Genomic DNA, 144179 nt, shown 5'->3' on the forward strand with positions numbered 1-144179 from the left:
CCAATTGCCAGGCAAAAAGCAAAGCGAAGCTGTAAAACTTCTCCCCCAACACAGGAGTTGTTGCCAGAGGTGCCAGCTGATGTCAGATGATGCCACTCGGACCAATGCTCGGACCTAAATCCATCAGGCTGGAGCAGGATTCAGGACACACATCCGGAAAAACACTTTTGCTTTAAGTTTGTGAATACAGGGAGCAGAAACCTCTGAGCTGGAGGTGTCCAGATCCTCTGGCAAGGCATGCAAGGCTTTGGGTGCATACCCTGCCCTCGCTGGGGCATGCTGGAAGAGCTGGAAGGTTTTCAGCAGGACCTGCTGATGCCTCTGATGGGTGCTGAGATGGCTTTGGGGTGGATAAAGGCTCCAATAAGGAAGTTTAAAGCTCCCCCTTTGCTTTCACTGGGTTCTGGCCATGGGAATGGCATCAAGCTGAGACAGGGGAGGTTGAGGTTGGATTTTAGGAAAGGTTCTTCCCCCAGAGGGTGCTGGCACTGCCCAGGCTCCCCAGGGAATGGGCACAGCTCCCAGGCTGCCAGAGCTCCAGGAGTGTTTGGATGATGCTCTCAGGCACAGGGTGGGATTGTTGGGGTGTCTGTGCAGGGCCAGGAGTTGGTCTCAATTCCTGTGCAGCCCTTTCAGCTCAGGATCTCATGATTGTATGGGCTTTGGTGGTGGGAGAACCTCTCATCCTCTCCTGGAGGAACCTTCTGCTACTTTTGCTCATGTCTGAAGTGCAAGTGTCTGATCCCAGCACTGGGCTGAGCCCCACCAAGGTCCTGCTGCTCTTGGGCAGCCGGTGTGACCCTGTCCCTGAGGTCTGTCACACTTCCTTCCCATCCTCCCTGTCGTTCCCATTGCATTTTCCTTTTCTTCCAGGCTCAGACAAATGGTTCCACCTGCACCCTGGGCTGCTAACCCACAGCCTTTATCTCGGGGCTCCATTTCCCTGTGAGCACTGCCTTGAGGGGACCCTGACAGCACCACTTCCAACAGCACCTGCACTGGTTTAGGAGCTCCACTGACCCCAGGGCAGGCCTGTGAGGCTCTTCACAAACCTACAAATCCAACAGAATTCTGCCTTGCACTCAGAAGTCTCCAGTCTACAGAGGGTGGTTGGCATGAGGGTGTGATCACCACTGTTGCTGGTGGCCACAGAGACCCAGGGATGATTTTGGGGGGCAGAAGGGTGCTGCTGTCCCAGCCAGCTTGCCTGGCAGCGCTGCCCGGGGCGCGTGAAGGACGGCGGCTGGTCCCGCCAGCCCTCCGCCGATACATCCAGAACACCGGAGGTATTATTTCAGATTAAGACCAGATTAAACCCATTTAATTTTAACTCAGATTAAGCCCCTATTTAGAACCTGGCCCTGTTTCCAATGCAGCTGGGCTGACCCCCCCAGAGGGCTGTGAATCACCATGGAGGGGTGTTGGGTGCCACCCAGCCTCCCCCCCATCCTCCTGACACAGAGCAGCTAAAACTCAGCGTTACTAAAATAAGGCTTTGCTTGTGAACACTCATGTCAGAGCAGCATTTTGGGATGGGTTTTAATATTTTGTGGCTTCAGGAGGGACCCCAGTGCCTGCAGCCCACGGGGGTGTTCGGCAGACGTGAGCAATAAGGAGCTGAACTGGTTTAATCTCTAAATAACGATGGAAGTGTAAGTGTGTGAATTACTCCAAATGAATGTATCACCCACACACGCTACGCTCTCTGCATATCTAATTACACAGCACTTGCTCCTGCCCTGCTTTTGAAGAAATACTCCACAAGCTACCAGTGCCTTTCAAACAAGTGATTACAATGCAATTTTGGGAAGGAAGAGTTTGGGACCCTTTCTGACTAGCTGCAAAACAGCAGTGGGGAGAACATAATCAATCTCACTGGGTTTTTTATTCCTATTTGTGTGAAGAAGACACCCCAAAAATCCAAATCTGTGAGGAGATATCCCCAAGACAAGCAAAATCTCTGTTTTCAAGGTCTCTTGAGAACCAGACCCCGCAGCAAAGGCAGGTTTGGCAGCACTTTTTTTTTTTTTTTTTATTTGATAGATTTCTGGAGTTGCTGTTATTCTGATTTTACCAACACATCCCTCATGCTAACCCTGCACTGGGCTGTGATATTAGGTGATTGTTTGGTGTGTTTTCACTTCCTATTGACTGGTTGTGTACTTCCCTCTCGCTAATCCCTTGTTAATGGACACTTTCTTTGAGCCAGCTGAGATCTGAGTTATGTTGTCTTTGTGCTTCTTGCAGATTTTATTACTTGGATATCTTTGTTTTCATTATTTCGAGATTTGGGGATTTTGTCTCTTCCCTTCAGATGGATTCACGCAGTTAGAGACGGGCTGGCCTCCCACAGCTCCTGTTTGCATTTGATCTGGGAGCGGTGGGAGAGGAGCTCCTGGGATGGAAACAGCACAGTCCCACACTCCAGCAGCCAAATCCTGGAGAAAACCCACTTTTGGCTTTTGCTGGAAACCACCTCTTGCTTCCAAAGGTAAAAATAAAGCAATTCTGCCGCTTGCTTGCTGAACTGGGATATGCTGGTTTTAACTGGGCTCTGCTGGAGGGTGCACACCCAGAAAGATACACACCACCCTGAGCAGCAGGGAGGTGGCAGGTGGAGCAGGAAAGGAGGGGACAATCCCCCAACTCTGGTCCTGGGATGCCAAGGAACTTCCAAAAACGCAGAGCCTGAGGCTGACAGCACAGCTAGGTGCAAGCTGTCGTGGAATCACAGAATCACAGAATGGCTTAGGTTGGAAAGGACCTTCAAAGATCATCCAGTGCAGCCCTCCTGCTGTGGGCAGGGACACCTTCAACTCCTCAGGTTGCTCATGGCGTGAGGAAGCCAGCGGTGACATCCCTGGACCAGTGTCCATGGCAGTGAGGTGCACGGGAGGATCAAGGACACCACCCTGGCCTTCAGAGGACGGGAAAAGCGCAGTCCATGGTGCAGCAAGGACAGATGGAGAGCCCAGAGTCCCCTGGCAGCAGGGTCCCTCCTCCAGGAGGAACATGAGACTCACTGGGCAAATCCAGGGTTGCAGGACAGGCTTGGTGGGAAAGCAGAGAGGGGGAGATCCAGCAAAGCCACTGGCAGGAGGGAGACACACGAAGACTTATTCCTCCCAATCAACTTTTCTCCTTCTGCCACAGCCCCAGGCCAGGAGCAGAGCTTTACAACCTCTTTTTATTTCTTCTTTTGTATGTATTTTAGCCCCATCATCCTTAGGATGGGCACTAAGCCAGTTCAGGGAGGAAAGGCAGAGCCATCAATGCTGGCATAACTTGAGCAGTCCCTGGAGAGCCAAGGCTGCCACGGGGACCAGACAGGACTCCAGGGGAAGCCTTGGATGATGCTGAAGGGTTGTGATGCTGAATTGGGTTTTCAAGACAAGCAGGAAGGTGTTTTTTAGTGGAGAAATCAGAAACTACCCCACAGTTTCAGGAAATTAGAGAAAAATAAAACCCCTGAGAGTTCTCCCAAAGGAATATGGTTGGAGGGTGAGTTTCTCAGCTGGGACACAGAGCCTGGTGCTGGTCATGGCAGAGCTTTGGCCACAATGGCCCTGGAGCTGAGAACCTGCTCTTTGCAGACTGGGAGCTGCTCCAGCCAAATGCCACAGCCCAGGAAAGTCCTGGCACGTTCAACATCCCCACTTTGTCTTCTTATTGCCCTCTCCTCAAAAAAATCAAAAACTAATCCGATATTTTGATGCTTCCTAATAAAAGTTACCTCTGTCAAAATGACCTTTTGGTTAAACAGCACTAGCTGGCATTAATCCTATTATTTCATCACGATTATTATTATTTTTTTTATCAATCCAACACAGCTGTCATTTCATCTGGCACTAAGTGAATTGAAGTTCTCAGCTGGGGCGCTCGGTGCTCTCAGATGTGTGAAACGCTGGTAGCCACAGCAGGAATCACCCACCCCTTCCTTTCCTGCCACCCTACACTTGGCTCCAGGTCTACATCGAGATGGTCAGAAAAATCAGCTCGGCATCAAGAAAAATAATCTCTTTCCAGTTTGTGGATGCACCAGATGAAATTCACAGTTGTCTCTCGTGGTGCCCTCAGCTCCTCGCAGCTGGGCGATGCCCCAGCGTTCCTCAACTTCTGCAAAAAGGAAGAAATGTTGATGGAATTGCTGCTGTCTTGAAAGGAATAACAAATACAAGACAGCCCTTATTCCAAGATTGATTTTAAGGCAGATAAAGACGAGGGCTAAAGCATTTCAAATCCAATCCAACAAAGTCCTTAAGCGCCTGCTTTAAGGCAAGCAGAGGAATAATGCCACCGACTCAAAGGGGGTGTTTATCTGGTTATATTTATGAGGGCTCTTAAGGGCTTTGCTGGATCAGGGTGTCAGGTGTGGGAGGAGAAACGCCCCACCGTGACCTCGGCACACCCGGCCTCAGCTTCCCTGGAAAACACATCCAGCAGGAGGTAGAGCCGTGACAGAGTCGCTGGAAGGGCAGCAAAGCCTGGGTGGGGGCCCAGGGGATGTGATGGGGTCTCATGAGCCAGTCAGACAAACATCTCTCTAGTCTGGAAGTTGCTGATCCCACCTGAGAGCCAGGCATGGGTGAGGTGGCCTTTTGAGGTCCCAGAAAGGTTGGAATCACAGGAGGGGCTTGTGCTGAGCTGCTCCTGCTGAGGCTGACCCTGGATAGACACGGGAAATGGCATGGATATAACCATGGAGATGAACATGGAGAGTGACCTTTTACATGAGCAGATAGGGAGAGGACAAGGGGCAATGGTTTTAATTTGACAGAAGGCAGCTTTAGATTGGTCATGATGAAATTCTTGATGGCTAAAGACTGGAGAATTGGGAATTCTCAGCCTGGAAAGGAGAAGGCTTTGGTGTGACCTGGTCTTCCAGTGCCTGAAGAGAGACTTCAAGAGAGATGGAGAGGGACTTTTTCAAGAGCATGAAGTGACAAGACAAGGGGGAACTAAAACTTCAAACAAAAAGAGAGTAGGTTTAGATGGAATATTGGGAAGAAATTTTTCCCTGTGGGCTGGTGAGGCCCTGGCACAGGTTGTCCAGAGAAGCTGTGGCTGCCCCATCCCTGGGAGTGAATTCCAGATCAGGTTGGATGGGGCTTGGAGTAATCTCATCTAGTGGAAGGGGTCCCTCCATGTGGAAGTGGTTGGAATTCAGGTGATATTTAAGGCCCCTTCCAGCTGAACCAATTCTGTGATTCTGCGATGGATGTGCAATGAAATTAGGTCTGAATCACCATAAGGACCCTCTGGCACCCACCTGAGAGCAGATTCCTGCTGCCAGTGGGAGCCTCTGTTGGGGCTGGGAATGTCCCAGCCCATGCAGTGGAGAAGGGACAATTATTGACCAGAGCAGGTCCTTTCCTCGGGGCTTCCCAAGGACTCATCTCAAATTTGCTCAGCCAACGCAGCAAATCCCTTCTCTTGCAAGCCTCCAATGAACCAGGCCTCAACCCCTCTCCCAGGACCACAATCCAGGTGACAATCCCAGGAGAGAAGGAGCCTTAGAAGATCCCTCTGTTTTTAGGAGACAGTGTTGGATGGTGGCTGCTTCTTCTGCAACTCTTCATTTGTCCTTTACAAGGTTCTGTGATTTAAGAATGTGTGTTAAATCTTCTGCAACAATCAATTCAAATATACAAGTTTGGCTATTCAAATTACTTTTCCAAAAGTACTTTAAAATGCATTAAGTTATTAATTGCCTGCTGGCACTTTAATCAAACGGGAAAATTGACATAGCCAGAGGCATGTATTTTTGTGGAAAGGAAATTTATTTAAGAAGAAACAGCGGCTCTTACTGCTTAATTTAAACTGAGAAAACTGTGGAAAATCAACTGCTATGGAAAATTAATAAAACATTTCCAGCTGCAAACAGTGACTAATTGTACAAGATGAAGACTGCCTGGAATTAATAACTTGCAATCTTCTGTGTGAAGAACCCCCTACCAGTTCAATTTACTGGGAGATTAAATTACTTCTAAGTTTGCCATATTAAAACAGAACATGAATAAAATGTTAGTGAAAGCACATCTATTATTTACTGTCTGTGATATGGATATAATTATTTCCAAACAACCACAATGTGACGTGACTGGCAATATTTAAATTATTTGCTAGCGAATGTAGTTTTACCACCTTGCTTCCTATAAAAACAGCCCAAATGGCTTTTTACAGACAGCATATTCCTGCCATGGGGAATTATCCCCTCATCCTCTGCCCCGTGGTGCCCAGCATCCCTGTCTTGCTGCTCTTTTAGCACCACCTCTTGTCTTCCCCCACTGCCCCATCCTACAAACTCCGCGCCTCCTTCGCTTTGCGCGGTTTTTTGTGTTTTTTCCCCCATTTTCAAGCTGACTGCACTGAGTACCCGGTGCCAACAAGAGCTTTGGCGCTGGTAGAGCGTAATCAGGCGAATGTTTTCCCCGTGTGCGAGGGCTCCTTGCTGATCCCAGCGCAGAAAGCTCACCTGTGGAGACAGAAAACTCACGCTTGTCTTTTTCAGAGCGTGCCAAGCTCGCGGGGCGCGCCAGCCCCTTCCAAGAGAGCAGAAAATAGGGAGGCAAACACGAAAACGCGGGGCAAGGGGGTGTTTGCAAAAACCCAAACAAAACCCAGCGGGATTTCCGAGAATCCTGCAAAGGAGCAGGAGGTGGGAGAGCTGCAGAGGATGGAGGAGTTGCCAGCCCTCAGGAGCTCCCACTGGGATGCTGTGTGGTGGCCCCAGTGCATTGGTAGGTGCTGAGATAATGCAAAGAAAGAGGCTGTGCATGGTGGAGGGGAGGTAGAGGGGATTTTCAAAGCCTGGAGTGAGCTGGGAGTGAGGAGAGACCACCTGGAACATGTTTGGGGCTGATGGGGATGACCACGTGCCCACTGCCCTGCCATGAGATGCAAAACTGGAGAGAAAGGACTGTGAGGAGCAGCTGAGGGATCTGAGGGGGCTCAGCCTGGAGAAAAGGAGGCTCAGGGGGACCTTTTAGTTCTCCAGAACTCCCTGGCAGGAGGGGGCAGCCTGGTGGGGGTCAGGCTTTGCTCCCAGGGAACCAGTGGCAGAATGAGAGCAAACAGCCCTAAGCCGCACCAGGGAAGGTTCAGGTCAGACATCAGGAGGAATTTCTTCAGGGAAAGGGAATGTCAGGGGTTGGAATGGGCTGGCCAGGTGTCACCATCCCTGGAAAGTGTTCCAGAAGAGACTGGACATGGCACTCAGTGCTCTGGTCTGATGGTGATCAGTCAAAGGTTGGACTTGATGATATTGGAGGCCTTTTCTAACATAAGCGATTCTGTGATTTGGTGTGGAAAGACTTCCAAGATCTCAATATAAAATTGAGGCACCTAAAAAGACCCCAAAGTATTGCAGGGAGATGGTGTGGGAGGACGTTGATGGGCCATAGGGTGTCTTGTGCTCTGCTTGGAGGAGGCAGGAAGGACTGTGTGGCAGCACCCCTGCTTTAGAGGGGGGAAACTGAGGCATGGAGTGACCTGGACCAGCTCAGCTCTCTGGACAATCAGCATTTGTGTGGGGTATCTTGCAGTCACCAGCCAGGCAGAGAGACCACTCCATGTCCCTGGCAATCCATCCAGCCACCAGAGCGAGGTGATACCCCCAGCAAAGCTCAGGGGATATAAGGACACGATGAAGGACTTCCAGAACCTGCTAAACAGGGATGAGAGCCATGGAGCTGGACAAACCACAGCAGGAGTCAGTCCACAACTCCTTCACACAGAAATAAATGACACTGTCACTGAAGCTTGGCACAGACATGGATAAATACAAGTGCATTAAGCCAAAGCTGCCCAGGCAGCAGTGTCAGAGAAAGACAGGGACAGCCACCCTCTCCAGATGCTGCTGGAGGTCAGAAGAAGTTAAGCATGGCCTTCACACCTTTTCTTCACCCCCACTGCTCTGCCAGGCCACTGCTCCCAGCCAGGGGTGGTCCTTTGGAGCTGCCTGGGCTCCTGAGGTGAGAAGATCCACAGCTCCATCATTTGTCCTCAGCAGGAACCATTTACTCTTGTGTTTAAAGGGATTTGGTCATGCTCTGTGGAAATAACTGTGCTGCAGGAAAGGGAAAGGGGCTCTGTGGTTACTGTGAGCACCTTTTATTTGCTGTTTATCCCCATCTGTCCTCCAGTGTCCTTCCCAGCTAGAGGTGATCCCTGTCCCTCACACTCTCTGCATGGGAAGGTCTCCTGAGGAAGATGCTGAGCCCAAGCAGAAGGCCCTGAAGAGATGAGTCAGCCCACTCCCAGACACTCTGGAGAAGGAGCTCATGGTCACAGAATCCCAGAATAGTTTGGGTTGGGCCTTAAAGCTCATCTCGTTCCACCTCCCTGCCATGGGCAGGGATACCTTCCACCACACCAGGCTGCTCCAAGCCCTATCCTTGGACAATTCCAGACATGGGGCATCCACAGATTCTCTGGGCACTCTGTGCCAGGGCCTCACCACCCTCACAGGGAGGGCATTTCTTCCCAATATCTGATCTAACCCTGCCCTCTGCCAGTCTGAATCCATTCCCCCTTGTCCTGTCATCCCAGGCCCTCGTAAAATCCTTCTCTCTCCACAAAGCAGTGAGTTGCAGCTCAGATCTGTTGGTTATAGAGAATGTGGGTGGAGATGGAGTTTTCCAAAGACTCTTTCACATGTCAATAATTGAGTGTGGCACATTTAATCGCTGTAGTCCTGTTGCTGTGCAAACCTGGGGACCTCTCCTCTTGATGTCAGCTTAGACCTGATTTTCTAATTGCATTACCTGGTTAATTAGATAGAAATACAACAACCCTGTGCTGCACCAGAGCGAGGATCCAATTCCTAACAGAATTAACCTGGCTTTAGTATGGAAAACTTGTACATATACACGGGCACAGAGAAACATTCAACTCAACCTGGCCGTGATCACACAGATTAGACGGTGGGGCTTGTTCCCTTCAAGAAATAGCTCAAAATGGCACAGGTTTGGTCCCAAAGAAGCTGTAGTTTGAATTCAAGCAATTAGAGGTACCGGACAACATGGAAGCCAGCACGTTCCCATCATCCAGCACATTTGCAGGATCACCCAACAGCCCTGTCCAGCCCAGCTTGAGATGCTCCAGATTTGGGTTCACCAGACACCAAGGACCATTTCAGGCTTTATGGGAGCAACATGCTAGGAAAGGTTTGGGGTGTTCTCTCGCTGAGTCCTGCGGGTGTTTGGTGTCACAGCATGTGGCAGGACCTGGGGAGGATGGAGGGAATGTTATTGCAGGCAGAAGGACTCACTGCAGCCACGACTGGTTGCCACCATGCCCTGCTGTCACCATGCCTACTGCCACGGTGCCTTTTCCCAGCCAGGGAGGAGAATTAGCTTCACCCTGGAGTGGGTTCAAGAACAAGAAAGAAAAGAATAATCCCCCACCCCCCGCAGGGTGCAAATCTTGTAAAAACAAGTGGCCGCAACGCTCTCCTGGAGACCTGGTGAGATTTGTTGGCCTGGTGAGATTTGTTGGCCTGAAGGTCCCGTCCCCTTCCCTCGTGGTCCATTCAGAGCTGGATTTCCACTGGTCAGGGACAATCAGCACTGACCTTGGCCATGGTGTGACCAGTGAGGAGCAGGAGGGAAAAGGCATCTTCATGCAGAGGGTGGTTGGTATTGAAAACAGGACCAGCCCCTTTTCCAGCCCTTCACACCTGTCTGGGACAACCTGTTCTTTCTTTGCTTCGAAACACCCATTTCCCATCCCATATCACCCCTGCCTACACTTGTCCCACCTGTCCCCACCACCCTCAGCCACCCCATCTCTCTGACAGCCGCCAACCCTCCCTTTCTCCCTCTTTTTGTTGTTCCTGCCCCGCCCTTTCTCTTTTTTTTTGCTTCCTTTTTCTTATTTTTTTTTTTCCTCCCCATGAAGAGCGAACAAAACAAAACAAGAAAAAGCGATGCCAAGCCGATCCTCTTAACCCAGCGTTCTTACCCCGGGGAGGGCCCCGGCAGCGTCGAGGCGCGCAGCGAAAACCCCCACACATTTTGTCCTGTTTCTTCAGAGCAACTCGAGCAAATTGAAAGCCACGGAGGGGTGTGTGCCCCCAGGCACTTGGTAAATCCACTTCCTTTGTCATAACAAGAACAAATCCCACCTTTGAAGTTTTTCCTTCTTGTTACAAGGGGAATGTCTTTTGTTTAATCCATTTTAGCCTTTAATGCCTGACCTGGATCAATCCTGTTGGGTAGATTACACACTACTCACGCCGACTTTAAACTACCCTACAGGGATTTTTATTCTTCCCCCCTTCTCCCCACCGCATTTGTGTGAGAATCTCAGCAATAATCGGCATTACGACTTTAGACCATCACTCACTTTGAAGGAGGAGACTGTCCTTTAACAAAGGGGAGGGAGGGGGAGGAAACCCACAAATATCAAACAGATTTAATCAGCTTTGAGGCCTTTCAATCTCATATTCATACCGGATCTTTATTAGTTATGAAAATCAGTGCAGAACTTGGCTGGGCTCTGTGTCTCCATGTTCTCCTCCCCTGTTTCGTGCTCTGTTCAGGACTGAACACGCCTTTGCAGCATTCCCAGTGCCGGTCCAGGGGAAATCCAGGGAAATATCCCCCCAGGACTGCTGCAAACAACCTACCAGGGTGTCCATCACCCACACCACACCTGGACTGCCTTGTTCTCCTCCATCCTGATGCTCATTCCAGCAGAAGAGGCTGAAGAATGCTGCCAAGGGCACTCAGGTGATTCCCATGGTGACCATGGCTTCCATGGTGGATGGATATCAGCACAGAGAATAAATCTGTGTATGAACCCATAACCTTCAGCTCCTTAAACCTTTACTTTAGGACTTGCTGTGGCAAGTGGTGACCCTCAGCTCTTGTCCTTATTTTTCAAGACAACCTTTAGCATGGGCTTCTTGTGTTCCCTGGTAGCTACTCGGAGCAGGAATCTCCTGTCCCAAAGCCTTCTCCTGCTGGCAGCTTCTCCCCTCTCCTGCAGCACTGAGGCACTGGCTGTGCTGTGGGTCTTTTTAACAGATTAACATTGGCTCCACTGCTGTTTCTCGTGGTTTGAGGCCAACTTCCAGCCTTGTGCAGAGCCACAGGGCTCAGGCACACGTGGAGCTGCAGGAGAGCTCCAGAGAGGATCTCCTGGAGCATTTCCCAATCTTCCCCAGCTTGGGCCCCAGGATGGAGCTGATAGCATTCCCACCACTCTTGCTTTGCTCCTGGTGGCCACGAAGTGGAAAAGATCTGAATGACCCAGTCCCTCCCCAGGAGCTCCCTGTTCTGGAAAGCTCCAAGGCAGAGGCTGCACGTGGTCCCCTCATCATGGCATTGCTCTTCCAGCTCAAAACTGTTTTTCCTTGGGTCCAGCTTTGACCATTCCCCAAGGAACAGGAGAGCCAAATCCTGCTCCAGGAGGTTCATAGCCCATCTTCCCCCACCAGCTATGGCCCAACAGCCTTTGTTTCATACTTGTGTGCCTTATTTTGCTCTCCTAAATGTACCTGGAAGCCCTGGGCTTTGAGAACTTGTAACTGCTCATTTCTGACCTTGGTTCATCCAGGTCTGTTTTGGATTCCTGCAGAAAAGTTCTGGTCTCTCCCCATCTCCAAGAGTCACAGGTGCACCAGCTCAGTGTCTCATCCATCCAAGCATGGGAAGTCAAAAAAAAAGGGATTAAATGACCCAAATATGCCATCAACATCTTGTATTGCAGCCCTTAAATCTCCCACACCTCTTGAATGTGTTTCTGATGGATTTCTGCTCCTGCCTCGTGGGTAGATGCCCTCTTGGCATGTGGGAACAGGGAACATGAGGACATTGAGGAGGCTGATGAATGCCAAGACAAGATTTGGCTGATTCAGTGACGTCTCCCACCCTTGCCCTTCAGAAACCAGCCAAGGTCACCACAAAAACGCATCCCAAAAGAGGTGGGAACCATCTGCTCCTGCCACCACCAGAGGCCACATTTGGGGCCACAAAACCCCCACCAAGACCCTGCCTTGGGTCACACTGGGGCATAAAGGAGGGAGTGGGACAATTTTACAGCAAAAACACCCGCCTGGGTTAGAGTGGCTGGGGATTAGAGTACCCATTCCTGACAGCATCAGCCTGGGGGATAAAGTGGCTTTTCCTTGGCTTCCATAGGGCCAAGCCTTAGCAGTGGATGTAGCAGAGCATTTTGGCATGTGGAGCTCAGGAAGGGGCCAGCGAGCCCCCAGACATCCCCCAGGACAGCCGAGTACGGAACCATCTCCTTTCACTTTTTATGAGATTGATATGCTTTGAAATTAGTAACCCTCCATTAGCTCTCCAAATAGCTCCGAATCATTAGGGTCAGTACGTCTGCACTCCTCAAAATGAGCTTTTACCTGAATTAGCATCTCAAAGAGGCAGGACTCCCTTCCCCGGTTTTAATTCCAGCGTCGCTCCGCACATCAGAATGGTTTTGGTGGCCAATCCAAGCCCCGCATCCCAAATACATTCAGGGGAACCTGCTGGCTTGTTTAAAATGTTCTTTTTCCTTCCCATTCTTTACTAAATGCCTATTATATTAATGTTTAAAATCCATTTAAGTTCATCATGGGTGGCTTTGTGAAAGGACAGCGGCTCCATCACTGTAATTAGATGATTTATTGCCCTCTCGTGGTGACACACGCTAACTAGAGAAGCTGTGATTTAAATTGGATGATCCTTCCAAGAGTGTTTGAGTGAGAAATAAAGGGAGAATTATTAATACTATTAGAGAGCAGCGGCGTGTTCGTGCAAGGGATATATTCTGCTAGGAGAGGGATTAGCCAAAACTTGCTGGTTTTGCAGCTGAGCGCGGCTTTCCCCCGGTGTGGGACCGGCATCGCCCTCAGCCAGAGCTGTGAGCAGAGTGAGGAGCTGGCACAGCCAAGGGCACGGTGCTAAAAAACAAGTGTTAGCCAAAACCGCTGGGTTTAGAATTGGAAACTGTGGGGAAACCACCCCCCAACAGGAATTGCTGCTCCATCCCAGCCGAGTGTCCCAGCTGCCCCATAAATCAGGATATCTCTGTCCTCCCTCCTTTCCAGAGGCTGCTGACCACAGGAAAACGTGAAGGAGGTTAATTTTTTTTAATTGAAATTTTAGTTCCTTTCTTCTCCCTGCTGATTAAAATGCTTTAAGAGCTACCTGGGTTGACAGACCCTCTCTCCTCTGAGCACACAGCCCTCGTCATTCCCACTCTTGGGAGAGCTGGATGACTCCCAGAGCTATCCCACTGTAAGACAATTCACCACCAGTGCAAGTGAATCCACATGGACATTTCTCACCGATTCAATTAAAACACCAGGCAGGCCTGAGCTGCAATAATTTGGTGTAGAAACCAAGTATAGACCTAGCCTGGAGCTGTTATTTAAAAGCCTGGGTTAATACAGTGTAAACCCATGAGCACATCCTCTTACGATGGGGCTTAAATCTTTTAAGAGTGGCTTATATCAATCTAGTTTAAGTCAATTCCTCACCGAGTTAAGCTAAATTGAAAGAAGCACTCAGACCCCAAACACAGAGCTGGTGTTACCTAATCCCTCTGCACACAGCCGTGGCTTTGGCCAGCACCTGCTGGGAGGGGATGGGACACCAGGGAGCCTTGGGGAGCACCAGGGCACAGAGTGATCCCCACAGCTCCATCCAAACACAGCTGACCCCTCTCCAAGGTCCCCTTCGCTGCAGAGCCATGTGTCCTCACAGAGAACGAGAGTCTCCAGGTCACCATTCCTTCACAATGAGCTTCATCCAGAAAATATGAACATCTGCTCGTTGAGTTTTGGAGAAAACCTCTTTGGATGTTGGGATCATCCAAAGCAATGGGCAAAGATTTAAAAAAAAAAAAAGAAAAAAGAAAAGGTTTCTTGGCAGGAGGTACAAAGGAAGTTTCAGAAATAGTGGATGGATGTCCTGTGACCATCAAAGGTGTGTGTGCAGAGGGTTTTAGAGTGGTGAAGAGAAAAAATAAAGGAAAAAAGCTTTTCTCCTACTTGGGAGTAAGCCTGGAGGCCACCAAGTGTTTCAATGCCCAGCTGCATGATTTTTGGGTGATTTTGGGGTCAGCTGGCTGGCACAATGCCCAGGAGCTCCCACCAGGAGCACCATGACCTGCACACAGGTAAAATCCTTGAAGGCCACTAAAAGAAATCAAGCCTTGATTTGGGGCATGGTCATTAGGAAGTTCCTTGGGTGGGTCCCAGGAGGTTGTGGCTGATCAGCCCCAGATGCACCAGGAGCCTTCATCCCAGCCCTCCTCACCCCTCAGGTGAGCAGCACCTTTCCAAAAGACAGAGGCCACCCCAAATGTTGTGGCCTCCAAATTCTGTGTTTGTGCCCCCCCATGCCCTCTGCATCCTTCATGGAAATGTGAAATTACCAAAATCCCCTGGAAGGTCCTCAGGAGAGGAGACCCCTCTTTGAGGATCTTTTTGGGAAGGACAAGAGCAGGTTTTTAATCCATTTCATATCCACCCACACTCATTTTGGGGAGTGATTGTGAATATTAAAATATGTGAATATTAAAAAATCTTAATATTAAGAAAAAAAAAAAGGCAAAATAATAAACCATCTGTAGAAGTGACACAATGAAAGGAACCTGCCCCGAGCATTTCAGTGAGTACCAAATAAATAAAAAGTAATTACAGGCAGCAACACTACTCAGATACAGAGATTAATGAAGATCTGACTTGAAAAAAATTCCCCTACACAGATCTCCCACCCAGCCCATCATCCCAGCCACCAGCCCATGGCAGGGGGTTGGAATGAGGTTCCCCAAAACCTAAAATCATTCTAGGATTTTATGATATGACTCTGTCCAAGAAATCATCTCCCCCTCCCTGGCAGAAACAGGGCAGCCCCAGCAGGACTGAAATCCTGGCCGGGGTGAGCTGGAGGATGTTTTTCCTGCATTTTTTAGCTCTCCTCAGCCAAAAGGACCAGCCAAAAGCACTCCAGGCTACCCTGCCTCCCTGCTCCCACGGCTCGCAGTTATCCTTAAGGCTGGAACTTGGGAAAGGAGCGTGATTTTCCGGCACAAACATCACCTTTTAGAGGAGGAGGGTGATGCTCCCGGCTCAGCTCCAGGAATGTTCCTGCAGGGTGGCATTAGATGGCAGCAGCGCCCAGGGATGGAGGAGCTCCGCAGCACAGGCAGGGTTTGGGGAAGGGGAGGGAAGGGTTTGGGACAGAGCTGAGCTGGCAGGGTTATCCTGGATGCGGATCTGCTGCTGACCGTGACCTCCAGAGAATCTTTAGAGACAGGAGCAGGGCAGGGATTGTCCCCTGTGCTGGCACTGCTCCCCTCCAGCCCTGGGGACAGTGTGGGGACACTCACGAGAAGGACATGGAAGGGATGGAGTGTGTCCAGGGACGGGGATGGAGTCTCAGGAGAGGCTGAGGGAGCTGGGAAGGGGCTGGAGAATTCCTGAGGGAGCTGGGAAGGGGCTGGAGAATTCCTGAGGGAGCTGGGAAGGGACTGGAGAATTCCTGAGGGAGCCGGGAAGGGGCTGGAGAATTGCTGAGGGAGCTGGGAAGGGGCTGGAGAATTGCTGAGGGAGCTGGGAAGGGGCTGGAGAATTGCTGAGGGAGCTGGGAAGGGGCTGGAGAATTGCTGAGGGAGCTGGGAAGGGGCTGAGCCTGGAGCAAAGGAGGCTCAGGGGGCCCTTGTGGCTCTGCACAAGTCCCTGGCAGGAGGGGACAGCCGGGGGGATCGTGCTCTGCTGCCAGGGAACAGGGACAGGACAAGGGGAAATGGCCTCAAGCTGTGCCAGGGGAGGTTCAGGTTGGATATGAGGGAAAATGTCATCACTGAAAGGGTGCCCAAGAGTTGGAACAGGGTGCCCAGGGTGATGGTGAAGCAGGTAATTCCCATGAGCCAACCAGCCAAAACTGGAATTGCTGACAAACCTCAGCTACGAAATCCTCTCAGTTTTTCAGCCTCAGGAGATGCTGGGGGTCCTTTCCCAGCCAAGGTGTGCCCTCAGCCCCAAACACCTGGGCAGGAGCCAGAGAGCCGCTCTTGGATGGGTGTTTTCACAAAAAAAAAAACATGTTTACACCCCCAGCTCTCTGTTTCTGTGCCCATCAGGAACAGATTATTACTTTAGGGGAGAAAGGTGTCTGGGCTGTTGCTGCAGGAAATTCCTGGATGCAGGAGGGGACTTGCAGAGCACAATATTTATATTTTATTTAATCTGACTTAGCCACTCTCTCAGCCTCACATTATCTTATCTGCCACCCTGATAAGGGCCCCAGAGAAAAACCCAGCAGAGAAATTATCAATCACAGAGCATTTTATCAGGTCTGTGTGGCAAACACAGGGACAGGGAGCAGTGTGTCCTTTGGCCCCTCGCAGATAGGGGTGCCTGGAAACCACACCAGGTTTCCAAAAGAAGTCAGAGAGATGACGTGACTTTCAGCTTTATTTTTCCTGGTCCCACCTCTGCAAACACCCAGCACACCCAAACTCCTGCAGGGAGCAGCAGGTTCAAGCCCTGGATGCCAGCAGGTGCTTGGCCATGAAGTGAATCTAGAAAGTCATTGCTTCAGGAAAAGAAAAATCACTTTTTTTTTGGAGCTGGTTTTGCTCCAAGGGCCCAAGGAAAGATGCTGACCCTCAGTGTCTGCTGTTTTACCAGCAGAGAATCCCAGGTTTGGGTTGGAAGGGACCCTAAAAACCATCTGGTTCCAACCCCCCCACTCTGGGCAGAGACACCACCCAAACCTCATCTCTGCAAATGCAAACTCTGATAGAGAAAAGCCCCACAACAAACTGGAGATATGGCAGAGAAAAGCACAGATGAGCTGAGAAAAAGCTGGGAAGCAGCTCTGTCCCTGGCACCAGGTGCCCCCATCCAACCCTGAACCTTGCAGGGGGAAAAGGCAGCAGAGAAATCAGCCAGATCAATACTAACCAATTCTGTATTTAAAAAAAAAATTATATATAAATAATAAAGAGAGAGCTTGCTTATAACCTTGGGCTGTGCCCTTTCTCCATCTGGCTGATGGGATTGTGCAGCCCACCTGCCAAGCAGGAGTGGCAGGATGTGCCAAGCTCCATCCAGCCCCTGCCCTCCTGCCTTGAGGGGGGTTTGGTGCTTTTTTTCACAAGTGCAGCGGGGGGGAGCAGGAGGTCACATTCACCAATAAATAAAATCCTTAATTACTCCCCCAAGGGCCGTTTCGGAGCTGCTGGCGGGCCAAAAGCGAGATTGAAAATGTTCATTAAGGAAGTTGGCAGACAGATGTGCCCGAATCACAGGGTCACAATATGGTCCCTGACCTTAAAACACAGAACCTGACCACCATGGGATGAAAGGAGGGGGTGGAAGAGCTTCAAACCTGCCCTTCTCCAGAAGGGAGGGAGCTGGAGAGAGGAAGATGCTGTCAAGAAAAGTGGATTTTTTTTTATTTATTTTTGTTCTTTGCAACATTCAGCAGCGCCAAGAGAGGGCAGCCCAAGCCACCACATCAGTGCCTGGCTTTTCCCAAGGCTGCACACCGAGGTGTTAGGATGGTGGGAGCCAGCAGATTTCAAAAAAAAAAAAAACAAATTAAAAATAAATAAAATAAGTAAATAAATAAAAAAATAAATTTGGGAAAAGGATTAAAAATAAAACAGGGGGAAAAGAAAGAGTGGGGGGGGGAAAAAAGAGGTGGGGAAAAAAGGCAGTCAAAACAGTGGGAGAAAAAACCACAGGAGGGAAACCAAAAGGAGACTCCAGTTTTGGAGGGATGGAGAGGCTGACGCTGTAAAATTGCTGACTGCCTTTGGGGAAGAAAATTGCAAGAGGTGCGAGGTTGATCCATGCCCCAATCCTAAGGGGCGTGAGGAGGAGTGTGGGATGCAGTGAGGCTCTCCAGGGATGCAGCATCTGCCCCTTGAGGGATGGTGAGCCCAAGGTGCTCTGGTGCTTTGTTTTCAGGATTTAACAGGGAAAAGAAGCTGGAAAAGTTTCCTAGCCAGGCCATAAATGTGTTTTTTGTGCTCACAGGAACAGGTCTTGGCTCCCTCAGAGCAGCACAGGGTTTATCCATGCAGGTCACTGGGATTTTTGTCCTCCCCAGGTCCCTTCCCAGTGGAAAGAGGCTGATTTGCACATTACCAGATGTGCAAATCTGGTATAAAATATATATATATATTTTATATATATAAAAATTTTTATAAAAAATATAAAAAATTTAAAATATATAAAAATATAAAAAATAAATATATATTTTTATATATTATATATATTATATAAAATTAATATAAAATTATATAAAATGAATATAAAATTTATATAACATTTATATAAAATTAATATATAAATTTATATTAAATATATATTTATATATATTTTATATATTATATATAATATAAAATAAAAATATAAAAATATAAAAAATATTTTAAAAATTATTATAAAAATATATAAAATTTTTTAAAAATAAAAAATATCCTAATAACCATGGCACTGGATATTATCCTTTCTGAAAGAGAACAAAACCTCAAGTTCATTTCTTTTCCCTTCTTGCATTTCCCAACCCAATCTGGATGTGGAGGATATTGAAATGGGACTGTAACTGGATTTTCCTTTAGGTCCCTTCCAACCCAAACCATTCCAAGATTCTGTGACTCTGTATCCAAGTGTTTGGAAATGGCACTGGTGAAAATCCAGGGCACTGAGGTGAGGATCTGCCCCCAACAAATCTGAATTTTACACAGACAAAGTAAATTAACCAGAAAGAAAAAGAATTGCCCAGAAAATTCTTTCGCCACATCGTGGCAATTTAAACCAGCATGAAAATTGATTTATTGATTAGGAAAGGTACTTACATTTATAAAACAGCAAGGGCTTGTCTGCAGTGCCAATAATGTCACGCACACCTGATGGCTCCAGGCTGGCAAGTCCCTTATCAGCACCTAAAATTCAACACAAGGGAAGGATGCAAAGGGGAAAAAAACAGGAAACTTCATTTTTCCTGCAAAAAATAAGCAGGTTAAACATTCCAGCAAAGACTGGGATACTGTCATGAGCCAACCACTCTGCAAAGAGCCAAGGAGTTATCCAGGCTGGGAATCAGTGGGGGTCAGAGGGAGCAGCGAGGTCTCTGGCACATCTGAGGCTCAAGGACCAACACCATAAATCCCTCAAATATCCCCAGAAGCAAAAAAAAAATCTCTGCCAGGGATCCAGGTGAGCAGCTGGAAACAGGCACTGCTTCCCAGCAGGAAAAGTGGGAGCCGGGAGCAAATCTGAGGGGCAAGGGATGATGCTTTAGGGCTGGTGAGTAAAAGCACAGAGGAATAAACTTGGGATTCCCTTCCCTAGATCCAGTGGGGTTGTGTGTGTGTTTCACAGCAGAGTTTGGGTTCTGGAGAGCCCTGAAGGCACAAGGGCAGAGCTGCTCAGTGAGAAGATGCTTTTCAGTGAGGAGAAGCAGGGTTTACTCAGGGTGGCTCAAAGTGGGGTGCCAAGAGAAAAAATAGAATAAAAAGAAGGGGTCAGGAGCCAAAAGGTTGAGAGATGCCAAAAGCCTGGGACAGACATCCCATGGGACAACATTTCCCAGCTTCCTGCAGCTCCCTCTGCTTTGTGGATTGTCCAGGAGATCCACCACTGGATCAGAGGAGGAGGAAAATCCCCTTGCAAGGCAAAGAAAAAACACCTCGAGGCTCACTCTTAAAACAGCTGTGGGAATAAAGGTATTTTTTCAGAACAGGGTGCAGCAAATAAATAATTTCTGATGAACCCATCATGGCCCAGGTCAAATAGGCAGCGTAGAAAGGATGTGCCTGACCAAGGAAATCCATACAATCTCCCCACAGTTTGATCCAACTCCTCACCAGATTTTCAGAGTAAGGAGGGAATTGAGCTTCTTGCACAAAATCTGCCCCTGGGATTATTCCAGGCTGGAGCAACCCAGAGAGCAGAGAAAAGCAAGAAAGCCAGTCCATTTTCTCAGCCTGGACATCTGCCCTCTGCATCCTGTGGAGCTCCTGGATGGAATCCAGGATGGACTGGAGGATCCCTGGAGGATGGGGTACCCTGTCTGCCACGGAAAAAAGGGATGTTGTTATCTCAGCAGGAAAATCACCCTCAAACTCTACAAGCCACAGTTGCTAAATGATCCAAGCATCTGATCTCTGGAACGGTGAGGGTGGGAATGGTTTGAAAAACGGGATATTTGGGCAGGGGGAGAGGGCTCCTCCAGCATCTCTCTGGGGGCTGGAGGAGCCGTCCAGAGGAGCCCCAGATAAGTAAGACATCATTAATAAATCAGTGACAAGAATGAAAATGGAAGGAGATGAATCAGCGAGCTGATGGGGTCACAGATGAAAACCAGCGCATCTGCCGCCGCTTTCGGTGCATTAACAAATAAGGCCAGTGGCTCAGACACGCTAATGCTGGGAATAATGAAGCTTCAAGACCGATTAGAGCATAAATCACTTTTTTTTTAAAGCGTGGCCAGGCTCTCCCCGGCCATCAGGGGACAACATTTACTGGATCCCATGAGCTGCCCGGCAGTGCCCCTGCCCTGCCCCGCTCCCGGGGCTGATCCCAATCCTCATCCCGTGTATTCAGGGAATGCCGGAGCCCTCCTCACCTGCCCGGGACCGGCCCCTCTCCCTTCCCCATCGCATCCCCTGCGGGGCTCATTGGGGCCGCACAGGGCAGCGAGTGCAGGCTGAGAAAGGATCTGCTCCGTTATCCACGTGGATCTTGGGAAGGAAGACAAAGCAGCTTTTCCCTGGAGCTTAAAAACGCCCAGAGCTGGGTGTTATTTATTTATTTTTATTTATTTATTTATTTATTTATTTATTTATTTATTTATTTATTTATTTATTTATTTTTATATATATTTACATCTATATAATATATACATTTATATATATTTATATAAATCTATATATATAATATATAGATTTATATATAAATTTATATATTTTTTATATATTCAAATAGATTAAATATATTATATCTATTTATATATATGATATATAATATATAATATACAATATTTAAATATATATAATTCATTTATATTTATATTTATATTTATATTTATATTTATATTTATATTTATATTTATATTTATATTTATATTTATATTATATTATATTTATATTATATTTATTTTATATTTATAATTATACTTAATATATTTATATATCAATATATAAATATATTAATATACAAATATAGATTTTATATAATTATATATTTTTATAATTATATATTTTATAATTATGCATAAATATTTATATTTATAAAATATAAAAATGTATAATTATATATATAATTATATATATAAAATTTAAATATAGCGTTTATATCTGTAAATATATAATATATATTATAAAAATCTATATTTTCTATTTAATAATATATATTATTATATAAAATTATATATCTAAATGTACGTTTTTATATATAGTTTTTTCTATAACGTGTGTGTATATATATGTATGTGTATATATATGTATATAAATGTGAATGTCTATATATATGTGTATGTATATTTATGTATGTGTGTATATGTATATATATGTATATGTGCAGAGATATATATATTTGTGTGTGTATATGTGTAGATAACTATATAGATATATAGATATATATAAATATAGATATATGTGGATAGACAGAGATAGAGATATAGAGGTATGTATATATATAGATATATATAGATATATGTGGATAGATAGATATATAGATACAGATAGATATATAGATATATAGGTATATAGGTAGAGAGAGAGATATATAGGTGTATAGATATATAGATATATGTGGATAGATAGATACAGATATATGTATAGATATACATATAGAGATATAGATATATATGGATAGATTGATAGATAGATATGTAGATATAGAGATATATATAGATATATGTGGATTGATAGATAGATATAGATATAGATATAGATATAGATATAGATATAGATATAGATATAGATATAGATATAAATATGTAGATATATAATGGATATATAGATATATAGATATATGTGGATAGATAGATATAGATCTATATATAGAGATATAGATATATAGTGGATATACAGATATGTAGATATATATAGATATATGTGGATAGATAGATATGTAGATATATAGATATATAGATATATGTGGATCGATAGAGATAGAGATAGAGATAGAGATAGAGATAGAGATAGAGATAGAGATAGAGATAGAGATAGAGATAGAGATAGAGATAGAGATAGAGATAGAGATATATAGTGGATATATATATATATAGATATAGATAGATAGATAGATAGATAGATAGATAGATAGATAGATAGATAGATAGATAGATAGATAGATAGATAGATGATATGTAGATATATAGATATCTATATAGATATATGTGGATCAATAGATAGATATAGATATAGATATAGATATAGATATATGGATATATAGATACATAGATACATGGATATATAGATATATAGATATATAGATATATAGATTTATAGATATATAGATATATAGATATATAGATATATAGATATATAGTTATATAGATATATAGATATATAGATATAGAAATGGAGCAACCCCAGCCTTACCCCGCAGCTTCCTTCCATCCCCACCCTCCATCCCCTTTCCCGGGCACTCTCCCGCATCTCCCGGGGGGATCCGCACGCTGATGGAGCTCGTTCCCCTCGATAAAGACACACATCCTTATCGGTGTCCTTATCGCTGCTGCTGTTTGAAATGCCCGAGAGGTGCCGGGATGTGGCAGCGATGGGATCATCTAAGGGAGGCACAGCCTGCCCGTGCAAACCCAGAACAGCCATGGGAAGATATTTCCATGTGCCCCTGGAGAGCTCTCCTGGAAGGAAAAAGAGAGGGGAAGACAAAAAGGGAATCTGCAGCTGCTGGGATGGGGATTGAGGCGTATTCCCAGCAGCTCCATCCCAGCTGGGAATACCCTGGGGCTGACCCCGGGCTCATCCCGGCTCTCAGCCCCAAAACAGCATCCCCACAAATGATATTTGTTATTTATCCCTGCAAAACCCCGGGCGGGCACAGCTCCCAGCCCCGTTAAATCACATTTCAGTGAGGGCCGGCCCCAGCTCCGGGATTATTGCAGGACAAGATTCCGGAGCCATCAGGATCCCACAGGCCGGGGTTGGAGCAGAAATGCTGGGAATCACAGGATTCCACTGAATCCACAGTGGCTGAGCGCTGCCAATGGAAAACCCTCGGGAATTCCCGGCTGGCAGGGCCACTGTCACTGCCAGGTGGTGACAGGAGGATGCCAGGCTGGCCACTGGCAAGGGGATGGTGTCAGATGAGGCCAAGAGCTGCTGGGGGATCTCAGGGAGTCTCTGATCCCGAAGGAAGAGCTTTGCTTTCCCTGTTCCATCCCCTGTTTATTCCAGAGGCACCTCCCAGGATTTCTGTTCCCAGGACCAGCCAGCCACGTTAGGAAGAGCATCATGGAAGAGCCTGCTCGGGCTGTGATTACCTGTTTGCAAGTGATATTAATCACTGAATCAAAAACTAATTATGTGGCTCACCAGTTTTCCCTTTTCCTTCGACAGCTCCGCTGTGAAAACCCTGAATTTGCCAAACAGGGAGCCACAGTCTGCCCCTCCTGTGACACAAAATGCCTCCTCCTTCCAAAAAGGGAGGGACCAAGGGATTGAGGACGAGCCTGGAGGAGTTGTGGGAGCATTCCAGGGTTTCTATGTCAAACACAAACCTCTCTGTGATGTCTGGGACGTGATGGGAAGTGTTTAAAAATGCATATTCTGACCTAAAAAGAGCTCCTTGGGTGTGCTTTCTAAAAAATGTCCATCCTTGCGCTCCAAAGGACCCCTCTGCTCTCCTGCTGTGGCAGGGCAGGTGATCCCAAAGGAGCTGGGGGCTGCTAGAGGGGACCCCCAGCAAAGCAACAGAAAGGGAAAAATGGGGGGAAAAATGAGAAAAGGAAAAGGGAAAAATAAGGAGGAGGAGGGTAAAGGGAAGGAGAAGGGGAAGAAGGAGAAGGGGAAAAGATGAAAAGGAGAAGGGGAGAAAAGGAGAAGGGGAAGAAGAATGGGAAGGAGAAAAAGAAAAGGAAAAGGGGAAGAAAGGAAGGCTCAGACATTTTTTTTGCCATCCTGGCAGCGAGGCAAGGCTGGGAGCAGCCACAGGAGCTGCTGGGGCCCAGCAGGGTCTGTGCACCTCGAGTCACCTCTGAGCGCTCGCCGAGGAGCCAGCCCAGAGTGGCGCTGATGAAGTGGGTTAATTGCCATCCCTAAATGATTATTTTATCACAGCAGCAGCAGCATTCCATGGCAAGGCACAGGCCCTGCCTCTGCCGGCTGCTCCCCAGCCCGACAGCCTTCCCCCAAAGAGCTCCAATCTAGGTCAGAGCCACGCTTTGTACGTCTTTCAATATTAAACAAAACTGAGGCGCTGCGAGGAGCTCATCTGCAGCGGGGTGGGGGTGGCTCCTGCTCCCATCCATCAGCTCTGGGGGAAAGGCAGCCTGGAAAAAATCCTGAAAAGGCTGCAGTGCCAGCAGGGTCTCAAACCTGGCAGAAAGTGGAGGAGTAACGATCTGGCCTGAGAATATTTGATATATTAGAATTGTTAAGGTTGGAAGATGAAGTCCAGCCATTCCCCCAGCACTGCCAAGCCCACTCCTAACCCACGTCCCCAAGTGCCACGTGCACACAGCTTTTAAATCCCTCCAGGGATGGTGATTCAGTTTTGCTCAGCCTGGAGCTGTATGATGATGGTTTTGTGGCAGGAAAAAGCCAAGAGTTCATTTTCTGCTGGAGCTGCACGGGCTGAACGAGGGGCAGAACCTCCCCATGCAAAGCTTTCCCCACAGGCACGAGAGTGGTGGTTCCAGCGCTGCCAAACCTCCAGGGATCACAGGCAGGATGGACCCTGGAGCACACTTTGGGGCTTTGGGAGCACAAGGATGAGCATCAATTCCCCATCTCCATGAGCAATGGCTCTGGAATTGCCATGAAGGGGCTGGTGAGGGCTGCTGTGGTCCCCAAGGTCCAGCTTTGCCCCTTCCCTCCCATTCCAGCACCTGTCCAAAGGGGTTCCAGACCCAATAAATCCAAATTTAGTGCCTGTTACACACTCTGCAGGGAGAAGGACACTCCTGCCCAGGAAAATGCACTGGCTGGTTTTCATCCTTTTGATTTATAGAGCTGGTGGTTTAAGAGATGTTCCTCTCCTCTCCAAACGGAGCGAGCGCTGACAGCTCCATCCATCAGCCAGCCTGTCAGGAGCCCAGTGCTTTAAATAAGCTATTAAAGTGAGATCTAGCTGGTTAACAGTCAGAACAGAGCAGCAATTGGAGAGTTTACTTACGTCAGTGCCTGGTGAAATTAATTTCCTTTTAATGACCGGGCACCGGAGGGAGAGATCACTGCAGGCTGGAGATGCAGAGATATCCCTGACACGGCAGCAGCAGCTATAGAACACCTCCCTGTGCTTGCTCTAGAGGGAAAATCTGTTTTCATACTCTGGTTAAGGGTAATTAACAAACACCCACAGTGCTGGGCTGGGAGAGGGAACTGCTGGCACTTTCAGTGGCATCCCCTGGGGACCTTGCTGGACCAAGGATGGGACACAGACACACAGTGAAAGTTGGCATGTACAATTTTTCAGCTTTCAAGATCCTCTGTGGTGGATCAACATCACTTGTTTGGCTGTTTCTTTCCTTAAAATAGATGTTCACTGCTTACAAAGTGAGTGTTGCCACTGATGTTGAAGGTTAAAGGGGTTTTTTTGCATGGTTAATTCTTGAATTTGCCTCTGTAAGCCTTGAAATTCCAGTGTTAAAACAATTAGTGCTGTTATCCAAAACTTACTGAGTATATACAGCTAAAGAAACACGATCTAAGTGTGATTATCCAAGTCCAACAGAAGATTGAAATTTAATGTAGGAACTGTAATTATCCAAAAGGAAGTCTATTACACTAGGATAAAACTGTCAAAACAATGATGGGAGCTCCTACAAATCACACAGAAAATCAATAAAGCGAATTCTGCATCATAGCTTGAGAATTTAGAAATTGCATTTTGACCTTAATTTATGATGCAGCCATTCAAAACATATTTTTTAAATGGGTTTAGTGCTTCTTCTTAATTAAAAATTAAACTGTTCCTGCTGGGTTGGGACCACAGGAGGTCCAAGTGCTGCTGTGCTCTGCCCAGCAAAGCCCATCCCATCTCAAAAGGCCCACCAAGAAAACCTGTTTTGCCTTTATGGCATTTTTTACCCCAAAATGGCCAGTCACCAGTGGTTCCCAGCCATTAAAATGCTGATTTGCAGCAGCAGAGACACTTGCTGAGTGCTCAGTGAATTTTTAATTCCTTCAGAGCAGCCAAGTCCCTTCCAAGCTGCTCCTGCTGGCCACAGCTACATTGGGATGTTGGGATAGAGATGCCCTAACCCCACAGCTGAATTCCCAACAAGTGATGCTGAATCCCCAGCCCAAAACTCCCAGAGCTTTGGTTCCACTGGCACAGACTCACAAAAGCTCTTTTGGAGGTTTTGGGATCCACAGGTGGATATCAGGATCTGCAGCCTCCATTCCCAGGGGCTCTGGGAGAGCTGGAGAGAGATTTTGGACAAGGGATGGAGTGAAAGGAAAAGGGGGAATGGCTTCAAACTGCCAGAGGGCAGGGATGGATGGGAAATCGGAAAATTTCCTGGATGGGAGGGTGGGCAGACCCTGGCACAGGTTCCCAGAGAAGCTGTGGCTGCCCCTGGATCCCTGGAAGTGTCCCAGGCCAGGCTGGACAGGGCTTGGAGCAGCCTGGGGTAGTGGAAGGTGTCCCTGGACATGGCAGGGGGTGGAATGAGATGGGCTTTAAGGTCTCTTCCATCCCAAACAATATAAAAAAAATTAAAATTAAAATGAAAATTAAAATGAAAATGAAAATTAAAATTGAAATTAAAATAATAATAATAATAATAATAATAATAATAATAATAATAATAATAATAATAATAATAATAATAATATTGGTGGACACAACATGAGGGCAAACAGCTCCTTTTGGGAAGAGAGCTGGGGCCCAGTGAGGGTTCATGTGCACAGTGGGGAGCAGTTGGGCACTGAGGCAAGCTCAGGCAGACAGTGATGAATGGGCAGGGGGATGAGGAGATACAGCTGTATTTATTACCACTGGTCATTTCTGACAGCAGAATGTTAATAAGAATACTAATAGTCAATATTTCTTCAGAAGAGGCTCCATCCTTTTTTTAGCAGCTTGCTGCTCCCAGCAGATGAGCTCCTCATGGGCTGCTCCTTGTGGCTGCTGACACGATGTGATGAAATCTGAGCTCCTCCAGTGATGGCTCAGAGCAGTGGCACAACTTTATTGGGCTTTCAAAAATCCAATTTTACTGTGTCCAATATGGTGAGTTGATTAAACCTGATTTGAATCGACAAACGTCCGGGAGGGTGGGTGGTAGCTCACTGTGAAAGAAGGGAGAGAGTTTAATAAACAGGCTTGGGAGATAAAAATCTGCTTTTATTCCAATAAAACCCCCGTGTCAGAAAGCTGATGATAGCAGGGAGAGTGAGAGAGAGAGAGAGAGAACAAAAAAAAAAGACATTTCCAAGCCAGTGAAGACTCAAAGATACTGAGAGTACAAGATATTAAAATGGAAAATCAGGCAGGATGGCAGGACCTGGGGGCAGGACTCGTGGGCAGAGTTTGGGGACAAGGTGCAGAGCTGGGGTTGCTGCAGGGGATCCCCACCAGCACCAAAAGCAGCACAGCAGGATTTCAGTGTGCTCAGGGAAAAGGTTAATCCTGGGAGAGAACAACCTCTGTTCAGCTCAAGATAAGCTCAGCCTGTCTCCCCACCTGCAAAAAACCAGCTCAGAAAGGGGCTCCTGCTTTGGCTTAAGGGAGCTGGGCAAGGGCCTGGGGTGGCCAGAGGGAAATGCAGATCCTGTCCTGCACCTCCAGCCAGCCTTGCTCAGCGTTGGGATGCAGCTCCTGGGCTGCTGGGCATCAAATCCCACCCCAAAACCCCGTTCATCTCTCCCCTCCTCCCCACTGCAGCTGTCTGGCATCAGAAAATTTTGCTTTTCTGCTGGGGAGGGGGTGTCTGGCCATCCCTCATGGCATTCCCTGTGCCCCTGCACCAGCCCTGAGAGCCTTCAGTCCTGCAGGTTAAACTGCCTGATCCAGGAATATCCCCAGCTGGCTCCTGCCTTGCATTTGTACTCCCTCTCCCATAAATCCAGAAATCCTTCAGCCCTGCCTGAATATTCACTGGCAGCAGCCAGAGCACGGTGAATTCCCTCACCCCTCTCTGTAACAGCCACATACAAACCCTTCCTCCATGATTTAGGTGGAGGTGGGGGGGATTGAACACAAATTGGGCTCCCTGTGGGGGGATCCTCTTTCCACAGCTCCCCAAAACCTGCTGGGTCCAGGAGAGCCCCTGCACAGCATCACCTCGAGGAGGGGGTGTCAGGAATGTGCTGTGCCAAGCTGAATCCATGGAAAACTCTGCCTGGAGATGAGGAAGGAGAAAATCAGAGCCTCAGCTGCTGCCAGAGCCTGGCACCGAGTGGGTTTTACTGCCCTGCAAAAATAAATTGTCCTGTCCTCTGCAGCCGCCGAGCCCTTATTATTCCGCCGGCATCCGTGTGCCGGTGGCTCTCTCCCAGGCAGCTCAAGATCACAGCCAGGGCTGCTCCAGACACTTGCTGTGGCTTTTTTCACGAGGAGCATGTTGTCAAAACCTACAGGCTTTTTTCAGAAGGTTTAAAAGGGTTTTTAAAGGGAGAGAGGATGCGATCTGCTGTTCCCAGTCAGCCCCGAGAGATGAGGCAGGCTCCAGGAGGATGCTCCCAGCTGCTGGGACAAACTGGAACCACTGGGTCCCTTCAGGCCACCAAACACTTGGTTCTCCCCACATTCCTCTGCCTTGGCATCTGGTTTGATCAAACAGGAGGCATTTGGCAGAGTCCTGCCCCTGGATCTGGGCATCCCACCCACATTCCACAGAATCGCTGAGGTTGGAAAAGACCTCCAAGGTCACAGAGTTCAACCTTTGGTGGATGCACAGGGTTCCTGTCCCCCACCCAATAATCCCAGCCCATCCCAGCCTGGCTGCTTGCAGTCCCACCTCTGCCCAAATTTCAATTGAATGGGAACAAAGTACCTTGCAGGACCACAGAAATCATTCCCTGGGTGGGTGCCCAGAGCAGCTGTGGCTGTCCCTGGATCCCTGGAAGTGTTCAAGGCCAGGTTGGATGGGGCTTGGAGCACCCTGGGCTAGTGGAAGGTGTCCCTGGGCATGGCAGGGGGTGGAATTTGATGAACTTTAAGCTCCCTTCCAACCCAAACCCAACTCTGAGTTTGGAGAGATGCAATTGGTACAAGCATTTTTTTATTGCCCCGTCCCCACCTTCCCCCTTGGCTGGACAGAATCCAGAATCCATCAACCCCTGGGGAAGGAGATCACAGCCCCAGGCTCCCTCCCAGCCTCACACTTGTTTTATTGCCCTCATGGTTATCATAACCTCAATGTCCCTCCTTTTCCATCCTCCCCCACCCTTTCCCCTCACCATCAGATTTTCCCTCCCTCACTTCCAGCTCCCTCCCTTTCTGCCACAAAGCCAGGAATGTTTCCAAATCCCTCAGCCCAGGAGCTTGCCCTCAATGGGTTTGATGTGCACAATATCCACTGAAACACATCCAACCCCTCCAGGCACAAACCCACCCGTGCCCAGGGCTCTGAACACAGGAGAAATTATTGCCAGGAGTTTCAACCCCCAGCCCTGGCAGGGTAAAATGTCCCTGTGCCATCCCTCCCTGTCCCCTTGGTGAGATATCCTGGATCTCTGAGTTACAGGATAACAGGATGGAGCACAGGAAAATCCCACTTTGCTTTATGCTTCACTAAAGCCCCCAGGGCACTGGATGAGGGAATTCATCCCCAAAACCCAGCACAGGTGTGCAACAGCTCCAGATCTTTGTGTGGGTTTGAAGCACTTTAAAAAAACCAAATATTTGGTGCCCATCTCCAGGGCAAACAAAAAAGCAAAGGGCATTTTCAACCCCACACAGCTGAGGGGTGTAAATCTCAAAACTTCCCTCTGCTGTTCTCTTTAAGATGAGGCTTGAGCAAAACTTTTGATTTCTCAGGGATAAAGTTTCATGTTGGAATCATTTTGCTGCTCTAAGTGTTGCATTTTGGAGGGTCCATAATCAAACCCCTGGCAAGGAAGGGGAAAATTAAATTAATCCCCTCAGATTTTGATCACAAATACTCCAGGGCTTAGATATTTCACCTCATCTGAGAGCCAGGCCCTGTCCAAACACATCAGGTTTTCCTGGGAAAGCTGCATCTTTACACACACCACCAAGAGCCCCATTGCAGCGACCCCAAATCCCTGCAGAAAACACTGATTTCTTTTTTTTTTTTAATCTAGCAGGGAGGATAAAGAGGGAAATGACAGAATTAGCAACTCTTCTGGAGAGAAGGAGCTGTGTTTTTTTAGGGAATCAAACAGCATCCCTGGACACTGCCTGCAGCCAAAATCCCTGCCCTGATAAGGAGATCCCCTCTCTCCCCCCCATCCCTTTTCCCCCCAGCACCCCCCTCTTTGCCGAGTCCCATCTGCACAGAAGGTCACTCAGTTCATATTTTTATGTTGTTTATTCCTTTATTTGATTTTCCTGTCCCCAAATCCCTCAGCATTTTTGGGCCAAAGCAAAGCCCTGCTATAGGTTGGGTTATTTTTTTTAATTACTCATAATTAAGTGATTCTTGGCAGGGAGGATCATGGAAAGAGCATTATCCCACAGACAGGAATTCAGCTAGGAATTTCCTCTTAGCCTCCTAACCCTAAATACATCTGGAAAAACGTATAATCACTTTATTACAGCAGAATTTCCCTGGGAATAGAGCACCCCAGGACCTTTATCACAAAACCAACACCGAGGCCTTGAGCTGCACCTTTGGCTCATTATTTGCTCAGCTCCACTTTTCCTCCTGCCAGGAAAAACCCTCCAGATTCTTTCTGGGAGTGGGGTTTGAGCAGCCTGGGACAGGGGAAGGTGTCCCTGCCCATGGCAGGGGTGGAACTGGATGGGCTTTGAGGTCACTTCCAACCCAAACCATTCTGGGATTGTGATTCCCCCATCAGGGGGAATGAACCCCAAATTGCGATTTCCTCACATCTCACAGCATTTTAGGGCTCTCCTAAGGATGCAGGAGGTGAAACCAGCCCCAAGTCCTCTTTCCAAGCTCAGGACCATGATCCAAAATGCTCAGAGGAGCAGGGTTCCTAGGGTGAGCTGCTTCCCAAAGCCTCAGTGCCTCCGGGTGGCGAGGCCCTGGCTCAGGGTACCCAGAGAAACTGTGGATGTCTCATCCCTGAAGTGTTCAAGGGCAGGTTGGATGTGGCTTGCAGCAACCTGGGATAATGGAATTGGAAAAAGGTCCCTTCCAGCCCAAAGCATTCCATGATTCCATGGAATTTACATGGAACTGACACTGCAGGAAGTGAGTTCACACAGCCCTGACACCCTGACTTTGAGCTCGTCACTCACTGGACTTCAGCACCCCTTTCCCAAATAAACTCAAGGAAAAGCCTGGATCCAGGACTGTCAGCTCTAAATATTCATAAGTCATGAGACTGCCTTCAAAGTCAGCAGATGGTTTTAAAAATCTCACTCACAGATTGCTATTATTCAAAATTGTCTTAATTTTTTCTTTTTTTTTTTTTTTAATGTTCTATATTTGGCTTTCTTTTGATGTGCATTCTCCTTGGGGTTGTGTTTCCCCCTGCAACCATGTGGGCTTTACAAAATGGAAAATAAAAGATAGCTGCAGTGCTGATACATTCACACAGCTCTAGATGTTAATCCTTAAAGCAGACAGGAGAGGGAAGGGAAAAAAAGAAATGAGGATGGTGCCACAATAGCTGGTGAGGAGCTCCAGGAATCTCCTCCCACATCCAAAATCCTGCCTGGAATCCAAACCCTGTTTTGGGGATTCATGTCAAGCACTAAGAGCAAGGTGGGGCATGAGGAGAGGAGAGGAGAGGAGAGGAGAGGAGAGGAGAGGAGAGGAGAGGAGAGGAGAGGAGAGGAGAGGAGAGGAGAGGAGAGGAGAGGAGAGGAGAGGAGAGGAGAGGAGAGGAGAGGAGAGGAGAGGAGAGGAGAGGAGAGGAGAGGAGAGGAGAGGAGAGGAGAGGAGAGGAGAGGAGAGGAGAGGAGAGGAGAGGAGAGGAGAGGAGAGGAGAGGAGAGGAGAGGAGAGGAGAGGAGAGGAGAGGAGAGGAGAGGAGAGGAGAGGAGAGGAGAGGAGAGGAGAGGAGAGGAGAGGAGAGGAGAGGAGAGGAGAGGAGAGGAGAGGAGAGGAGAGGAGAGGAGAGGAGAGGAGAGGAGAGGAGAGGAGAGAAAGAGAAGAGAAAGAGAAGAGAAAGAGAAGAGAAAGAGAAGAGAAAGAGAAGAGAAAGAGAAGAGAAAGAGAAGAGAAAGAGAAGAGGTGAAAATCAAATGTTGAGTGCAGAGTGAGAAACCTCCCAGAGCCAACATCGAGCTGTTAATGATGTTTGATTAATTGTGGATAGCAGGGAAGTTCTGGAAAAGTAGAAAGATTGTTTAGTGCAGATCCAGGGTCAAATAAGGCAAAAAGGAATGAGCCAGGTTGTTTCCCACCAGATGTCTGTCCCAGGTGGAAAACCACAGGTATTTGTGCAGGACTCAGCTCAAAGGATAAAGAAATGGAAAAATAACAGGTTCCACTGGGAGGATGTGCAGGAATAAGCACCAAACACGAGTGTTCTCCTTCCTCATGAGCTAATGTTCAGCTTTACCAACAGCAAGGAACTCCAGAGAGGAATTCCAGGAGGATTTTGATTTGAAAAGCCCTGACATTGGAAAGCAGAGCTGCAAAATCATTACACTCAATGACCTTAAAGGTGTTTTTCAACCTTAGCAATTCCATGGGGGAATGGGGCTGATGGCAGGAGGGGGAATTTGGCACGTGGGCAGGATTCCAGCCCCATGGGATGGGGATCTGCAGCCAGGGGAGCCTCAATCCCACCAGGTTCAGCTCAGCTCAGCAAAACCAGCAACTCCCAACCCTTCTCGTGTGGGAACAGGGGCTGCAGGGCTGGGATGTGACCCTACACCAGTGCCCCACTGAGGAGGACAGGAGAGCCACATGCCCAGATCCAGCAAGGGAACCTGAAAAGGCACAGGAAAAGCACAGAAATGGTCTTAAGGGCAGAGAAAAAGCCATGTGGAAAGGACCACAAGGATCTCATCCTGCTCAAGGGAAAGAAGATTGCCTGTGGTGGGCTGTGTTTGTGGGGAGCCAGGGGCACAGCCCAGAGAAGTTGTGGCTGCTCCTGGATCTCTGGAAGTGTCCCAGGCCAGGCTGGACAGGGCTTGGAGGAACCTGAGGTAGTGGAAGGTGTCCCTGCCATGTCCCCAGCCTGGCAGGGGCTGGAATGAGCTGGGCTTTAATGTCCATTCCAACCCAAATCATTCTATGAACTTCTGATCCCTCATTTTCCTTCACCTCCCAGCACTAATTAACACACTCATTTACCCAGGGTAGTTAATAAGACACAATAGCAGCCCACTCCTCAGCAGTGAGTCTGAGAGGACAACTCAAACCTGTGCATGATCCCACAGTGATTCTCTGTCAACAGGAACAAAAACACAGCAGAAACTGCTGATTCCAGTGGGAAGAAACCAAAACCACACCAACACCACAACTTCTGGGAGCTGCCCCATCACAGCTTCACAAGCAGTGAAGATGGGAGAGCTCAAGCCTCATCCCATCCCTCCTGACAGCAGGGTTCAGACAAGCCCCAGGGCTGGGAGCTGCTGTTTGGTGCTGCTGGGTGCTCTGCAGGTCAGGGTGCCAAAGGAAACCTGTGCCTAGGGCAGGGCTCCAAAGTGAACCCCGGGCTGCAGCATCCATCAGACGCTTTGCTTCCCCATTGTGGATTTATTTGCCTCAAACCCAAGATGTTTGGGTTTTTTTTCAGAGAAACCCATCAGTGTGAGCGTGTTCAGAAGGGCAGGACCTGGCTGCTTTCATCCTTGCTGGTGGAGACACTGATGGTGCTTTTTCCTTCAGGCTAAACACAGCTGTGCTTCACAGAACTGCCAAAGTTCCCAAAAACTTCCCTTAAAAAAGGGCAGAGGCAGAGCAGTGAAGGGCAGCAGCTGCACCCAGCCCTGCAGCAGGGCATGGGCTCAGTGTGCTGAGCTGGGCCAGGGTCTCTCTCTCTCCTCCCAGCCTCCTGTTCATTAATCTTGAATCAATCTTGAATACTAAATATGCCAAATCCTCCCTATCTGCAAACGGGGTCTGGACTCTGCTCCCAGCCAGTCTGGCACCCTGAGTCATTTGAAAAGACTTTGGGCTTTAGAGGGAATTTCTGGTGTGTTTGCTGGCACCTCTGATGTCTCCAGTAACCAGAACTACAGGGGAGTCATCAAAGCCCTGAATTTTTCTGTAAATGTCACCTTAAGGATGTTTTGGGTATTTTAATTGATGTTGTTCTTTGAGATAAAGGTAAAAATGCTGTGAGTTGCTGCAGATCAAACCACTCCCAACACTTGTGTTTGGAACCTGATGGAGAAGGGTCGATGCTCGTTGTGGAATTTACTCACACCCAACTGGTGGTAATTTTCTGAGCTGGGAAAACTTTAAAACTTTATCCAGATCCGAAGTTTCTCTATTTAAAGCAATCTGCAGCAGTGGAGCTTTGCATTTTTGAGCAAAGACCAACAAAAATTACCTTCCCTAGGAGCTGGATGGGATAACTTTTAGGATGTAGACACCCAACACACTGAGGCTGCAGATCCTGCCTCTTGCCTGGGGGCTTTGAATTATTTACATTTTAATGGGAACCTCCTCTTCCTCTGCCTGAAAATCCTATCCAAGTGAAGAACAAAGGGGGTTGGATATTTATTTGTGTGCTGGAAATCTCAGGTTTGCCATGAGCCTTTAGGTGGGACTCAGCAGATCTGTGTGGCTGAGCTGGATCCTACACTGGACAGATCAAACCTGGAGTCTCTCAGTTCAGGTTTTTGCTGTTCCACACGTGTCCAAAACCCTTCTGCACCCACTGGACACGGGAATGTCCAAAGGAATGAGGAATGTCACAGTGGGAAGGAGTTCACTGCCACCACTCACTGTCCATGAGCTCGGGATCCTGCGCCACGGTGAGCACCAACATCAGCCCCAGATGTGCTGGGGAGGAAAGATTTCCCCTGGTGCTCCAGGGACTGCCTGGAAAACTCCTGCTCCCTGCACTGGAGGCTCCTGGCTTGGTTAGAGGCACTCCAGTCCCCAAACCCTGACCCTCCTCCCTGCCAGCACAGCCCTCCCCAGCCAGGAGAGAGGCAGGAGGAACTCCACATAGAGGACCCAGCCAGAGGACTCCAGGGCTGGGGTGGTGCATCCTGGTGGGAAGGGATGGAAGGGAAAAAACAGATCCTGCCAAGGGGACAACACTCCTGAGAGCACCCAAAGGGTGAAGGAAGAACAAAACCTGAAGGAAAACACTGGATTCTGCAGAGAACGTTCCCACTGGAAAAAAAGGGACATGGTTATTATCTGCTTGCAGGGAGGGGATAAAACCATTTAGTCAAAAGCCAGATATTTAAAAAAAAATCTCAAACAGTTTCAGGCAGTGCCAGGTGGCCCTGTAGTTTCTATTCTCTGGATAGGAAAGGGGAAATGAAAACCAGCCAACCCAAGGGCTGAGCAGGGAAAAGCCAAAAGTCAAACCTGCCCCCCTGTTAGCTCGTGCCTTCCTCTGGGAAAGGTGAATTTTTTTGGCTTTAGGTGTCTGTGCAGCTCCCATGACATGGGATGGCTGTGGCAGCAACCCTTGGGGCCTTTCTGCCACTGAGAGCTGGAAAGGGACTTTGGATAAGGGGTGGAGGGACAGGACACAGGGAATGGCTCCCAGTGCCAGAGGGCAGGGATGGATGGGAGATTGGGAAGGAATTCCTGGCTGTGAGGGTGGGGATGCCCTGGCACAGGGTGCCCAGAGAAGCTGTGGCTGCCCCTGGATCCCTGGAAGTGTCCAAGGCCAGGTTGGACAGGGCTTGGAGCAACCTGGGACAGTGGAAGGTGTCCCTGCCATGGCAGGGGTGGAATGGGATCATCCTTGAGGTCCCTTCCAATCCAAACCATTCCATGATTCCTCCAGGCCCACTCACAGGCAGGGTTTGCTAAACCACATCCAAAGCCAGAACAGACTCCCTGTGTACAGACAGAGTTTGGACAGAGCTCAGCTTAATCCTCATCTGGACCCTCTCATCAGGGGAATTACTCTGGCCCATTCTCTCTTCCTCCAGCCCTTCCCTGGCCCCTCACTTCCATTTAATCAGGGAGAAATAGAGAGGGGAGGGGATGCTCCACAGACCCAAGATGTGCCAGATGCTGCTCCCTGCAATGCCCAGCTGAGCTGGATCTGTGGCCTTTGCTCAACCTCAGCCCAAATCCTGTCCCCCTTGGGGCTGAGTCCTTCTGTCCCTGCCAGCACAGCTGGCTGTGCAGAGCCACAGCTGGATCCCAGCAGCCTGGCAGGGACACAGACACCACCCCAGAGCCACCAGCACAGGCAGCAGCACATCCCATTTGGATCCCTGGCTCCCTTTCTGTTCCCCCCTTGCAAAGGACAATTCCAACCAGAATTAACAGATTTGGGCTCAGTTCAAAGGCCAGGCCTTGCAGTCTCCTTTAAAAACACAGCATTAAAGGCCAATACTCCCCAAAGAGTATTTCTTTACATTTAAAATGATTTAATTATTTACAGGCACATCTAGGATTTTAAGCCCTGATGTAACTGGGGTTCTACTGAACTCCTTTCTGCTGTGAAGTCTTTTCTCATCTCAAGTCTGTCTTCAGACAGGAGTTTTCAGCGAGTGGAAAAGAATTACCAGGCTCAGACTCCTCTGTCAAACTTCTGTCTGCCTTAGTTTTACATGAAAGAGATTTCTTAAGTTCCTCCTAAAAATATGCATCCATACAGGCATGCCTTGAAAGGCAAAGAAAAGCAGGAGTCGCAGATGCCCTGGAAACCTCTCACAAAGATGATTTCCCAGCAGCACAAGCTGCAGTAAGTAGTGAAATTTTACAGCCAGGTAACACAGATAGGAATCGATGTTCCCTTCAGAGGGGAGTGAAAAAAAGACCACAGCATCTTTAATCAGGGAGCTGGAGGGATGGGGAGAAAAGCAGCAAGGGAATGGGATCATTAAGATGATGTGTGGTCCTGCTGTCTTGCATAAAATGTATGGAAAATAGGCTGAAAGCTGAAGGTTTCAATTAAAAAATAAACTTGTGACAGAATTGATACAAAATCCACACGATCTGCATGACAAGCTCACAGAGGGGCAGTCCTGAGGGGTACTGAGGATTGCTTTAGGATATGAGCTGGGACATTTCTGCTGCTCCAGAGCCAGGCTGGGAGAGCTGGGGGTGTCCAGCCTGGAGAGGAGAAGGCTCCAGGAAAACCTCAGAGCCCCTTCCAGCACCTAAAGGGGCTCCAGGAGAGCTGGAGAGGGACTGGGGACAAGGGATGGAGGGACAGGACAAAGGTGAGTGGCTGCAAACTGACAGAGGACAGGGTTAGATGGGATATTGGGAAGGAATTCCCGGCTATTAATTGACAACAATTAGTGTTGTCACTGTTATATTGTGGTGAGGCCCTGGCACAGGGTGCCCAGAGAAGCTGTGGCTGTCCCTGGGTCCCTGGAAGTGCCCAAGGCCAGGCTGGACAGGGTTTGGAGCAGCCTGGGACAGTGGAAGGTGTCCCTGCCATGGCAGGGCGTGGAATGGGATGAGTGATTCCCAAAGCCCCCTCCCCAGGCTGGGGTTACAGCTGCAGCACCTCAGCTCTGAACTCTCCTTGCTCCTCCCTCTCAGCCTTTGCTCCTGCCTTGAGGCTCTTCCTCTCCTCTGAGGAGCAGCAGAAACTTCTCCCTCACCCAGGTTCCCAGCAGAACCGCTCTGAGGCTGCCTGAGAACCACCCTGGGGTGGTTTGAGGTGGAAATGACCTTAAAGATCATCTCATTCCAACCCCCAACCCATGACCTTCCACCGTTTTCTGTGCACTGCCTTTCTCCAAGCACAGAATTCCTGCCCAGGAGCCCACCAGGACCACATCTGTGCCACCAGGAGCGCATTTATGGTGTCCTGGACTGAAGCTGGACAGAGCAATCCCAGAGGAAAAAGCACTCACTCTTCTGTTGGGAGATGGACAAAGTTACACCCAAACACCCCAAAGCTTCCTGCTCACCCAGGAGCCTCTTCCCTGGAAAGGATTTAGCACTTCATGGAAGCACAAGAGCCAGCTGGCAGGTGACCACATCTAGAAAACACTGCAGATATCCTTATTTCCCTTCCCTGTGCTCATGCCAACACATTTTTTTTTCCAAGTCCCAAAAAAAGCTGACAATTCATTTTAGCTCCTTTCAAAAAAAAAATGAAGCTCCTGTACTCACGGGGGCCACTTGCAAAAAAAAGGGATCCAGAATACACAAATGGAAAACAAACCACAGAATTCCCATTATGGAAATTAATTTTAAGAGTCACAAAGCGTATTATTCCTGGAAATTGTTTTTATTTAGCAATTAGGTTAACACTGCAAGAAGGCAGCTGGCACTGAAAACAAACGGTTCAATTTAAAAATCAGGGAAGGGAATTGACTGAAATTCCAGGGCACTCACACCTGAATGCGCTCCACTACCTCCAGTATTTAAGAATCCTCAATCAAAAGGCTTCGGGTTTTGTTTGCTGAGTAGAAAGGGGATAAAAGAGTAAAAGAAACCATTTATTTTTGAAGTTGTTTATATGTTTTTTTTTCCAAATCAAAGTCAAGCTCTGACAACCAACCAGCAGGGAAAATAAACTGAAGGAGTCAGTGACAATACTGAGATAATATTTTAATTTTATATATTTTTTTTTTTTCCTGTAAAATGGCTTGTACTTCCACAGGTACAACAGCAAAAGAAATTATTCCAGTCCATTTCACACGGCATATAAAAAGACCAATTTTACAAATATACCCAGAAGTTGAACAGCTGCTCACACTGTTTTAAGGTAAACATCACCCCTCCATCACACAGCTCCATCGCTGTGGGAGAGGCTTTTCCAAGGGCTCTCCATCGTGGATTTAACCCAAGGGCAGAGCCACTCCCATCCCTCATCCCCAGGACACCAGCACAAGGGACTTCAGGTGACTTGGAGACTGGCTTGTCCACCAGGAAAATGTAAATATGCCCCCAGGGAGGGAAATCTGGACAGACATTGGGGTTTTTTCTGGTGTTTGGGTGTCCAACAACTGAATTCCCATTATTTTTGGGAATTTTTTTGTTCTGCTGCCAATAAACAAAAACTGAGCAGCACAGACAGTAAAGCTCTGTCTTTACTGCCTGTCCAGGGTCACTCCACTGCTCTTCCAAGATCCAATGTCCACTGCACTCAGTGGGACACAGTTTGCAGAGCCACTGTGACTCCATCCTAGAAACCCCTCTCCACCCCCCAAAACCAGCCTTACCTTCTGTTTGTCCTTTTACTCACAACACCGAGTGTGCAGACTTGTGATGAGTGCTTAGAAAACCCAGAAACATGAGAAAAATCTGTCAAAAGACACTGCAACCCCAGGTTGTGTTTTCCTTGTTTTCCTTCCAAGCTGTATTTATTTGTGTACCTGCAACTGCATGGCTAAAGAGAAAATGAGGAGCCAAGGACTCACAGGAGGGTGAAAAATGGAGGAAATGAGGAGGAAGAGCCAGGTCAGTTTTCCTACCAGGATAAAAATGGATTTAAATGCTTGCAAGTCCTCACCACAAGCCAGGTCCTCACCAATGGCTCTCCAACCCCAGGAAAGTGTCAGGACTGTGGGATGGAGGAACAGAAACACCATGGTCTTGGAGAAGTTTCCTTCCACTTCCAGAAAAATGAAAATATGGTGAGGAAGTCACCAGCTACTGCAGGAGTACTAAAGGGAGAGTGACCACAGCCAAACCAGATTGCCTTTGAGTGGTGTGAGCACTAAAATGTAATTAAAGTCCTGTTCACAGTCCATTGAATTTTCTCACTATGACACACTCAGCACCTCTGGCTCCTCGCTCAGGCTCTGAAGCCAAACCTTCCAAATTCCAGCAAGTGCCATTAAAACACCAAGGAATGTCTCACTGGGAAGGTCACAGGCTTTCCAGGGCATCCCAGAACTTCCCAACAAACTGAGGAGAATCCTTTGCAGAGCATGGATGAGGTCAGAAAGCAGCAGCAGCTCCAGCCACATTTCCAAGCAGTTCCTGGGCACGCCTTTGCTTCAAGGTGGATCTGTCCCTACTGGAACCAGCTCAACCACGGCTTTCATCTCTTCTGATCCCCATTCCCACCCTCACAATGGAAAAAAAATGATTCTTCTTTAATTACTTGGCCTGTACAGTACTATGACTGTACCTTGATGCACAAAATGACCACATTTGAAAAAAATTAATGAGCAAAACACAGTTTCGTGTGAATTCTCCTGTACAACTGGACAATTCCCAGTAAGAACAGCATTCACCACTCATTTTATTTAGACTTCAGCGCTCTCCCAAAAAGCTGCCAGGAAAAAGGGAAGTGTTCCAGCTCCAGTGTGCATGGATATGACAGATATAATCTTTAAAAAAAAAAAAAAAAAAATACTAGAAAAATACTTTTAGTTCTAAGTTATGCAGTCAAAGCTGCTTTTGAGGCATTCAAATAGAATCAACAGTAACAGGTGATAAAAAAATCCTTAAGGAATTCATTGCCAGCATTGGAAATGGGATGCAAGGAACATCGTAACACTGAAATAATGAATAAATTTGAGGGTGGTTCTCAAGTTTACTGACTCCAGTTTTATTTATCCACCAACTCCTTTTTCTTATCGAGGTACCAGAGCAGAGGAGGCGTTTATGGAGCTGAGGGAAGGCGAGGCCTAAGAGCTGAATGCTCCATCATTTCACCAGAGCAGGGTTTGAGGAAAATCATCTTACAAACTTCTGCCTCCCCAGCAAATCCACCTCTGCGGGACTGACCCTGGATCTGAACAGCAAAGTCCCTGAATTCCACACAAACCTTGGAGAATTGCTTCCCAGAAAAGAATCCTGCCCCTCTGCTCAGCCCCAGGCACAGTTCTGTGCCCAGCTCTGGGCTCCTCAGGACAGGAGGGACATGGAGATGCTGGAGCAGCAACAGCAGAGGGCAAATCCTCGCAGGAGGATGAAGGATGAAGGGAGAGGAGCCTCTCTCAGGAGGAAAGGCTGAAGGAGCTGGGCATGTTCAGCCCCGAGAAGAGACGATAGAGGGAACCTCATTAATGTGTATAAATATCTAAAAGGGGTGCCAGGAGGATGGACCAGGCTCTGCTCTGTGTGACAGGAGGAACGAGCAGGAACTGATGCCCACAAGTTCCACCTGAACATGAGGAAGAACTTCCCTGAACAGAGACCAGAGGGGGTGTGGAGTCTCCCTCACTGAGGATACTCCAGAGCTGTCTGGACACAATCCTGTGCCCTGAGCTCCATGATGGCCCCTCTTGAGCAGGGAGGTGGGACCAGATGAGCCCCCGTGGTCGCTTCCAGCCTCCCCCATTCTGGGATTCTGAGACTTTTCCTTCCTGCAGTATTCCTTGTGTTATACAGAACTGCTGACAGCAAAAAAAACCAAAAAAAATCTTGTTTAAACAGTTTCAAACAGACATTTCCCTTGGATACAAACCATTATCCAGTGTTCTGCTTCACACAGCCAAACACAGCAAGCCTGATGGTGTGTTGTGTTTCCAGTGAGGATTCTTCCAACACCGTACATTCACTTTCCACAGGGAGCAGGAAGGGATATGAAGCCCTGAAGCAGCAATTAAACTGCACCAGCCAGGGGAAGGAGTAAAGCAGCTGGGGGAGGGAGGTGGGTGAATCCAGGGGGGCTCAGAGGAGACAGCACCATGTGCAGACCCAGCCCAGCTCAGCCTGGGGGCTGCCAGCAGAGCCGGGAGTGCCGCACACGGAGCTCCAGGGCCTGAATCCAGGCAGGAGCAGCTCCCACAGGCGTGTCCAGAGCATCTCTTGCGGGGAGCAGGTGAAGATTTCCAGAGTCCAGCAGGGAGGGGAGGAGTGAGGCCGCCTCTCCCAGATGAGGTATCTGCTAAGCAGGAATGACGCTGCCCTGGGGGACCCGAGGAACCTGCACGGGCTTTGGAGCGAGGAAGAGGCACCTCTGCATCCACAACTGAAGGCCAAAGGTGTTTCTTTCCCCCTCTCCGTGGAGATGAGCCCCAAGGTTGCCTTGTGGGAGGAGAAAGGACTTGGAATACGGAATCACAAGAGGATCTCTTTGAAAAGGCACTAGGAAGAAGCATATAGTTGTAGGTTAATAAGGTTTTTCCTGTTTCCAATCACTGAGTGGGACAAAAAAACTGTACAGTTTGGGGCTTTTAGAAAAAAAAATGCTGCAGAGTTATATATATGTTTTTTTTTTAACAGCAAAAGCATAAAAAGAAAAGTAAAGCTATTTTCAAATTATTAAAATGCTGAACATGTATACAGCAAAATTATATTAAAAACAGCAGCAGACAAAGTCCATCCCATCACCACTGGCAAGGGACATGTAAAATGTTTATAAGGTTAACTATAAAACAATTTTACAACCAAAATATGAACAGGCCAATTCAAGTATATATATATACAGAATATATTAAAATCATATAAATTATATATTTATACAAAGGGCACAAATATAGCAAAAAGCTATAGTTGATTAAACAGAACTGAGCTTGAATGATCAATTTCATCTAGAGATGTTATAGATTTCTCCCAAATTCTTTTTTTTTTTTTTTTCTTTTAAACCTGGATAGATTGATACCTCAGATACCAAGAGTACAGAAAGCACAAAGAAAAAAATATACCCCACAAATCAAAGAGTTATCACTCTACATGAAATGAGCCTAACAGTGGGCAGGGTACACCTCATATGAAATTCTGATTTAATTATTTCCACAGCAAACATTTATCAGCTCTCTTAAAAAGTCACGAATTTCAAGTGATCCACTTCAGATGTACCACCCTGGTGCATGTATTTGATTACATTTGAATGTTGTTTGATTTGCAAACATTTGGGGGAAAAAAAGAGATACAAACACAACTCAATCTGCGAAAGAAAAGGTGACAGATGGCAGCAAGTTGAAAAGTGAACAAAAATGCTCAGCTGAACTGGAAATGATGCTCTCCCTTCTAGTGAAAATGCTAAAATAACTTATTTTAAATTGCTTTTCTTTTATTTCAAATGTAAGAGCAAATAACCACAATGCACTGAAGCTCTTGAGAATCGACAGTCCCAGCCGTGGGCTTATATTTAAACACAGACTAAGTGCTTTCCTGAATTCAGGTTTATGTAAATGAATTCTGTACCAGCTGTACCTAAAGCTCGTGTCATGCTGTGGCACCACCTCCTCATCACTGCAGTAAAGCCTGGATACGTCTCTGGCTCCATCAGGGTGTCCAGAGGAGCTGTGGCTGCCCCTGGATGAGTTCCAGGCCAGGCTGGATGGGGCTTGGAGCAGCCTGGGGTAGTGGAAGGTGTCCCTGGGCATGGCAGGGGGTTGGAACTGCTGAGCTTTAAGGTCCCTTCCAACAAAACCATTCTGGGAATCTGAGGCCTCCACACGCCCAAAGATGCTGGGTAAGGAGCACTGAGGGCGATCAGAGCAGAAATAAAAAGGCCAGACTACACAAAGACAGAGCATCAGCTTAAACCCCAGAGCTAAGTATGGAAAAGAGTAAAGTGGTTTCACCAGATGCAGGTTAAATGGAGAAAAAAAAATTTAAAAAAAAAAAAAAATCAGCCATCTCCCATACTTAATAGCCAGTGGATATCTATTACACTGAAAGGAAATCAATGCAAACAGGATTTCCTCAGTTTCAAGTAATCTTTGATGCCTTTTTGGCCAGCTGTGTTATACCATAATAGATATTTTAATAGCTTTTATCCTCTACACTTTAGGCAGCTACTTTTTCTCTTACGTATCCAATTATCTCTAGTGAACATTCACCTATGGTTGTCCACACATTCTGTATTTGCTCCTTGAGAAACTATTCAAGTTAAATTATATTGCAAATTAAAGACAGTTACATTCTGTATGTTCCTTCTAGATTTGAAAAATAGGTTTTAAAGGCTTGTCAAAGTTTAGAAGAAAAAACCTTTCCATTAAAAAATCTTAGCTTAAAAAAATCATTTAAGACACCTTTTTCTGATCCAGGGTACTAATAAAAAATTACAAATATACTACAATTTGACCAAGAAGACTCCATGAATATGCTGCTTTTGAGCATGCAACACCACTGATATCTGTCAAGTTCCAGGTATCAATGTATCCCAATTCCACCACGGTCCCTCCATTTCCTCATCGTTTCCCCCATCCCCACCCTACCACCCCTATTAATAACATTATAAAAAAAGGTAAAATCTAGAGTTAGTGGCAAAAATCTTCACAGTAAACCGTCAAAGAAAACTTTTATTGTGGTCATTTCCGAGCGATTTCTCAGTCGATGGGGCCCTGAAAGATGAGCTTGACACAGTTGTGCTCCCCGGAGAGCTGCGTGGCGCAGAACGGGCAGGCGGCGTGGAACGCGTGAGTCCCGTGAGGCAGCGGGATCTGGGACCAGTACTTGGCGGATTTCTCGGAGCACACGTGTCCACAGGGGGTGAAAGCGTGCGTGGGGGGCCCGGCGTCCACGTAAAACGCGGCCTCGCAGCCCAGCCACAGAGGCACGTAGGGGCCAACGGTTCTGCACATGGGGCACTCGCGCTCGTTGGCTTCCGTGTCGCTGCGGTGGCCCCAGTTGTGGTAGCCGTGCACGTGGCCGCAGCTGAGGTAGGCCCACGGCTGCTTCTCCTCCACCACGTCCTTGCGGTTGATGCTGGGGAAGGCCAGGGTGTTCAAGCCCACGGGGCACTGGGGCCTGGCGGCGTTGATCTCCTGCCGCAGCGCCTCGATGTGTTTCTGCGTCGGGGTGTGCAGGAGTCCGTCCGCCGTTCTCCACAGGAGCGTGGCCCCGCACAGGTCGATCAGGGAGCCGTCCTGCAGGATGTTGGTCTCGTTTTCTACCTGGTGGCAGGACACAAGGGGAGGCCGTTTAGCCTGAGAGCTTTTACAGACACCGCATCGCCTTTCTCAGCATTAACCTCCACAGATGCAGCTTAATTTTGTCTTCCTGTTGTCCTGAATCCACCTCACCTCCTAACCTATATCCAGGATTATAACGAGCACTGCTCTCTTACCCTGTGCTTGTACAGGGGATTTGCATTTGCAGTTGAAATACAAATTATTATACACAGTGGGCCCCTGAGCATGCATTTTTTTACTCCAATATTGATTCTCTTTGCCTTTGTCATATTTCAGTAAGTCCTGATAGACTGAAGAAAAGACATGCCATTCCTTGAGGGCTGCATTAGCAAATTCTCCCTTGGAAGTCTTCGTCCACATAGACTGACAGAAGCTGCTCACACAGTAAAAAAAAAAAAAAGTCCTTTTTGGACTAAAAACTGCTACCCAGGACAGGCCAGTTCCCATTTTTTCTGGGGTTGTGGCAAGGGTCAAGCATTTTGCAGAGGCATGAGCAGCACAGGTACCTGCACAGTTTAGCACTGCAGCAGACAGAATTACCAGTTGAATTTCTCAGGTGACAAATTTGAAGCCACACAGGCTCAGCTTATGAACAATTACCCACCCCACTCATTAGGCCTTTTATTTAATGAGGTATTCCAAGCAAACACAGCCCCAGCGTGCACTGCCTAAAGGCTTCTCTCTGATTAAAAGCAGGTACTTAAATCATTTTCAAGGGATTATGCCAAACACACATTGTACTTGAGTGAAATATTCCTTATTTTAATGTCACAAACATATAAGCAACCCGTGCTTTTGCTATTCATCATTAATGATGAATATATATTAAAAAAGCTTTGTAAAATTAAAAATAAAAACAGACCTACTGCCTGGCTTTATGCACAGAAAGGATGCTGAAAACACCACTAATGCAGAACAAACAGCCAAATACAAACAAATACATTAAGTAGGTCACATGAAATCATCACATCTGCCTAAGAATACTATGAATGACAACCAATTTAGCATTTACATTTTAATCCAGTTTAAATTCACAGATTAACTGTGGATCATCCTTGCACAAAACACCTCAGTGGTACAATACAGACTACAGATAAGAGGTCACCAGTGCAAAGTAATTCCAGCAGAAAAATGTAGTGTTTCAAGTAGAGATGAGAGAAGCCTTGATCTGATGCTCTTTTCAGATAATTCCCTCACAAACAGCAAAGCAAAAAGCTCCCTCATATGCAACGTGTTCAATTCATTATACAGCCTGCATTTGGTTTTATGAACCCAATCAACGAATACTGATCACATCAATACCAGTGTGCCATGCAATTTTATTTAAATGAGAATTCAACTCATTTTGGATGCAGGGAGGGGATTCATTTGTTTTGCTGTGCCTCTCTTTAGCAGCACTAAAAAGGTGTTTTGCTAACCACGTACAAAGGCTGCAATTGCCACATCATCTGTCCAGGTCCCCAGGCAACATCTGCCTGCCACCATCAGTGTGACAAAGCAATTTATGTCCTGCAGGGTGTCTGCTGAAAGCAGAACAGCCCAACTCCATTCCCCTAACTCTTTCATCATTCAGTTTTCTGCAAAGCCAATGGCAGAGTTGCAAAGTCAGTTCAGTGAACTTCTCTCCTAGTTTTATGTGTCACAGGTCCCTGGCAGCTGAAATCTCTCACTTCTGGGAAAGGCAAAGCCCATCCTGCCTCACAGGAGAAAACAGGAATATACTTCCAGGGCTGCTCTTATCTTCCCAGTGGCAGGTAAATCAAACAGAAGCTGCCTTACTCAAACTGCTTTTGCACAAAAGTGGACTCTTCTGGCAGTACTGCAAAAGGCAGCTCCCCATGCAGCAACTTCCAGACACGTCCCAGGAGAACATTTCAGAGATGGTGATTCCAGAGCAGAGTTTACAGAGCTTTTACACTCTGTGCTACTTCAGTTGGAAAAGTGGCATCAGCAGGACCTTAGGAGTGTTCTCCCATACAACCAGTAACACAAGAGCAGAATCTGCTGTAACACACACACTCAGCTGCCTGCAGTGCCCGCTACCCAGGGACAGTCACCCTGTACCTGCTGCCATTCTAAGCCAGGAAAACAACTACACCTTGATTAATTTTAGCTAATTGCCACTTACCAGCTTGCCCCTCTGCTGAGCAGACCTGGTTTCCCGGAGCGTGTACACGTCCCCACAGACGGAGATCTCCCGCCACACTCCGGGCTTGGACTCCTCCGTGAATCCTCCTTTGGGATGCATGACCAGCACCCCGTTGGTTGTCAATCCATCCATGTGGCCATCGGGGTTTTTCCACTTGGCTGCTTTTTCCTACGTGTGACAGTCACAGTGACTATCAGAAATACATCAAACCAACCTAAAGAAAACCCACTAACAGTTACTAAAGTGCAGCTTCATTGTTGAAGACAATTATGACCACGAGTCTCTGCTGGTGATAACTCAGGCACATAAACCTGTAGTTTCTACTCAACACTGCAGCTGGTGCATCAAAGTAATAAAAGTCTAATGACAGTACAAGTTCCCAACCAGCACAAGGAGATTTGGGGGCTTGAAAGTAACAGAATATAAACCAGAGCTTGCTCATAACATCATTATTAGCAGTACTTACACCAAGAAATATATTTTTAGATGAGTCAAAGCCGGCTGCAAAGATCCTTGCCGTGTATGGTGGGCTCCTGTCACAAACAATCCTGCAGGCAAATCGGGAGATGGTGCTCTGGGTAATCTGGGTTTCATCGTTATTTTGATTTCCTGAAATAGTATCTGTTACTACAAAGTCTATGGGGTTTTCTGTAGACCTCCCAACCTGCAAAAAAATTAAGATATTGGTATAACTAGAAATACCCAGAGAAATATGAAGTATTAAGGACACAGTTTTACCAGGTTTATATTTCTGTCTGCTGAATTTTTGGATGGCAAGATCCAACCAGAGATTAACATGTATTTCCACATTTGTCCTAGGCAGAAATACATCACAAATATGGAATGACAAATTTTTGCTTACAAGGGATGTTCATGCTTGCTTGAAATAAATCAGCACAGCTGATCTGTTTGATAAGAGTATTGTCACCAAAAAAAGTATTATCACCTTGCTGTTTCCTCATCCAACCACAGCGAATTGCTTGCCACTACATTCTGTCAGTTAAGAAAATACTAGCTTGGATTGATGAGTTTAATTCACATTTTACAGTTCCAAACACGTTTGCTATGAAAATAAAGAACTTTTTTAGATCCAGAACTTGGTTATTTTTATATGTCATAACACAGAGCTACCCACCTTCATGTTTTCAGGATTTGTAGTCCCAGAAAGAAGAATTTTCAGGCAAAACCCACCATATGATGAAATTTATTCCTAATAATGCACATGCATGACTAACAGAATTAAAAAACTTTCTTGAGTTGAGCAGAAATGAAACACACTCATCAGGAGACAGGAATATTTTTCTATCTTGACAGCTAAAAATTTTAAATTTTAAATCTGGAAACATCTGGGACAGAAAACTCATGAGTGCATGGATGGAAGGATCTGACTACCAGACAAACAGTGAGGCTTTATCAATATTTCTACAGGCAAATTAGTGTTACACCAACTTTGAGCTTAACTGGGAAAGTGGAGCTGAGGAACAAGAAGTGGAACAGAATATTAATTTTACAGACACCTTGTGATCAAACTGAATTAGGAATACACTTCACACAAAACTACCTTCAGTATCAGGTAGCTACATTGGTATTAAATAACCTCCTCACTAAATGTGATCTCATTGTCCCCCCAGAAGTTCCATTCTGCTCAGATCTTGCTCTTGAAAGCCAGCTCTGGGGAGCCATGTATGCTTCCATCATTAACAAACATCTCTGCAAACTAAACCTGCTTTAAAGAAACATTGTTCAAGAGTCAAGGAAATTAATATTATCCACACCTAAGCCTTGTCACGACGGGATTGATAGAAATAGTGCAGGGATCTCTCCTGTACTTCTCTCCTGTTTCAAGCTCTGCTTTGCAGGGTTTCACTCTAACACATGTCAGAATTCATGTCTCCAGTGACACATCCAGTTACTGCCTCTGTATCACAGGGCTCAGCACAAGCAGAAAATGGGATGAGCTCCCTGCACAGGAAATACTCAACGAGGCCTAATCAAAAGTGTACATTTCAATTCCTCACAGAAAGTATCTACTAGAATACCCAGGAGACAGAGTTTAGAAACTATTTAATATGGGATATTTCTGATTTATATAACTTGACAACTTGAAGCTAAATCTTACAAAGCAATATCCCTCTTCCTTTTACAGTATTGTTTCTACCATGCTTCTATTTCCCATCCAAAGCAATTCCTGCTACGAGGCAGCACTGAGCAGCAGCAGCAGGAACCTCATGAATAACTTTTGACTATTCTCACTGTATGTGGAGTCTCTTAAAGGCTAGTCAATAACAAATATGAAATTAATTTGTTCATAACAAGTTTCTGCCTCTTGCAGTCTCTGAAATAGATCATTCTCTCCAAGCTTTTAAATGCAATTAGAGAAAAAATTGCCTCATTTTTCCTTAAAGGATGACAAAGCACACAAATGTGTGCTCCCAGCCTTTCTTACATCCCACTAATCACTCACCATGAAATTCAAATTTGTTTGGATATAACCATTAAGCTCGACAGACAAAGCATCTGTGTGCTTTTTTAAATCTCAAGAATGGTATGTATTTTATATAAACATTTAAGTACTTCTCTCATTTGTGACACATGTCTATGCAAAATCAAATATTTTAAGTATTTGGTTTTCTTCCCTTTTCCAGTTGAGAAAGCCTTCTAGAGGATCAGTCTAATGCACTGTGCTACTTTTCAGCATTTGAATTTATTTGAAGTGGCCTTCAAAATCTGGCAATTTTCTCAAGCTCTGTATTAAATCAAGAATTTGATTTTGAGATTACCTGAAAAGCAAGTGCCTAAGGAATAAATTAAAAACTTGATGCTGTCAACATCCACTCTCCAAAACTCTGAACTCATCTGCTGTTGCAGTCACTACAGACCAAGTCCATTATTCAGAGCTGCTCTTTACACACTTCATTACTCATTTTTCACACAGCACAGAAGACTTTCTTCTTTCTAGCAAATTTCAGGCTGTATTTTGGGACCCTTCTTGTTAACTGTGTCATATGATTTCCCTAAGTTACTTCCAACAAGAACTCATCAATGTGCCAGGTGCTGCAGAGGCAGCGAGCGTTGTGTCCTCTGCAGGTGATTGTTCAAAGCTGTGAGAGGCAGGCAGTCCCTGCTCTGCTGCTGTCAGTAAAACACTGCTCCTGACAAGGAAAAGCCTGCCAGCAGAGTTTAACAGCTGAAGGTTCTTGGGCTTTGACAGAATTTCACTCTGGTGAAAGCAAGAATTGGATTCTGCATCTTCTGAAGGGCCATTCTTCAGAAAAGAAATCAATGTTTTGTATTGAATGTACCTGCTTCTTGTATAAACTTGTAGTTATTTAGGGTAGGAGCTGCACATTTTGGTTCTTTATAATGGTATGAACAGATATAATCAACCCATTCTCACCCCATCAAACCATGAAGGAACAGGTCTGAATTCACCTAATGCATCATCATCAACAGAATGGTTAAACTCTGAAGAAAATCTTCATTTATAGCAGCACATGGATGCTGGAGCACAGAGTATGGGGGACACCAGAGGAACACATTTGTACATTCCTTTTGTAATTAAATGAAGAAATCTGACCTGGATGTCACTGAGACAAAGGTGCATAGCAGCATTTGCACAAAGATTTCATAATATAGTTACATTTAAAAAAAACAAAAAAACCAAAACTACAAACAACACAACAGAACAACAGCTCAAGAAGCACAATAGTGGAAATAAAGAACAAAAAGCCACATGATTTGCCCAGGATAATGCATGTTAACTGCAGTCAAAGTGGGGCTTCAAGGCTCAGGATAATCCTGTGGTCCAGGAATTATCATCCCCTTTTCTACCTCCACACCCTACACAAGCCAATAACACACATTTGAAAGAAAACATCAAACTCCAAGAACTGTCTGACCAACAATGAAATTCTGCTCTGTGGATTAACAGACATGAATTTTGTCACCATGTACCACAGGGCTGCACTAAACACCCTCAAGTAACTTTTCTCCAACAGATTCATGAGACCAGTTAACACCTAATGGTTCATATAAATAATAGAAACCTCTTCAACTGCTCTGGCACTGGGAATTATTGCCACAGTCCACCAGACCACTCTGTTTCCACTCTCCCCAGCATCAGCCCCTGCAGGCCATGATGGAATGCAGGAAACAGCCAGAGAGCAGAAACCTGAACCAGGACACAGCACCAGAGGTCACAGCAGGACCCCCACACATCCCAAGACTGAAATGGTGTCTTATCCCCTACAAAAAACACTGTACCCACCACTAGGACATTATGCCATGGACAGACATCTCTTTCTTAAAATCTGCCCAGAAAAAGCAGCTGTTCTGCAACTCTTGATTCATTTTTTACTGTACTCATGAAGGGAAAAAAATCCAGCTTTCAAAAATGGCTTTTCAAAATTTATATACAGGGAAAAAATTTTTCTGTAGCTACTCAAGAGCTAAACAAGCATCACACAGTAACCCCACTAGATGGGTTACATTTTTCTTTCACTAGTCAACACAGAAAAACCTATTTCAGTTCACCCTGGCTGTTCAATCCTTCATTCTGCAGCAAATGAGTAAGACTGGGTTTTAATCAATTCCTATTTGGACCTAATAGTTTTAGTCACACTGGGAAAATTTAATATAGAAAAAAACAGAGAAGTCAAGAGAAGCAACAACACCTCCAAAGAGTTATTTCCTCTCTGTCAACAGCTCTCAATTGCTGACCCTTCCAAATATGAAAGGTTGAATGAGAGGGATAACAATTCCTGGTGAGATGCTCTAATTAGAGGTCAAAGATAATACAGACCTGACCAGTCTAGAATGGAAAAGGTTGCTTGGCATGTTTGGGTTCCCTGAGTTTGAAGTTCACACAGAATTTCTTCTCTCTTATTATACATAAAAATAACCATGGCACGAGAAAATCACTCAGGTTAGCAGAATGTTAAATGATGCAGAAAAACAGAAATGCAGGCAGGGGATGCTGTGTTGGACAATAGATGGGAGCTCAGAGAAACTCAGCCCAGTCCCCTACACCACCTGAGAGATCTGCACACCCCTCAAGAAGAGTTTATTATTCATTTATCACTGATTTATCTCCTCTACTGTGCAGCTCCTTTTATCTTCCTCTTTCTCCATCCCATGCCCTACTCCTTCCTTTTTACTCCAGCTACGTGATTCACTGGAGGGTGGTGGGTGTAATTCTGTGCTCATTCATGAATCCAAACAGAGCACTCATTTCTCTCCAGTACTGTTTGTCTTTGGAGAAAAGGCAGAGTACAATTAAAGGAGTAAGTCAGTAAGAATATAACAGATGCTGGTGTGGGTTTGTAAAGAGCAGAATAACGTAAAATTTCAAAGCCAAGTCAGACTGTGGAAATCCCACAGGTCACAGAGAATACCCAGAGGATAATGCAGAACTGGGGTTTTTTAATGTTGCTTTTAAAAAAACAATCCAAGTATTTTAGAGCCTTACCTGAAACATGTCTGTATCTTTGTCATGAATATATTCCACTATAACTGTCTGGGTTCTGGATAAGGTGAAAGAGATACTGTGGTGACCTTTTGAGCTGATTGCCTGGTGGATTTAAAAAAAAAAAAAGATATCTATTACACAAAAATACTGTAATCAAATTCATTTTGCTACATAAACACCTTTGCTATGATCAGGAAAAGCAGTGTATCATAACGTGTTATTACAAGGTTGGGTAAACACATACAATAGGACTTTTTTGTTTCTTTTTAATGGAAAATCCCAAGCTTGTTTGCTTGTTTCTAGTTCAGAAGTACCCAATACTTACCATTTTTACACTTTAAGACTCCAAACACTTTTCTTCACTGAAATTATATTAAATTCCTAACCCTTGTAGCAACTTGTAGCAAAGACTTGGAGTTGAGGGAGTTTTGGCTTGTTTGTTTTTGAAGTAAGTGAGCAATAGAACTGATTCCCAGTTAAAAGCCAGAACTTCAGGTTAAGCAAATTTCTGCTTTTATCAGAAAGAGCCCAGCAATTTTATATAACTGGTGACAAAATCTAAACATTTTCAGTGTGGTTTTCTCCATTAAAGGGTACTTTTCTTACTACCTGTCAAAGTAGACTGGTGTCTACAGATATGGATTTAGCATCAAAGATTAAATAGGATTTCAGTATTTAAAAGAAGACAAGAAGAGGACAGCTCCTGTTTTCTGTTTTATTTCACCAAGACTAAGGGAAATGAGCTGAGAAACTGAATCTATTGGCTAGCAGGGAAATAGATGTAAATATAAAGGTCCATATAACCACACACAATTCTGGAAGGTAATGACTGTTACTGCTCAGAAAACACTTTGCAGACACTTAAGCAATGAATTAATAGGTTAATTAAGGCTTTCTCCAGTATTCAGTTAAGGGGATAATTTTCTCCAAGTGGTTCTCTCACTTGTTCCATTCCTTCATTCTGCTTTTCACCTAAAGAATTCACTGATAGGGCTGATTAAACTAAACAACTAAATATATTCTACTCATCTGCCTGCCATCTCGCACAAAAGCCTAAATTATGCCAAAGCTCCATCAATTATTGAACAAATCATTAAAAATCCTTCTGAATGCTGGAGGTATTAAAAACATCCATGTGCATACTAAAAGCCTACTAAGGGTTAGCAAGAGTATTTGATACAGAATTATTAAGAACACGTAATGGAAGAATTGTTTTTTGCAAATCTCACGCATTTACAACCAGACAAAGCTTTTACAATGTGCCTCTTGCTGGAAGCTCTAGCACCTGTGGAAAATGTCCTTGCCAATGGCACAGGAGTGGAACTGGATCATCTTTAAGGTCCCTTTCCATCAAACCATTCTATGATTAGACAAGAAGACCTTTCCCAGTACTTCTTTTCTACAATAAAGCTTTTAACAAAACTTGAAGACAAAGTCTAGGAATTGTTAACAGCTGAAAAGTGATGCAAACACACTTGGTAAACAGTAACAGCCAGATTCTGAATTTCACAGATTATTTACAGTGTTTTGTAGTAACCACTACAGTGGCACACAGTTGCAAGAACAAATGGCACCAAGATGCAGTTTGGATTAAGTCACTAACGCTCTGTGACCTGCCAGGACACTGAGCTGTGGTCTCCAGTTTTTCCTCTGTGCCTGTTTGACAACTAAGAAAGGGATCTCAAACCCTGAGCAGATCTCAGGCACTCCTAGGATATGAAAGAAATAAAGAGATAAACAGGAGACCCTTACACCTTAAGTTTTGAGTTTAATATAGCAATAATCAATTCATACTCACATTATCAGATAGCACCATTTCAAACATCAGAAAGCAATAGCTCTCATACACAAAATTTCACCCATTGCCACAAAACTCTGCTGCAGGTGGAATACAGCAGAGGACAGGCTGTGAATGTGACAGTGAGGACAGAATGTGAATGTGACTTCAGCTCCTGCCACTCTGTGCAGCACTGGCCACCAGCACCCAGACAAAATTTCCAGGCAGGGACGTGTGCCCCAAGCTCACACTCGTGTCACACAAACTTCTGGATCACATGGAAGCTTTGGTGAGAACCCAAGCTCAAAGTTTTAAGGTCTGATGGAAAAAACAGAGAGGGAAACACAAGGATTTCCTGAATTACTGAGTAAGGTTGTGCCCTACGCCTACAGAGCTCAGGGCTTAGATATATTAATAATACTGACCAGGGTCAGTGTGTCCTCTGAAATTCCAGGGTAGGACATAATCTTCTTTTCTGTGTGTGCTTCTTTCCCCTCCCACCTTTTCTTCCCCATCTACTTCTCCTCCTCTTTGTTTTCCATTATTTATACCCAGTTATTTTCAGTGAAGAAATGCTATATTTAATTTCCTGGAATTGTGTAATAACTTTTGGGAAAAGCCAAGAAGGTTATGAGAAATGTTTCAATTTGTGTGCTTTCACAGCCTACTCTGCACCAAGAGTTGCTCCAATTCAGACACTTTACAGGTATTTTAAGCGCTGGTCTCCCAACAATTGGTCACTTCCAAGTCAAAAAAGAAAAAAAAAATGACAAGTAACAGTGTTTTAGGAACTACACAAAACAGTGGAAGACTCCTAATAAAACACTATTATGAGTGGAATATAGACACAGGAAAAATCATGAAGGATTTTGACTGCTTGAGGAAATATAGAACCACACTACTACGAGTCCCAAAAGAGTCTGGAGACTGATTGCACAAATCTGGGTTTTTTGCAACCAAAATACTGAGTTTGCCTTTTTACTGCTTTTAGCATTCATATTTCCAGACTTGTTTTTCCTGTCAGGAAGATTCTCTCCTCAAAACCCCTTGATGCTGTCACATAATTGCCCTGGTATAGCAACTGAAATCATGAGAAAAGCCCTGACCCCCATAAGAATTACAGCAGCTTCACAAGTTCTAGCAGATAAATTCAGAGTTTCAGGTTGGAGAACACCAAGTCCACCTTCCAGGCAGGAAACAGGTCAAGGAAGAACAAGAACCTGGCACTAAATGTTACCTCTGTCTCTCCACTCCCACTCCAAAGCTGCCAAGATCCACCAGGGCAATGCTGGGTATTTTCAAAGCTTTTTCTTAGAATCCACTATGCTTTTGAGTGAGTGGAACTGTAGAATCATTTTAGCTTTAAACCACCTTTAAGATCATCAAATCCAACCATAAATCCCAGGGTTGTGGTTTCACCTGAGTAGTCATGGAAAGGAAATCTTCCTTCAGGCACTTCCAGCATTTTGGGCTCCTTTACTCTTCCCTGCGCTCACTTTGAGCAGTTTGTTCCTATTTCTCAGGTTCTTGAAAGTTTAATGAAAATTATCAATTGAACCAGAAAATAAAATAAAAAAAAAATTCAAAGAAAACCCACCCTGAATTAGTTTCCAACAGCTACAAATGCTGGAAAAACCTTGCTAATAACATCCATAGCCTGAGCCTACCAAGGCATTCCAAACCATGTGGCTCCAGGCTGGCCATAGCACATCCCACCTCCTGTCCAGTGGGAATGTTGGTGGGGAAACACAGGCTGGGTGAATTCAGCTGCCTGTAGCTGGTTTTAGACATTTAAATGTCTCAAGGTGCTGAGTTTAAGTAACTCCCTTTGGAGGAAACTCAGAGCAAAGCAAAGATGAAGTGACAAAAACCCTGGGGAGGAATAGGGGGAACAAAAAAGCAGCGAGAGATTTTTCCAGAATAATTCCACTGCTAGTGACTGTGTCCATAGCGGGGTTGAGGGATTTTTAAAAGTCCAAATGCCAAACAAAAGCATGAAGGGAAGCCTGAGTGCCATATTCTACGTGGCACAAAGGGACACATTTGCCAGCATGTTTTTTAAGACAGGGCTCAGGTTTGCACAGCAAATCCATCCATCTCCATGGGCTTTCCCAGATGGAAGCTCCAAACCTCACTTTATGCTGAGCCTGCTCTTACAGTGAGCAGGAAGATTCCTCCCTATTGCTCCAGGCAAACCCCACAGCTCCCCCCAGCACCTCAAGATTTGTGTTCTGGTGATTTTGGATCAAAACTGCCCAATTTTAACAGAGACTGAAAGGAGAAGGCCCATGAGCTCACAATAACATGGACCAAACAAATGTTTCTTTTTTTTTTTTTTTTTTCCTTTTTCATTTTTCAACTTTGCTAGTAGCTCAAGTTTCCAGTTATATCCTTCCTGCTGTCTGGAATTACACTTGGGCTTGGGTTTTTTTTTCCCCCTGCCTCCTTATACACACTTTTTCATTCTTGCTCCTTTCTTTCCGTTTTGAGAACAAAACCTCGTTCCAGCACTTTGCCCTCACAATCAAAGCAGCAGCTAAAGGCTATGACTTACAAATCTGTCAGGTCTCAGAGGAGCCAAGATCAAATAGAGATCAAACAGAGTCTGCTTTCCCAGCAGCAACACTGCAACTTTGCCAGCCCCTGGAATATCTCAGTCCATCTGAATTCTCTGCTCTCCACTCACCCCCCTGGAAAGGTTGATGCTATCGGTTTTACCATCATTTCAAAGAGTGAGAAAATAGAATTCCCTCACCCCATGTAAAGTCACCTCATAGATAAAGGGAGGAAGAATATATAAGGGTTATATTTAAAACCAGTGTTTCTTTGCTCTGCTTTTTTAGCAAAGGTACAGAAAAAGGAGGGAACAAAACTAGAACTTAACAAATCTTCAGCAGATAATCCCCAAGAGCAGGAATGGCTCTTTAGTCAGAATTTCCACCTTTTTCTCCTCCACTGAATGTACATCTGTGCTCAGCCAGATGTTCCCTACCTGGGCTCATGTCCTGCACACTGACAGTGCTGGACACCTCCAGCCCCAGAGTTCAACAACAGGGCAGGAGCTCACAGCACCATTACATCAACTTAACACTATTAAATCAAACCTTCCGTGTCAGGAGCGTGTCAATGAACTACAGAAGCGGATCCCAAAATTCTCAGAGCCTTTAGGCTGCTGCTTGCAAAGCTTGCAGGGAACGAAGCTAATCCACTGCTAGAAATAGAGATTTTATTGCTTCCTCCTGGCTTGGAATCCATGTTTCCAAGGAATGAAAAAAAAAATAAAAATCTCTGCATTTGGAAATTAAAAATTAACCATTCCCTTGTGCCAGGTGAGCTCCCAAAAGATGGCAAGAGGGACTTAACGTTATTACGGTTACCAACTCTTGTGCACTATAGCAGAAATAAAAGCTAAAATCCATTAAGAAAGAGGCAGATGTCTCACAGGAAGGGCAGCTCCATCAGAATAAGAGTTTTAGTTTAGTTAATTAGGTTGAGTTAGGACAATAAAATGATTTATGGGAACACTTTAGATTTCTTTGTTGGTAGTCGAGCTGACCGACACCACAGTGACGTGTTTAAAATTAATGACAGCAGAGCCTTCATGAGTTAAATGCTCTCAGACTTGGCTGCCAGCCTTCCATTGCTTTTATAAAAAGAGAACACAAGAAACACTCAGGGATGTCAGACAAAAGATCTTGCAACTTAAAAGGAAGCTTTAGCCAGCAAGGAAGGAAGCCTTCAAAAGTGAAGAACACATCCCATTTCCACTGGATTTTTGGACAGATTGACTGCCAGAGCCAGCAGACTCTGAGTTATCGTAAGAAAACATAACAAAAGCTCATGAGCATGAGCCACTGATACTTTCCCCACATCAGAAAAGTATGTCCACCACTTGGGAAGTTTCCCAGCAAATTAAGACAAATGCCAATTCACAGAACATTAGCTAAAGACTGTTTGTAATTTTACTCTCTCAAACTTAACAGTAATAGCCCAGAATTGCTGCTTCTCTAACACAGCATTTCAATAAATTTACACTGACCTCTGCCTACTGATACAGCTATTATATATATACTGTAATTTTCCTATAGCCTTCTGCAAAGAAAGACACATTATTATGGAAACCTTAAGGGTTTCATGTGCCTGTAGGAGAGGCTGAAATATCTGTATCAACCAGAACCACTGGCCAGCTCTTTTAACTCTGCATCTGCTTCCTGCATTGCTCCATACAAGCTCATTCTTCCAAGGTTTTTTCCCTTTCCTTATAAACATTGCAACTGCAACAACATCTATGCAGTCATTTTTGAAATACCAATGTTAACACCTTGTCTGTCTCTAATACTTCAGCTGTCAATATTCTCTTGACAACTAAATGAGTGTTAGGAAATGGCCAGAAAAAAAACGACCAAGAGCCAGTAACTGCATGTAGAGAAGGAAATGTGGCACCAAGAAGAAATTAAATTTTGTCACTTTGAAACGACCTACGTGTGGCACTGTCTGCAATCCCTGTCACAATGAACGAGCTGGAGCATGCAAATTGCAGGTCACCCACCCCACTGCAATTTACTGAATGCACATCACCCCCCAAAATTCAAGGCTCAGTGACTACACAGAAACAGCGTGGTTTATTTACACTTCTCATTTTTATGGCTTTTGAAACACTCCCAGGTTTGTTCAATGCACCCTTTCCTGCTGAGGTTGGAGGGGACAGAAGGGACAGCACATTTGTCTCCAGCACACATCAACACCATCTGCTCCAATGTGGGGTTGTGTGCTGCCACTCGAGCACTTCACCATTTATCAACTCAACAGGCAGATGTTGAAGCATTTTCTCCATTTGTTGAATCTGTGTTGTTTTAGACAATCAGCCAATACCACACACAGCACCTTCCCTCCAGAGGCAGCATCAAAATATGCCATTCTCCAATCCTCTGCTTGGGTACTGCAGCAAGGGAGGAGGCAGAAAGGTGAAAGTTTTCCAAGATAAGCTCCTGTAAAGCTACATCAGGGCTGATCAGACACTTGGCTATACTCTGCTTTTCAGAAGAATGTAGAGAGGCTACTCCTCAAACAAAAAGGAGTATTCAAAACATCTTCAAAATGCACAGGGGTGTTGGGCAAATTGCACAGATTGAAGTCAGGGGTCCAAACCATCATTTTTACAGCCACTGACCAGAGTCCCACCTCATTCCCAGGACTCCTGACCAGCTCTGCAAGCTCTCTTGCTCTCCCCTAGTAAGTAAAAGTAGCTCAAAGTAGACACCACTTTATACCAACACACACCAACTTTGACACCAGGAGCTCAGGAGTTGCTTTGTAAATCACCACCTTTTGGTGCCTGTGAACCAACACTTTACAGAACCAATCTATGAGTCATTTTCCTCCTTTTCACTTTTCTAACCCTTAAGATTTCTTCTCTCCTTCCATTTTCTTCTGTCCCTGTTCAGTAACATTATATTACAAGTGATCCTTCATCCATCTTTGAAATTAGCTGTGTTTTTCCTCCTTCAGTCTGAATTTCCTCCCCCAAACAAAGCAGAGGCAGCTCAGAGGCACGACACAAAGCTTCAGCAGTGTCAGATACATCAACTACCCAAAGCAGAAATCTTCCTTCCCAAAATCCAGAATGCTCCTCTGGACACATCAGTGCCTGCACGTTGCTGTCACATTTTCTATCACAGCTGCTCTGGAGCTGCCTGCAGGGAATCCTGTGTTGAGAAATACACATTTCACCTGCTTTGGAGCCTCCAGAGACACTTCTGTTTATTGCTGTCCTATGCAGAGTTTCACCTGTTTGATAGGAGACTTTAAGTGGTGTTGTATCAGACTGTCACGTGCATATTTTTGAAAGTTTTGCATTTTTTTTATATTTTCAGTCAACAATAACTTATTCATACTTTTAAAAAAAATGAAGTCCCACTGCTTCTTATTTACTCCAGCAGGGATTCTCTTTTCATTGTCTTAACTGATCACTACAGACTATATGGGGATCCCCCACTGTACTACAGGTTAGATTTCCACATTCCTGTCAATACAGATTACAATCAAATTTTAAGATAATTTTTTTGGACACCAGTGAGATCTTCCCTCATGTGTGACTTTCTGAAAAGCAAAACTCCTGACCCCAAAACCCCTGGCATTAATTTCCTAAGAGTAGGATTTCTCCAGGAAGACTACAAGCCTATAGATTTAAACATGAAGACATAAACATGATTTTGTCACTGCAGCTGGATCACATCCCCAAAACTCTTGACACACCCACAAAAATATCAGTAATTAGAGAAGGATGCAACAATGTTTGTAACTGAACATTCTGGTGCCAACAGTCTACGATTCATTTATACACATCAGGAACAAAAGCACCAGATGCCTGGCTACACTCATGTATTTGGGTATGCCAAGCACACAAAATAGCCACAAATTAGACTCCTTAACTAAAAGCCAGACAAAAAAAAAAAAAAAAGAAAAATTTAGTGATAAAGTCCCCTCAAGGGCTTCTATCAATACACAGCCTGAAAGATTTGTACACTGGGCTCATCAGCAGTGAATGCTTCTGTGAATCAAAGCACCCCTGAGCACCAAGCTGTGCCTGCCTGCCAAAGGAGAGCACATAACAACCCCAGGAGAAGCTGCAGATCATTCCACAGCTCCCAGAAACCATAAACTGCATCTGACACCAGTCAGCTTTACATTAAGACAGCCAAAGACTCTCCAGACAGTTACCTGAACAGACCTGCTAAGCAGCTGCACAAAACTCTCTCAAGAGGGGAAAAAAAATCCCAAATTCTTCTTGCCAAAAAGCCATTCAGTGCTTCTAGAAAGCAATTGCATTTTATAGCTCTCATCAAGGGACAGAAGCTGCTTTCTAGAAATCACACTATGGAGTATTGTCCTGATAGAAGGCACTCTGGCAGAACAAACCCAGAAGCAATCAGGTTCTTTTTTACTGGTCTGGGATACAAGAACTGCAACAAGTCATTGCAAACTGGACTTCGTGGCAATTTCCCCAGTGGAGACTTTCAATAATAAAATATCCTGTAGAATAGTTCAACTGGTGCTTGAACCAAGCTGAGCAAACTTGACAGTAGCTCTTGGCAAAAGTATGAACCTTTCAAACAGCATCCTTACTGCAGGAGATTTCTGGGGCAAAAAGCACAAGACAGGTAAATCTGTAGGATCTGCATCCTACAGGGATGAAAGGGATAATCTGACCTCTCAGTTCACTAACTCAAGTTAATAGCCCACATCTTGCATGTGGAAAAATATCACTTTCTTTAGCCCTACAAAGTGCACAGTGAACACAGCATTTGTAACCTTTCCAGTGCTCATTTATACACATTACCAAGCATCTTCCTGGGCAAAGTTCAGAGCTTACTCGCATTCCTTACACATAACTTAGTGTATTTAAAAACACACACACACTCTGAACTGTGTTTAACTGAGCTACTTAAGTCATTTAAGTCAACAAGATAATACATTAAACAGCAGTCAGAATTAAATCCTGATTTACGTGCTGCACAGGAGTTGAAAAATCAAGTTGCTAACAAGTGGGAAGCAAGAAGCTTTCCCCTCCACATGTGCAGCTGCCAAGCTCATTTCAAAACATAAGTGACTGTAAACCCCTCTGGTGCCACCTCTGAATCTGTGCAAAACTGAAAACAAGGCTGGCCCCGATTCCCAAACCTTTCTAAGTTATCCAAGGGAGAAAAGAAAAAGATCTCTGCAGGCGGGAGGTGTCACGGCTCTGGGAGGATGTGGGACCAGTACTGCCTCTCCATCTTGCAAATTGAGAGACAGTGAGAAAGCAAATCCCCTTCTCAGTCACTCACCTGAACTACAACAAAGTCCTTACAACCAAATTTAGGATTCATTTATCCCAGAATGTTTGGTCTGAGCGTTACTCCAGAACTTTTCACATCCAAGGTACCAGCCAGAGCCACAAAACACAATCAACACCAGCACAAGGAGGTTTAACTTCAGCATCTTTGTGTATTTACTAAACTTCAGTGTGGAGTAAGGGATTGGGGAAAATTTCAATATCAACAGCACACTACTGAGCCAAGCAAGCACAAAAGAACTGGCTGAGAGCACTTGAGCCAAAATACAGGTCACGTCTGCCACTAAATAGCTTTGATATCAGTGTGGAGCCAAAGAGAACTTTTACAGGAGAGTCCAACACAAACAGTCACTGCTGTAAATGTGCCACATCCTCAGCCCCCATGCCCAGAGCAGACTGCTCTGCCCCACTATTTATAAAACCATGCAATTGTTTAGTTACATTTCAAACCCCAGGGTGTGAAAGGGCGAGCACAGGGCAATTAAGAGGCAGGAAAATTCCAATCTGTAGACAGGCGTTTGACAGAGCAGCCACATCTGCTTCACTCCCATCAGATAAAGACCACCACAGCCCATTACTATTCTGAGTTGGTAGCAAAATCCCTCCCTTTACAGCTTTGGAATGGAATAAATTTAGCTTAGTCTAGATTGTACTGAAGGATATTCTGCAGCCCAATTCCCAGTGTTCAGAGAAAGTAATTAGAGGATTAGTCGCCGCTATTGCTCTCCGTTCCTGTTATTTTCATTGTGTTCTCAAATTCGAATCTTCTGTCGTTTTTCAGGAAGATTGATACAGACAGAGGAGAGGAAGGGAAATTTATTTCCCTAAAATTTAAATCTATCATGCCAGCTTAAAAATTCAAGCCACAAAGATTCATTTTAAAATTTATGATCCTGAAATTTGGGTTTAGCAGGCTGTACTAGATGCATCCACATCAGGAAATTACCACTTATCTTTTCTGCAGTTTATTAAAATTTAAAGCAAGCTTTACAGGCAACTTGCTTTCTATTCATATGTAACGTCAGATAAGAGAACAGCTCATCAGAAGCTCTGCACTTCACACAACATGATTTTACCACTGATATGACCTGCTCTGCCCCTCTCCAAAACAGGCTCTCTTAGATAGAAGCTCTGCACAACTCCATCCTATATTAACACTTTTTTTTCCAGCTGTACCTTTACTAATAAGACCCAAATTATCTGAACACACAGAGAAAAAGATCGTAATATTTAAAATGATATTTTATTTTTATTCTAAAACTAAAGAGGTAGAGCACAAGACTAGAGTTGCAGGAGCAAAATTATGGGATATGCCACTATTTCTATGAAAAATACAATACCCAGTGGTAGGTGGGATTTGGGGCTTTTTATTAAATGAAACATACACTGAGTAACAGTCTTAAATAATAACACAATGCACATAGCAGGCCCACAGTGTAAATAAGGCACAGTTTTAATTAGGGTTATAGAATATCCAGTGCTTCCTAGGATAAAGCAGCCCACATTTTTGTGGAGAACAGATTTATGAAATTACAAACAGCAAAAAGCACTTCAAGGCCCTTTTTTTTTTTTATTCACAGCATGCCTGGGTAGTTCTTTACATAAAAATTAATTGTGTTTCCCAGTATAAATTAATTTAAAGCATGGTTTTAATTTGGTGTCTTAAACTACTTGATTTTCTTAAATCGCTTGTTTAAGCTAGGTTTTAACAAGGAGGAAAATCGTTGCTGTGTTGATTCTTCTCCTGGCAGAGCTTTGAATTCTGATCTCATGAAAGTTAAGGGTATTTAGCACACAGCACTATCAGGGTGCCCATAATAAAGATGATAAATGTGTTCAATATTATTGCCTCATTGAAGAAAAGTTCATGAATTTCCACACATGTTTCTGAAAGCTTTAAGAGCAGCATTTGACATGTTTGAAACCACTCCACAATTTTACTGGTTTACTGAGAGCAAGACTTGGAACAGCCACTACAAATTTCACACACAGCCCAAGAGATCACTGCTTACTCACCCAGTTTTATGCTGGGGATTAGAAGAATAAAGTTTCCCTTCTGCAACCCTCTGCCAAAAACCCCATTTTGACTTTCCAGAGAGCTACCCCATAAATCCCAGAATCATCTAAATCATTTCCACTGTCCCTTTCCTCTGCACCAGCCTTCATCTCCAGACTTACCTGCCCTTTACATTCTCTTGACTAATTATCTAATAACAGTTGTTACATGATTTGGAAAACATGCATTATATACATTTATATCAAATTAAAACCGCTGAAATCACATGCTTTGGGTGCAATGTTAGTCACATTCCTGTGCACTTCTGGAACACTTGGATGGTATCCAGAGGAAGCCCCCAGACACTGTGCACAACTGGCAGGGAAGTCAGTTGGGGATGAGTGAATTAAGCAGCAGCTCTGGTGACTCCTTGGAGCAAACACTGCCTACAAATAAATTATCAAATCATCTAATGCAGGCTGTAGAAAAATCATGAGCAGTCTTTTTTTTTTTTTTTTTTAAATAAACAGCAGTGGCTGTGAAGATCAAATTGTAAAAACTCTGTCACCACTCTGCTGAGCTAAGAAAGCAATTTAAGAATAGTAACCGTGGGAATGTGCACTGAAATCAATTGATTCTTTCACAAGGTATGAACTGTAAAGCTACAAAACCCAGCAGGAAGCCTAATTAAAGACAACAGATAAAAATGGCAATCCAGATCAAATGCCAGATAAAAAAAAATAATTAAGAGAGTGCGTATTTTTAGAGCAAATATAATAAATGGAAATGCTAAAAGATAATCACTTCAAAGTCAATATAAATGATGAGTATATTCAAATTCACATTTAATATAATTATAACTGAAAAAAAACTTATCCATTTTTCTAACAACCACCCGACAAGCTGGTACAAATTCACTGATCCTTAAAAACAAGAACTTAATAGCACAGCAATGCTGAAGAAATGCAGACCACAGAGAGCAGTGCCAACACAAAAATTCTTTTTACATACAAATTGTACACAAATAGTTGGCTTTACTTAAAGAATTCCTTTCAGAAAACTGCAGTAGAACCTCTCTCTTGGGTTCTATAAACACTGAAGGGAAAGAAAGGTTGGAGTGTCTCAATAACTGAGTGCACTCCCCACCTGCAGCAAGACCAACTACCCGTCTCAGTGTATCTTGTCCTATCAAAACATTCATTTTTGCATTGACCCTCCAATGTGTTATTAAATCTCTGGGATAATGACATGTACTCTTTAACAAGCAAGGTAATATGCAGAAAATATCTCGCACCTAAAAGGTGTTTTATTCAGCTACATTAACCCATCCTGCTCTCTCAACCTCTACTGTTATTATTAATACAGCTATTACATGTAATAGGTAATTCAGAACACCTTTTATCACAGTATCTCATTTTGACCTTTTCGTTTCTGTACGTGGCAACTGATGTAAAATTATTTCCAGTCAAGAGATTTGCCCTCTGACTCTTAAGTCAGGTCAGGGAGTGCAGATAACTGGTTTAAAACAGATTTAAAATGATAGCACAGAAGCCATAAACCAAAATTTGTGGTTGATTATAAACTACATTTTACACTTTATACAGCATCATTCCATATTTACAATTCCCCAGACGAAATATAAACTGGAGTTTGAGGCCTTTTGGTATCAGATTTTGTTGTTGAGCCTCTGTAAGAGTAGCAAATAATCCCTTAAATCTCACATCTGCTCTGCCTAATGAAGCAGCAGGAACAAAAAGCCCCAAGAGCTGCGAGGGTTTCCCTGCATCCATCAAGGCTCGGGGTTCTCACCCCTTCCCTGCACCCTGATATCCCTGCAGACAGCTACAAATCACATATGGGCTGTAAAGATGCCATCATCTTCCTTTAATCCTCCCAGCTTTGTTTTTTCTCTATGTTATGTACACAGACTTTCACTACAAGCACCACCAAAAAAGGGGGGCCCTATTTTTGCATTTACTCACAAACAGCCCTAATTTGTTTTTCCAACAGCCATTGCCCTCCCCTTCCACACACAACACACAGGATCATTTTCCATCATTTCCAAAACCCTGCAGTTACTGGGATATAACTCACCTCACCCTCTTACCAGACCCTAAGGATAACAGTGACACCTACTTTTGCACACTTAATATCTTCTCCAAAAGAGCACAAAGAAATTATAATTTAGATTTTTAAGAAGAATTACTTAATCAGGTTAAATTTTCCCCATATTAGCTATTTTCCAAAGTCATCCTGTTGTCCCCCATACTGGTTTAAGTGCATCACATTTGGCTAAAATATGTCAATCTGCTTCATGCTAATTTGATTTCATCGATGAAATGTAAAATATACTAAATTAAAAGCAAACCAGATTTCTTCTAAGAAATCATTTTTTCATAGAGCAGCACGTGACAATTCCTGAGCAGTTTGTGGAGCTCAGAATCAAATTGGTGAGGCACTTTCTGCCAGGGTTTCTTGGGTAGTTGTGGTAACTTGTGGGATAACTCATTTAAGCTGCCAGTTTTCATTTGCTCTACCAGGCAGAGTCTCTCCATTCCCTCCTTCAAATCAGTTCTGCTACTCCTGTTTGAATCCTCTCCAGTATTTCAGAATCTTTCTCAACACTTGACAGCAGATCTGTATTGGATAACACAGCCTTGTCAGCACAGACTGTTCAATTCCACAATTCCCAATACCAGTCCAGAAATCCATTACATTTTTACTAACTGGGGACAACTCTTGTTTCCAAGGCACAGTTCCTGTTGCAACAGCTATAGCCCTACTGAAATCCTGCAAATATTTCACTTTGCTTGTATTTTGGTTATAGTTAATTATAACTAATGTGTTTTTTTTTTAAAAAAAAAAACATATCACCAAGCTTTCCCCACAACTCCTTGCAGCTATTTTGTTTTATTTACCTTTCTGACACTTGAACTGCTACCAATTTTGTCAAATGAAATTTATGGGGTTTGGAGTTTTCTTTGTTGTTTTTCAAAGGTTTTGCTTTCATGTGATGCAGTTAATGCTGGAAAATTGCTTATTACTATGGAATTCCATTAGTAACCAGCTCAGGAATTTCAATTTCACAAATAATTTACCAGGATTTAAATTAATTAATAACCAGCTGATAACAGTGAAGATAACATCACCTAAAGCTCCTTTCCATTTCTCTCTTTCTGACTTTTCATACCAGTGTTCAGTGGTGCTGTATTCCCATCCTGCCCAGGGATATGGTCCCTCCTTTTCCCTTTTCCAGCTCTTAGCAGACCATTAAAGCTCTTCAGGAATTCCCCACTGTTCTCACTCCAGCAATCAATTACCAAGCCAGCAGGTGCTCTCTCCCTCTCTCTTTAGCCACTTAGGATCCTTGGGAACACATTCATTTAGAAAATGGTATTTCTAGGAAGTCCTCAATAAACCAGGACTCACCTTATAACCCTGCAGTGAACAGACACCTGCTGTTCTGCAGTTTTCCCCACCAAATACAGGGGAAAAATGTGTGTAGAGGGATGAAAAGGCAGTGGGGAGGTGCTGTGGAAGCTTTGCCATGTCTCCCTTCCTTTGGGAAAGGCACAGCCAGGCTCTCTCCTGCTCCCAGCAAACTCAGAGACTGTCTCATTACAGAAAAGGGATCCAATCCAACCCAAATGGATGAGGAACTGATCCCTTCCCCATGAACACGAGGATAAATAGTTTAGAATTCCTCATTCCTCTTGAATGCATCCTCATAGACTTCCTCAAAGTGTCTTTTATTACACCAACATCTCACATACACTCATCAAGTCACAGAAATGTCAGATTCTTTGTGTTATATCAGCAAGAATGGAATTTTTGGGACTAGAACCTGCTAAATGAGTTTCTCCCATTTGCTGCTTTCCACACTCACTACAGACTCTTCATCTGGGTGCTCTACAATGTCTTCAACCCCAATGACAAATCCCACCTGCAGAAGGTTGAGATCATCCTTCATATAATCCATCTGCTATTGAAACACACCAAAATAATGCACAGCACCACAGCATTTCATTCTCACTGGTCTTGGTACATTTTTCCCCCCCTTCTCCTTGCTGAGAGCTGAAAAAGCCAAGATTTGCATCCTGCCAAATCTATATATTGACATACTCTCTTTTAAGTAAAATATTTTGAATAGACTTCTGCCCACATTACCACAATCTCTAAAAATAAATATTGAACAATAGCTAAAGCTCACTTTCCAGGCACAGAGCACTGTGAATTGCAAGTAGGTACTTAAGTACATTCTTTTCAAAATATTATAGACATTCCCTTAACAAAGAGTTATAAATGCATGAATAAACTATTCAGTTCCCCTGACTTGCACTCAATATTTAAATGCTGGCAAAGATATCCCTACAAAAAAAAGAATTATGTCCTACTAAAACACAAGCAAAAAAAAAAGAGCATTTATTTGGTTAAAAAAATATTAAAAAGACCTTGAAAAAACAGATGTGCAACAATATTCTGCAGTGAAAAGGATAAATGTAAGACAGTTTCTGTGTCTGTAACCGAATGTATCCTCATTAGTTTTGTGCTGCCACTCAAAGCTCAGTTAAAATTGTCAAATGAAATGAGGTTTAAGTGTTATGAAAAGACAAAGCGCTACCTGAAGAAGGAAATGTTACTGTGAAGTGTAACTAACAGTCTGGAGGGTCTCAAGTATTAAGTACTTGCCCTCAGGGTTGGATCAGCAAAGCTAAAACTTCAGGAAAGCCTGCTTAAACCCACACTAGTCCATCATGAAATTGTTGTTAGAGCGTGAGGCTTTAAGAGTTAGAGCATTACGTGCCTGTCAAAGTGCATTAAGCAATATTAGAAATAAAGCAGTTTAAAGCTGTTTTGGGGCTGGAAGTGGCCCTGTCTTTGGCTGATAGCAGTGGAGGAGCTGATGCAGCAGAGCTGTCGATACTTTTGCCACATCACTATCAAATAACTCGGTTTCAATAATACCAGGTCTGTCTGAACTCGCACAGATTCTCCTGTTACTACAACAAGAGCAAGAAAAAAAAAACAACAAAACAAACTCTCAGTTAAATGTTCCATCAGCAGGGATGAAATATTACACATACACACAGAAAATAATAATTTGTTGTGTCTGTTGAATCCTGAACTTCACCTTGCCGGGACACGGCAGCCGCTGTAATGAAGCCCCTAAGGAATACAAAGATAGAGATAATTGCAGCTTTGTCTTGCTGCACATCAACCTGACTAACTTCTGTTAGGAAGTTCAAACACCATTTCACAAATTAATTCGAGATTTTTATTTTTAGTAAAAAACAAACAAAAAAAATCAGGCGGCACTTATGGGGAAGGTGTTCAGAAATGAACAATTCGCTGGAGTTGTAAGAACAAAGGACATTCCTCCTGGAGGAAAGAAAAAAAAAGTTGTTACTATGAGGCTTCTCCAGTACAAACACTCCAGGAAAAATGAGCTGAAATTCTGTCCTGACCTGGAAAGATTCATTTTATTTGTGACACTGGGAGATGACACACAGATCCATGATTGACACTTTCTGCTCAGGCTGGCTTCCAAGGAAAATAATAATAGTTTTGAGGAAACAAGAGCTATGAAAGAACAGCATGTATCCTACATTCTTCCCTTCAGAAAGACCTGAGTACCAAGGAAAATATCAAGACAGCAGAAGAGTTTGAAATGTAACGTGTAATTTTTAGTGCTTGTCTCTGTGCATCTCACTTAGCAAAGCAGGAAAATACTGATTTTCAGTAAAGCCGAAAGAGGTAATCTAGTGTAACTAATATTCTAATTACAGAATCATGTCTCTTAGGCCAGGATTCCCCTTCACAGAAACGTGAACAAACAGCAATGCAACAAAATCCTATCATTTCCTGCTTTACAAAGTTAAGATCTGTTTATTCATGAAAATTCAAACCTAGGAGTCAGTGAAGAATTTAGGGTTTAAGCCAGAACCGTCAGGGCTCTAAACTACTTTCATGAACACAGACATTCAAAACAAATAATGAAGAGGTGAATTTGTAGTTCTACATTTTTGGATTATTAAAAATCTTTTCTAGATCTAATGTTATATGGAATATCCTGCCAATACATCCCCTCCATTCTCTCAGTGCACTGCTGCAAAGAAACTCACTGTGACAAAAAGAAGGTTCTCATCTTGCCAGCTCAAGAGAAAAGAAATAAAAATCAAAATATTACCAACATGGAGTGACAGACAAACACAGTGCAAGTGTGATTGTTATAAATGAAAACTGGGACACAGCAAATCTCACAATTCCTGAGCACACCAGACTATTTTTACTTTATGTTGTGTTCCAGTAGGAGCAAGGCTCTACACCAGTAGTGAGTGCTTAGTACAGTGTATACATGTTTTATATATAAAATGCAAAATGAGAAGGAAAATTGTCTTTTAAAGCCCCATGAGTACAGTTTTTAACATTCTTCTTTCCAAAAAGAAAATGTTGTGCAAAATGTTCTCCTAAAAAAGCTCAAAGGCATTTCACTGATAGACCAATCAGAAAAAGCAAAAAACAACATCCACACTCTGGTGTCCCTCACTACCCAGGGACAAAAGAGCAAAGGAGAGCAGCAGCCCAGGACAGGTCAGGCAGGAGATGGGAGAGGGGAAGGAAAATAACAGCAGGACTTTAACCCAGGCTTACAAACCAATTCATGACACCAATTTCTTCTTTACACTCTGTATTATGTCTGCATTTCTAAGATGCACAGGAGGTGATGTATAAGGGGATGAAGATAAAGAACAAGCTTCTGTATCAGTTTATTTCCACGTGAAATGTCATCCTCTCATTAAAAGTTTATAGTGTACATCCTTCCATAACTCTATCACAGCCAGATTCTGCATGTCAATTATCAAAGAGTTCCATTCAACCTCTTCAGCCCCAGTTTTTGATGCTTTAGAATTCCTGGTAAAGCTGGAATTAAGTCCCAGCCCAACAATTTTGCAGCAAGAACACCACATCAGAGAAAGAGTCTCACTGTTTACACAGACAACCAACCCAGCTGCCACCTGACAAGGAGACACAACCTGCCTCAGACAGGTACTCATCTCAGTTTCTGCCAAAAGCACCTTCATAAAACCACAACCCCTATTTTCAAGGCAAGGTGTTTTCCCCCAATGTAGAGCAAAACTTACTCTCAGTATAAGAAACTATTAATAGAGAGCTAGTACAGCAAGGCACAATCAGAAATTAGATTAATACAGTACTGATGATGCCAAAACATTCAGCACATTCTTGGCCTTTCCACTTTGCATGCAATTCCTTGCTGTTGACAAAGTTATCTCAGTGAATTCCAAAGGTGAATCTTATTCCACTTCAATTCTCCATGAGCCTGCATGAAAAAGCATTCAATCATCATACTGGCTATAGTTAGCAGGCACTAAATAAATAGATTTAAAAGTAGTGAATGCTTTACAAGAAAGAATTATAATTGCAAATTACATTCCCCCTCCCAATAGTTTGTATGTCTTCTTTAACACTGCTCACCTATTTCAGTACTAAGAGGGACACAGTATCTAGATCAATGCATAAACAAACAAAAAAAGAAAAACAAAAGAAAGAAAGCATATGAACAGCAAAACATCATGGCAAATAAATGTGCAAGCTTTTACCAAGTCTGGAGACTCTGAGTACATAATATTTAAATGGAGAGGATTTCTGTTTTAAAGAAAAACTATTTTTTATCTTCACTGTTCTGCAAATACACGTTGATACACAACCAGGAATAAAGTTATATAAGTGATAAAGAAGAGACATCATGTACCAAGTGTCCTAAGTGCTCTCTCCTTCCTGTTAAGCCTGAGAAACACAAGACTGAGATAATCCTGGAACACTGGACAGGCTGATTACATACACAGATTATATCTGTGATTTATGAACTTTTACTGGTGCTAACAACACATTTCACAAGTAGGCAAGTGAAAGCCAGGAAAGTACTGCTAAAAGACAGCCTATGTACCATTTGTGCACAATTAACAAATTATTCTGGATAAGACATTTCCTTGAAGACAACTTCCTTGACTTCAAAACAAAGAGTATCCGAATGTTGGCAGGAGTTCAGAAAGTGACTCTGCAGACACTCAAGGTTTTGGCAGAAAAATGACTGAAGGACAATGGATTAGATGAGGCTCCCAAGTTGTCAAACATCCCATGTACACAAACTGGCTACAGTTGCTTCTGGAGTGACCTTCAGCCAGGGTTGCAGCAGCAACTCGGATCCCAAAATTGGTATGACCTTCTGGACACATCTGAGTCACTGGAGCCTTGACCAAATCCACGTGTCCTAAACCTGCACGTGCTGCTCAGCCACCCCTGAGCCTCCACTGAGCCTGCACAGCCCAAAGCTGCACAGCCAAACCTTCAGCATCCTCCCACACAGAGCAAATGTTCCAACACAGGCTCCAGTCTCAGCCTCCAGAACCCTGGCACTGCTTTCTCTGCAAGTGCTGCTGGCACAGCTGGGCTGCCACAGGGGAGGATTGTCTCCACTGCTGTACCTTGAGCATCACTGTGGGGTTTTACAAATGCAAAGTGCTTTAGTGAGAATAAATCTAGGCAGGACTGTTACTCTTGAGCTGGGAGCAAGACTGGGTATCATAAACCATCTAATTCACATTACTGCTCCACCACCAGTGCTGCAGCCAGGCATCACCTGGTAAACAATGGAACAGAATGGATTAAAGCTCTGTGGAAACTCTAACATCCACTTGTTGAGGCAAATCTCACCTCTCAGTATTTGCACAGCCCCAAACCAACCTGAGGCAGAAGTATCAGTTGTTAAAATTTCAGAATCTTCTCCTTTTCACAGATGTGTTTGAAGCCATCAAAGCCTTTGACTGAGGAAGGTGCCTCCATACTCCTGTTCCAGAGTGGTTTTGTGTTTTTAAGGCTAAATGAGGTAACTCACTGCCACCAAGTAAAAATCAATTACTACTTCAGCCAGAAAAAACCTCAGTGCATTCACAGTGCCACACTGTATGATGGGTTTCTCCCTTGTTATACTGTATTTGGAATGCACATATGGATTTTTCTTTACCATTATGGCTAAATTTTAATCAGAGGATTTCTACACCGAATTTCTCAGCAGTCAGAGAAAAAAAATCAGAGCTTTACCTCTACATTTAGCATGTACATCTGCATCTGGAGATGAAAAAAAGGTTCCTCAGAAAGAGCCTTGTTTTAAGATGCATCACATAATGGCACAGTGATACTTTAAACCCCAGCAGTGTTTGCTACTACAGTGCAAATATACCAAGAGACAACATTAAATAACCAAGGTATTTTTAACCAAGGAAAGGAGAGTTATAGAGAGTTAGTTTCCAGTAACAGGCAAGATCATAACACAGGGATATTTTAAGACAGTCAGCATGGGCTGTCTCTGGAACAAAATTGCAAACATTTTGTTTTGACTTCTGCAGTTTATTTATTACACTCAAGTAGCAACAGAGTCAATTTTTGTGACAAAACACCAAACAAAGATTTGAGAAAGATTTGAGGAGGAGGGGGGATAAGTTAGGGAAAACACTTTATGTGCTTTTCCAAGTTTCACAATCCAGCTTTCCAAGGCCAGCTTTTCTTTGGGAACAAACTGGGAGCAGCTGTCCATGCTGAAGCAAGGTCAGCTTTGTCTCTCCCTGCCTCCCACCTGGACCACCAAGGCACTGCCTCATTCCTGACCTTCAGCACTGGAAGATTCTTTGGTGGGCTGAGTAAGAGACAGAGGTATGGAAAACCAAATGCTAATGTAGAGAGAACAGGGAGGAGGAAAAACTTGTGCATGTTTTACACTGTAGCCTATTGTCCAAAGTTTATAATGGTAACTGCCATTATAGGAAGGCTACAAGTCAAAAGTAATCCACAAAGCTTCCCCAAAATTTCTTTCAGGTCCCCTTCCAGCTTTTGTGCATTTGTTCTCACTGTCCTACTCAACATTCCCTCCAAACATTTCTGGAAAATACAAAACTACTAAGGCTTGTATATATGAAGTCCAGTGCCTCAAAAGAGAAAGCTACAGAAATCTGTCCATAATCACTGAAGGGTTTTTTGATCATTCACACAAGAAGTTTTGCTTTAATAACTCAAAAATTCTCTAAAAACCTCAAGCACAGAACAGCACCTCTCCCTCACCTTCTCTGAACCATATGATCTCTTTAATTACCTCTTCTGGAATTCTGGACTCATTCAGCTGAAATAAAGCTTCAGCAACAGCACTGTTAGGAAGAGCACTGTCTGGGGAAGGGAACAGAAGCTCTGATCCTCAGAGGCTGTAACTCACTACACAAAGAACAGCTTCCACAGAATTCCCCAATGAGCTGGAGAAAAAGCTGCTACAGGTTCAGAAATTCCCTGGTCATCCAGGGTGTAAATGTGTATGTTCTGGTTCCACAATGTCCTCATTATCAGAGGTCATCTGATACTAAAAAACAAAGCATCTCTTCAGTTAAACTTCTCTGGGATTTGAGGTTAGCAGTAAAATCCAGAAATTTGCATTGCTGTAGTGCAAGTATAAAATGTGGTTTATCTCACCAGGGAAGGGAAGTTCCATATTCTTTCATTTCAGATTCCCCTGTTCAAGAACACCCCTAACCAATGCTGGACAGAATTGTTTTAAACACAAGAGTTATCCAAGCTTCAAACTGGGAGTGCTTTGTCATCTAAACCTTCAATCAGTTGTTAAGTCTGGGAGGAGAAACACACTTGTGCAGCTACAGGTCCTGGAACAGAGTTTCTTTGGCCACATGATCTTCATGAAAGAAAACTAAAATACACAGAAATCAAACTTGTACTTGCTTCCCCTTTTCTTACCCTGGGTAAGGGCAAAAGAGAAAGAAAAATGTCTCTCAATATCTTATACTTACAAAACAAGAGAGGAAAAATCTCTGGGACCACAGAAGTGTTGGTTGATGTCAACATGCGAGGCTGAGAGTGCAACAATTCAGGCTGACCCCAGCCTGAGACAGATCACTGTTCAGACACTGGCCTTATTCTCAGGCCACAGCCCCCAGAGTCAGAGTCCCTGGGAAATGTGCAATCCTGAGCTCAGTGCACCAAACCCAGAGTTTTTCAGGTGGCCAGAGAGTGACACCCCTCTCTGCTTGCTGGTATCAAAAAGCAGAGAAGAAAGCATCCATCATTCCCTGGCTGTGCTGAACTCAGTGGAAAAGAGATCCCTCGGAGCTGGGAGAACACAGAGGGCTGAACAACAGAGCAAGCTGGCAATGCTGGGCCTTTAATGAGCTTCCCCAAGTCACAGCGATAGGCATCTGCTGCTACTGAAATTAGAAGGCCAAAGTATAGATCACCACAAGCATTATCTCACAGCAGGCATCTGCAGAGTCCAGAACTTCCTGAAGAACTGGCAGAATCACTGTGGACGAGAGACATGCAGAATTTCAAGGCAAGTCTGTACAGAACACACTCAGTCTGACACAGAGGTCACCTAAGTACAAGCTCTGATGTAGGTCCAGGGGCTGGACTCGTTTGTTTTCATGAAAGGACACCTCAGGGATGATAAAAAAAAAGCAATAATAATCTTGTAGAAGCAAGGCCACAATGCTAAAGAATTCTGAATTACTTTATGACTGCCAGAGAATCTCTACACACAGAGCTGAAGAGCTTGGAGCATCCAGCCAATGAAGCATCACCATAAGCACTTTGCTGGGAATATATCCCTTCAAAAGAGATTATCGGGATAAAATACTCCCTGGCTTCTCCTAAAATATTTGTGAGGTCTTTGGTATTGAATAAGAGCAAACCAGCAGGATCTCAAAACAAAGTAAATCTACATCTAAAAGAAAGCATAAACATGCCTCAGACAAGAGACCTACAGAGTGGAAAGAGGAATCTTTGAATGTCACGAGAGTCACCCCTCTTAGTTCTTCCCTTGGCAAACAGATAACATTACTCATTTTACAGATGGAGTCATAAGAGACTCTCAAAAAGAGAAATATTTAGATTTTGTTCTTTCCATCAACAAAATCTCTAAGCACTCTGGAAAACAAGTATTTTCTAATTTGTAAAACAGGAGTAGCAGCTGTTTGTTTCTTTGAAAAGTTGCTGTTGGCCCATGATACTTCAGTTGCTTTCTGTGTTTTCAAAATAATTGCCCCTCTCAACAAAGCCCTGGAGCAGAGAAGTCTCATCTCCTCTTTGATGCAGTTCCAAATCCTCTGTTCCAGGAGAACAATTCCATACTCTGACTGAGTACACACTACCTGACTTTTCCAAAACACAATGTTCCATCCATTTAAGACAATTTCGTCTGGACATTAGTTTGAGATAACAGGAAAAGCATATCCATCATCAGCTGCCATGTTCCCCTTGTCATGGCATTTTCTTTTGAGCATGAAGCAACCTGTACAGAGAAGAGGAATTCCTCTATTACAGATACTGACAGTCCCAGGCTCTAATAGTTGTATGCAAGCCCCTGCAGTCACCAGGCTGTTCCCAACTGTGCCCCAGCACAGCCCACCTGAATACCTGGAATATCACAGCAGATCCCCATCATTTTAATACCCTAAAGAGAATCTTCCTCAGTACTGCCAACTTACAGGCTCTTATCCCAAACAAGTTCCAAAGGCAGCACCACCAAAGGCAGAAATACTATGTTCAGGCCATCCAGCTTCATTTGACCCAAAAAAAAGGGGAGTTTTCCTGACTTTTAGGAAGCTTAAAGCAGCTCAGCTCTCAGGAGACATGCACTTCCAAGACCAGAGATCCATTCCAGCCAATTTAGAGTCCAAACAGAATAAATATGAAACAGGATAGAGCTTCACCACTACAGCAGGTGGTCCAAAATTTCCACTCTAAATTCTGGGGAACGGTGGGGAAGCAGGCAGGAACCAGTCAAACTGGAACAAGACAGTTTTAAACGTCATGCTACATTAACCTCAAGCTGTGAAATTTTCATCTTCCAGTGAAACAAGTGGCTCTGCCGTCTCCAGTACAAATCCTACTCGTCGCTTTTCCCGTGGCAGAAAAAAATTGAGGACATTCCGTGATGGGCAGCAAGTTTTGCAGTGTCTGACCTTACAATACAGCATTTAAACCTCAGCTGAGATGCAGCCTCTCCTTTCCCTGGTTCTGCATCATCACAAGCCCAAACTCCCCAGGTTATTTCTGACATGGTCAAGGGAGCTGCAAAGTGACAGATCCTGCACAGCAGCGCTTGCACAGCCTGGCTCCCTGCAGGAGGCCAAGGGGAAGCGGATGGGGAAATGAAACCTTCCCCACTTTCTTGACACCAGCCCTGGTGATCACTGCATCTTCCTCTGCTTTCAAAGGGCACCACGTTCAAGTAGAATGTGCTTGAAAATATTGATTTAGAGCAGATGTAGTTTAAAGAGAGTTTACAAGGAAAGCATTTTTGATCTTTTTTTTATCCTTTGAAGGGAGAGCACAAAAACAAAAAGCAACATTAAGTCATAAAAAAATAATTGTTGTAGACCTCAGCAATTTTTAATTCCCCTTCCTTCACTAAACATCTGGGTTTTGTTAGAAAACACTATAAAATGATTTTCCAAAACCTTTGACATGCATTCTACTCAACAGGACCCAAAAGCTCAGGAGGAAGCCTCAAAACCAAGTAAGGGCTGTTATTTATTCAGCCCTACCAGTGAAATTGGTGTAACCATTTTCTCCTGCCTAACCATTCCCTGCTATTTGCAGGGCACAGGGGTAGGGAGTTAACATGTTAAGATGATGCTCATTTAATAGAAGAAAAGGACATTACACCAAGGAAACTATTATTCAAGCAGACCCAGTCTGATGAGCCAATAAAAAGCTGCCCCTGCACAAGCCAGGGCTCTCAAGACACCTATGTGATTAAGTTACTTCAGAACAAATTAGTGCTCCATGAAGTGATTAGACCATAAATAAGCCCAACAGGAAAGAGAGAAGCCACTGTCAGATACAGCATCCTCCTGACAGCAGCTGAGCTCTACAGCTCTCATTCAGAATGAGACACCAAAAAGCTGTCAGCGCCAAAAGGATTTGTGGCCTTTTTACTCCCAATTCAAAGTACGTCAAAGCAGATGCAATATCTACAGTAGATAACTAATCACAAGAATCCTATACTTTCATTTTCTCTCGTCACTCAAAGCACAAATTGCAGCTCTCTCCCCGACCTAATAATTATTCGTATGGCTGTGTTTTGTTCTTCTCCAGCAGCAGCAGGAAACTTGATTAGAGCTGCAGGAACCCAGCCAGTGACTATCCAAGCTGCTGTTGTGATAGCACAAAGCAGAAGCCAACTCGGCAGGTAATTGGACTTGGAAGTCAGAGAGATCTTCCTCAGTCAGCTTGAAATACTCATTTCATGGGACAGAAAATAGGTTGCCTTTATCTACCACAGGTTACCAAAGGAAAACTTTGATCCTAAGAAAGACAAACATAATAAATACCAAGACACACCACCATAGAAAGGTATTAAATGTGGGGTTTTTCAAGTCTTCAACAATTCAAAAGGCATTTGGAATCTTTTCTGGAGTCACTATTATACATGCAATCACTCAGGAAAGCACAGCATTCCCTTGTTAAAAAGGAATACTTCCAATGCTCAGCAGTTATATTCTCTTGCCCACTGAATACTTTGGAAAGTCTCAATTACCATCCACACTGTAACAAGGGAATTCAGTCATATTGTCAGATTAATCCTAGGGAATCCTGGAGGGCTACTGTCAACAATTCCTGCTTCCTTATGCCATACTTCAGGTAATTCAAATGTACATAAAACCCCTTCATTTCTCTAAACTTCACACCCATGGGAAGAATTCTGAAGCATCAGAAGCCAATAGAGAAATCTAAATGCTTGCAGAGCCAAAGTCATGGTGGATTCCAAGATCAGAGTTTCCAGTAACACCAGTGAGCTCAGTGTTAACACCAGCTGCCAGCACCCCTCTCATATGGGAGTTCCACAAGGAATCCCAACTTACAACATCCAGCAAGAAGCCAGGGCTGGTCATGGAGAGGAGCAATGAGGAGTGACACTTTACCTGTGCTTGTACAGGACAAAGTGTTAATTGAGTGATCCACTGAATCAAGAGACTCCATGTGGACTGGAACAGGAACATCCATGCTTTGCAGAAATTGGGATCATACAGTTTTGTTTTGACAGCATATTATTGACCTGCTTAAGATCTGTAAGAAAAGATCTGTCCTCAAATATCACTCCAGTGATATTAAGCCAGTTTTGTTTTCAGTTAGGCACCTCTTTCCTTGTTAGACTCAAATATCACCAACCAAAAAAAAAAAAATGTCACAAACCCCCAAAATACAAAAAACCCTTATCAAAACTTCCTCTATTCCTCCCAAAACCCAGTGAAGTCCAGTTCAGCATCCCATCATTCCCAGGTGATTATTCCAAAGACAACCTTTTATCCCACTCTCACCTGAAGTTCAGCCAGAAATTTACTAGAGAATTTCTGCCCAAGAAAACCCTGTGATCATTTCAGACACCAGCAGACACTGACTGGAGTTTCATAGCATTAAACATTGTGTATGAAAACAACAGTTAACTCAACTAAATGAAATGAACATTACAACTGACTTCGTTAAACAGCCCCAGCAGCTTGAAAATAAAAATCACCAACCCTACCTATGTCATGAAGAGCCAACAGTGAATTTGCACCTAGGAGTTCGGTAGTCAGAGAAAGGTTTTCCCAAATTCTGTTATTGTGACTGATAAACCTTCCTCTTCATCACAAGACCCAGGTCAAGAGGCAAGGAATGATCTCTCCTGTGATGTGATGATTTTGAATTCTCTAATTCAGCAAAGGGGATTATTAAAATCTTGAGAAATACCCATATTCAGTTAAAGAAAATTCACTCCCCATTCCCCAAACCTCTACCCCAGACATGTCCACATAGACAAGCTTAGGACAGCAGGAGAGTTTTAAGCTCTTTCTTTCAGTCAAACCAATTTAGACAATGCTGGAAAAAGTCCATCTCAAATGGTCTGATTTTTGTCAAATAGGGGATGCCACACAATTTACTGAATGGTGCCTAAGCACAGAGTTAATAAAATAGGTTTTAAAGTCCAGTGCATAATGTTGAAGTGATGCCTCTGTATTTTAACAATGACAACCCTGAAAAAAAACTTGAGACTTACTATTCAATGCACTACTTTTCTCCTAAATACACCCAAATACCCTCAGAAGGCCAAACATTTCTGGACTTTCTTCAGCACCTCAGAAGGCAGAGTGGCAAAAAACAAGTGCTCAGTGGAAAAAACAAAAGGCAGTGATTCATATGCAATTAGTTCAGCTAAATTTACTACTGAAGCCATTGCTACTCCAGCTGTCCTTGACACCTGCACAGCAGGGACAATGGAACATGACAAGCATCCTCTCACCATCTATTGCAGTGTTCAGGCTGACACACAAACTTGAAATTGGTGACAGCTACAGTTCTTGAGCTGCTGCATTAATGCAATCAGCACAAAACCAGCCATGCACCTTATTGAAGCCTCTGTTTGTCAGAGGTAAAACCAATGAAGGCAGGCAGGACTTCTGCTAAATCCACCACCCAAAAAGCAACAGGACTTGTCTTTTTACTCACAGATTTACAGTGACAGGTAAGTAGAACAAAATAGAAATTTGGTACCTGTAAAGTTAAAATGAAGGATGTCAAGGGAGGAAACTTCTTAACATCCTATGCAGCACAAGTTTCTGCTGGTTTATCCTTCCTAAATATGAGTTAAGACTGAAAGACTGAGAGCACAATCAAACTTTTGAGGTCATGTTGCCCATTATTTTCTAAGAACTAAGCAGCACACTCTATTAGCCTGTTTCTGCAGTCATTTACACAAGTTACATGCAGAAACAATTCTCAGTAAAACAATTCAGGCTCTGGTGCCCAAGATGTGAGAAAAGCTGATGACAGCATCTTTAAAATGTAAGTGTCCTTTCTGTGCATGGGAAGAGCACTCACTGAGAGCCACTGCACCACTGTTCTGGCACACATCCACCAGCCCTGCCCCAGACAGCAGCACAAATACACAAAAGCTCTTTTCTAAGGGTTCAGAGAAAGTGCAAAATACATTCAACTTGACACATCTACCCAAATCCAACTGCTCAGAGGAAAGGCTTTAATGCCCCAGACCCTCTGCTATCTTTATAAGGGCACGAATTTGTACAGCACACATATTTTATCTGCACTACAATAACACCACAGATGAACATTAACCAGGTTCCTACTGGTGTCTGCCAGGTGTTTAAATATTTTGCAACTCAAATGCTGAAATACTATCTGCAGTCTAAATGCTTAAGATCATCCAGTGGGAAGATGTTTATATTTTCATCCACTATTTAAAACACTTTTTTTTTCCCCATTTGTTACATTTTAAGCAACAAACTAGAATTACCAACATATACTACAGATCTGTTCTGAAGGTTGATTTCATCAGGAAGATTTAACTCACAAAAGCCTTCATTTTGGTAATAGAAACACTGAAAAATATTTACTCTAATTTTTAATCCAAAAGACTCCTTTATCTGCAGCAGGCTACACCTATACAATGTTCAAAGAGAACAAGCTCTGATATTGTGTATTTTGGTAAGTTTAGGCATATACTGTGTATGGTGTGTATTGGAAAAGAAAACAATCCCATTTTCTTCTCTTGGTCCAAGTCAGACAACACATTTCTGAGCACAGTGAAGAGTCTCTCTCTGCCCCAAAAGATATTTCAGTGAAGTACATTTTACACAAACCATCTTCTTGTGTGAGTGCCACCACCTAACTCCCCCCTCAGTTTAGTATAAACTCTACTCACTTCTTGCTTCTAAGAAAAGGCTTTGTGAAGAGAGGTAGGAAGACCTTTTGCAGCCTGAAGTACATTCAACCATCAGAATTCTGACCTGGACACTCCTATACATTAATATGTTACTATGTTAATATATTAACTTTGCTGCTTTTCCTCCTTCACCCACACTAAACTTCAGGCAAAAATTTGTCTGAAAAATTTGCCCTTCGTTTTTCAGAAAAATGAAAGGCCCAAAGGGATCAGAACATTTTTTACAGCATGTTAGTTATCTTCCTGAAGAGGAAAGAAATATCACTCCAATGAGAAAGAAACTGAAATACTTCTCATGTTTTTATTCCCTGTGTAGTCCATGGCTCAGATAAAACAGTCAGCACTGACAGCCAGCTTTCTGACCAGGGCAGGAAGGTCAGATTATCTCATACCCAAGTTTACAGATTATTTTAAACAGGTAACTGGATTAAAGCTATATACCCCAGAAAGCAAATCCACTGCAGCCTCTCCATCACAACAAAAGTATCCTATAAGCACAGAATAAACTGGAAAATCATCAGCAATACCTGAGCTGTTCTCCACACAGGATGATCCAAAACCAGGATTTGCTCAGGGTCACATACCTTTGATGTTTGAGGAGTAGAGATGACATGAACAGTGCTGGGTTTAACGCCACTTGCCTTCGATCGCTTACAAAGGGCAAATCTGCTTTTCCTGCGCCCCCTGTCTCCATTAGGGAGGGATCCATTATATCTGGAAATAAAGGAAAAAAAGTTTAGCATAAAACAGTCCCAGTTTGGAATCCAGCAAAGGAGAGAGAGGTAATTTGGCCACAATAGAGTTTGGTATCATCAAATGCATGGGGAAAAACAAAAAGAAGTAACCATCAGGCCTAGTTTTGCTTCCTGAATGGAGCATTCAAACATTCTTTATCTACCAATGGTTGAAATTTTATTCTCATTTAAAGGTAATTAACTACAAATGAAATGCTCAGTTTTTCAGCCACAGAAACGCCTGTTCACATCTAGAATCAAATGAATTTGGAAGAACAAACTCTACACCTTCATTTTAATTTCATAATATGAGGAGCTCTAAAATGTTTTTACCCTACCACCTGTCTGCCCACATCTCATGCAGGAATGGAGGAAGAACAGGGGCAACATGGAAAGCCAAAATAATTTAGGGGCAAGTAAAATTATGTGAAAAGGAATTTTACTCACATAGAATGCTTTGCTAGTTGTGTCCCCCTCTATTTTTAAAAAAACTTTAATCCTAAAGGCTTCATCTATTATTAAGGAAAGGGGATGCAAGTCTTTTTAATTTATGTGAAGCCTCACTAATGACTTTCTTTATCAGGTATAACACAGGAGCCCTCGACAGTTCTTTCATCTCTCCCTGAGGACACAGACCCAATGGATTAATTATTCAGAGAAGTCTGAAGCCTCAAGGGAACAGAGCTCCTTCCCCAGGGAAGGGATCAACTGGAAATTTCTTTGCAGTGCACACGCATGGAATTCACCATCACCTCATCCCCAAGACTTAGGTCAGGTAGAGACTTTTCACCACCATTCCAGCCAGCTCTCAGCTGGAAGAGCTTTCAGAGCTTTACTGACTCTTCCATTCCTGATCCTCAGAGCTTTCAGCCTTTTGTCCAAGAAACTACAGATATTACTCCACTGATAAATCTCCTCTGTCTTACTGGTGAGGTCTGTTCTATACTATCCCTCTCCTACGTCTTTATGATTACAGGTTAATATTGCAGGCAGAAAAATAATATGAAAAGGAAAGAGGCAGCAGTGCAGTAACCCGGAATATTTTTCTAAATTATTATTACATCCTGTATATGTAACTATTTGTATTACAGGAGAATGTACTTGGAGAGCCTCCTACCCTTCTAGGAATCCCAAAGGCAGGACTGCTGAATGACTGAGCACAAGCAAGAACAGATTTAAGATAAAAATTATCTCAAATCTCACTGCTCTAGATTTAAAATGCAGACATTTAATAAATGGACATTTAATACACAATGCTAAAGCCACATAAAAAGTTGAGAGACTCCCAGCTGAACTTCTCCTCTCACTCCCGTTTTCATAGGGAAGACCACTGTGTTTTTCTGGAATATTAAAGGAGATTCCCAAATACAGCACAAAACAAACAGGAGTAAATCACTACTATTTCATGCCAGGCCTACTTGCACCTTGGAAATTTCTTATTAACTCTACTCCAGAGGAGTGCAGCCTGTGGATCCTCATCACAAGAGATCAATCTCTAGAAAGCTACATCAAAATGTTCCACAGGCAGCTTAAATACCAGCCCTTAAAATAGGAGTTATTTGATTCCCCACTTGAATCTCCCTGGGTATATGCACATGCTTTCTTTCAAAGACATTATTATCAGGAATATGCCAGCAAGTTTTAACTTGTTGAAGACAACATTCTTTCGAAAAGTATTTTTATCTGGAAACCTAAAAAAGTAACAATTCCCTCAGAAATAATATATTACTACTATATATATTACCATTGCTAGCTTTATATCCTGTAATTGATTTTTCTTATGTGTAACTGTTAAACAGTAATGAATTAAAGTAGTTCCACTGGAAGTTAAAACCAGGCAAGTGGGGTTTTATTGTTTGGGGTTTTTTTCCCCCTTAGTTTCAGAACACAATTTTAACTGGGAAAGGCCATTCTATTTAATTTCAGATCTCTGTGGGGTTTAATTACTGTTAAAATAGATAAATAAAGAAAAGTTCAAGGTTAAAAGATCTCTTGGAATCTTCAAATAGGAAGGAAATACAAGCAAAGTGAACATTGAACTCATTCATCCTGATTAGCACTGACAAGAAGGTTTCAAGAAGGTTTTCCTTGTGCCCATTTCTACATTTCCTTTCCACAAAGGGCAGGAGGAATTGAGTGGTACTTTTATGATTTGTTATGCTTCAATTATGGACCTGCAAGTTTGATTTTTGATCCAACAGCGGTAGAAAGAGCTGGGACAATTCCTAGGGATACACACACGTTTTAGAAGGAGAAAAGAAAAGAGGGTGTGAGAAGTTGCCTCTTTCCACAGCCAGAAGAAGGGTTCATTTTTCCTAGGCCAGGTCTCTCAAGCTGTTCCAGGACACATCTGGATTCAGCACCCGACAGGAGGAATAGCTGCCCACACCTTGCTGGGTCAGCTCTTCTCAGCACAGGCACCAGAAATACAACAAAACCTGCCCTGCCCTCTCCTCTCCATGGCTCAGCTCCTCCACTGAGCAGTGCCTGGACGAGCAACAAGTGCTGCCCTCCAAGCAGCAACAGGATGGGATCACACATGGAGAAGGGACCAGGATTGAGGACACAAATTCCCTGTCACCAAACGCTTCCTCTCACAAAGGAGAGCCATTTCCCTTCTCCTCTGTGCTCTTCCAAGAGCTCCAGGATCAGCTTAGGGACCACACAGCTTTCTGCTTCACAAGGCCAGTCTTACCAGAAGAACCTGCAGCTGGAACTCTCCTTCACCCCACCAAAAAGCCTGGAACAAACATTTCCAACTAATAAACAAACTAGGAAAAATCTCAATTTCACAGAACAATCATTTCTGAGAGCACCCTGCCCACACACAGATCCATGGGGCACTCTGGAAGTTCCCCAGATGTTCATCAGACCAATATTCGTGGAAGGAGCAGCCCTGTACTTTTTCCAAATGCTCAGTGACAGCAGTACTGGGACAAGCTGCATCATGAAACCTCCTGGGATAATTATCTCAGTTGATAGCTCTATTCCTTGCAAATAAGGGAGTGGTGTTGGCATGGGCTATGGGCACCATAATTATCGAAGCCAGTTTCCTACAGATTTACATCAAACACTTGAAGAGTTTGGTATACAATGAGCTGCAAACTCCAATTAAGCTTTTCCCATGGCTGGGATATGTAATGAAAGCCTCTTCTCTGCCTGGATTCAGGGCTGTCTGGAGAGCAAGACCACACATGCTCTCTCCCACAGTCCACTGTGGCAAGTTCCTACTTTCTACAAGTCTTGTACTACTTGTATTACTACAAGGACTTGTCTACTTCAGAGATCAGCTTTGAACTATTTGTCAGAAGGCTTGTTACACAAGCTTTTTTGGTTTATGGTTATTTTGGTTTTGTTTTTTAAAATCAATCCAGCCTAGACAGTGGTGAAGAGTAAATGACAGCTCTGTTATGTGGTACAAGAGCTCTAAATCTTGACCTGCAGCTTGGAAAGTTTGACTTCAACTCAAGGAAATCATCCTTTTATGGTATTAAGGTATCTAGTAGCTGACATTGAAGGTGCTGCATGTAGCTGGCTTTTTTTACAATGCTATCAAAATACAAGCCATCATAAACTTAAATACTTCTGCATACCTATGCAATCTCCCAAAAGACTAAAACTGAACAACTCCTGATTTTCACCAGTAATATTGCCCCCAGACAAAAAACAAAAATACTTTTACTTTGCTTTCCTTGTCTATTGCTAAGAGATCTACAGCACACCTCATTGTTTTTTGATGAAAGCCATCCCAAATGACAGACTTGGCTATAAACAGATGAGATGCTGCAGTTTAGTTGTTTCCATAGCTTTAGTGAGTCAAACAGCACATCTTTGCTCACTGAACAATAAAGGTCCAGAAGTGGAATCAGACTTGAATAAATCTTTCCCTGTAAGTACATTCTGATCCCATATTTGGTAGAATCCTGTAGTACATACCCTACACACAGCAAAATTCGGTTTGTGCTTACAGTGTATTTTCACTATTTTCACCATCCCTGAACCAGTGTGGTCCCACACTGCTGCCAAAAGCAGCAATCTCACCTTTCACTTGTTAATTCATTCCCTCTGCTTCTCTCCTTGGTTCACAGGAAGAGGAAACAAAACTAGATTTATGCTTTAAGTTCAGTTTTAAAACCACATTCCTCACTCTCCAGCCCATTGCAAAGCCACAGAAGCACTTGTATCAGCAACATGGAAAACAGCAGAGAGCAGGAGACATCCCCTTGGAATTACTGTGAGTTTATAGCAGTCATGACATCCACCACATATGAAGGCTAAAGATCCCTCTTCTTTTGATCTGAACACCCAGTCCCAGAGCTTTTCATGGCTTCACACTCAAGTCCTGACTAACTGGAAAACCCTCTGCTGCTGAAGCAACCAGCACTCCCTCCCTTGAACATACATTAAAAGGGAAAAGTCACATGTTTATAGCTTATAGCAAAACACAAAGCTTCAACATATGCAACACTGACAACAAAATAACCGTATTTGTGTCTCCCTTTATATAATATCACCACCAGTACTTCACAGTCTTTACGCCCCCTTCCCTTGTATCAACCTCAACAATTCATTTTGTATCTAGTAATATTTCAACAAAAGAATGGCTAAGGATTCCCTTTTTTAAAAAAAGCAAGAATTATTTGAAACACATTTTTCTGCATCACAGCTTCAAAAAACAAGCAGTTGCTGTCTGCCAGCTATCTGAGAATTTCAGTGAAACACAACAGTGAATTTATTCTCAGACTTAATCTCATGGGGAAGAGTTGCCAAATAGCAAAAGCAAAGCTAAGGAGTTCTTCTGTAGCAATGGGATACTCCTGGTTCATTTCCTTCTTGGAGCTGTGTTCTCTGGTGCTGTATCAGTGTCACAGGTATGAATTCAATATGAATTTAGGTCTCAGCTTGTCTCCAGCTGATTGCATGCTCCAGTGCCTGTTCCAGAAGCAGCCTCCACCACCAGAGGTGTGCTAATCCCATTCCTGTTGGGGAGTTTTGGCAGTGAACACACAACTGCTCCCTGAACATCACAGGGCTTCAGAGATCACTACAACAGATGGCAACAAACACCTTTAACGCTGAAGTTTCTTGGATGCTGGAAGGAAGATACTGTTTTATCCTTGTTGCCCTCATTTCCAGGCACTCAAGCCTTGGCTGGCCAGAAGGTTCCCTTTCATGCACCTCTGGAAAAATGTACAGCTGCTTTCTGACCACACAATGACTGAAAACAGAGCTGGCAGTCACCTGCTCCACTCCCACCCAACTCAAAGGCTTGATCCAGGCAATCCATGACACCTCTGTTTGAGTTAATCTGGAAGATCCAGGTCTCCCCATTGAGTTTCAACTTCTTCAGAGTTAAAACTTTCCCCCCATGCACACAGCAAGGCAGATCTAGATCAAGCAAATCTGCACTACCTGCCAAATCCACCAAAGACATGAAACAACCTATTCTCTCTTCCTTCTCACAGGAGGCTCAAGTGCTAGAAGATTAATTCCCCTCAGATTTTGCTTTCTTTCTGAAGGAAAATGTTTTAAATAGTTGCAACAGAAAAACTAAAGTAGTATTAAGTAGAAAGGCTACAGCAATAAACAACTCATGGATAACCAAAGAGCTTCCATCCTTTCATTAACAAAAAAGCCACTGATCCAAAACCTTTGGTTTATGCAACCTGGGAGGAAGTCCTGAAAGAAAGACACAGTCCCACCTCAGACTCTGCTGGCTAAGACATCTCCATAGGCATAAATGCTTCCTAATCACTACCAGTCGTACAGCTTAACAAAGCCAGTCTTCCTGCAGAGCAAGAAAATCCAAACCAACAAGTTCCAAAGTCCCAAATAATCTCATCTCTTTACCCAATTAAAAGCAATGTTTTTGCATCTTTGAATTTGATTATCCATAAGAAAGGTATGTTGGAGTTATTAATTGTGGCTACAATCAGTTTGGGGTTTTGGGTTGGTTTTTTTTTGCTTCTGAGACAAGTGTTTGTTCTTACAACTTGCATTTGTGAAGTCACTTTACTATCATAAAACACTTCAGGAAGCATTCCCTTCTTCAGCACCTTTGGAATACTCTTTGGCACAGTGATCAGCTCTGTGTGTTCACCACAAGCCTTCTCCTCCCCAGCACTAAACTTTAGTATTCCTTGCTTTGTTTGAAGCTCCCTGTACTGTCCTCAAGCCTTCAAAGAGGCTGCAGTGATTCAGTGAAATGCAGCCTGACCTGATCTGTGCCATGACTCCAGATTTTTCAGAGAAAAGGCTGATTTGCACCACTGGCTCATGACTAGGAGTTAATTTTAATTACTTTTTATATCTACCTTTCAAAAGTTGCTCCTACCATCCATCAGGAACCCAGCAGTGAGCTGGCCCCAAAGCCTCACAGAGCTTTTATGTTCACATCCATCCAGCCAGCCCCAGGGATTAGCTCAGCACACAGCAAAAGGTTATGTACACCACAAAAAAAACAACAAAAATAGCTTTCAGAGGCACCTACTGCAGATCAGATAAGCTAGAACCTACTTTCCTCCTTCACAGGGTATACAAATTAAGTGGAACCTTATCTAGTGGAAACACCACAAGAAGTCACATGTGCTGTAGCTGAGGTTCTCCAGAGTGACCTTAATTATTCTCTGGCGTTCTGGAACAGAACTGGTCACTCTTCTGGTTTGGGGGGAAAGCCTATTCCTGGCTGCTGTGGCCTCCTCCTGCTCCTCCCACCTCCTCCCAGCAAGAGATGAAAGAATTTAGTACCCTACAGATGAGGTTAAATCATTATTTTTTTAATTATTCCGCTCCACACATCCCCCTCCAGCACCAGCAGGACTACCCTGCTATCACAACAGCTGTAACTTAAGAGTCATAAAAAATCAAGTTTGTTTCAGGGAGAATATTTATAGACAATACAGCTGACTAATCCTCATGCATGTTTAGCTTACGTAATACAGGCACTTCAAGAAAAACACACCTGATCTGTATTAACTTCACTCCATACAGAAAGTTAAAGGATGCTCTTGGCTTGCAAATACCACATGGATTGTGTAAGAACTGCTTTTAATCAGCTTTATTTACACCACACATCCAGCTTCCTCCAAGATTCCCAAAACTCTGCTATTTTCATACTCTTCTCCTCATTGAGGGGCAGAGGAAGAAATTCTGGAGTAAGAAAATCCAGAAGTAGCAGAAGGAACCAGTCCCCAAATGAGGGGCACAGGAGTCAGGGATTTATTACTGCAGCCACTTGGCACAGAAGAGCAGAGAGATCCAGTCAGGAATACAGAAGAGCTGGCATTTCTTCTGGGCTGGGAGAAACTTTCTGCACAAACTTCTTAGTACCTTCTTGATTTTTTCCTTAGCAAGTGGCTTGTTACTTGTCTCAGATTATTCTTCTGGAAATTAATTTGTTGCTTTTGTTTTTGTGAAATCAAAGATAAGCTGTGTAAGTAGCACAAGAGTTTGATTAAAAGCTGACACACTGGAAGAACCCAAGGAACATGCTGATGCAGCCTGCTAGTTCATTAGGTTAAGCTTCAATTAAAGCAGTCAAATAACCTGAGAGCTCCAAACAACTTAATAGCTAAAAGCTCTCTAAAGCAGGGATGACCTGAGTCTCACAACACAAAACACAGAAGTCATCCATAATCATGATATGATCAGAGAAAAAGAAAGGTAGCAACTTTAACAGAAAAAAAATCCCATATTTAAGATATTATTATACCAATTCCAATAGAAGTAATATGCCAGCAGAACATTAGAATGCAAGAGGTTTCCCTTTCAAAAAGCAAAGGGTAAGGGGTAAGGAAACCTCTTCTTTCACATAATAATTTCCTTAACAATCCCTATTTCCAACATTTTACAGTTCCCCCCAGCATTCATTTAACAAGGAGGCAATTTTATTCAGTGCTTTAAGCCCATCTCCAAAGCTGTCAGCTAAAACCATTCACCGCTGCATAAAACCAGCAATGTTAGTGCACAGCAAAACACAGGGTATAAACTAATCAGGTTCATTTCAAATCATGCTTTTTATTCCAGCTAAAAGAGCACAAGAGGTGGGCAAAGCACCACGTTTGGAGAATCCTCTTTCCAACCCTAAACCTCTCATAGCACGGAGAAAACGCTACTCATCTGAGAAGGATCTATAATCTATCAAATGCCACTGGAATTGTTTGATATAGAATTTGGTTAAATACACACAGAGCAGAAAGCGAGATCTGACTTTCACTGCATTCAAAACAAGTCAGAAAAACACAAAATCCCTTTCAAAGCAAAGTACTAAGCACAGCTGGCTTTTGGTGCACAGGAGGAAAGAAGGGAAGGAGGAAGACTTGATCCACACACCACCAGAGGCTCAGAACCACACAGCTTTGTTTGGAAACTATTTACAATCTGCTCTTAAATATCAGATCAAGAAAAGGCTGCAAGTTTCCAAATTGAGACAAATTAGACTTCATAGCATGTAAGAGGATGAGAGACCTCAAAACCCACCTGCCCTCACATTCTGAACATCCTCCCAACCTATTTGTAGTTTCCACACGCTCAAAGGTGCAAAACCAAACTGCTCAAATTTTAGTCTGAGGAATGAAGAGTAATAACACCATGTTACAGATGAAACTGTGCTACATTAAACATTATGGAGAAACTACATTTCACTCAAAGGACCATTTGAGCCATTGAAAATAAAAGCACAGTCCCAATAGTCATTTCCTAGGAAATCAAGTGCTTTCCCTAAAACCCTATCAAGGACTATTTGATAGTTCACATTTTCACAAGAAAAGCTGATAGCTTTCTTATAACTTCACCTCCAAATACAGGCAGTGGCAATGTCATTTTTGTGATTTCACAGAGTGGAAGAAGTTCCAAGATGTCTGTTACAGCTTTTTCAAACACTCGAGCATGACAAGAATCTTCTTAGGCTGGTTTCGGTACCATTTAGCACAGAGGAAGAGACAAAATTTGCATCCATTTTGTGAATATAGGTGATCTCACCAGCAGTGCACTGCATAGAAAGTGAGGCACTCAACTACTGCATCCTGAGCTGCAAGAGCAGCTCTGAGTCTAATTCTATCGATTTTAACATTCTTTTTAGTTTCCCAGGGAAAAAAAGACACCCTTACAAATTCACAGCCCTCAGTTCAACCCTAACTGCTCAACAGAATCCCAAATATTTGCCTCAGGAACAGAAAACAAAGAATTGGGTTTCCTTCTTTGTAGCACTTGCAAGCGTTGCTGCCTCTGAACACAGCAGCTTCCTTAATATCACTGATTCTGCATTATATCAACTGCTCCATGGCACAGGCTGTCAAAGGGAAGATAATCTACTGCACTGCCTGCTCCTAGCACATTTAGAGAGGGAAAGTAAAGAGAAAAAGCAAAGAATTACCATTCTGCCTGTTCTTGGTTAGCAACTGTGTTATGTGCCCTAAAATCCACACAGGATAAATTATTCTTCATACCCAGTCTGAAAGAACTACCACCAATCTACTGGATCCCTGTGTGGACCCAAAGTTCACAGGCATCACAGCACTGCTGTACCTGTGGGGCTTTTAAAAAAGTCTTAATAAACCAGAAATTATCAGTGCAGCACTACAGAGAGCTGGACTTCAATATATCTTCTTCAGACTTAAAACACACTGACAGCTTACTAATTCACAGCAACCTTGGGTGTTTGCTTTTATCATAATCTGTAACAAAGTTAATCAGACATCTCTAGCCAGGAAAACATTTCTGCAAAGCCATTAAGTGTTTATTGCTGATCAGCAGAATGAATTCTGATCTATGTCCCTTCCTGACAATAAAGTCTCTGTTTTATACTTTCACCCCACAGAATTTTGAGATTTTGCTTCCCTTAAGAGGGCTTCCCAAAAATGCTACATAAAATAAACACTGACCTTTCATGGGCCTCAGAAAACACCACTTATTAACAATGAATCAAAGCAACAGAAGTGATGAATTCCTAATGTTTTGTTTCAAATCCAAACGCTCAGAGATTCTGATCTCTGAAGAATCTCACTACACAACTTCGTGTAGCAGTGCCTGAACAGGAGATCTTGCACTGCTGTGCTCTGCAGACGGGAAGGCGTCTCCCCCCCACTGAAGCAACAAGAGATTTTTACACAAGACAACCACACAAGCCTGTGTTTATGCACAGATACAAGTTCTGAGACTGAAGCCACACTGAAGGCTCTACAGCAGAGAAGTTTCCTAGAGCAAAATTCTCACTCAGCTCATTTGCAGGGCTATTCCAGTTTCCCTACTTCTGGTTATACTCTGCAAGCTGAAGTTTCATTCCAACAAATACTAAGTAATGTGTACAAGTGGCACAATGGTTTGTAGAACAGAAAATAAGTTTAAAACCGCAGATAGCTCTCCCTCAAATTTTTTCCTTTGGAAATACAGCTCTTTTTCTCTGCCAACACCCACAAAGACAGACAGCATACTATTACTATTTTTATTCACCAACTTTCAAGAAAACAAGCCACCCCATATGCTTTTCTCTATTTCTCTAGGTTCCTTTGATTTTAAAAGCAAGGACGCCCTATGGAGCAAACCAGACCAAGAAAACAGAGGATCTGTTTAAAGCAGTGTTTCCCCAAGTACAGGCCATAGTATCAAACAGCATTACAGGACTCAGAAGTAGCTTTTGCAAGCCAAATGGAAATTCAGCTGTGGAAATAAAGCTCACGAGCTCAAGACTGAAATTGGAAGTGCATTGCCCAGCAAAGCATGACTGCAGGAGCTAGTTCAGAGACACTGAAATCAAGTAATTGATTACAGCTGCCTGGCTCGAGAGATTCCCTGTTGCCCTCAAGTTTTTATACCTGACATCACTCTCCATAAGGGCACCTTGGCCATGCTGCACTGTTTCCAGCTGAAGAGGGGAGTGGTATAATGCTAAAAAGCTTTGCAGCCACTGCAGTGCATGAGGATGTGTAAGTACAGACATAATCTGAGTCTATCTCATTTTTATGTGGGTTTTGGAGATACCAAATTCTTTCCTGTCCTCCCTTGCCCAGCTAAAGGTGCTGCATTTCAGAACATAAACCACACATTCCCTTGCTACTCTGTCAATTCTTTGGCATTAGACTCACTACAATATCTCTAAGGGTCTCCCACAACTGTTTTCCTTTCCTCCTACAGCCCTATCAAAAAGGAGCATTTGTAGAAATCTCTCAGGCTGCACCACCTTGAGGGGGAGCAGAAGATAAGAATGACATCCAGAAATATTCACACCCCATCAGTTTGTTTCCATATCTTTGTGAAACTCAGAAGCAAATCTCCTGGGACTGCCCATTATAAAGGAACAAGCCTGAAACCTACTGGAGAGGCAGTCATGTCTGGACAAATCCCAGATTCTTCCTTTCAGAGTTTTAGCCAAGGACAAAAATCCTCCACTAGGATATTTTACAACCAGTAGGAAAAGGAGACATTCCACATCCAGAAAATTTAAATGTTTGAGTAACACAGAATACTATTCTTAGCTCTGAACTGAGCTCATATACATGAGGCAAAATATGAGACTGCTAAACTACACGAGACATTGTTGACAGTTCTCAAAGAAGTTCCAGGTTGTGCTCAAAATTACTCCAAAAAGCTGGTTTTCCAAGAAAAGACAAAATTCCCTAACTCTTCTACATCTACCCCTCGGTTACTTGGGGTAGCAGAACATTTGTGTCCATTCACACTCACTCAAACTCGACATCCCAACGCTGTTATTACTACTGCAGGCAGCAGAGGTGAAGCAATAGTAGTGACAAGGAGAACAATGAAAAAACAAGGAGTTTCATAAGCCAGGGAACCAGCAAAGCATGATTTCCTCTGGGTGCATGTCTTGCAGTTGGATTCCTTCTTTGTCTACTGAGGTGACAGCTCCAAATGAAGCTTTTTCTCAGAGGTGAGAATCAGTCACACGGATTCCCTGATGTCTAACAAGGAGGGGGGTGGGAATCTCATTCATCTTACAGCCTCTCCTCACCAGAGCTCAAATAGCATCGGGAGGCTGTGGAATAAAATCAGTTCAGTGACATCCTTCATTTCCAGTTACAGACTACAACCTCACCTGTCACTACATCTCTCAGTAAATCACGGCATGTTCACCAGAGGCAGATGGAAAATGACTGGGATAGGGAGCCAGTCGTGCCAGCAGAGCTGAGGATTCAGTGTCCTGCTCCTGCAAGAAAACTGCCTGGACAGCCAGGAGCAGGGACTGCTTCTCTCCAGCTGTGCCATCACCACCCCAAAACTGACTGCCTTGCTCAGTCCCAACACCAGATCCTTACACAGCTTATCCCACACCAACAAACACCAGCAGCTCCAGAGGCTACAGGCAGTTACAACCATCAGTGTGAAACAAGGACCTGCTCAGAACTTCTCCAGATTTTAACCACCATTCATTTATGACAAGACAAACTGCTCATCTGAACAATCATTATCTGGACTTCTGTTCTTCCAAAACAAACAACAAATAATAGGAAACTGAAAGGTCCTGTCAAATTCTGCTTGCTATACTGTATTTTTTAAATTTTGACAAAAGCTGTCACACTGCTTAAGTCTGTACATCAAATAAACTCTGTCTTTTTCCAAATACAGAGTAAAGTCTAGGAAGAGAAGCAGGAAGAAAATTAAATGTGTGTTATCTCTAACCAGACCAGCCTTTCATTTAATAATGACTAAGTAAACCAAAGGCTGCTCCCAATCACTTATACAAGCTCCACTCAGTTCATGCACAAGTAAGAATGGTACAGGAGGTGGGAGAACATCCCTTTGTACTCGTGGTTACAATAAATGAGTTGTTTTTACAAATGAATACACTTATTTTCTGGATATTAAAGAGCATCATACATTCTTATCTCTTTTAGTTTAACTCAGCTAAGTATTTTGGTCCCTTGACTTAGGCATGACAAACTGATCTTTAATGCATTTCTCTATCTCTGCACAGCACAAAGCATCCCACTTTTACCACCTGACATATTCGTAACTAATTTCCTCAGTTCACAAAAGTGAGACACCTGGTTTTTCTCAACTGTCATCTCAGCCCAAAACTTACAAATAAGCCCATTCTCCTTCTTTGGGCCTGAATAGTCTGCAACTGGACCCCAGCCAGCCTCAAATCCTGTTCCTTCCTTCTCACATGCACTGGCTACAGAATGCCCAGAGGTCAAAGAACAAATCACTTTTGCCTCAAGAATCGGCTTACCCTTTAACAAAATATCGTTTTACCATTGTTCTCTCTACACCAAGACATTTCCAGTAGGTAAAGCCCTAACACAAACCAGTCTCCTCCAAAGAGTTGAAGGTGCAAACCAGCACTATGTGATCAGAGGCCAATTCCTGAGTTGAACCTGAAGTCACATTGCACATGATAAACCAGTAAGGTACACAGAGCTTGACTTAGACGCTGTTAATCACTTAAGCCCTGGCTTTGCTTACAGAGGGAACTGTACTTTCTTCCTGCATCCTTACATGGACAGCTATTTGCTGGATAACACCAGTCTCTGCATGCTGGAAACTCCAAACTTGCAATAAAACTGGATATATGGCACTCCAGTTTTGCAGCTGGAAGTGGGATTGCACAACCAGAGATAAGGCACAGCTAAGCAAGCAATGGAACTCCAGCATTTTGTGCTCAAACATGGAAAAAGGCCCCAAATCCAAGCCAAAACTTAAAGCTCTTTTGCTCTGACAGCAAGCAGACTGTGAAAATACTGGAAAAAAACCCAGCTTAGTTATCTTTTGTAGGCAAAAGAAGAAACACATCTAGAGATTTTGGGAAAGCTCCATCAAAGTCTTTTAAATGGGCACAAGGACTCATGACCAAAAAGGGTAAGAAAGAACATTTGGGTATTAAGAAAATATTTGTGGAAATTATGGGGAATTTGCAGCGCACATCCCTAAAAGCAAACAAGCAGCTTGCAGTCTCTACCCTGGCACCCTGAGCAAGGCATTTCACCTAGGGAACAAATCTCAGCACAGTCAGTAAGACCAAAGCACCACAGATTCCATGGCCACTGCCCATGGAGCCAGATCTGCGACCCCCTGGAATGCCAGAACCATCCCAAGGGCAGCTCCATCACCAGTGGTGTTTTGAAGCCTCCCTCATCTTTCACTCTTTTCATTCTTCCAGTGAAGCCCAGCCTAAAAAAAGTAGAGTAAAAAAAACATGCAAAATTGCCCACTTGGCTGTTGCCAAACTTCCTTCTCCAGTTTTTGCTCTGATGGAACAAATTACTCAGCTGCTCGTATGAACCAACACCTGCCTCCTCATAGATCTGCCCCCACACCAAATCATTCCATTTGCTTAATTTGCCGGTAGTTTTTTGGCAAAAGCCATCAAGGTACTGACAGCCCATTTAATTAAACCTTCTGGCAGAGTCAGAGGGAACACTTACAAAGAATTCCTGTGTACTGCAGTCCTCCCAGAGGAGGTGCAGACCTGCAGCAGGACACTGCCACCTCTCCCATCACACACGTGGCTCTGGAATGGGACTTCTGCCCACTGCCCAGCACAGAAAGCCACACAGCAAATTCATGAATCAAAACTCGCTCCCTGATGCACTGAGAAATCACTCCAGCAAATTTTAAGATTCAGAATGCGATTCAAGGTAAGTATTGCACGTATGTTAGCAGGAAGGTTAGGGCAAGCACAAGGTAATGAATCCTATCAAGCCTGAAAGATTCTTCTTCAACATCAAAATGATTTTGAATCCAAGTATTGAGCTACACAGCTATTTGCTCTCAGAGGTCAAACATGCACTAGGAGAAAGGCAAGTTGAAAGTACAGCAACATTTTGGTATATTAGTCAATGTTCCATAAAAAACACAGTCAATCTGTGAGGTGCTGAACCCTGCCACAGGATGTGCTGGGAAGCAGGAACCACGCAGCCCTCGCTATCTTTCACCAGCACAGCGTCTCCTGTGAGAGGAGGACACACACAAACTCTACTCCTGTTTCAAAGGCTGTGCCCCCACCAGCACTAAATCAGACATCAACAATCAAAATGAATTCACACTGTTGCACATGAAGAAATACAGCTGTGCTTATATCAAAGTTTCAGCCCATTAACTTCTGTGTCCAGACTAAACAGTTCTTTCACTCTTCTTAGGGGCACGTGCTCCAGGGTTTGCACATTTGGGCTCCAGTTTATTTGTAACAAGCAAGCAGAGATTTAAGCTTTTATTCACTTCAATTTGTTTACATTCATACAGGGACCAGTTGTCTTCACAGTCAGTTCCACTCTGTCCTCACCAATGACATTTCCATGCCTTAAGAGGATACACCTTAGAAGTTCGAAGCCTACCTGTTAGTTGAGGCATTACCAAAGCCTCAACTGACTTCAAAGTTTGAAGAATAAAATTGTTTCATGACAGCTTATGAACTAGAATCTAAATTAAAGACAGCACACATTTCTGGGTGAAGAGTAATTTGAAAGCCCACTAAACACATCATTACAGTTAAATAAGTGCTTCAAAAAGTTAAAAAGCATTCCTCAGAAAGAAAGACTGGTAACTTCTTGTCCTCAATTCCTTGAATGTAAAGAGAAAAAAAAAAAAAATTTGCAACAGGGGTCAGTTAACCACAATACTCAAGGAGATGACCACAACACTTCTTGGCCTTCTCCTTTTAACCCACCACATGCCAGCTGTCATAACTTTTCTTGCCTGTCCCCATTCCTTTGGGGAGGCAGCACAACAGATATTTTACACAGTCCTTTACTCACTGTGCAGCTGCCTGTACCTCTGGTAAATACAATTACTTGCTACATAGCAGTGCAGCTCTATCATAGTTAATGTAAGCAATAAATATGACAGAAGAACATCAGGTTTTTATTGACAAACACTCAAGTGAGGGCATGTGTGGCCTTTGTACCAATTTCCTAGAACAGGAAGCCTTGTGCTCCCCAGATTAGGCCCACATCTACTCCATCCTCCTTGAAACACTTGAGTTGTATCTACAGTGAGGTCAGCATGCAATATTAAAAATTATACTGTTAAATGACCTGAAGTAAATCACTTCCAGAAGCACAAAACAGAGCTTGCCTGCTTTCCCTCCCTCCAGCAGAAACAAACTGCTGTTGAAAGCAGCTCAACCTAAACAGGTCCTTCAGCTATCAGCACCTTCATATCATTCCTCATCAAATGGAGCTCATCTCCAAACCACTTTGCTTTTAACACAACAAACTCTTCAGCTTTGTAGACGTTGTCTGTATCCATTTTCACAACTGCTGTTTATAATGTGCTCCCTCCAGATGACATTTCTGTTGTGAAACAGAGGAAAGCTTTTAGCTGAATTACTCTCTTCTCCATGAGCCAATAACTGCTGTACTACCCAGCTGCGTGCGTGCTTCCCAGTGACCTCACACGAGGACTTCCAAGGCTGGAATATGAAGAACTGAGCAAAAATTCATTGCAAAACAGCTGATAGTTGCTATTTTTAGGAACAGAGGTTATGCTAATCAGAAGGAGTAACTGTAGAAGCATTGCCTAGATGAAGACAATGCAAGTCCAGTGTCACCCTGTTCACACACCACTCATAACCCCATCACACTAAAATGCTGTGTCCTCCTGCCACACGGCTCCTCAGTGACAAGTCTTCAAACACCAATTATTTAAAACTGCTGAAGTTTCAGTGTACAGGGATTTCCTACAAAGACTGCCTTCCTGAATCCTAAAATCTCTCAACTCCAGCCAACAAGTGCTGTTTGTGGGAAGGGCAGGAGAGATGTTTATTCCTAGGCAAACCCAAAGACAGCTTACCCTTAGTGCTGAATTCCCAGCACCACGATGCCTCATACTCAGACTTTAAGAAAACCCTACAAACAGTGTGCTGCCTGCTGTCCTCCCCTGCTCTTTGGTTTTAAATCATTATTCAGTCATCACCACTGCAGAGACCCAGGGAGAGTCACACTGCAAGGTCAACCAGAGTCACACAGAGGGGCACAGCTGGTGGTGCAGAAGGTGCTGGATGCTGCAGCACAGGCGAGGAGCTGGGACAGCTCCTGCTCTGCCCTCAGAGCTCACTAATCTCTGCTTTGGAACCCCCACTGCTCTCAACTGTACTCTTTGCTTAACATGAGCCCAAGACTATTCCAGGCTGGCAAGTAATAGGATTAAAGCAGTCTAATCCCAGATGTTACTTACAGTTTGTCAGACAAGGCATGAATTGGTGCCCCAAAGCACAGGAATGTCGCTATGAACTCAAGACCCAGGACTAACCTGGGTTACAGCAGGAGATGCCTAAAAACAAGTATGATGCAAAGATAAGGGAGGCATAAAATTCTGAACTGCATCTTCTCAAGAGGGAAACAAGCCCTCCAAAGGAAAAGCAGGAGCCCCTCAACAAATTGGTCTATGCAGGTCAAGTGAAAATGCAAGGGCACCATTTAGTCATGTCTTCATAAAACAACAAAAAAAAGAAGTGAGCAGCTTTGCCTCAAAAGTCTCTGGAAGCAGGCACACTCCCTATACCAGCAACCTCATTCCTGTCCCTGAAGGTTTAAACTCGTGACAAGTCACATGCAAGCTTTCAGTGGTGACCTTGGGACAGAGAGAGAATAAACATAAGGATTTCTGTTGATAAAAGAAAAAGCATCCTCAACACAAATGAGATTTAGGGTATCAAACAGTAGAGCCAAAAAAAGGATTTGACAGCACAAAGTACACTGGAAACCAGCTTGAGATCCTGTTTCAAGCTGGGAGCTTAGACCAAATCCTCCTCTACTTCACTTGCCTTGCTGACCACAGGACAAATAAGCCACGAGTATGACAGTGCAGAATAACCAGACACAACTGAGATGACACCACAAGAAGCACTAAACAAAGACAAACAAACACACCAGAGGAGTCCTCTTTGGAAGGTTTCACAGCCACACCAGTCACAAGTGCCCAGGACAAACTGAGAACCAAAGGCTGTGCAGACAATACCAACAGGAAACACGACACTTTTGCAGGACTTTGCAAACAGTTGTAAAACTTCTCTGCTGGCACCCTGAACTAACAAACCCCACCTAGAGCAGGTACTACACTCACATACCTCTTCAGGGTACAGAAGATGAAGGTTAAGTTTAAACCTTCTATCACTACTGAGCAAGTTACAGAGCAACATTAGTCCTGTGAGTATAAACCAGCTATAATTTCAGTTTGAACTGGATAATAGAAAGTTCCTGACTTCTTAGGAAAATCTGTTCTCAAGCAACCTTGTAATTACAGTCAAAGAACAGCCTGCTGTTAAGAAGGAACATGAAATAGCTTAAGTAAGATACTGGTTTCAGCAGCAAAAAACAAACCTTAACAGCCTAGAAAGTAATTTCTTGGTTTATACACATATTTTAAAGTAGAACCAAGTGGACTGTTACAGTATTTACAAATTTACATTTACAAATTCCAGCTGAAAATGGAAAACTATTCATCCCTGATTCTGCCAGGACTGAAGAGGAACAGTGGTTCTACTTGGTTCTATACAAAAAGTGTATCAAAGGCAAAGTCCTTCATTTCCCAGACTTGTTTATTCAGAGTAAACTGTTTTCCATATTTTAAGAAAAAAAGCCTGAGCCTTTCACTTCCATATGTGTGACCTCCTGCCTGTACACACCAAGGGGATTAGTTTAACTTCCAGAATGCACTCAGTTTCCTTTTTATAACAAACATTAAACATGCAGACGTTTGAGGCTGTGATTTGCTTCAACAAACATAGATTTTGGAGTCTGATGTTTCTGCTCTCTGATTTTACATCGGTACTGAGATGCTGTGAATAAAGCCTACAGCTGGATACAAATCTGCACTCTGAGAAAGTCAAAAGTACTCCAAGGAATAGGATAGCTGCAGAAAACCAACTCAAGTATGTTTTCTTTCTTAGCTTAAATGAAGCAAAACGTTTGCTCTATCCAGCCATACACAAGTATTCCAAAAAAATCCACAGACCTTTCCCCAGATACAATCCTTTCCACTGTTTTCCTACACTGCAGTTAATGTTCTATTCAGACACAATTCTTCTGGTGTTTGATTAATCTCCTTGCAAGTTTGAACTGACCCTGATCACACATTCGCAATATGCACACATAAGATCCACTATAAACATAGCAGAAGACAAAGGTCTCCAAGAAGCCACTGTTAATATTAAAAAAAAAAAGCCCAAACCAAAATCTATTTCTCTAGAACAGCAGCCTTCCAGCAATGACTGCTGGAGTCAATGATTCTCACAGAATCATGACCCTGAACACATTTAACTGGTAGCTCCCATAATGTGCTTTAAATGAAACCTAAAGTACATTTTCAAATAAGGTTTAAAAGCAGAACTCGAGTCACCTAAGCAGTTTCACCAATGTATTTACACCAGACAGTGCAGAAAATCACCCAAGTCATTAAACCAAGCCTCAGTCTGGTATCAGACAGCAAATCCATCTACGTGCAAACTCAGTCCCCAGTTTAATTCCACAGCCAGGATGACTCTCCCTCCTCCTTCAGTCCATGCACACAAGCAAAGAGCACTCAAGGACAAGCACAGATCCCACACTGCATCACCACTGGAAACCTGCATTGGCTTCTTCCTGAACTGCATAACAAGAGATGAACAAGAGTTACATGAAAAGCCAGACAGGTAAGTAAAAAAAAAAGGAAATGTGTTTATAAGCAGAAGACACTTCAGAAACTTCATTTACCCATGGTAGTGGGAACTTTGATCAGTCAAAAAAAAGCCAGTAGGAAAAACAGGAATTTAAAAATGCGTATCCATTTAGATTAACACAGAAAGATTGTTTCAGATCTAAGGTTGCTTCAAGTATAAAGCAGTCTATCAATGAGAAGATCTTCCCAAATATTACCACAAAAGACTAAATACAAGTGCAATTTCTGTAGAATCCCAGAATGGTTTGGGTTGGAAGAGACCTTAAAGACCTGCTATGGGTAGGGACATCTTCCACTAGACCAGGTTGCTCCAAGACCTATCCTTTTATTCTAATTTCTCAAAAGGTTAAATTGAACCAAAACTACAGCCTGTTTATTCAAGTATGCCCAACAGTCCACATTAAACAATGCTCCCATAACAACTCACAGTGGCTTCTTTTAGCACTGAAACCTCCAAATTAACCAATGTCATTTATTTTAATGGTTGACAATGGAAAATTTACACGTAAAATGCTGACAGCAATTTCAAAGTTACTACTGTACCACTCTACTGAGGGACAGCCCTTAAGAGTTTTGTCTGGTTCAATTTAAAAAATGCATTAGGTACTGCAAAATCCAGTAAATCTGTATGACAAAGTCTTCCTCAGCTGAGGATGCACCAGGCTGTACCTCCTTGCTAAAGGAGTAGCAAATACCCAGAAAGCCTTTGGTTAATAAGGAATATTCCATTTACATGCACACAACCACCAGAAACCCCATCCAAAACTGCCATCCAACAAAGCATTCAATGGCAGGTGCAAATCTTTCACTGCTACAGAACTCAGCCACTGACTATAGCTCGTATCTCTTTGCTCTTCCTCTTTCAATTGACATCATTTTAATCAAGTGACTTTCCTGAGAGGCCACAGCTGCCCTTCCCCATGGTGCAGTCCCAAAGGATTGAAGGGTCCCAGGCCACTGCCACCTGCCCCCAGTGACAGGCACCCCCTGCAGCCAGGGACCAGCTCCTTCACATTCAGCAGAGCCAGGCTGGCTGCAATGACACTGCTGGAATAAAGCCCTCAGGCCAAAATTCAAAGTTAGGGGACAAAGGGGCACCAGGAGGAAGGGGCCAGGACAGGAACCTCAAAACATTAACACCACACTGGATAAGTCAAACAAAAGCTACTGACAGCCGCAGTAACTAACAAGCCCCGACACTATTCAGGTGCTTGGTACTGCATTCAGCATCTCCTTAACTCCCTCCAGCCCCACGTTCCAAGAAATATATAATGAGCCATTACTTTGACAGGACTTCAAACAAAGCTGCTTTCTTTTTTTCTTCAAAAAGAATTAGAATATGAATGTTTCTGCTTCACCAAGAAATCCAGAGCCTTTTGTGAGCAGATGATGCTACGAGCAGATGTACACAAGCAGATTCACAATAAAGCAGATGATCTCTTCTTTACCAGCCATCTTGACCTGTCTGGCTCGATTTACATAAACTGTTTCTATTCACTACAACATTGATTATGTAAACCTCGGCAAAATCTTAACCAAACACACGCTGCCACATCACTGCCAGCACAGACGTAGCGCGGTGCTGGGAGAAGGTTATTAGAAATGTGTTTGTGAAACGCCTCGGGATTTACTGGGGCTCACATTAAGGCGCAGACTGAGCAATCACAACTATTGCAGACAATAAGGAACGTGTGCCCTGCTGGGAGAGGCAGCTCCTGCCAAAACACCGCCTCTTCCCCTCCATTTAAAGGTCAAGGTACAGCAGCCCCACTTTAATACTGCTAAGGCAGAGTGAGAGCAAAAGATAAAGGGAAAGTTTTGTCATCTTAAAAACAGGAGCTCAGCAGTTTGCCAGGTATGCCAATTCCTTTGTTCATCATCCTTTTCACCACCTAATTTAAAAGTCTCACAGTTCAAGACACAAGTTATTCATCAACATCACAATCAAGGCATTTTTTTTTAAAAAAAAAAACAACCCACACAGTGTCTCAAAACAGCTTTTTCTTTTTTTTTTTTTCTTTTAAATCTAGCTGCGAGGCTGCGCTATCAATTTTAATCAGGCAGTTGTAACAGGAGCTGCAACACTACGCTTCTGCTGGTCCCCAGATCTCAGTTTCACTACAGGGAGGAGAGCAGATTTACACTGTCTTATTTAAATGATACTCCAGATTACAAGATTTTAATACAAAACAGGTACTAAGAGGGTTTTTTTAGCATCCTGAACAGCTTAAGCTGTTCCAAGAGTTCCTAGTCACAAATGTTGAGTCACCAAAGAAAAGAGAGGGATGTTTGCATTATTTGTGGTGCTACAAACATTTAAGAGACCTCTGATAGGAGTAACGAGCTCCTGAAGTGGCAAAGGGCTCTTAAAACAACAACCTTCGGTCTAAAAATTAAAAATACAGTGACTGAAGTCATGAGATTTCCTGGAGTGCTTCCATCACGTCCACCTAGCCCTAGATCACATTGTGTGAGCAGTGACAGCCCCATTGTTTGAGCGCAGCCACAGACACAGCGTGACCAGAGAGACTCAGCCCCCATGCACAGACTTCTTGTCCCTGGCTGCTCTGCAAGGACAGATCTGCTCGCATTTTCTGTACATCCTACACCTAACAAGATGCAACCTCAGTAGTTTTAGACAACGGCTGAAACTCAAACAGGACCTAAACTCAGCCATACACGTTTTATTTAGATTTTATTGGCGTGCTTCAACACACACACAGTGAAGATCAAGAGCCCAGCAGAACCGATAAGCTGAGATCAATGCGTCCCCATATTAAAGGCAAAGCGCACCAGACTTTGCCAGGTTAAGATCAGAGCCAAAGCATTTCATACTTCTGTACTTTCAACTGCTGCTAAAAATAGTAAAGCAACAGAAAGAAAAACGCTTCCAGCTGTGCACAAAGAGCCTCTGCAGCACAACATCAATTTATGCACTCTAATTTAATTAAAGATTCTGCATTATACTATGACTTTATTGTCAGAGACAGTGTTGCACAGCTGAGCTCACCCTCCATTTCCACAAATGAAACAGTAAGAACGTTTCTTTATTAAATTTAGTGAGATATGGGTATTTCTCACGAATCGAGGGACTTAAATTCAAGGATTTCAAGTAACAGCTACGCCACGTTCACGAGAGCAGCTGTGTTTTATTCCACGGTAACTGCATCTTGCCCCAGTCTCGTGACAGGAAACATTTAGCATCCCTTAAGGAAAAAAAGGTGCTGGATACGAGTACCCAGCCTGGACTGCTCTTTTTAAAACAGTTATTCCCCAAAGGTGAGCACGGCTCTTTAGGAAAGGACCGAAACAAAAATCCCCAAGAAACCACAACAGGGTTTTCTACGACCTTGCAGCAAATATGTACCAGATTCTGGGGGAGGCTGAGTAACGCAGCGAGGCTGTGACTGTGCTGCTTGACGGCTGGCTCCCAAACCTTTCCGTCGTGTTTAGCACTGAGAAATTACTCCATGAACCATGAGTTACCACCTATTAAACTACCAAAATTAAGCATCTCTTCTGAGGTTCGCGAGGGCTCTCAGCAAGCACGGCTTAGGCGCTTCTCCCTCATCTGCCTCCGCGGCGCTCAGCAAGAGCGGCTGCGAGCTTTAACAGCAGGGCAACAGCGTAATGCCAAGCGGATTACTTTAAGATCCATATCAAGCCGAGAAAATAAACATTTCCACGACGAATCTGAATATAAGTGCTTCACCCTCCTCCCGCTCCTCGTTCCAAAGTCATCTCCCTGCCATCTGTAAGGAGGACGCCGTCTCCCGGCGGCAGCGGCGGAGGGACGGGGCCCGCAGCGGGGAGCGGGGGGGGTTTGTGTGCCATAACCCCGCACCCTCCGGCCCCGCAAGAAGTTTCTTCCCCAGCCCCGCCGCGACCTCCGTGCCCGAGAGCGGCCGGAGCCCGCTCCGCCAGCCCGTCTGTCCCTCCGGCACCGGGACCACCATCCATCCATCCATCCATCCATCCATCCATCCATCCATCCATCCCCCTCCGGCGCCGGGACCACCCCCCACGCATCTCTCCCTCCCTGCTCCTCTCGGGCACCGGGTCCCCGCTCCGTCCCTACCCGCTCCCCCCGGCACCGGGTCCCCGCAACGGCCGCACCGCGCGCCCCGTCACGCATCGGGACCTCCCCCCCTTCACCCCTCCATCCCTCCCTCCCTCCCTCCCCGCTCCTCTCCGGCACCGGCATGACCCCGTCCTTCCCTCCCCACATCCCTCACTAAACGGGACCCCCCCCACAGCCCCCATCCATCCTTCCCTCGGGCACCGGGACCCCCCCGCGGATGCCTCGGGATCACCCCCCCGCGCACTCGGCCGCCGGGCAGGCGGGAAGCGCCACGCGCCCCCCTTCACCTCCGAGCGCTCCCTCGCAGCGCGGAGCCGCGGCCGGCGCTGAGCCGGAGCCTGGGAGCGGGGCAGCCCCCGCCGCCCCGGGACCGCCGCGCTTCTCCCCCCCTCCCTCCCCGGAGCCCCTGCCCAGCGCTCACCCCAGCACCACCAGCTCCCCGTACTTCACGGGCTCCTTGTTCAGCGCGCACAGCTCCTCCTGGCTAGGGGAAAACATGGGGCCGCCGCTATGGTAGCACCGGCCGCCCCCGTCAGAGCCGCCGCCGCGGGGGCGCGTCCCGAGCGGGCTCCGCTCCGCTCTGCGCCGCCGGCCACCGGCAACGGCCACTACACCGAGGGGGGGCCGGGGGCGGAGCCAACGGGGGGAACGGACCAACCCGCCGCGGCGGGGGGTCGGGAGGAGCGAACCGGCGCCGTTTCCCCCCGCGAGGCTGCGAGTGGCCCCGCCCTCCCCGCGCCTATTAACAGTCGGCGGACTGGGCGGGGCTGGGCGCGGGTGCGCTCCGCCCCCTCCCGCGCGCCGCGCCCCCCCCCCCGGCACAGGCGGCAGTGGTACGGCCCGGCCGTGTTATGTAAACATAGAGTAAAGGGGACCCGGCCGCTCTTAAAGGGGCCGCGCACCGGCGGCCGCGGCTCGGGGTCAGCGAGGGGTCCCGAGCGGGGGGCTCTGGGTCACCTCACCCTGGGTTCCACATCACCTGAGGGGTTCCAGATCTCCTCCTGCCCTCGGGGCGTGCCCGGATCCACGGGGTGTCTCCAGACCACGGCTGCCCCAGGTTTGGGTCAGTGTGGGGCTGCGTCGCCTCCTGTGTGGGATGGGGGCTCTGAGTGCGCTCCCCGTGGCTTTGGAGATCTGTGGAGAGCTCCCGGGTCACCTCCTGCCCCAGAGAGAGGGGCTCAGCCACCATCCACCCCCTACACCTTCCATGGGGTGTCAGCAATGGGGCCACCCTCAGACTTGTGGTGCTCTCCTGTCCCATCTCCTGCCTCCCATCCCTGGGGGTGGCAGGAGCCATGGGAGCCTCATTCCAGCCTCTTCTGTCCACCGTCTTCTTCTGAGGGGACAGAAATGCCCTCACCCCCTTTGTTCTTTAGCAATCTTTCTGGTCCTTCCCAACCCAGCCCGTTCTATTACTTCCAAGGATTTTTTTTTCTGCTTCGGTGTCTCCACCACCACCATCCCCTTCCCTCCTCCTTGTCCTCTGCACCTGACTAAAGCCCAAAACCAGCAAAGATTGGCTTGATGTTAATCCATGTTGAGGACAGAAATTCTCATTAGCTGATATTTGAGGTTTCCAACCCGTTATCAAAGACAAAAGCAATGGGAGCATCTTCCTTTTCTGAAGAGAACCCTTGGGGCCAGCACAGTCACACTCAGGATCCAGCTCCTCCTGCTGAAAGCTTTCCCTCTGCCAGAAATTGTATTTAGCTATTAATTTTACCAGTAATATTATTTTTCTGTCGTTCTGGTGAAGAGGTGAAATGGAAAAACACAACCAATCTCAAAGGGCTGCAAAATGGAGATCTTCCCAGGGGCTGTGTGAAGAAGACAAGATTTTATTGAAGACAGGGAGCTGAATTATTACAGATTTATCTTCTTTATTGCTCTAACAAAATAGAAAAGAAAGCCGGGCCGTAAGTCACTGTCAAAGGAAACAAATATGTTCCCAAAAACAGTGTGGAAAACAAAGCTCCTGGCTGTATCCCTTTCAACTTCTGCATTTCTCCCCTGAAAGCAAGACCTTCGCAGCAGCCTGGCTTTCACATGACATTAACAAACTCCAGGACTCTTCCAAAAAATGCTCCCGAGCAGCTCAGCTCAGATGGGATTCCACAAGTCAGTGATGTGTCTGGACATAGAGCATCTTTTACTCTCCCACCTGGGGATGGAGGGATGAGGAAAGACCTTGCAAGTCTGATTTTACCCCTCTTTTCCACTTCCTCGTTTGCTGACACTGCTCTTTTTGGAAAACAGGGGGAAGTTGGGCAGCTCTGCACCCTTTTCTCAAACCTGCACGTTTTTTTTTCCTAACACCCAAACCAGTGCATCTGCTGTCATTAAACACAGAAGTGACTCCCACTCTGTGACTACAGAAAATGCACTGCTGAAAAAAAGTTATTAAATAAAGAAAATGCTCTTCTTGGCATCGCTGAAAAAGGAATGTGCAGGGGGGAAAAAAGATCCCAGAGGGATTCACAGGGGAATATTTACATCTGTGGTGTTCACAGGAGGTGGATGAGCTGTGCTGGGGTGAGGAGCACTCACCTGCCATGTACCTGTGGTGGGAGACTGTGACATAAACCCTGAGCTTGAGCTGATCCTTTTTCTTTTTCTCTTTTTTTTCCCTTAGGAATTGTGCTTCATTTGTCCATGTCCAATCTCTTCATTCTCCCCACGGGGTGTTTTAGGCTGAGGGAAGATCAGCCCCACAAAGTGTTCTGAGGGCTGCTGAGCCTTTTCTTCCCAAATTTTAGGTTTTCTCATTTCAATTCCCAAGGACCAGTAGCTGCCAGCACTGGAAACCTGCTTAGAATTGTTTAATATTTAAAATTTCTACGTTTTGGCTAATGAAGCAGAGGCAGGAGGAGGCAGCAGCTCTGCCACACATTACACAGCTCCCTGTCCCACACAGATCCCAGCCCCAAATCCCAGCCTCTCTATTTCCCCCAGCTCCAAAAAATTCCTTTTACAACTGGTACGAGCAACACTTGGCTGGCATTTTTCCCCAAACCCATTGAAATAATTGAGAAATATACCCACAGCTGCACTCTGCTACTTTTCAGCTCAAAACATCCTTCCTTTTCAGATTTGGGATGTCTCAGGGTGGCTTTTCAGGGCAGTGAAGGAAGGTTTGGTTGTTTTCCACTTAAAAGTGGGAGTCACAGATAACTTGGAACTCCTTCTAGGCTGCATCAACACTGAAAGAGGGATTTTGCTCCCAGGTTCAGCACGAGCAGCTGCTTGGCTGGGTGGAGGAATATCCACCCAAGCCAGCCAAGCATTAAAAATCAATGTTTGAAAAAAAAAAAAAAAAAATCCCAAACATGAAGAAATAGTACATGCCCATTTATTTTTAAAATGTAATAAAAAGTTATTTTAAATGCAGGAAGATTAATAATGCTCTAATTCAGCAAAGTACTTCCAGATGTGCTGGACTCTGAGTGTACTTCAGTGCTTTCATGAATCGAGGCTTAGGGAATGGGCTTCAAAAGTACTGAAAGAGGTTTTTAAAGTAAAAGAGGGGAGATTTAGATGGGATATTGAGAAGAAATTCTTCCCTGTGAGGGTGGTGAGGCCCTGGCACAGGGTGCCCAGAGCAGCTGTGGCTGCCCCTGGATCCCTGGAAGTGTCCAAGGGCAGGTTGGATGGGATTTGGGGCACCCTGGGGTAGTGGAAGGTGTCCCTGCCCATGGAAAGGGGATGGGACTGGACAATTTTTAAGGTCCCTTCCAACCCAAAGCGTCCTGGGGATCCTCTGAGCCTGAAGAGCCCCTGATCACACCTGCAGCTTACACTGCACATGGAACTCATGGCACATGTGATGGGAGCAGAAAAAGGGATAAAGGTTTCCATTCCCAGCCCTGCACTGGCGCTGTTCACACAGAGGTTTCCACGACTGGGATCAGGTTTATGTTCAGCCATCAGTAGGGATGGTTTGGGATGGGAAAATTAAACTCTGAGGTCGTAACAACCTGGATTTGGTGCTCCAGGGAGAGGAATAAACCCCAGGAAAGGAGAAAAACTCAGCTCTAAGGTTAGGATCGAGCAGGTATCACCTGGGTAGGTGACGCCTTTCAGGCTGGAAAGTCTCCAGCTGGAAGATGAGTGGGACTCTCAAGCAGCCACCAAGCAGAAATAGCAGAAGAAAGAGCAGCAGGTGCTTTAAAAGTAGATTTGATAAATAAATGACAGGAAAAATAAGATGTGATTTCTCATAATGATGCGATACCAAGATTAGCATGTTTGGGTGAGCTTCTCAGTCCATTTTTCAGGGCTCAGTGCCTAACTTAGGTCAGGCTAAAACAGATTTTCTTTTCCCTATTCCATTTGAGAATCTCTCCTATTGTCTCAATTTTCCATCAGAGCATGTAATCTTCTTGATTCATAGTACCACCTAAAATTTAGAGAGGAGAATTGCATTAAAAAATAAGTGGAAGAGTTAAAAGGATAAAATACTTTCAAATACCCTGGCAGCAGTTTAAAGATATGATACAGGCTCCAGCTTAATATGTAACACTCCTTAATAAAGACCCTAAAGGAATTTTTAAAAGCAAAGAAGTGAAGTAGCAGAGTGGGGAAGGCTTTTAGGAACAAAAAAAGATAGCTGTTAAAAATGAGGGAAATGGAATACAGCACAAACACTGGCAAATATAAAACCACAGCAAGGCAAGTGGAGAAGATATTGCAAAGCAGTTTACCAGAGGCATGAAAATGCTCAGAAAAACATAGCAGAGACAGAAAGTGAACCAGGGACTCACTGGGAGCAGCAATCAGTGAAAGTGAAAAGATTGGGGTGAAATAAAACACTGGTGGGTCGAGTAAATGAGCTCCCCATGTTGTCTGTGCTTGAGACTCCCACAGAAAAACCTTCCTTTTCTGCAGTGGCTCTGGTGAGCTTCTTAAATATAAGTACCACCAAGAAAAGTTTGGAATAAAAAGGTAAATTTACAGAGGAAAAAATTTCCAGAGTGACACATCACTGGCCCAAGACTTGGAAAGGGATTCAAATACAATGATAGGAAATAACTGTATTTGCATAATTATTTTCTATAAAACATTGTATAGATATATTATTATAAATTTGCATTTGTCTGCAGGATGAGAAATAACAAACTTGCCCCTGAAGAAGCAAGTTTAAGAACTTAAACTTTAAGAGTTGAAGTCTGACCTGCGCTACACAAATGAAAATACAATGAAGTTCAGGTAAATATGGATAGCTGGGATTCACTGGGAAGATCTGATACACCAGGAAAAGGGCAATAGGAAGTTTCTGCAGAAAGAAGTCACAGTTTATTACACATTCACACCCCTTAAAGCAGTCAATGAATATGTTGGAGGAGGTGATTGCATGTGTATCACATACCTGGGGTTCAGCAAAGCTTTGGCACCACAAGAGCTGTCAAAGAGATAAAAGTTGCATGAGATAAAGAAAAGGCTGCATGGATTAGCAGCTGAGACAAGAGAAACCAAAGGCTGGAAATCAGTTTTCATTTTCACAGTGGGGAGAGGTTATTGCTGGGATTTTGATATCGTGGAGCCCTGGCCAGGCTGCTGACTTCTAATGGGAAAGTTTGCTGACAAGCCAAAAAAATTTTAAGCTGACTGCAAGGAGTTCTAGAAGGACCCAGGAAGAAAATATCCAAGTAAAGTAGATACAAGATGACCTTAGCCATATCTGTCTAATGGCTGGCTCTAATTGAGCTATTGTCATTCCAGAAAGGTGTCCCCAGATGTTGCAGGAACTTCAGGTCCTTCTCTTGAAAGAGAATGATCTAAGTCTAAAACACAGAACATCTTCTGGGTTATTCCAGAGGGAAGTTCTGAATCCTTTTTCCTGTGCTCCATACCCCACCCCCTTTCCTGGAACCCCAGCACTGTGCACTCACTTTGCAGCTCAGTTCCTGAAGGACTTATGTTAGCTAAGGAGGAATAAAAATAAACACCTTTTGTGTGTTTCTGCCAAAATCAGAACACTGCCATCCCAAATCTCGGTGTTGCCTTTATTGCACTTTTCCCAGGAGGTTTCAGCCGCACCTCCAGCTCCTGCTGAGGACTTTGCAGCTCAGAGCCAAGTCCTCTCTCAAATGACCACATCCCTCTATCCTATCCCAGTTGCTGCTTTGGGAATGGACTTTTGCTCTTCAAGATGTCGCCCCTTTTTCCTTTTAAATTTTGGCTCCATTGCAAAGTTAACACGAATGCAGTGGTGGGATGCAAAAGATGAGCACAGTTTCCCTATAGTTTACTTGTACATAATTTAGGGGAAATTTTGCTACTCTGACCTTTATCCCAGCAGGCAAAGCTGGTGGATATGGATCCCTGGGCTCAGATCACATCATCCTCCTGCAGGAGCCAAACCTGGCAATGACGGTCCCCATCCCCCAGGGGAGCAGCTTCCAGAGCAGATGGCTGGGTCTCCATCCACAAAGAGAAACTCAGCCATCCTATAAATCAACCAGACTTCCCCCAGTCAGACATAATGAGAATGCCCAAACCATTGCAGGATATGAGGTAGGAGAGGAGATCTCCCTTCCAAGCACCGGAGCTCTGGCAAAGCACAGATTTGTGGTGTCAGCCTGGCATTGGTGTGAGAGGCCCCTTTGGTGAGGATTTGTCATCCAATTGCACTGATCCCTGAAAACCCCCTCTAAAAGCTGGCATCACACAAACAATTTTTATCAGCCAAGAAATCCACTTTTCAGGGGATGCTCGAGGAGTTTCAGGATGATGGGAGCCATCAGTACCAGCACCGTGAACCTCAGACCCAAAACTTCCCCAGCCTGCAGATGTCAAAATATCTCACCCACCAGCAACGTGTGAACACCCACAAAGCCATTTTAAAATCAAACATCACTTTCACATATTTCTGCTACAGAGAATGAAATGCATTTTAGAAATTTTCACATATTAGAAACGAGAGACGTTCCCCCAGCTCCCCTTCTGCCAGCAGATAATCAGCAGGTTACAGAAACCTCCTCCACATCTCCAGGGTGATCCAGCCCAGGCTGCTCCCAAGCAGGATTCAGCTCCACAGCCAAAAGCACTGAGCCTGTGGGAGCCCATCCCCTTGTCTCCCTAAATTCCTCCTCACTGCCTTGGGCAATCTTTGCAGCACAGATTTTGGAAGAGAGGGAAAACGCTCTGGGATCTTGGTGGGACAGAAAGGACTGTGGGGTCCTGCAGGGACAGAAAGAACTGTGAGGTCTTGGTGGGACAGAAAGGACTGTGGGATCTTGGTGGGACAGAAAGGACTTGGGATCTTGGTGGGAGAGAAAGGACTGTGGGGTCTTAGTGGGACAGAAAGGACTGTGAGATCTTGTTGGGACAGAAAGGACTGTGAGATCTTGGTGGAACAGAAAGGACTGTGAGATCTTGGTGGGACAGAAAGGACTGTGGGGTCCTGCAGGGACAGAAAGGACTGTGAGATCTTGGTGGGAGAGAAAGGACTGTGAGATCTTGGTGGGACAGAAAGGACTGTGAGATCTTGGTGTTCTTTGAGGAAGGTTTTATGACAGGGGTGGTGGAGCACTGAACAGGTTGACCAAAGAGGTGGTGAGTGACCATCACTGTAAACATTCAAGGCAGAGGTCAGACAGGGCTCTGAGCAACCTGCTCTAGTTGAAGATGTTGCTTCTTCTTGGAGGTGGCTTAGACAAGATGGACTTTAAGGGTCCCTTCCAGCCCAAAGTACTCTATGAGTCCATTCTGTGGTTAGCAACAACTTGGGAGTTCTGTCTTCGTGGGCAGCAAGACCTGGCAATTCATCATTTCCTCCTCCACATCTTGTTAGGGTAAAGAGATGCCAGGTCATACCTGAATATGTTATAAAAACAGCATTTGGCCTCCGAAGTGTATACACCAGTAAAGCCTTATAGCTCCCTCCCAGCATCTGACATTTTTTTCACTGCTGTAATTTACTGAGGCATTGCCAGGTGCCCCTGGCAGGCTTCCAGGCTGCCTTCAGCCATCCAGTGCATAAACTCAGGGAAAAAAAAAAAACCTAAAAAAAAAACTAAAAAATGCTGCAGCCCCCAAAATCCTTGAAATCTGAGCAAGAGGGGAAAAAAAAAAAAAAAAAAAAAAAAAAGGAAGGAAGGAAGAAAACCACAAGAAACACACCACCAAAAAGCAGCGACCACCATCCGAGCACAGATGTCAGGAGGATGTGGCAGAAGGAGCGACATCCTGCAGCATCCTGTAAAATCAACGCGCAGCTCCCAAAATCCGGAGCGCTGCCTTCCTGCCGGCTGTGGGAGCCTGCGCTGCAGAGATGCTTAGAGATGGTCACTTCTCCTCCGTCTGGGTAATTAGTAAGTCATTATCTTTAGGTGCTGAAAGGCTCGCTATTGTCGGGAGCGGCCGGGATTCCGGTCGAGTTGTCTTTATTATGGGCTCTTTAGGAGATGGACGGCTGGAAAGATGCTGCACAGCAATCAGGTAATGGCTGAGAAACACAGTCCTGGTGCGGCCCTGATTGCTCCTGGAATCGTTAGGGGATGGAGATGCCTTGTACCTCATCAGATAATGCCTTTCCTTAACAAAGGAGCCCGGTTATCGTGGAAGAGGCTGAGCATGGCTGAGATTTACCAGCTCTGTTAAAGAGGGGAAGCTTTTGTATGGAAACACCAGAAGAATCTGTGGAAAGTGTGTGGATACATTTTTTTTTGGTACAAAAAGAGTGCACACATACCTGCTGTTGCCATTAAGAGACAGAAGATGAATGAGGAAAGCCTTTGAGCTGAAAGAAAATCAACATGAATTCATTGCTAAGGGTTAGCAATCATATACAGAGAGTACATCCAACCCCAGCAACAGAAAATACATTATGGAAGGAATCAAAAGAACAGGAAACCACTTGCTAATAAAAATCACCATCTGCCTTCTGGGGTGAAGGAGTCCTCGGGTCAGATGTTTTAGTCAAATCCAAGAAAATCAAATCCAGGAAAGCAAAAGCAACCTTATAAATCCAAATTTGGTGGTGGTAAAATCACAGGGATGTGGAATGGCTTGGGTTGGAAGGGACCTTAAAGCCCATCTTGTTCCAGCCCTCTGCCATGAGCAGGGACACCTTTCACTATCCCAGGTTGTTCCAAGCCCCATCCAACCTGGCTTTGCCCCAAAATTTTTCATTCCATAAGATTCATTTTATGTATTATTTTGTTTATTTTGTGGTTTTTTTCGCCTGATTTTGGGGAAGAGGTGGGAACAGAGCCACAGGAAACCTCCCAATCCAAGAACTGACCCAACCTGCAACTCATTAGCGAGGCCCTACACAGCCAAACCCTCTGCTCGTCCCATCTGCAGCAGCCAAAGCCTCGGTGACCTCAACCCTCCCACCTGGGATCCCCAACCCTGCCACGGCCGCTTATAAATCTTTACATTTAGAGATGCAGGATCGATAATTCCAGGATGCAAATGGAGCATATGGAGACTATAGCAGGCAACACAAAGGCAGAAGCCACAGGCCATTTCCATGATCAGAAAGAGAAAAAACTGCTAATTATGCAAAGGTCATTGACTGAGCGTGGTGCTACATTTAAATATTTCAGCGTTGTCTGTGCCTGGATCCTCTCACAAATGTTGTGTGCATGTGAGTAAATGCTCCTCTGTTTTGGGGAAGATAAGGAAACACAGAAAAAGTCCAGATGTCTCTGTTTTGTGCCACATGAGAACTTTAAAGCAGACTGAAGCGTCCTGAGGGCTTTAGGGTTCTTTAATTATTTTTTTTTTCTCTCTCCCTGTAGTTAGCTATTCATGCTTTGACTCCTGGTTAATCCACACAGTTTCCAGAGTGAAGTCAAGATAAACATTTCTACCTCCCAAAATTCTCCTCCTGTCTGTGCGATGGCAGCTTGGGGTGTCACCTCCACCCTGGCCACCCTGTCACCTCCTCTGTGCCCACAGGGCATGGCTGGCACGGGCAAGGCAAGGAGACAAAGTTTGACTTTTATTCTTTCCCCTCCTCCTCTTTGCAAATGTGTAACAGTGAGAAGGGACATTGTCCGCAGGTCCGTGGGAAGCACAAAGCCAGGGCTGTGCTGACCTCCTTATGAAAATTCAAGCCTGTCCTCGTTTTTCCTGGAGGTTTTGGTGGTTTGCACACACGTGTCTTTGTCCTACCCCCAGCACTGACCAGTCCTACAGCCCCCAGAGCAGCCCAGCCCTGCTGCCCACACCAGCAAATCCTCACACACCCAGCCAAAACTTCAATAATCAGGGAGAAATTCTGAAAATTCTCAAAAGGGAAAAAAAATATAAAAAAATCCCTGCTTTTATTTCCAGTGATGCTGCCAGTTCAGCTCAGTGAAACTCAGCTGCCAGTGCTGACAACTCAGCTTTTCCCAAAATCAAGCCCTTGTAGCCTCTCTGGCCAGTCTCTCATCCCTGCAAGCACAGGGAAGGGTGGGATGCTGGCTGTGTAATTTGGAGATTTTCACTTAAATAGATTCTCTGTGACCACTGAGGTCCCTGACTGGAGTCTGTGAATTTTAAAAAGGATTAATGCTGTGGGAGCCTCCATCCAGATGCCCTCCAAAGAGGTTTTGACCTGGTTGTGTGCTGAGTACTTTGCCCTCCTAAACCTACTGCTTCAAATCCCTTTTCCTTTCCCATTTCCAGTGCTATTGTTTGGGGGTTTTGCCCCCTTTCAGGCATTTAAATATTGAGCTCACTACTGGTATTAAAAAATTTTTAGAAGCTGTTGGTTTAACAATCTAACACATATATTTTTCCCCATCATATTTTTATATAGATACAAAATATTATATCTTTTTATGTTTATTGTGATGTTTATACATTATATTGAGAGGATGGATGCCCACAGTTACACAGGGGAATTCCTGTTCATGGGGTAGACTGAGCTTCACCCTGGGATGTGCATGAAGGGTCCTCACCTCTCTCTGCCTCCTGGAAGCATTTTTGGATTGATGCAGGGTCATTCTGCTCCACTCCTCTCTGAAAATTTGGGATTTAAGCAATATTTGGGAGTTACACCATGGGTAAATACATGGGATAGGCTGGGTTTCTTCCCTCAGCCACAAGCAGGATTAAGGCCAAAGAGCTGCTTCCTGCCAAAAACAGGGTGAATAATCCTGTCATAAGCCATTAGTATGGAGCTGTATTGGCACTTGGCAGCAAACCACCAAACCCACAAAGTTGTGTTTAATTTGCTGTTAGAGGACAGGCTGAGTCTTCTTCACTCAGTTATACCGAGATGACATTTCAGCACCAAGCTCTGGAAACAGGCCACCCCTCAGCTCTCCATGACTCCACATCTCCATCCCACTGGCACTGCCCATCTATTGCTGCTCTGATGGAAATTCCAAGAGCTCCTGTTTGCTGGGATGGCCTTTGAGCAATAAATCCCAGGGTTTTCTGTTCACGCTGATGCTGCCGTGGGAAGCAGAAAGTGTTTTGTCCCCACGAGAGCCATCCCAGCCCTGGCACCCATCTCACTTTGGCACATGACAGAGTAGCAAGAACAAGCAGAAACTCCCACATTTTCCCTCTCCCACCCCAGAATAACAGCCAGGTTGGATTTTTGACTGTCCACAAGGTTTGTTCTCCCTCCTCCCATCCCAAGCCCGCAGGTTCCCATGCGAGCCAGGCTCCCTGATAGTGCTGGGCTTTGCCTGGTGACTTCCTGCCTTCCCTGGCTTCCCATCGGACACAAAGCCTTCCCCCATCATCCAGGATGTCGTTTTCTATTTTTACTCAAATCCCTTTTTACTTTTTGACATTTTTAAGGCAGCAGCCTGGAGGAAATAGATTATCCCACTGGTGGTACTGCGTGGCTCCAGTCCTTGGTTAAGAAGATAAAACTTCTTCTCAGGGTTCATCACATTCCTGAACTGTCTGTGACTCCTAAGTCACAAAAAAAGCGAATAAAATGCCCGTGAGCTTTTGTTCCGTAAAATTTTATGATTAGTCATCATATCCTTCATGTGGATGGGGAACAACAAGCAAGGAACATCTCTTGTTTTAATACAGACAGCCTGGGAGACAACTGCAGCCTTTTATCTCGGCTCCTTGGATGTCTCTTGGCTTCCTCAAGTCCCATCTGAGTCTGGAAGCTGTTTAGCTGTCCTGACATTGTGTGGGGACATGAAAAGTGGGGCAAAATGATGTGCTGGGGGTCTTCCACAAACTGCAGCTGCTGACACAGGGAGCACTGCTGGTGTTTTCTCACAGTCACAGAATGGTTTGGGCTGGAAAGGACATTAAAGATCAACTCATTCCACCCCCTACCCTGGGCAGGGACACCTCCCACTGTCCCAGGTTGCTCCAAGCCCTGTCCAACCAGGTCTGAACACTTCCAGAGTTGGAGCACTCACAGTTTCTCTGGTGAATTTATTCCATCATTGTTCTCACTCGTGCAGAATCGGAGTTTGATATTTCTTTCTTTTGGTTCTTAATTAACAGCAGGGGAAAATCCTGCTTTTAATTCTGGCCTGTATTTTTTGCCAAGCAAACCTGCTGTAAGGTCTCACTTCTCCTTTGTTTCTAGCACCTGGAGATGTGCAGAACAGCCACTGCCTTAGGAATATTTTGAAGCAACGAGAGGAGAAACTCCAGATCGGCTCCAGGGAGAACGCTCCCACGTTCCTGAGATTCCTCTTCCAACACTCACAGACAGACTCACAGTTTTATTTTCAAAAACTGGGAATGCTTCCAAATCCCAGCCTGTAAAGCCTTTCACAAAAAAAAACCAAAAAAAATTAAATAAATAACAAACCAACAGAGGAAAACCACGCTTTCCCCCACTGTGGAGCAGGAGACCCTTGCAAGCAGCAAAGCCTCTGCAGACGTGCCCCTGTGAAGGGCAGCGTGCTGTGAGTGTTCAGCAGCGATCTGGTGCTTCCCAGGAAGCATGCAGGGCCCAGGATTTCAATTTGCAAACACAGCTCTGGGTTGTGTCTCTGAGGATAGCGTGCTCTTCATCCGCAGGAAAAATTCAAGGTGGGAATAAACAAGGTTTGCTGGGAGCCCAGACAGGGCAGAGTCCCTTGGCAGGGCTCTTGGACACCTTCTTCTTGTGTTGGTGCCCCCAGTGTGGAGCAGCTGCTGAATCCCACACACCTGGATGACAAACTCTTGGATTTGCCCCCATTTTCCCATCAAGTGGAAAAAATAAGACAGAAAAAGAGGGTGTTTCTGCTTGCCAAGGGTAGGACACAGGTAACTCCTCACACCTGCAGCCAAGCCGGCTGGGCAAGCACAAATGCCAACATTTGGACTGGTGTGAGCAGCAGTGGAGAAACCCCTTTTAGAGGTGTAAATTTGCCACGTGGGCTTGGGGTTTTGTGGCAGAAGTCTGACTTTTTGCTCTTTATTTTCCCACTGGATCTCAGAAAAAACATTGACCTTGAGTGTGCAGTTTCCCTTCTCTCCCAGATCTCCTTTCTGTCTTGGTCAGTTACTGTCAGTGACACCAATACAAGAGGGGAAAAAAAGCTGGAACAATATATATTACATTGTTTTAACCTCATTTTGCACATCCTGAGCACTCATTCTGCTGGTCAGGGAGACAAACGAGCTCTGCCTTTTCACATCTGATCTCCAGCTTGCTGCAGCCTTTCCTGCAGCTGCAAACTCACAGACCCAGGGGTGACAGCTCCCCACCCAAAGGAAGGCAGATGGGTGGCACCGATGGACAGCTTGCTTTTCAAGGACAGGCTGATGACAGAGGAACTGAGGAGGGGCCAGAGGCACCTGGGTTTGTGGCTGAGCTGAGCAGCCTCACCACTAAAAGCAATTAGCGTTGGTGGAGAGGTCTGACAGACCCTGCTTTGCCAATGCTGAGGTGTTGACATTTCCCAGCAAGGTGTTACTGGCAAAGAGGAAACTGCTCTGTTAGATTTGCAGGGTTTTCCTGCTACACCCTCCCCTTGCTCTAACTCAGGAGCAGCCCAGTGCTGATGTCCGTGCTCAGATCTGCAATCACAGAATTGGAAATGTGATTCCAGAAATGGGATGGTTTGGGTTGGAAGAGAGCTTAAAGATCATGCAGTTCCACCCTGCACAAACATGTGGAGTGGCACTGATAACTCACCGAGGGAAGTCTGGAAAACAGAATCTGCAAAGAAATAATTCTGTTTGTAGATTCCTATTTTATGTATTTCTGTTTCCTTCCTTCTTCTCCCCCGCTTCCCCCTCTCTCCCCCCAATTCCATTTACATCTAAATGGGGTCTTTGTTTTTCCTGAGTTAATATTTAGTCACTGGTTCCCATTCAAGGCTCCTAGCTCAGTTTCTCAGAGCAGAGGCATTCCCAGGGGAGAGCAGGGTCCGAGCAGGACGTGGATCCGGTGCCACGCAGCTCCTCCAGGTATTGACAGACCACACACTGGAAATGGCTTTTACATATGGATTTGTGACTGAGTCATGCAAACTTGTTTATCACCAGCACACAGACGTAAATAGCACATCCTATATCACAGAATCACAAAATCATTTAGGTTGGAAAAGACCTCTGAAATCGAGTCCAACCTTTGAATGTCACCACCTTGTCACCTAGACCAGAGCACTGAATGCCATGTCCAGTAGTTCCTTGGACATCTCCAGGAATTTCCACCACCTCCCCAGGCACTCCATTCCAGTGCTTAACAACCCTTTCCATGAGGAAGTTCTTCCAGATTTGGTATAACAGAAATCCAGGATCCAGGATAAATCACTTGAGAGGTGATTTATCTGATGTCACCATCAGACTGAAAGTCCACACAACTTGAGTTAAAGAGGCTCTTCCCAAAGACCCTGTTCAAACAAGGATGTATTTCCAGTTAATCATTTTAGATCCTCCCAGAGACTTGCATCAGCTCCAGGAACAGACAAGGGAAGCTGTCCATTAAGGGATTGATTTCCACTGAGGTATCAGCTCCTCTTTGTTCAACTCCTGTCAGATCAGCCAATGGTGCTTCGTTGATTTACAAGACTCCAGCTCTCCTCATCATCACTTTTTCTTGCCTTTTGCACTGGAGCTACAAGAATATATGTTTGCTTCTAGGCTTGTCTATATGTAGTAGTATTATGGTCTTATCTGCCAGCTGAGCTACAGCAGCTGGAACCCAAAGCTTGTCATTATTTCAGTATAAGACCCTGTTACATCATATCCTCTAAACTGGATTTAATTTCTGTTTGTAAATAAGCAGATACTTTAAGCAGGCAAAAAAAAAAAAAAAAGGTATTTATAGGCTTAAGTAAAGCATCTGCTTAGACTGACACTGAAATAAATACAGGTGGGGTTACAACCTCTAAACACAGCAGTTTTTCTAACCAGGGATGTAAGGTGAGACCTCAGACTGACTCCATCCAGCCTGATTCACACAGCTGCACAGACTTTTGGGGTTTGTTTTGCTTGCTCCAAGAGTTTCCTGCTTTTGCTCAAGTCAGCTGGGAATGGGATTTGGCTGTACAGTAGGATCTGACTTCCCATGGAGCAGCAACAGTCGAAAATCCGGGGATGCAGAGTTGGGTGCAGCTCTCAGGTGAAGACAAGAAGGTATCAGTTCCCATCTGACTGCCTTGCCTGCATGGCTTGGCAGAATTGTCTGCACCTTATGCCAAGAATTGCCAAGAAAATAGAAATACTGGAGAGGTTATGCAGAAAAATAGATTCATCTTTAATATGGGAGCACCAAGAGCTGCCCATGCCACAGATGGTCCCAAATTATCAGCCCACGCAGCACCAGGATGGAGGTGGGCTTCATTGTGCCCAGGAGAAAAGCAGGAAAGAGCTGGAGAGGAGAAGGGGAGAGGAAGAAACAAACAAGGAGCGTGCAGGATATGCACAATGGAGGCCGAGGAGCTCAGCAAGGTTTGTGAGGATTTACAACCATGGAGTGTTCTGGGCTGGCAGGGACCTTTAAAGATCATCCAGCTCCAACCAGTCCCAACACCATCCCTTGAGGGACACCATTGGATGGTCTCCATTGGGACACCGAGGCTACAACACCTTGGACATGATGATCTGGGAAATTCCTTCTCTTAGGGAATGGCTGAATTTATATTGTCTGAGAGACAAGGTGTGATCAAAGAGGAGGGACCTTGAGACCTCAGAGCTCTCTTGATTAAATAGCTGGTGGAAAGAGGGTTTTCTAGGCATGTTCTTCACTGGCATCCAGCCCATTCCCTGGCCACCCCAGAGGCACAGACCCCCACCAGGCCCTGCTTCCTTCTCTGTATGTCTCTATGTTCTCTCCTTTCTGATGGCCAATGTCAGCAGAGCAATGCTCTCTTCTCCCTCTTTTCAGCGTGGCTACATTTCCTTGGTACATCAGCATTTATCAAAGTGAAATACCAGAAAAACCCACAAACCCCCTCCCACTCCCCCTTTTTGTGGGGAGATTTAGGACAGACCACAATGAGATGCACCCATGTCCTTCAGCTGAGCCCTGCTGGGCACACACACAGCCTTAGAGACCCACATATTTAATCCTGACCAGCAAAAAAGCTGAATTCAAGATTTAAGAACATGGGGTTGGCACTGGGCTCCAAACCCCTCCTGCCTCCTCAGCTGTTGACCACAGCAGGATGATTCCACAGCCCAGCTCGGTGTAATTATTCTGCTTTCTGTCTTGAAGCCACGAAGAGATGCAGTTACATAACAATACTGCTTAAGCATTTGCAAAATGCACAATTTGATTAATCTCAGCAATCTGCCAGCTCCAGAATCTAAAAAGACAGCCCTGTGCATTTTAACCAAGTTAAAGCCCAAAGCTTTTCATTTCATCCTAATGGATAGCAAAGGTCATTCTCCATTTGATAGATGATGATAGTGCTGCTGCATTTGTCTTCTGGCTGGCAGGATCCCTCTGAAGTTCGTGTTAATGAAATTCCTCCTACCACCACAGGCACGAAATTCTCCAGTGAGGCATTGGCACTGGATTTATCGTGGAGGTGCCCATTCTGCATCCACACAACAGGATAAATGCAACTTCCCATCATGCTGATGAGGTGCCCATGGCAGCTATGTCCTGATGGAATGGTGTTTTCCATGGCATAAATCCCAGGTGGTGGCAACTGACTGCACCTAGACACATTCCTTCTCCTCGTGACTCAGTTCAGCAACATTTTTCAGGAGGAGCAGGTACCAGCGAAGAATTAAAACGTAGATTCTATGTTTTCCCCTTGGGAAAAAATGCCTAAAATAAAACTATCAGCTCAAATTCTGAAGGGATTATATTTATTTCACTTGCAGAACCACTTAGCAGCATCCAGAAGCCACAGAGTTCCCAAGCTGGACCATAAATTATCAGAGATATGTTCATGTGCTTAATGGTGCTCTTGTGTCTCGCACGGTGAGAGGTGGATGAATTAAAGCCCCAGGAGATGTAGAACCTCCCTTCCAAGAGTGAGGTAGGAGCTATGGTGGGGAAATGGGATGGGACATGAGACCCTGCTGCGGAAGAGAAGGATGTGGTGAGCAGCTCAGGAGCAGACATGGGTGCTGTAAAACCCTCAGAAGAGCAAGTGCTGTGTGACAGCCTTCCTCCGTCTCCTCCTCCTCCTGGTGCTGAAAGAGCCCAGCAGACCATTAGTGAGGCATGGAAGGAAAATCCCAGGAGATGAAATCTTGGAGAAGAATTCCTAGCTGGAGCATCAGCTGCTGAGCTGGGCATGAAACCTGGATCCCATGTCCCAACAATTTATCCCAGCACTGTTGTGTGTGAGGGCTGTTACAACAAGGAGAAAAACCTTCCCAAAGACATTCCATGTCTTCACAGGAATCACAGAATGGTTTGGATTGGATGGGGATTTAAAGCCTATCTCATTCCACCCCCCTGCCATGGGACACCTCCCATTATCCCAGGTTTCTCCAAGCCCTGTCCAACCTGGCCTTGGACACTTCCAGGGATGGGGCAAGAGCAGATCCCCGATATCCTGGGCACTCACATGTACATGTACATAGCTCTTCTTGGAGGGGGAGATATCCACCTGTAGTTTGCCTCTGGAGGCTCCTGTGTTTTCCATCTGCCTCCTTCTGCAATGCCAGGAAAGTCCTGAGTGCTGATGAGGGACTTGAAGTGATTGGGAGCGCTTCAAACACAGAGGTTTGTCCTCAAATTACATGGCCCATTAACAAGCCTAAATTAAAACAACACTATTAGCAGGAGATCTGAGGGAGAAGGTGGCTTCAATTTTCATACAAATGACACATAACTGAATACCAGAAATTTAATATACCAATAATAGCCCTTTAAGTCCAGCCTTACCGACTGCAATTATTAAAGTCTACACCAAGGCCCCCAAAATCTTAAGACTGACACTGGAAAGATCAGCAGATCACAGAAACCATTCACTTTTTTTTTTTTTTTTAAATCTGACATTGGTGTTTTGAGATTTCATCTTTTGAAACTGCTCAGTACCTATGAGAAATTAATAATACAATTAAATACCCCATGCAAGACTATTTTGCAGGTAGCAGAGGAATTGAATTAGCCCAGGTGCTCAAAAGGCTTCTCTAAAATACAGAATCATAGAATCATGGAATATCCTGGGTTGGAAAAGACCCACAAGGATCACCAAGTCCAACTCCTACTCCTGGCCCAGCACAGGATAACCCCAAAAGTCACACCACGTATCTGAGAGAACTGTCCAAACACTTCTAGGACTCTGACAGGTTTCATGCCACAATCTCTGCCCTGGGGATCCTGTTCCAGTCCTCAACCACACTCTGGATGAAGAATCTTTTCCTAATTTCCAACCTAAACCTCCCCTGACCCAGGCCTTTTGCTGCCTTGAATGATCACACACTTCTGCCAAACCCCACAACTTCAAAGCCTGAAACATCCCTGGGCTGTTCCACGGGCTGAGCATCACCCCTGGGATGAAACAAACCCCTGGGTCCCGAAATCAAAGGTCAGCAATTGTGCTCAGAGCTGACACATGATGAGCCCTGATGAACACCAGATCCTTCACGTGCTGGGCAGCAGACAAGCCCCCACAATGGTCCCTTTCATCCTGACCTCCAAACCCCACCTCATCTTGGGCCACCACAGAGCCCTCTCCATCCGCGTGACTTTGCCGCCTGCCTCTGCCTCGGGACAGGCAAAGAAATCACTGCAGTGAAGTTTAAAGAGCTGCCAGCACCCAAAATTCCTGCTTATTAGACATAATCATAATCCTATAATGACAATATAGTAGGTTATAATTTGCAAGAGAGGGGAAATCTTGACATAAATTGCTCGCTTCTGATTCACCGACCTGAGAGTAATTCTGGCACACTGGTTATGGGGAAAAGATTCTTTATCACAGAATCCCAGAATATCCTCACTTGGAAGGGACCCACAAGGGTCATTCAAGTCCAGCTCCTGGCACAGGACAACCCTAAAAATCACACCATGCAATTTATGTGTAAGCCTGAAAAGGAGAGGACTTGGTATGAGTGCCACTCCCCTTTACCACAGTAAAGGATTTATTTATGGAAATTTCAGCACCCACCAGATTCAGCCCATCATGCTTGAGGTCATTATTTGCACCCCAGAGGGTAAAAATGCCCTGGTCATGGGCCAGGGCTCACCCCTTCAAGCCATTGTACCAATAAATGGAGGCAGAAACGTGGCCCTTGGGGTCATGGGTGAGTGGTGGGGTTGGCAGTGCTGGGTGAACAATTGTCTGGGTGACCTTAAGGGTCTTTTCCAACCTAAATGATTCTACAGTTCTATGCAATCAACCTGTCCTACAAAGCACTGAGAAAAGCGAGGGGTTCTGAGCCAGAAAGGTGCCTTTTGGTCCTCATTCTGAATTTTGGCTGCTTTTGGGTTGCTCCAGGGCCAGGCTGCAGACAGACACCCCATTCCAGGCACAGCCCCGGCACCAGGATCAGCTGGGCTCCCTCCAGGTGCTGCAACACTGCAGCAAAGGCTCCCTTTTAAGCCTTAAAACACAAATAAGATTTACTGGGGGTTGCTGCCATTTGAGGAAAGCTGAGTTATGAGGCTCCCTCCCCACAGAATGCAGATGCTGCTGTAGGAACTGAGAGCATTTCTTGGGGGGTCTCCTTGGAACCCCCAGCAGACATCTCCACATCTCACACCCCTGCACTTTTACTCCATCCTCATCCCTGCTGATAAAAACACGTGAAATAAGGAGCTGGGAGAGACCCCAGGACACGTTAAAGGTCATCCCAGCTCCATTACTCATCCCGGAGGAGAAGGCAGAGGGAAGGACCTGACTCACATCACAGCACCACGGAGAGAGGGGCTGGAGACACCAGAGCCTTGGGGCTGCTCCATGAGCACAGACCTCAATTTTCCTCCACAACTGCTCCTTTTCCTGACTGCTCTCCCCAAACGATGCTCTGACAAGCACTAGAGAACCTTAATTTCCCCTCTGCATGTGTAGGCGTGTACCTGCAAGGGGATACTCCCGCTTTTCCACCTGAATATCAACATCCCCGGCAGCCTCCGCATGCCTCGCGTAGCCCTGGGCTCTGAGCCTCTTTCCAAAACTTCCCCCACACGCTGCACATCCCATCCTCACCCCAGCTCATTTCCTGCTCTTTACTATGGGAAAAAAACAGCTGTCAAGCATGTACAAAAAAATTGCCCCAAAGCCATGAAGGCTCTTATCAGAGCTAGAAAATCCCAGACTCCCTGAAGGACGTGCCAGAGCTTTCTCTCTGCCTCGGGCTGGCTCAGCCCCTCTCCCAGCACGGTCCAGGGGAGTCTTGGCCTTGCAGCACAGGGGGGAAGGAGGGCTGCAGGCAGGAGTGGTAGAAAAAGGTCATTTCTTGGTTTGCCACTGAGTCAGAGCTGGATTTTCTGCCTTTTGACAGCGTTAACCAGAGCACCCAGATGTCCAAAGTATCTCTGGAGGAAGGAGCCCATAAAGTTGACCAATTCTTTCCTGGTTCAGGGCATGGCCAGGGTGTTAAAAACAGGCTCCTGGGAGCTGTTTATATGCAAGCCTGACCTTTCAACCTTTATTACTTTATAGCAGCCATTTAAAATCATCCCCCATGTCCATGCAAACACCATGGGTAACACCTCCTGGGAATGGCATGGCTAATGGGGAGCTGGGAGAAGGCTGCAAAATAAATGTTTCTTGCCTTCCCCATGAACCAGAGCAGGCTCCTCTCCCAGCAAAGCAGCCATTCCTTTTTGTTTCCAGCCGTCTGTGTTATTTTTGTGTCGTGTTACTGGTTAAAAATACCCCTTGCCAGCAAGAACAGAGTTATTTGGAGCACCCTTCTTTATCTTTGTTTGGGAAGAGCACACACCACCATCAGCTGCTTCCTTCCTCCTAAAAAACGTCTTCTGCAGAAACAAAAACAAAAAACATTGATCCTGTGCCTACTCTGTGGCCTTGGAGAGATGATTGTGGCCATGAGGGGCTTTTCCTAAACTCTCCAACAAAGGGAGCCAGGACACAAGTGCCTGTCACATGTAGGGTATGGGGGAGACCTTCCAGTGTCCCCCCTGGATGTCAAAGCTTCTGGCTTCTGAAGGGGATCCTGCAAGCACATTCCTGGCTGCAGAAAAAGCAAATAAAAATATATGAATCTGGACATCAAGATGAGCTCACTGGAAGGTTTTTGCTTGTGGAGCATCTCCATGACACCAAGAATGAGAAGGCAGTAATGACCATAAATAATTTGTGAGTGAAGCTGGAGTGAGTGATGGAGCCAGCACAGCCCCAGAGCCTCCCCTGCCCTCCCACAGCTGCCACTTCAGAGGAACAAAAAATATGGGAAGAGTCCTCACAGCCCCTCTCAATGGGGTATCCAGGAAACCTAAAGCCCCTTCAGGATCCTGAACAAAAACAATTTGATGGTGCCAAAAGCCCAGGATATTCATTAATAACCACAACTGTTAATAGTGTATATGGAGCATCTCCCAAACTTCTCCCTCCCAGAAAGCATCCTATAACTTGTTGAGATGGGTGAAGCTATCTCCCTCAATCTTTAGCAATCTTTAGTTGTTTTTATTTACTTCAGGGCATTCTGAGACCTGAAAGAATTCCTGGGGAAACTGTAGCACCCTGTGCTCAGCAGTGCCATGCCCTCATCACTGAATCAGGCCTTTCTTTTCTCCCTTTTTTTTTCCAGGCTAAAGTAATCAGGGAGTAAAAGTCTGGAATCCAACCACAAGGAGCATGAAAATATTTGAACAAGCTGGTTTAAATCAAGGCTTTGACTTGCCTTTGTAATGGCCTCTTTGGTCCAGGCTTGGGCATGCTGCTGCATTTTGGCATGGAAAGCAAAGGATGGGTTTGCTCCATCTGCTCTCAGGGCGAGCACAGAGGCAGAAGCATGGCCTGTGGTCTCCAATATTCCAGAGAGAGAAAGGAAATTCTTTAATCCTGTTTGGTTTTTTGGTTTGTTTTTCTTTTGTAGTTAATCTGAGCAGGGTGGTTTTGATCACACAGATCATCCCTCTCCATCCCGCAGCTCCCACTGAACATGGGACAGTGAGGAAGAAACCCAGAGCACCAGAGGTGACACTGACCCTCCCAGTCGCTCCAATTTCTTTGTTTCATGGGTTTTTTTCCTGTCTCCATGCACCCAAAGGAACCATGTGCCTCCATTTCCCACTGTCCTCCCTAGAACACACATCAGAGCCCAGCCCCGCACTCAGCAATGGCTGGAGCAGCCCATTCTCCTGCTTTCCAAGGTAAATAATGACTTTGATTAGGAACTATGCCTAATTAACCACGTGGAGTTGATGACTCAGCTGACTGTCAAAAGCTTTTTTTGCTCTGGTTTCCAGTTTTCACAGCTTGACCCAGCATCTGCCCCTGTGTGCATCAGTACAGACCCCAAAGCTCAGGGAAATCCCAGTTACACCAGGCAGGCCCTTCAGGCTGGCCTCAAGCTGTGACATCTCTTTGAGTGAGTTTGGCAAAACCCTTCCTGCAGGGGCCTCCTGAAAAGGAGATTATTTTTGTCCTCATTTGAATTTTGAAAAGCAAACAGGCTCTGTTGATTCAGACATCACACTTAGGCTCGAGGCGGTAAATATGCAAGGTTTGCTCTTTTTATCAGCTTGCTCGGCAAATCAATAGAAGGACTCAAAAACGTATTGTCATCATAAACGAAGGAATTCATTAATGTCCATTGTTTGCCTCTGTGTTTTAATGGAATGCAGAGCAAATACATCCAGAGGGTGTTCGCTGAGGCCGGCAGCACGAGCCAGGATCTCCAGCCACTTGGAATTTGCCTGGGAGAAAGAGGTGACGGAGGTGAAGAGGTGGCAGACCTGGAGGCCTGGGATTTGCATCCCTCTTCCTGTGCATATCCTGAGGGAAAGAAATTCATCTTTTGGACGTGCCCTCCAACACCTCTACTCCCTGGGAGGCATTTTGGGAGGGGATGTGTCTGGCTGAACTCTCACCTCTCGAAGAGCCCGTTACCTCGCCTGTGGGAGAGATTTCATCTCCTTTAACGCCTCTGGACAAAACATGTGAAAAATGCATTGCTTTAAATATTCTGTGCACCCTCCAACAGCCGTGTTCCCTCTCCATGAATCACCAGGACCCAGCCAGAGCAGCTGTCCTGGAGGTTGTATGTGCTCAGCAAATACGTTTTTTGGCACGGAGATGAGCGTTTTCCCTGCAGCACTTTTGAAGTGTAAAAGGGGAAAGATGCAAAGCGTCAGCTCCACTGCCATCACACGGCTCCAGGAGCTATAATCTACAATCCCATCCAGTCCCACGAGCCTCTGTCAGCACCAGACAGGAGTCTGGGCATGCCAAGAGTGACACTAATATATCCTATTTCTTAAACAAACCCTCCTCCCAGGTATATTGGGGAGCAGGGTCAGATCCAGACACAATGTGGGATCCATCTCATGTACCTTTGCCCACGTCCCATGGATCCTCCTGAGACTTCAGCAGCAGGAACAAGGGAAATCCATGGCTTTTGCCCAGCATCCAGGTACCAACTGTGTTTGGCTGGATGGCACTGAAAATATCTTCATAGAATTTAAATATTTTAAAGTTTTCTCCTCACTTGCTCAGCAGCACAAGTGACCAAGCACAAGGTTCTGCACCTGGATTGGGGCAAGCCTCAGTGTTACAAGCTGAGGGTTGAAGGGATTGAAAGCAGCTCTGCCAGAAAGATTTGGGGTGCTGGTGGATGAAAGGCTGGACATCACCTGGCAATGTGCACTGGCAGCCCAAAAAGCCAAATGTGTCCTGGGCTGCAGCCAAAGCAGCTCAGGCAGCAGGTGAAGGAGGGGATTCTTCCCCTCTATTTCATTCTCATGAGACCCCACCTGCAGTGCTGCATCCCGCTCTGGGACCCCTGACTGGAGGATATGGACCTGTCTGAGCCAGTCCAGAGGAGGCCATGAAGCTGCTTCAAGGTCTGGAGCCCCTCTGCTCTGGAGCCAGGCTGGGAGAGTCTGGGGAGTTCACCTGGAGAGAGAGAGAGAGAGTTCTTCAAGGAGAGCTCAGAGCCCCTTCCAGGGCCCAAAGGGGCCCCAGGAGAGCTGGAGAGAGACTTGGGACAAGGGATGGAGGGGCAGGACAAGGGGTAGTGGCTTCAAACTGCCAGAAGACCAGATTAGGTGGGATATTGGGAAGGAATTCTTGGCTGTGAGGGTGGTGAGGCCCTGGCACAGGGTGCCCAGAGAAGCTGTGGCTGCCCCTGGATCTCTGGAGGTGTTCCAGGCCAGGCTGCACAGGGTGTGGAGCAGCCTGGGACAGTGGAAGGTATCTGCTCATGGCAGTAATTTTGGAAGGAGATGGCCTTTAACCCAAACTCTTTCATGATTCTGTGACCCTTCTGCTGTCCCCATCCTGGCACAGCCCCTGCACGCTCACACAGGGATTAATCTGGCCCCATATAGTGCCTGCCTCAAATGGAGCCGCCGCCAAAAACAAGCTCATTTGCACATATTTATCATCAGGAAAAAAATAGCCGCTCACTCATCCAGAACATTCATCTCTAAATATTTACAAAGCATTATTTATCTGAATAAAAGAGACATTTTTCACTCAACAGACCAGGCATATGGTAGCGGCGTGCGGTAGGAGACGAATTGCGCTGAGTAATTCTGAACAGATTTAATGCCAGCAATAATTATTTTTAATCAGGCAGAAAGTTCCCTGGGTGATAACCGAACATGCAGTATTTGAAAGCAATTCTGTCGACCTGTGTTGTTGGATATTATTTGTTCAAATGTGCTTGTTGTGCCTTTTGGTACTTCAGTGCAACTTCCACCCGCCTTCCTATCTCCCTTGGGGAAGAGAAAAAAAAAAAAAGGAGGGAAAAAAGCCACAAACCCCAAGCCCTCTGTCATTTATTTCAAGCATGTCTTTTAATTACAGCACTGCATTTAGATAGTGTACAAAATATTCCAGGCTGGATGCCTGTTTAACAGACTCCCCAGTTGCTGCTTGAAGCTGCTCAGCAGAGCACAGTGTGAATCATTATGAAATCTCTCACTTCAGTACCAGGGAAAATGGAGAACCAAATGTACTGATGGCAAACATTTAAGAAAGAATGGCACAGGAGGAGGGATTCTGCCAGGCTTTGGTTTTTCAGGGGAGTTTTGATAGATGCTACAGGTGAATGCAGCAGGTTCACAGCCCCAAATCTCTCCCTGCTGTGGTGCAGGATGAGGTGTTTTGTGTCACCCACCTGTCCCCATGTCAATGTGCTCACAAACACCCTCTCCAGGGGATTTTTAACACTGGGAGAGCACAGCTGGAGAAGATACAGAAACCTTTGGCATCTCTTGCAGTGAAATCATAGGTTCATAGAATAGTTTGGGTTGGAAGGGACCTTAAAGCCCATCTCATTCCACCCCCTGCCATGTGCAGGGACACCTTCCACTATCCCAGGGTGCTCCAAGCCCTGTCCAACCTGGCCTCAGACACTTCCAGGGATCCAGGGGCATCATTTCCCCATAGTCCTGGGACTGTGACCACATTCAGGACATCTCTCAAACCCCAGTAATGGGTATGGCCATACCCAGGTCCCTCACCAGTCATTTCCATCTGGGAAGGTGAGGAACAATGGAAACAGGATGCCAGCAACAGACTGGGCTGGAAATGCAATCCCTGCACCAGACGAGGATACAGCCAGAGGTGAGCAGGGCACACAAATGAGGCCAATGGCATATTAATGAGCAATAAGATCTACCTGGCAACAGCTCGTCCATCTGCTGAATAAGCCCCTGTAACGAGCTTACCTGGGCTCTTTGTTGTGCACTGGGAGGGGAGCAGCAGCACCCAGACCCTCCCTGCCAGCTCTGGGATCAGGATTGATCCCCTGCCACCATGAGAGGAGCAAATCCCCACGCTCAGCCCTCAAAAGCTACAGCTCAGGAAAGATTAAGTTATGTTTCTGGCAGGGCTCAGGGTTTCCAAGTCCCCTGCAATTACAGTGACAATTACAGGGCTGCCAATGGCTGCAGTCGGAGTCAGGGGAGCAGCATGGGAGCTGTTGGAATTTGAGGGCTGGTTTGTGTAGTTTCCAGCACTAGGGAATGTCAGTTCCTGCTGAGGGGTGTAATCAACACCAGGACCTCATTGCCTAAACCTGAACTGGCTGTGGGGAGTAATCCTGGCCCTGAAAACCCACAGTTAGAGGGTAAAGATGAAGGAGGGATGAGGAAAAGCAGTGTGGAGGGAGCATGAGACAGCTTTCATTTCTGGCCCAGAAGAATATGAGCCCAGAAGGAAAATACTTTGGATCTGATGGTTTCACAGATGCTCAGGGCATCAATCTCCTTGTCTCAAAGGAAAGATATCCAGGAGAACCATGAACATCTACATCACCTGGGGATATCTGACTGCAGATGTGTCTCAGAGCTTAAAACCTCCTCCAGGAGTGCTGAGGAGCTCAGAAAATCCTTTTCAGCCTCACTTGGGGGATCCAGCAGAGATTCCATAAGGACAGCTCCACTCTATTAATCCCCAAGGCTCTCCTCATGTCTGTCAGCCTATTTCCAGTAAACCAAAGGAGGTGATCACCAAATTCAGGAAGGCAGCTGATGAGAAGCAAGATTTTCATCTTCAGTTGCAGGAGTGGTAATAAAAACCATCTTATTCAGCAAAATGCATCCCCTGCACCTGAAAATTGCCCTAACCTGCTTCCAAATGGGATGGGCATCTCTGATCCTCCAACTGTTTGCATTCAGGAAAGACAAATGGGATTTTGCTTTCATCCCTGGAACCTTTGTGCTCGACTGGGCTGGAGCACACAGCCAGCATACACGGGTTGTTTCAGCAAGGAGAGAGCTCAAGGGGAATCATCTTGAAGTGCTATTGTCAGGCTGAGAAGGTCTAGGGATCGAGGCTTAATACTCAAGATTATTTTAGGCAGGAAAAATCCAGCACTGCTTCATCAGGAGGTAATTCTGGACTTGTTCTCCACCATGGCTTGTGGCAGGCCTGGGTGCTGAGATGCTGCTGGGGAGAATTTTGGGAGATGCTGGGAAGAACTTGCCATGCAACCCTGGGCTTGAGCATAAGCACACCCAGGAGAGACTCACCTGCCCATGCCAGCCCTGCCAAAAACTTCCACCAACACTGACCAAAACCTTCAGCCAAACCTCAGCCCCCTGGGCCTGCTGGTGGTTTTGCCATATTCCTAAACAGATTAATTTTGGGATGGTGCTCAGATTTACCAGTGCTGGGCTCAGAGGTGAAATGACTGCCAGCATCAAAGCCGTGCTCTCCCAGTGCTCCCAGCAGTTCATTATCCCTCCCACCCTCCCAGCCTCCCTGTCCTGCCATAATAAGGCAGGAGGCAGAAGTCAAAGGCACCATTCCAGGGAAAGCTCTCAGGAACTGTTCATCAAACTTGCCCTTTTCTAACAAGAGTCATCTCATTTACATGCTCATTTAATGCTACACTCCACATCTAACAGCACATTCCAGCCACCTCCTTCCTTCACCTAAAAACCCATTTACAAAAACACCATTTCCCCTAAATCCTAATTAGGCCACTGTGACCCCACATAAGCTTCAGCAAACCCCTTTTGTGTCCAAACAGCACAGCCTCCCAAAGGCTTTATCCAAACACCCTCATCACGAGGTTAATTCCAGCCCAACGAATTAACAGTTCTGCAAGCTTCGTCTGATTAACAAAACTGAAATGCCTAGGGGGAAAAAAAAAATAGGGAAATCATTCCTGGGTCTGTTCCTGCTGCAGAACAAACACCCTTCTGCCCCAGGGGAGCCTCTCCCACCTCCCTCACATGACCCCTTCTGAAATCTCAAGTGTGGCTGGCAGCCCAAAACCTCCCTGCAAGGGCCTAGCCCAAAAAAACACTGAGAGTTTTATGATCCATCTGTCTGGAGGCTCTCAGGTTGCAGGAAATTCTCAGATTAACTGAGAGAAAAGTAAATTTTTGCCCATTTCTTGTCTGGTACCGTAAGGTGCTAACGCAATGTTGTGGTTCCCACGATAGGAGCAATATGCAGCGGCTCAGAGAGGGTTTGTGCTCACACATCCTTGTCTCAGGCAGGGCTGGCCATCCCCCACCACGAGCATCTTCTGCTCATCAGCACAGGACCCTCACAATCTCCTTTGTACCTCCTTTGTACCTTGCTGGAAGCCCCCATGCTAATCCTGATATCCATCCAGCCTGGTGCAAGGAGGCATTTTCAGATATTCCTGTATTAATTTCAAATATTCTTTATTTTTTTTTCCATACAAATAGCATGGGTTAGGTATGGAAAATACAAATAAACAATCCTGTAGGGCTATGAATAGTCCCCACTCCTATTACCATAGGCTCAGGGTCACTGGGATGTTGTGGATGTGAGTCAGGGAGCTCACAGTAATTCACCCCAAAGGGATTTCCCAGCTCAGCCCCCACTCTGCAGCCAGCAGAGAGTGGCCCCACCAGATCTTTCATCAGTTTAACAAACTCTGCCTCAAAATTAGTTTGGAGGTCTTTCACCCCCAGCAATCCTATTAGCCCCAGGCACCCCAGGATCCTACAGCCATGTGCTGATCCCCTCTCAGATTTATTCCTGCAAGGTTCAGAGAGATTTGGTTTTCTGCTGACATGGCCCTTCCAGTTAAATCAGTTTGCTTCCCTCCCTGGTGTTTACATTCCTGCTGTATTTATAGACAGGCATCACGTCCTCTCCCAACATCCTTGGCCAAACACAGACAATATTTTTCAGCTCCTTGCCTAAAATAGGTCCTTTTCCCCTGCCCTTCCCCACGTCCCTGTGCTGCACCTGCTGCAATTTAAACTCACCCTTTTCGGGGGTAAACATCAGAACTCTGTGGCACATTCCCAAAGAGGCTTCCCCAGCATTTAGCAGAGTCCTTAAATATTTCCTCATCTTTATTTTGCTTATTACGCTTTAGGGTCCCATTTTTCTTTTTCCCAGCAGCCTCCCATATCAATGGCACATCAGGAATGCACCAAGGTCTTTGTTCTCCTTTTAATTTCCACTCACGAGCCCTCAGTTTAGCAGAAAATCTGCTTCATCTCCCAGATTCTTGAGCTCACCCTTTGCAATATAGCATTTGCCCTGTTTTACATCACCCCTAAGCTTTCACAGCCCTTCCCCAGGCCACAATAGCCTGGGGAATCCTCAGACTCCCTCTGCAATCAGCACACGGTCAGCGCTTTAGGGAAGGCAGGCACACTCCAGACACTGCATTTCCCTTGCCTAGAAACTCTGCTCCCTTTCGAAGAAACAAATCTGGTGACAGCAGGTTGGCCTGGCATCATCTATGGCAAAATCCCATTTTCTAGTACCTGCTGGCAGCCAGCAGGGGAAAAAAAAACCAAGGGGGAGCATCCTCATAGCGAGTTCTCATGCCAGGGATTTCATTTTCATAGAGCTCATTAACTCCCCCAGCAGCAAGCTCGCTGCCCACACTTCATAACTCCAATTATTCCCTCCATCCCCTTTCATCCCACAGCCTCCCAAGCCTTGCAAGCTCAAGAAAATGAAATCATCTCAATGACTAGCTCTTTTTATCCCCCTATTTCAAGTCTTTTCTGTTCTCCAGTCAGATGATACCACCTCTGACTTCTCTGTCCACAAAAGGCTACCTTAAGTATTTGATGTAAATGCTGCAGGGAGAAAAACTCACTCCATTTGGGGTTATTATCTCACCAGAATGCCATATATTATCCAGCAATCTCCAGCCAAGCAAGGGGGGCTGCTGTATCTCTGCATTATCTTGTTTAGAGCACATGAATTGCTCCCTACGTGGTTCTCACCACAGAGAATACACACAAAAAAATTAAATAGAAAGTATCCACTTAGGCTGCTGATATTATCCTGGTGGGAAAAAAAAAGAAAAAAAGAAAAAAGAAATGGAGCAATTGCTAATGGCCCTGGATTCATCCAAACACATAGAATGTCCCGAAGTCTGGTTTTGTAATACTTGGTGCCTGTAATTCTCCATGTAGTTCTGCACAAGCATGTGTGTCAGAAAAGGATGCTGAGGTTCCAAGCAAAAGGCAGAGTTCAAACATCAGAGCTGTCTGAATACACCAGGGGATGGTGCCTCTCGCTGCATTTCCTCCTGGAGCTCAGAAACCACGAGGAGGCAATGAAGGCAATCACAGGGCTGGAGCCCCTCTGCTCTGGAGCCAGGCTGGGAGAGCTGGGGCTGTTCAACCTGGAGAAGGTTCCAGAGTGGTTTCAGAGCCCCTTTCAGGGCCTAAAGGGGATCCAAGAGATCTGGAGAGGGACTGGGGACAAAGGATGGAGGGACAGGACAATGGGGAGTGGCTTTAAGCTTGAGGAGGGCAGGTCCAGGTGGGATATTAGGAAAAAAAATCTTGGCTGTGAGGGTGGTGAGGTCCTGGCACAGGGTGCCCAGAGGAGCTGTGGCTGCCCCATCCCTGGCAGCATCCAAGACCAGGTTGGACAGGGCTTGGAGCAACCTGGGATAGTGGAAGGTGTCCCTGCCATGGCAGGGGGTGGAACTGGATGAGCTTTAAGAAATCCCTTCCAAGCCAAACCATTCTGTGATTCTGTGAATCCAAGCGTCTCCATATCTCAGTGCTTCCAGCACATTTAGGATTGGCAAGCGCCACGTTTTCAGGCCAAGGGATAGAGGTGAGACAAGGATAACCAGCACTGGTGAGCTGAGGCACACCAGCATCACCCTCATCCCAGCAATTTAAAAGCTGCCTCCATGTTCTCCAGCACTACAGACAAGTCCTGCTGATTGGAGCAACTCGGAGCCACTTGAGGCAGAAATCACAGCTCCCTGCTGGAGAGGCATCAGGCAATGGGCACAGCTCCCTGGGTTTTGTGTTTCCCAAGGGAAGGGACCTCACCAGCAACTCTGGCCTCTGGCAGAACACACCTCAGGGACTTCACAGGTATCTCATAACTACATCAGCGAGAGTCTTTTATAGACTTCAAGAGATAAGACATTTTTTCATGGCCATGGTAATCAATTCCTCTGCTCAATTAGCCTTGCAGATCTAAGAAAATTTTAATCTTTTTTTCTAGGGAAAACAACCCCAGCATTTCTACAGCAAAGCTGTAGTCAAGGAGGCTCAACAGCAGTGGCAGCAGCATGATGAGCACCAGCCCTTTGCTGTCAGAGAGTGGCAGGGTCCAGCTCCCAAGGAGGGCAATAAGGTGGAAGCAGGGGCAGATGGAGCCAAGATCCTGCCCTGGAGCTGGGAAGGTGTTCAGGTCATCCATGGAGGCAGGAGAACATGGTGTAGACCCCGTGCCTGTCCCCAGCCTGAGCTTCACCCGTCATTTGCCTTTGCTGGAGGGAACGAGTCGGAAAAATCCATGTCCATGTCCTCTGAGACCACGGCTGGGGACAGAGCTGGGCTGCAGCTCTGCCTCCAGTGGGCTTAGTGCCAAGAGAAAGAGGGAAAGGGATTTACCTGCCAAGTATGAGCTGCCAGAGAGAATTTCAAATACTAAATAAATGCAGAAAAGTGCTTCTATGCTCTGCTTTGATCCCTTCCTTGAGCTGACTGGACTTTGTAAGTGGATGTCCATGCTCTGGACAAGAGGTTGGGCCAGTGTGGTGTCCCCAAGAGCAAGCAGCACAGCCAAGGTCTCAGAGCCCACTGTTCCCACCACATCCCAGTCATGTTCCAACCTCAGCCACCAGCCCCAAATGCAGCATCTTCTGGCAGCTGCAACTCAGAACCAAAAAGAAATAATGAAAGCCTCCAGCACACAGAGCTCACCCCACAGCCTGGAGGACAGCACTCCTCATAGTCCCCTTTGCATGGCAGAGAAATAGGGCAGAGGAGGGAAAACACTGGGGATGGGGGGATGTCTGCCAGCTCCCAGACTTCCTACACCTTCCCAGAAACATCTGGCTGTGGCCAGTATCAGTGCAGGGTGCTGGAGGAGACAGACAGGGGCTTAATCCCCATCCAGGGCTGCTCTGATCCCTGAGGACGTGTGTGCTCTGATTTCATTCGTCACAGATGATTCCTCACTGCTTTCCCTCTCTCCCATCTCCAGGAGGACAAAACCTAATGTGTCAGGTGTTCCTGTGGGAGCAGATCATCTGTCCTCACCCCCTGGATTCCCTCAGGAGCTGCACAGGAGTCAGGGATTAGCAAAGGTCTGGCTCTGCAGGCACCAGGCAGCCCAGGGGTTTCTATCCCTACTTCACAGCCCAGCTTTGTACTCTCTTAATGCCCTAGAGCAGCTCAGATCAGTGTTTCCTCTGGATCAAGGATATTTTGCAGCCTCTGTTCCGCAGCTTCCACCCCTCTGTGCCAACCTGGAGAGGTGCTGGCAACCCAAATCCTTCCTCTGTAGGATGTTTTGGTTCTCCTCTATGCATTAGTGACTTTACCATTTGCACCCTCTGGTCCCAGTTTGGGAAGGAGACAGAGGGGCCGAGTGCTGCTGGGCTGACTGGGCAGACTGGAAAAAATCCCCATTGTTTTCTGGACTGGAAAGCAGCAAATCTCAGGTGCTCCAGCCCTCCTGAGAGGTTTCATCCTGACATCTAACAGAGAGATGTAATTAAGCTTAACCTTATGCTTAATTCCATGGCCTCAAATATAAGAGGGACATGGAGCTGCTGGAGTGACTCCAGAGGAGGCCATGGAAAAACTCCAAGGGCTGGAGCCCCTCTGCTCTGGAGCCAGGCTGGGAGAGCTGGGGATGTTCATCTGGAGAAGAGAAGGCTCCAGGGAGAGCTCAGAGCCCCTTCCAGGGCCTAAAGGGGCTCCAGGAGAGCTAGAGGAGGATTGGGGATAAGGCATGGAGAGACAGGACAAGCAGTGATGGTTTCACAATGTCAGGGGGCAGGGATAGATGGGATATTGGGAAAAGATTCTTGGCTGTGAGGGTGGGGAGGCCCTGGCACAGGGTGCCCAGAGAAGCTGTGGCTGCCCCTGGATCCATGGAAGAGTTCCAGGCCAGGCTGAACAGGGCTTGGAGCACCCTGAGATAGTGGCAAGTGTCCCTGCCCATGGCAGTGGGGGTGGAAATGGATGAGCTTTGAGATCCTTCCAACCCAAACCATTCCATGATTCTGTGATTCTGTGAAAGCAGGAAGATTAATATCCCCACCAGCTCTTCCATTTTCTACACCCATTACAATTTCAGGTTCTATCATATTCTGCTACAGACTCACACAGGTTTGAGCAGGTCATACCTCAACCTCAGGAAATCCTGACATTGGCTGGATTCTGCAGCGAGTCACCTTTCATCAAATCTGACACCTCCTCGTACTTCAAAATCCTACCTGAAAAGCAGTCAGTGCTTTTCCTGTGTCCCTCTCTCACATAATTACCACCATCCCTGTGGACTCCACAGCCAGGCCAGTGGGGCATCCCCATTCCTCTGTGCCACTGGCTTCAAAATCCAGCCTTGGATTAAATAATCCTGGATCTGGTTGGGAAATAATTGGTACCACTCTGTTTGTGAGCTATTGCTTTTGGTAATGAAATCCTCTGTTACAAACCAATTAGCATGATACCCCAGAAAAACAAAGGACAAAACTATGATAGCTCAGGGATAAAAATAGTAGATTTGGATTGGAGGGAGAAAAAAAAGGAGAAAAAAAGACCCACAAACATCATAACCTTACAGCACACCTTGTCCCAACTGCATCATTCTGGACTGAGTGGAGAGAGGATTCACCACAGACTTGAGGATGCTGTAAAAAGGCTTTGTTCCCCATGGCAGGGATGTATCCCACATCATTCCTGCTGGGATGTGCACCAGGAACTGAAACATCAACTGAGGATTGTGGCCTTCAACATCTTCTCAAGGGGAAGCAGAGGGGTAGCACCAGCTTTTATGAGTGACAGGACCCGAGGGAACAGCTGGAGCTGAGTCAGGAAAGGTTTAGGTTGGATGTTAGGAAAATATCCTTCATCCAGAGGGTGAACAGGAATGGGCACAGCTCCAAGGCTGCCAGAGCTCCAGGAGCGTTTGGACACCGCTCTCGGGAATGCACTGGGTGGGATTGCTGGGGTGTGTGTGCAGGGCCAGGAATTGCTCTCTGATCCTTGTGGATCCCTCCCAGCTCGGGATATTCCGTGATTCCTGTGCTGAGGGGTATCCCTGGGGAGGGAATGCTGGAGGCTCAGCTCCCCTGTTCCTTTGCAGGGGGAGTTAAACCCTGAGGCGTTAAACTCCACGTGCCAGAGGCCTCACGGCCCCAGCGCTCACCCAGGGCTGCCAAACCTGCATTTCCAGGGGTTTATCGGGCTCTAATCCCGGCTGCAATCCAGGCTGCCTTGCATAATGGGTTGCATTACACGTAATCCATACACTAATACTCTCTGAGTGGGAGCCAGAGCTGATATTGGACTGTTTTCCTCAGAAAAACCGCCTGGCCTGCTGTAGGGAGGCTGGGATGTGCCTGAGGACAGGCCTAGGGGGCTGCCTCCATAAAATAAACCAAACCTGAGGGGTTCTAAGCAAAAACTGGAGTGTTCAAGGCCAGGGGGGATGAGTTTTGGAGGAGCCTGCTCGGGTGGGAAGTGTCCCTGCCCATGGCAAGGGTGTTGGAAAGATATGGGCTTTAAATTCCCTTCCAACCCAAAGCATTGTAGGAGTCTATATAGCAATTATGGAATGTAAATGTATTTGGGAATTTAATATATGGCTACACAGCACACGGGCCATGTACAGCAGACAGAGCATATATAACAGAGGCAATATATAGCACAAAAGCAATATATAGCACAAAAACTATATATAGCACAAAAACAATATATAGCACATAATACATGGCACATTTCTGTGGCTGTGTGGAAGGATTTACACAGGGAAGCAGTTTGAAGGCTGGAGGGTGAGGGCAGACATTCCCTAAAGCAAACCCTAACCACAGGTCCAAGAGGATTCAGAGCAGAAATCCTAGGGGAAAGAAAGAAAAAAAAAAACACAAAACAGCAAATATAGCTAAAACCCCATCCGTGGCAAAATAAAACTGACCGGATTTATGGATAGCATTTTAAATTAAAGGCTTTGCATAATGCACAGGGTTTGTGTTTTATTAGACTTGCAGCCAGAAGCAGGAGAAAGTAGCAGCAAGAGGGAAGAAGGGGAGGACACAGCTCAAATTCCCAAACCTGCCCACTTCCCATCCAGGCTGGGAATGTGAGGGACACCATCCCAGTGTGAAACAAACCTATGGATGATACGGGAATGAAGAGCAGGAGATTGAACTTGCTTTGAGAAACTCATCCAAGCTGTGAAAGCTCATTGTCCATGCAAGGTGTTGCTCCCACCACACACAAGCACAGCCTCTGCATCCAGCCTGGCTTCCCCCGGGCTGAAAACAGTTCTGTGCCTTCATGGCAAAGGCATTTATAGCCAAAGGAACCCAAACTAACGCTCTGATGATCCCAGGAGGTCATTAGCACTTTACAACCTAAATTATCCCTGCCACCACCCACCCCCAGTTTTCCAATACTCCCGTGTCATCTTGATAAGATCAGCCGTGTTGGCTTTTTTCTGCTGATCCAGGACCAAGTGGAAACGTGGAGGCTAAAGAAAAAATTCTTAATTAAAGAACACATTTGAAATAACATCCCCCACGATTTTTATTGAGGGAATGTGTTTCACGTGGCGTTTCGCACACCATTAAAACTGAAGAATTTTTGACCAGCCAACAGTTTTGGTTGGGAGTATCTGATGTTTTGCTTATATCTGTGTTTACTCCTATGTGCCAGCTATTGCCATCTGGAAACAGCCTTTTACTACAGTGAATATATCACACAGAGAAATAAGCTCAGTTGTCATCTTCTCTAATAAAGATGAGAGGCTTGGTTCAGATCTAAAAGCAAAATGCTGTCCCATATTCCCTATTAGGCTGAATAATGTCAGGTTTCTCCTGTGTCTCTATTTGTGTTCCCTTCTCCCAGACATAATGAAAAAGAAACTGCAGGGCTGGAGAAGAAAAGGAACAGTATTGCTTAACCTGGAATGAAAAGTAATTTTTCTTTTCAAGGAAGCCCACTTGGTGAGTAGTTCAAAGATATTAAAGATTGGGAAGGAATTCTTCCCTGTGAGCATGGGGAGGGTGCCCAGAGGAGCTGTGGCTGCCCCTGGACCCCTGGCAGTGTTCCAAGCCAGGTTGGATGGAGCTTGGAGCAGCCTGGGATAGTGGAAAGTGTCCTTGCCCATGGAAAAGGGCTGGGACAAAATTATCTTTTAGATCCCAGGTTAGAAAATGCCTAACCTTAAATATATATTTAGGGAAAACTTGTTTAGTAAAGCTGAAATCACTGGGACTTCAGCATGTGCTCCAATCCATGCACTAGAGCCAGAGTTTACATTGCCACAGAGCTGGAGAGTCCCTGGAAAAGGGGTTGTCTTCCTTCTCTTCACGATGCCTGAGTATTTCATAGCCCCAGGATGAAGCAGTGAGGGCATCCATGTTTAAAGAAAACATGTTTAACACACTGAGATTTGTAGCTTAGGGCAAAAGCAGCAGGAATTTTGCCCGTGTCATTTCCCAGACTCCACTGAGTTTCCTCCCCAGTTTCAAGACGCTCAGAAAATGCCAATATAACGAAATAATTATAATAATAAAATAAAACCTTCCCTGTCCCACTGCACTTTGCAAGACTGTGATAGCCTGTTTTAATGGCCATCATAGATTTAAAAGTCTTCCAGTGGGCAGCTGTGTCTTCTGGTTTGCTGCACAAAACTGTTATTCTTTCAGCAGTGCTTGTCCTTTGTATTCCCAAAGCCATGGAATTTTCTCTCCCATTTCCCACAGCTCTGTGCTACAGCCAGCCCAGGAGGAGAGCCCAGGGTGTGCCACAAGCCCAAGAAATTGTGGCTTCCCCTGGATCCCTGGAAGAGCTCCAGGCCAGGCTGGACAGGGCTTGGAGCAACCTGGGATAGCGAAGGTATCCCTGCCCATGGCAGGGGCTGGAATGGGATAGGTTTTAAGAGCATATATATAGCCAGAGGTACATTTATTTTATTTATTTATTCATTTATTTATTCATTTATTTTATTTCAAAACCCTGTTTTAGTGGTCCCTTAGTCACAGATTCATCAAACAGGTGTGTTTCTTGTGACTGGTTAGAAGCACGGACAGCAGATTGGCTGTCCTTGGCTAGAAAGCTTTTTCTGCACAAATTTATGCCAGATTGGCAGATCTTCCCATGATTATTTCACTTGTTGAGCTTCTGTGGCTGAAAACATGAGAAATTTTGTGAAATGTAAGCTTTTGGGGCAAGGCCA

At 45.1% G+C, this 144179-nt stretch overlaps 1 protein-coding gene across 4 annotated transcripts; it reads right to left on the minus strand.

The window, feature by feature from the left end:
- Positions 1-27336: 27336 nt before the first annotated feature.
- On the minus strand, positions 27337-107297 carry PELI2 (pellino E3 ubiquitin protein ligase family member 2). Of its 4 annotated transcripts, XR_009279047.1 has the most exons (7): positions 107015-107297; positions 82698-82884; positions 52767-52868; positions 47766-47963; positions 47279-47467; positions 41751-45132; positions 27337-27459 (listed from the first exon to the last, which is right to left on the minus strand). XR_009279047.1 is itself a non-coding variant. In XM_058852237.1 (6 exons), the coding sequence occupies exons 1-6, from the start codon at positions 107089-107091 to the stop codon at positions 44566-44568; spliced, it is 1320 nt and encodes a 439-aa protein (XP_058708220.1). In that variant the 5' UTR covers positions 107092-107297; the 3' UTR covers positions 38609-44565. The 4 variants fall into 4 exon arrangements, 3 of the variants coding, with proteins under 3 accessions (XP_058708220.1, XP_058708232.1, XP_058708242.1); XM_058852237.1 differs by lacking the exon at positions 27337-27459 and having other exon boundaries at positions 38609-45132; XM_058852249.1 differs by lacking the exon at positions 27337-27459 and having other exon boundaries at positions 38609-45132; positions 82755-82884; positions 107015-107294.
- Between the last annotated feature and the right edge of the window lie 36882 nt (positions 107298-144179).

The sequence above is a fragment of the Poecile atricapillus genome, chromosome 1, assembly GCF_030490865.1.
Source record: "Poecile atricapillus isolate bPoeAtr1 chromosome 1, bPoeAtr1.hap1, whole genome shotgun sequence".
Lineage (NCBI taxonomy): Eukaryota > Metazoa > Chordata > Aves > Passeriformes > Paridae > Poecile > Poecile atricapillus.

What these genes read in the sequence shown, in the direction of transcription:
- PELI2 (XM_058852237.1), bottom strand. Translation starts at nt 107,091, where the DNA reads ATGTTTTCCCCTAGCCAGGAGGAGCTGTGCGCGCTGAACAAGGAGCCC. An exon ending in GGGGAGCTGGTGGTGCTGGG is followed by an intron (nt 82,885 to 107,014) that starts GTGAGCGCTGGG and finishes CTTTATTTCCAG; the next exon opens with ATATAATGGATCCCTCCCTA. An exon ending in CTGTGTGGAGAACAGCTCAG is followed by an intron (nt 52,869 to 82,697) that starts GTATTGCTGATG and finishes TAAATCCACCAG; the next exon opens with GCAATCAGCTCAAAAGGTCA.